This window comes from Cervus elaphus, chromosome 20 (genome assembly GCF_910594005.1).
Source record: "Cervus elaphus chromosome 20, mCerEla1.1, whole genome shotgun sequence".
NCBI classification, from domain to species: Eukaryota; Metazoa; Chordata; class Mammalia; order Artiodactyla; family Cervidae; genus Cervus; species Cervus elaphus.
In genome coordinates, this window is record NC_057834.1 from 26,704,338 (window position 1) to 26,807,988 (window position 103,651).

General features: G+C 42.3%; 2 protein-coding genes across 3 annotated transcripts; one reads left to right on the forward strand and one right to left on the reverse strand.

Moving 5' to 3' along the window:
• The first annotated feature begins 4,778 nt into the window (after positions 1–4,778).
• ALDH9A1 (aldehyde dehydrogenase 9 family member A1) lies at positions 4,779–34,256 on the forward strand. Its single transcript, XM_043876966.1, has 11 exons — positions 4,779–5,013; positions 7,003–7,148; positions 16,506–16,635; positions 17,456–17,590; positions 19,055–19,251; positions 19,894–20,034; positions 23,193–23,381; positions 23,613–23,700; positions 28,051–28,192; positions 31,715–31,827; positions 33,518–34,256. The coding sequence occupies exons 1-11, from the start codon at positions 4,827–4,829 to the stop codon at positions 33,610–33,612; spliced, it is 1,563 nt and encodes a 520-aa protein (XP_043732901.1). The 5' UTR covers positions 4,779–4,826; the 3' UTR covers positions 33,613–34,256.
• Positions 34,257–47,295: 13,039 nt separating this feature from the next.
• MGST3 (microsomal glutathione S-transferase 3) lies at positions 47,296–68,639 on the reverse strand. Of its 2 annotated transcripts, none has more exons than XM_043877268.1 (6): positions 68,372–68,639; positions 53,012–53,135; positions 51,815–51,888; positions 50,946–51,003; positions 48,293–48,365; positions 47,296–47,539 (listed from the first exon to the last, which is right to left on the reverse strand). In XM_043877268.1, the coding sequence occupies exons 2-6, from the start codon at positions 53,126–53,128 to the stop codon at positions 47,403–47,405; spliced, it is 459 nt and encodes a 152-aa protein (XP_043733203.1). In that variant the 5' UTR covers positions 53,129–53,135; positions 68,372–68,639; the 3' UTR covers positions 47,296–47,402. The 2 variants fall into 2 exon arrangements, with proteins under 2 accessions (XP_043733203.1, XP_043733204.1); XM_043877269.1 differs by lacking the exon at positions 68,372–68,639 and adding an exon at positions 59,526–59,626.
• Positions 68,640–103,651: the final 35,012 nt, after the last annotated feature.

Sequence of the window (103,651 nt, forward strand, 5' to 3'; positions counted from 1 at the left end):
CTCTATGTGTAAGTTAAATAAGCAGGTGACAATATACAGCCTTGATGTACTCCTTTTCCTATTTGGAACCAGTCTGTTGTTTCATGTCCAGTTCTAACTGTTGCTTCCTGACCTGCATACAGGTTTCTCAAGAGGCAGGTCAGGTGGTCTGGTATTCCCATCTCTTTCAGAGTTTTCCACAGTTTATTGTGATCCACACAGTCAAAGGCTTTGGCATAGTCAATAAAGCAGAAATAGATGTTTTTCTGGAACTTTCTTGCTTTTTTGATGATCCAGCGAATGCTGGCAATTTGACCTCTGGTTCCTCTGCCTTTTCTAAAACCAGCTTGAAATAAATAAATAAATAAATAAATAAAACCAGCTTGAACATCTGGAAGTTCACGGTTCACGTACTGCTGAAGCCTGGCTTGGAGAATTTTGAGCATTACTTTACTAGCGTTTGAGATGAGTGCAACTGTGCGGTAGTTTGAGCATTCTTTGGCATTGCCTTTCTTTGGGATTAGAATGAAAACTGCCCTTTTCCAGTCCTGTGGTCACTGCTGAGTTTTCCAAATTTGCTGACATATTGAGTGCAGCACTTTCATTGCATCATCTTTCAGGATTTAAAATAGCTCAAGAATATTCAATGTTCAGACTACCACACAATTGCACTCATCTCACACGCTAGTAAAGTAATGCTGAAAATCCTCCAAGGTAGGCTTCAACAATACATGAACCGTGAACTTCCAGATGTTCAAGCTGGGTTTAGAAAAGGGAGAGGAACCAGAGATCAAATTGTCAACATCCACTGGATCATAGAAAAAGTAAGAGAGTTCCAGAAAAACATCTACTTCTGCTTCATTGACTATGCTAAAGCCTTTGATTGTGTGGATCACAATAAACTGTGGAAAATTCTTCAAGAGATGAGAATACCAGACTACCTTACCTGCCTACTGAGAAATCTGTATGCAGGTCAAGAAACAATAGTTAGAACTGGACATGGAACAATGGACTGGTTCCTATTGGGAAAGGAGTACGTCAAGGCTGTATATTGTCACCCTGCTTATTTAACTTATATACAGAGTACATCTTGTGAAATGCTGGGCTGGATAAAGCACAAGCTGGAATCAAGATTGCTGGGAGAAATATCAATAACCTCAGATATGCAGATGACTCCACTCTTAACGGCACAAAGTGAAGAGGAACTAAAGAGCCTCTTGATGAAAGTGAAAGAGCTGGGTTAAGACTCAACATTCCAAAAGCTAAGATCATGGCATCCAGTCCCATCACTTCATGGCAAATAGATGGGCAACAATGGAAACAGTGAGAGACTTTATAGTTTTTGGGGTTCCAAAATCACTGCAGATGGTGACTGCAGCCATGAAATTAAAAAATGTTTGCTCATTGGAAGAAAAGCTGTCACCAACCTAGACAGCATATTAAAAAGCAAAGACATTATTTTGCTGACAAAGATCTGTCTAGTCAAAGCTATGGTTTTTCCAGTAGTCAAGTATGGATGTGAGAGTTGGACTGTAAAGAAAGCTGAGCGCCAAAGAATTAATGCTTTTGGACTGTGGTGCTGGAGAAGACTCTTGAGAGTCCCTAGGACTGCAAGGAGATCGAACCAGTCAATCCTAAAGGAAATCAGTCCTGAATATTCTTTGGAAGGACTGATGGTGAAGTGAAGCTCCAATACTTTGTCCACCTGATGCAAAAAACTGACTCATTGGAAAAGACCCTGATGCTGGGCAAGACTGAAGGCAGGAGGAGAAGGGGACGACAGAGGGTGAGATGGCTGGATGGCATCTCTGACTTGATACACGTGATTTTGAGCAAGCTCTGGGAATTGGTGATGATGGACAGGGAAGCTTGGCGTGCTATAGTCCATGGGATTGCAAAGTGTCACACATGATTGAGTGACTGAACTGAAAATTGTGAAGTGAGAGAATCCTGAAGAAGCTGTAGAAAGCCTGGCCTAAAAAATTTTGTTAAAATAAAACAAACCCAGGGCTCCCTGATTGTGAAATAAGGCTGCAAAAGCTGAATAATCCTCAAAGAAGGACTCCATAACACCTATTTTAGAACTTGTACTTATCACAGTTTCCTAGAATTTTGGTTAGTACGTGTGTTGATGTACTTTTGTTAGTATTTCTTCTGTTTGAGCTTGATTGGACTTCTTGGATTGGAAAATTTATAATTTTCATGAAATTTAGAAAAGGGTGGGGCTTCTCACAAGTAAATAGTCTGCCTACAATGCAGGAGCCACAAGGGACGTGGGTTTGATCCCTGAGTAGGGAAGATCCCCTGGAAGAAGGAATGGCAACCCACTCTAGTATTCTTGCCTGGAGAGTGGCTAACAGAGGAGCCTGTTGCGCTGTAGAGTGTGGGATTGCAAAGAATCGGACATAACAGAAGCAACTTAGCACACACTGCACTTGAAGACTCCTTACTCGCTAAACTTTAAGTCTCATCTCCCAACTTGACTTCAAAGCATTTTCCAAAGTGTTTATCAGTTGTCACTTGAAAAAACAGTGCTACATTCAAATAAGATTGGGAAATCATAGGTTATAACATTGAACAAATTTCTTTCTTCTATTATTTTTTATTGAAGTATAATCAACTTAAAATATAACATTAGCTTCAGGTGTACAACAGAGTGACTTGATATTTCTATACATTATAAAATGATCACCACTTTAAGACTGGTTACCATATGTTACCATACAAAGTTATTGCAATGTTATTGATTCTATCACCTATGCTGTACATCATACTCCTGTGACTCTTTTATTTTGTAACTGGAAGTTTGTACTTCTAATCTCCCTCACTTGTTTTGAACAGATTTCTTTACTTCAGCACTTACTTGAGCTCTAAATGTGGTAATAATTATTGTTAATTTCCAGGAGAAGGATATATTAAGTAGAATCTTTTTTTTTTTTTAATAAGGAACATCTTCCAAAATCAGTGTTCCAAGAGTCATAATTTGGAAACAAAGCTTAGTTGTTTTGAGTGTGGTTCAAGGACTACATGAGTCACCTGCATCAGAACTGTCTGGATGCTTTTTATGGCATACAAGATGGTAGCTACGTCTCCATATGTCTGAAGCTGCTCTATGAGAAGATAAAGGAGAGCAGTCTTTGAAAGAACACGGAGAAATTAACCTGTGAGAGTGTCAGAGCAGAAGCACCGGGGGGGCCTCTTTCTAACGCTATAGGGCCACTGTATTATTGCTGCACGCTTTAGCATGTTCTACAATAGAGAAATCAATGTCTTTCTTCCATAAGCATCTGCTAGCTTTGCCTTTGATAATCCAACCAAGCTTGCTGCTGCTGCTGTGTAGTTGCTCAGTCGTGTCTGACTCTGCGACCCCGTGGACTGCAGCCCGCCAGGCTCCTCTGTCCATGGGACTCTCCAGGCAAGAACACTGGAGTGGGTTGCCATGCCCTCCTCCAGGGCATCTTCCTGATCCAGGGAACGATCCCTGGTCTCCTGCATTGCAGGCAGATTCTTTACCAGTGCCACCAGGGAAGCCCAACCAAACATAACACCTAATTAATTCAGAGGTAAAGAAAATTAATTCAGAAGTAAAATTAATTTACCAAGTCACTTTGTTACTAATTATGGTGTGATTAATTTAACTCTTCTCTGTTGTCATATGGAATAGATTTCTCTGTTGTGCTTTCCTGCTAAAGTAAAAAAAAAGAAAAAGAAAAAGAACTCTCTTTTCAAAGTCTGTGTTACCTATTCGAACTTAAAACTCTTTGTTTTAAACACTGATCTGGAAGAACAAAGAAGTGTAAACCTCATTATCTGTATGAAGATTGAGATTTGGAAGATGTGTACCAGATAATCTAAGAGAGTTATAACATGCTCAGCTAGGAGATATTGATAAACAGATAAATAAATATATACTTCCCTGGTTGCTCGACGGCAAACAATCTGCCTGCAATTTAGGAGAGCTGGGTCCCATGCCTGGGTTGGGAAGGTCCCTTGGAGGAGGGAATGGGTACCCACTCCGGTATTCTTGCCTGGAAAATCCCATGGACAGAGGAGCCTGGCGGACTACAGTTCTTGGGGTCGCAAAGAGCCAGACAGGACTGAGCAACTAACACTTTCACTTTCTTTCATCTCACACACACACACACACACACACACACACACACACGCCCTGGCGTGGCAAGTGTGGTCTTTTGATCTCAGTTCGTCCATCAGGGGTTCAACGGTGCCTAGTGCAGTGGAAACGGGGAGTCCCAACCCCTGATCTCTCTTTTCCTTAGACGGAACGATCAGAAGATCCTAGGCTGATTACATATTGTGATGTATCTGAAAACTCTTGTTTTAAATACTGATCCGGAAGAAGAAACAGAAAAATGAGACAGTGAGGGGAAGAGAGCGCGTGTGTGTGCGTGCGCGTGTGTGTGCGTGCGTCTGTGTGAAAGCCTCTGGTGTGCCACCCAGCCTCTAGGCTAAGCGAGGGGCGGACCTGGACCTGGATTAGCCTACTGACCGTCCGGAAAAGTCTCGCAAACTCCGACCCGGGAGGCCGGCCCTTGTCTGGAGGCCCCTCAGCTCCAGTCCGGGCGCGCCACGCCCCTCAGGCCGCATCTTGCCCCGCCTCCCGGTGCCCCTTCCCTCCCGTGACCCCGCCCCTCCCGTGACCCCGCCTCCCCGCTGCCCCACCTCCAGGCCTCATATTGCCCCGCCTCCCGCTGCCCCGCCCCCCGCGACCCCGCCCCTCCCCGCTGCCCCACCCCCGCCCCAGGCCTCATATTGCCCCGCCCCCGCCATCCCCGCGCCTCCCTGGCCCCGCCCCTCAGGCTTGGCCCTCTCCGCCGCTCCTGCCCCCCATGTTTGTCCGAGCTGGCCTGGCTGCACTGTCTACACTTTCTCGCACCCTCAGACCTGCTTCTGCTCCGATCGCCACCATGAGCACTGGCACCTTCCTCGTGTCGCAGCCGCTCAATTACCGCGGCGGGGCCCGCGTGGAGCCAGTGGACGCCTCCGGCACCGAGAAGGCTTTCGAGCCAGCAACCGGTAACGGGTCGGAGACCAGGCGCTAGGGACGGGTCGAGGGACGCGGCGGGAGCCAGGGTAGGGGCGAGGCTGTGGCGCGGATCGACGCCCCCCCCCCCCCCCCCCAGGGGTGAAACCTATTCTAACTTCTGAACCTTCGTGTAGTGCATTGAGCAGACGCTTATTGAGCACGGGTATTCATGGGGTCGCAAAGAGTCGGACACGACTGAGCGACTGAACTGAACTGAACCGAAGTGATGGTGTAGAGTATAAAGTTATCTGTGTAGGCAGCTGAGGATGCTGCGCAAACTCGAGAGCGTCTGGACCGCGGCAGGAAGGAGTCGTAGAAAAGGGGAGCAGCTCGTGAGTTGCGCGGTGGGGTCAGGGTTAATTTCACAGTCGCCTGTACAGAGTCCACAGAGCCCCGGTGTGTAAGGTAGTGTCTTCGTGTTAATTATTAAATTTTAAAGGTAGGGCCTCAGTAATGTCTCCAACGGTGCACTTAGAAGAGTTCTAGAAGGACAGGGTGAAAAGAAATACTTGTGCCAAAATGGAGGAGCATGCACAGATGGTTGTAATGAGCGTGCATGATTACTTTGTTGCCGTCCCCTAGTGTTAAAGTATTCCCGGACACGAACCAAAGCTGAGAAAGGGAAATAAAAAATTCTGCTTTCATCCAGTGCTTGATGTGTGCCGAGCACTGTGCCAGGCCCTGGAAATTCCAAAGATCAGAAAGCAAATGAGGAAGAGGTTTTTTTGTTTTTGTTTTGCTTGTTTTGCTAGGTTTAATGTATATGAGGAGAGAAATATAAATGTTTGTGCAAATCAAATAGTATATCCCCAGAGGGATAAAACTGAATTTCCAGAGACTGGAGAATTTAGGTGTGATCAATTACAGTAAACCATAGAGCAGGGACTAATCAGAGCAGGAAGGGGCCACAGCCACCATCAGGCTCTAATCCTTTAGGCCTCTTGATTTCCCACTCCCATATTGACAACAAAAGAAAGAAAAATTGCTCTTTATTTTAACTGCCTACAGTATGTGATGTGTAACTCTTAGCCACGGCCTCTATCAATTTGCTACTCAAATTTATAATAAAAATTACAGGTTTGTGAAATCTCTGGAAAAAGCAGAGTCCCAAATGTTCTTGTGGGAGGGGAAACCCTTAACTGACGTCCTAGAGATTTCTTTTTAGTAGTGTCAGTCACAACCCTTAGGATTTGGGTCTAGAAAAACTGATCATTTCATATTTTGCCCAGTGTAGGGAATAGGATTGAAGTAAGAAAATGAAATGGGCTTCTGACGTGGGTTCCATCCCTGGTTCTGGAAGATCCCCTGGACTTGGAAATGGCAACCCACTCCAGTATTCTTGCCTGGAAAATCCCATGGGCAGAGGAGCCTGGCAGGCTACAGTCCATGAGGTCGTAAAGAGTTGGACATGACTTAGCGACTAAACAACAAAAACAAGAAAATTTGAGATTGGGATTTTTTTCCCTCATATTTGAGAAAAAAATTTTCTTGCTTTTAGGAATATCTTTTCTTGATACTCTGTTTATTAACCATGTTCATCAAGTATCAGTAGTATTATATGACTTACATAGAACACAGACTAGTGATTTAAAATCAGAGTTCATAGCCCAGGAGACTGAATACTTTGATTTTGCGAGACCTCTGAGATTATGAAACATTGTTAAGGAGCACTGTGAAATAATTGATAGGAAGTTAACGTTAGTAAACCCAAGTGTAAAATCGAGGCGGGCAGGAGTTCTTACCCCAAAGTTCAAGGTGTGCTAGGCAAGAGACACAGTCAGTACATTTTTCTGAAGACAAGTCTTCAACTTTTATTAGATTCTTTAAAAGATAAGCTGTTGGTTTAGGGGTAGTCACTAAATCAGACTATACTGAAAAACAGGAAGAGGATCACTAAAAGGAAAACGGATACACAATACTTTATTTAAAATATGTGGCAAACACTTGAAATTTAACACTGACTTTCCCTGTATTTATAGGTAGAGTGATAGCTACTTTCACATGTTCAGGAGAAAAGGAAGTAAACTTGGCTGTTCAAGATGCAAAGGCTGCCTTTAAAATATGGAGTAAAAAATCTGGCATGGAGCGTTGCCGAATCCTTTTGGAGGCTGCCAGGATAATAAGGGTATGTTTTAATTTAATCTCTTCCAGAAAAGTCCTCTTGCATTGCTCTGTGACTTTTTGTGTGTGTGATGATTTACAATTAAACTGATGCATTATTAAGTGATACCTTTTAAGGATGAGATCCAAAAACATTTCTATACGCTCACCTTGGTATGTACAACAAGCTTTCCTTCAGTGATTTCTTTCTGGCTCTTGGCTCCTTGTGACATCTCCCTGGGCAGGCTTTCTTTTCCTTCTTTGTTGTAATGATAATGTATCCTTTGTAGCTTGTCTCCTTTTCTTTTTAACTGTGTGTACTTGTTCCCTTTTTACTGTTTCCTCTGATGACTCTTCAGGTTCACTTTCTTTTTCAGGTTAATTTTCTGCCTTAGTTGCCTGGAATATTCCATAAATTCATTCCTGTTCCCCTCTTATGAAATAAAGTTTAGCTTTTTACAGTCTTAAAAGGCAAAAGTACTAGATTGTCTTTACAGAAAATTAGAAAATTCAGAGGATATACACCAAAATGTAAATCAGGGATATCTCTCAGTGTAGGACTGTGGTGATTTTTTTCCTTATCAGTGTGTTATGTCAGAAACTGGGGGACTGAGAGTTACCCTGTTTGCAAGGTTATATTGCAAGGGTATTCTGACAAGAAACATAAAGTTTTCTGGATTAGAGAGAGAGAGTTTATTACTCACAGTAAAATACTTTAGCACTAGTTTCCTGAGCCCCAGTCCTCATGCAGTGATGCAATAAAAGTCAGATGTTATCCTGTTGCATACAATGGGTTGCATTGTAGGAGAGGAACCCTAAAATTATGAGACTCAACTCATAAGGGGCACATCTGCCCATTCTCTCCTTTGGAGAAAGGTTACTTGTTAAGGTTAATGAGATGTTACTCACTGAGCAGATCTCCAAGGTTAAGGGGAAAGGTATCACTAGATTTATTACCCTGGAATGTAAAGCAGATGTCTCCAAGAACAGGAAGTAGAGAGCTTTATATCTCCACATCTTTTCAGAGACCTCCATCTTTAGGGAGATGCTGTCTCTGCCTTCCAAGGCCTTTACTTTTCAGTCAGCTTGCTTGCCAGTGGCCTTTGCAGAAAGCCTGCACCATGCACTAATGTCAAAATATTCCTGGAGAATTTTCTCCCAACAAGGTATTTTCTTTTATCAAAATTTATTTTTAATTTGGTAGATTAAAAGTAGCAACTCAAAGCTGATAATTTATTATTCTAATTTGCCTCTCACTTTTGCTTGTGCATAAGCATTTGGGTTCTTTTACCTTCTTAAGAACTGGCTCTTTTATTATTATAAAATTATTTTAAAAATCCTGAGTAGTACCTATTTTTTTTTGCTCTGAAATCGACTATCTAATGTTAATTTTCTTTTCCTTTAAACTCTTCATTCCATTTTCTTTAATATTTCATATTATATTTTTACAGTCAAAAATATATTACTGTCTTTCTCGAAAGCTCTTGTCTGATGATCATGCCCTGAATCTATCTTTGCTGTTGTTTTTGTTCAGTCACTAAGTCCTGTCTGACTTTTTGCAATCCCATGGACTTTAGCTCTAAAGTCCATGGGATTTCCCAGGCAAGAATTCTAGAGTGGGTTGCCATTTCCTTCTCAAGGGGATCTTCCTGGACTGATGATCAAACCTGCATCTCCTGCATTGGCAGGCAGATTCTTTAGCCCTGAGCCACCAGGGAAGCCCTGGATTTGCCTTTACCTGAAATTATTCTATAACTGAACAGATCCCACCCTCTGACCACAACCTACAATTTAGCCCTTGGTTGTTTTCTTTCAGTGATTTTTCTAGTTAATCGTGATCTATAGTTCCTTGCCTGTTCCATTCTTAAACTATGCACAATTTTCTTCTATGAGATAAAAACATTTACATTTACTCACATTTTAGCATATCTCGTGTTCTCCATTCCTTTGGGAAGGCCCAGATGTCTATGTTACCATTGTTATTTCTGCTTGGAGAGATTTCTTTAGCATGTTTTGTAGTGCGGATTTGCTAGGGATGTTCTTTTAGCTTTTGTATGTCTGAAAGTCTTTACTTCACTTTCATTATTCGTGTATTTACATTAGTTTTAAAATTCGTGTGTATTTTTGGCTGTGCTGTCTTCACTGCTATGTGTGGGCTTTCTCTAGTCGCTGCAGGCAGGGACTGCCCTGTATTTGCAGCATGCAGGCTTCTCACTGCGGTGGTTTCTTGTGTTACAAATCATGGGCCCTAGGGCTTGCAGGCTTTAGTCGTTGCTATTGTTAGGGCTCAGTACGCGAAGCCTGTGGGCTCTGGAGTGGCGCATGGGCTTAGTTGCCCCGAGGCATGTGAAATCTTCCTGGACCAGGGATCAAAGCCATATCCCCTGAATTGCAGGCGGATTCTTTACCACTGGACCACCTGGGATGTCCTTGCCTTCATTTTGAAAAAGAGTTCTAGATAAAATAATTCTAGATTGACAGTTTTTTCTTTCAGTACTTGAAAGATGTTGCATTGCTGTCTTCTGACTTGTTTCAGAAGAGAAGTGTGCTGTCCTTATTTTTGTTCCCCTCTATTAAGTATTTTTTACCTCTCTGGCTGCTTTTAAGATTTTCTTCTTATTACCAGTTTTAAAAAAGTTCATTGTCTTTTGATGCAATTTTCTTTATATTTCTTTTGTTTGGAGTTTCTCTTGAATTTGTACATATATAGTTAAATTTGGAAAAATTTTGGCTATTATTTCTTTAGATATTTCTTCTGCCCCCACTCTTCTATTTCCTCTTCTTCAGAGCCTCCAGTTACATATACCTTGGGCTACTTGAAACTATTCTACAGCTCACTAATGATCTGTTCATTTTTCCCCCAGTTTTTATCTCTGTGTTTCATTTTGGGTAATTTCCATTGTTATGCATAAAGTTCATCTACCTTTTCTTCCATAGTGTCTAATCTGCTGTTAATCCCATCTGGTGTATTTTTCATCTCTAGAAGTTCAATTTGAGTCTTTTTGTTGTTGTTCCATGTTGCTCCTTAACATGTTCGTGTTTTCCTCTACTTTCTTGAAAACATGGATTATAGTAATAATAACTTTTAATATCCCCATCTGCTAATTGAGACATCTGCCAGTTATGGATCTGTTTCTATTGATTGACTTTTTCCTCCTGGTTAGATGTTATATAACTTTCCTTTTTTGCATGACTGTTTTTTTTTTTCCTCCTGGTTAAATGTTATATAACTTTCCTATCTTTTGCATGTCTAGTAATTTGTGATCACTAGACATTGTGAATTTTATATGTTGGATGCTGAATATTCTTGTACTTGAAAACATATTAATGAGCTTTGCTCTGGGACACAGTGAAGTTAACTTGGAATTAGTTTGATCCTTGCAAGACTTGTTTCTGTGCTTTGTTAGGTGTGATCAGAACAGCTAATTTCCCCCACTATTGAATACCCTTCTGAATACCTAGCTTGATGCTCTGTGTACTAGTGAGGTTTTTCTTAACGTGGCTGGTGGGCACATGAACTATTCATGCCCCTGTGTGAGCTCTGGGGATTTTTTTTTTTTTCACCTTCTTGGTTAGTTTTTTCCTAGCCTTGGGTAGTGTCCTCACACTGACCAGTTCTCAGATGAAGGCTTAAGGGGGATCTCTGGGATTCTTCTGTGTAGCTGTCTTCTCTCTCGTACCTAGAGTAAATACTGTAGGCATCACATAGTCCTTGAACTCCCAACCTGTTTCCTCAACTCCGAGTGTCTGTTGGGCCCCACGTAAGGCCCTCTTACTGGCTCTCTGATAGAGACTCTTTCCAGGCAGCAGGCAAGAACACATGTAGGGCTCACCTCATTTGTTTCCTTCTCCCAGGATCACTGTCCTGAGCTGTCCAATGTTCAGTGTCTGAAAATTGTTGTTTTGTGTATTTTATCTGGTATTTTTAGTTGCTCAAGGATGGAGCCTAAATCTGATCCCTATTACTCTACCTTAGCCGGAAGCCCATTGACTCCTAGTGAAATGAACAGTTTTCTGTATGTGTATTAGTCTTACGTTTCCCTTTTCACTTTGAATCTTTTGATGCTTTTTATCAAATTGTAAAGATCTTAATGGTAGGTGCCAATCATTTCTAAGTTGGAGCCTCCTTAGGAAAGTAACTGTCATGTAGCTTTAAAAGGAGAGAGAAATGTATTTTAAAACTGTAATGTATTTTAACACTATTTACATATGGAAAAGATTGCATGTGTAGATTATGCACTTGCCTTCAGGCACTCTTTTGCTCAGCTCTGCCTCTTGAAGCAAGCAGGGGCTCAGGCTTATTAAGGTTTAATGGGCACGTCTTTGCTCATGCGGTTCTTTTATAAAAGCTAGACACTTAAGCTTGCTTGGCAGTTTGAAATGAAGGAGGGGGATGGGGCTTTTCTTCTTCCCTTTCATCCAGTGGACCCGTGGTCAGGTCACATGAGAAGCGGGGTGGCCGAGAGAAGGATGGGGTAGATATGAAGCACGTGTTTCCCCAGAGATGCTTGTAGCAGTGCATTGTCATGGTGGACAGTTTTGTTTTACGGTGGCTCTGGCACCTAGAAGGGGCAGGGAACTTGCATTGTTTCCCCTTCCCCGTCTGCCCTCCTTACCCCACGAGGGTGAAGGACCCCCATCTCCCAGAACGCAGTGTTACATGTTAGAGACTCACTGGGACTGCTTGGTGGTCTCATCAGGGTCTTTTTTATGGTCCTTGTAAGGTCCGTCAGAAGGCCCCATAGTGGCTTTTTAGAAATAATCTTTTGCATGAGGATAGAGGATGCTGGAATAAGACAGGAAAAATTTCAAAAGGCCAGCCAATAGATTGAATTTTCCCTTTGAGTTGAAACCTTGCAACAGTCCTCAAAACTAATTGCCTGTCCATTCTTTACCAAAGGGAAAAAAAAAATCTTAATGAAACTTCCTTTCTTAGTAAATATTCCAAGGCTTTTCAGCAATAGTCACAGATTACTTTCTGTCTGTTCACACTTGTATTAATGTGGAAGACAACAGCATTTCACTTTTGCCAATTTAATATTTCTTCATGTGTTTGAGGTGTAACATACTGATTTCATCAGTGTGTTTATGCTGGTTAGTGAACTGGGACCTACTTCCTTTTTAGGGACTAGTTCCCCTCTTGCATTATAGAGATGAAAGTCACTTGTGGTTGATCATGCCTTTTGAAAATGTGTTTTACATTGATCATACTCAACACATCCGAGAAGTGGGATGATTCACACCTGGTTAAAGAACTGTTACATCAGAACTGATGGCTTCTTGTCTTCCTAGGTACCCTCTTTCCAGTATCAGTAACTGGGAAACAAATTAATTGTTAAAAAGCTGTTTTGGTGGGTATAGAATCAGGAAAGAGAAGGTAAATTGTTGGTTTGAAAGGCAATTTAATTTAGACTATGTTTGGATGTAAAAAAGTCATCCTTTCTGAAGAAACATGTCTATTCAGTAATTGCAGAATTTGTTTAGAACTTACTAACTTCCTTTTTAAGAAGTGAGCTCCTTGAAGGAAGAAACTGGATCTGTCCTTCTTTTTCTTAGTAAAAGTGTGAAATGATTGTCCAGCTGCACTTCACTTCATTGTTGTTCTGGGGTTTTATGCTGTTACTTCATCTGGAACATATTTCTCTGCTGTCTCCTGTGTCTAAGTCTCTGTGTTTGTGGCCTCCATTCTGCAGGCTGCAGGGGAGTTGTTCCTCTTGTTCCTGGCATCTGCGCCTCATGGATGAGGCTGGTTTAGAGGCTTGTGCGGGCTTCCTGCGGGGAGGGACTGGTTCCTGCCTACTGGTCGGTCTTATCCCTCTGGTGGGCAGGGCCGTGTCAGGGAATGTGTCTAGAGGTGGTGTTAGGCTCAGGTAGCCTTCAGGCAGCCTCTCTGCTGATGGATGGGGCTGTGTTTCCGCCCTGTTGGTTGTTTGGCCCAAGGCATCCCAGCACTGGGCCCTGTAGGCTGTTGGGGGACCAGGTCTTGGTGCCAAAATATCAGCCTTCAGGAGAGCTCATGCCAGTGAGTATTCTGTGGTACCTCTGCCACTGATGTCCTCGTCCCCACTGTAAACTAAAGCCAGCCACCCTCCGCCTTCTCAGGAGACACTCAGAGACCAGCAGGTAGGTCTGACCCAGGTTCCTGTGGAGTCACTTGCTGCTTTTTCCTTGGGTTCTGGTATGCATGAGATCGTCTGTGCGTCCTCGAAGAGTGGAGTTTTTTATCTATTCCACTCCTGTGGAGTCCCTATAGTTAAGACCTGCTGGTCTTCAAAGCCAAACGCTCTAGAGGCTCCTCCGCCTCCTCATGCCAGCCTTCCAGCCTGGGGTGCCTGACGTGGGGCTCAGAACTCTCACTCCTGTGGGAGAACCTCTGCAAAATAATTATTTTCCAATTTGTTGGTCACCTACCTGGGGAGTATGGGGTTTGACTAGATTACCAGTGTACTGCCCCCCATCATCTTGTTGTGACTTCTTTGTCTTTGGATGCAGAATAGCTTTTTAGGTAGATTCTGATCTTTCTTGTTGATGGCTGTTTAGCAGTTAGTTGTGATTTTGGTGTTTTCCTGGAAGGAGTTGAGCTCAAGTCCTACTCTATCATCTTTTCTGGAATCCAACAAATGTGGAATGAATGAATCAAAGCACTTCATACCTCCGGTCTTTGTAGAAATAGACCATGTCCGATTATCATTATCAAAGCGCCCTTTCCCGTATTTCATCTGTCCATGCTTTCTGAGATCTGCACCTGTTAGACACTTGTGTTAGATAGTTGTGCTAATTTCTGTTGCCATTTCATTTTGCTTCTGCTCAGCCATACTGATTGTCACTCTTAGTAAGAGATGCATCTTTTCCTTGTCAGTTGTTCAATTCATGTTTTATGTACAGATTTTGACCACGTTTTTTTTAATTAAAATCGGATCTGTAATAGCAAATACCTATTTCTTACATATTCAGATTTTCTCAATAAGTTCATTTACTCTTGGCTGTTCTCCGTCTTTGTTGCCGTGAGGACTCTTCTCCAGCTGCGCTGAGCTAGGGTTGCTTCACTGCAGCATGCCATCTTCTCATTCCAGTGGCTTCTCGTTGCAGAGCATGGGCTCCAGAGCGCATGGGCTTCAGTAGTTGTGGCACGTGGACGCAGTAGTTCCCGCTCCCCAGCTCTAGACCATAGGTCAGTGGTTGTGGCGCATAGGCCTAGGTGCTTCATGGCATGTGGCATCTTCCCAGATCAGGGATTGAACCTGTGTCTAGGAGACACAGGTTGGTGCAAAAGTAATTGCAGTTTTGCATTGTTGAACTTTGCCATTTGATCCTGGATTACATTCTTAAATGTGATTATGTTATATATCATTTCAATGTGCATTTCTCTCTTTGTGTTTTTTTTTTTGCTAATGACTTATTGCTTGCTGTTTATTTTATATTTATTTTAGACTATAGAAATGATGTTAGACAGAAAGCAAATTCGAGTGACTTTTTTTATTAGAGTTCAAAATGGGTCATAAAGGAGTGGAGACAACTTGCAACAACCTGTTTGGCCTAGGAACTGCTAATGAATATACAGTGCAGTGGTGGTTCAAGAGGTTTTGCAGAGGAGATGAGAGTCTTGAGGATGAGGAGCATAGTGGCTGGCCATCGGAAGATGACAATGACCAATTAAGAGCCATTATCGAAACTGATCCTCTTACAGCTACACGAGAAATTGTGCAAGAACTCAAAGTTGATCATTCTATGTTCATTTGGCGTTTGAAGCAAATTGGAAAGGTGAAAACACTTGATGAGTGGGGGCCTCATGAGCTGACCAAAAATTTAAAAAATCGTCGTTTTGAAGTGTTGTCCTCCCATAGTCTGTGCAACAACAAACCATTTCTTGGTCAGAATGTGATGTGTGATGAAAAGTGGATTTTATATGACAACCAGCAACAACCAGCTCAGTGGCTGGACCAAGAAGAAGCACCAGAGCGCGTCCCAAAGCCAAATTTGCACCCAGAAAAGGTCATGGTCATTGTTAGGTGGTCTGCTGCCGGTCTGATCCACTATAGCTTTCTAAGTCCTGGCAAAACCACTACATCTGAGAAGTATGCCCAACAAATTGATGTGATACACTGAAAACTGCAATGCCTGCAGCTGGTATTGGTCAATAGAAAGGGCCCAGTTCTTCTCCATGACAATGCCCGACTGCATATTGTACAACTAAAAGTTGTACAGACTTCAAAAGTTGAGAGAATTGGGCTTCATTTGCCATCGTCACCTGACCTCTTGCCAACAGATGACTACTTCTTCAAGCATCTTGACAACTTTTTGCAGGGAAAATGCTTTCACAACCAGCAAGAAGCAGAAAATGCTTTCCAGGAGTTTGTTGAATCCTGAAGTATGGATTTTTATGCTACAAGAATAAACAAGCTTATTTCTTGTTGGCAAAAATGTGTTGATTGTCATGGTTCCTATTTTGATTAGTAAAGATGTATGTGAGCCTAGTTATAGTGATTTAAAATGCATGGTCCAAAATTGCAGTTACTTTTGTAGCAACCTAATATTTTGGCTGGTGGATTCTTTACCACTGAGCCACCAGGGAAACCCCCATATTCAAGTTTTTCATCTCCTTTGGGCACATTATTTAATTTTTCAGGTCTAATTTACAAAATCTTTTTGTTCATTTTTGGGCCATTTGTAGTACCTCTAAGCTGTGTGACCTACATCTGGAAACAGAATTTGAAATGACAGTTGATGAGTAATGAGCATCAGAAAATAATTATCTTGTGATTTTGGCATGCTGCATTTCTTTGGGTGAATTAAACCCGTTTGTGGTGATGTGTATTTGGCTGTTTTGTACAGTTTTCCTAAGGATTCTTTGTTCTTACTGTATACTTGCAGTGTGTTAGTTGCTCAGTCTTGTCCGACTCTTTGCGACCCCATGGACTGCATTCCTCCAGGTTCCTCTGTCCATGGAATTCTCCAGGCAAGAATATTGGAGTGGGTTTCCATTCCCTTCTCCAGGGGATCTTCCTGACCCAGGGATCAAACTCAGGTGTCCTGTATTGCAGGCAGATTCTTTACTGTCTGAGCCACCAGGAAAATCTCATGCACAAATATCTGTACATATTTGTGCAAGAGTACGTATACAATATTTCTCAAAACAGTCCTTTTCTAATTAATCTTGGGATGAGGTGTTGGTCCTGTATCTGTGACACTTACTTGATGGGGAGAACAGGGTGCTGTTTAGCAATAACTTTCATCTCTTCCAGATGTCACAGCCATTCCTTTTTGTTGGGAGTTCAAGCTGTTACTGTTTTTAAAAATTAGGCAATGTGTTCTGTTTTGATTGTTGAATATGTTGAGGTGTATGGTAATTTGTCTTCAGTCTGGTCCTCTGTTTTGCCCAAAGGAACGGAGGGATGACATTGCCACTGTGGAGACGATCAACAATGGCAAGTCCATCTTTGAGGCCCGCTGGGACATTGACACTTCCTGGCAGTGTCTGGAATACTATGCAGGCTTGGCGGGGTCCATGGCCGGTAAGCCCAGCTTAAAGGAAGTGGGGAGCGGAGCCTGGAGGAGTAGGGGACAGATTTTGGAATTAAGACAGACCTGACTTAGAATCTTGGACTTAACACTCTCTACCTGGGTGTCACTGAGAATTACTGTATCTTTATTTAAACGGAAGGTCATCCCTATCTTCTTGGTTATTAGAAGGACTAGATGAGATGATGTATTCGGTTGTAGTTTTTCCATACAGTGTTATGGAAAACAGTCCATAACACTGTATGGAAAAACCTGAACAAACTTTTTGCCCAACCCAATATATAAAGCACCTAACCTTTTAGCTGAGGTGTAGACAAGGTTGTGGAAAAACCAATTCTTGCAAGACTCAGTGAGTACATTATATATATTAGTTTTACTTACTCAGCAAAAAATTTTCTTTTACTGTCTAGGAAGTGTCCATCAGTTCACATGTTGGCTGGGTTAGCCAGGCTCAGGAGGTCAGTGGGGAGTGAGAAGGCTGAGGTTCAGGGTCCTTGGACTGTTTAGCTGCCAAGTCTTTCCCCATTTCTGTTCCATTTCATCTGAGTTATGTAGTGGATGCTTGGTAAGCTTTTAGAGGATTATATTGAGTTGAAAGAACGTTAGCTTGAAGGATAATAAGGATTCGTTATGTGGAGAGAACATGCAGAAGCAGTGTAAGCATAACTATAATGAACTAAAGACCAGAGGCACGGTGAGCCCAGGGGCTGGGGGATGGAGGTGGTTGTCTGACGAGGCCAGGGTGAGTCCAGGTACTGGGGAGCTCTTGGACAGGCGGCCCCACACTGTTCTCTGTCCTCTTTGTCCCCTCAGGCGAGCACATCCAGCTCCCCGGTGGGTCCTTTGGCTACACCAGAAGGGAACCACTAGGGGTGTGTGTTGGAATAGGAGCGTGGAACTACCCCTTTCAGATCGCCTGCTGGAAGTCGGCTCCAGCTCTGGCTTGTGGTAAGAATGGATTACTCTTCCGCCTGTGAGCTACCCTTTCTCCCTGGCATGATTTCACCCCTGCCCTGCCCCCTGGGGAGCTTTGAGCTTATACATTATTCCCATTTTTATTTATTTTTGTTTATGGGAAGGAAGGAAGTTAATTTTTGTCTTGGAGATTTTATTATTATTATTTTTTTACCATCAAATGAATTAGATTTGTGCTACTTGTAAGTTCTCTTCCTTTATGGACTAGAATTCTGAGCATCATTTTCTGTGTAGCAGGTAGCACTTGGGAGTTTGACTTCATTTAGGAAGCAGAAGGTCAACTTCTTCATTTGTGTCTTAAGAGAGAAAGACAAGGTTTCCATTAGAGAAGCTTTGGTTGATTAACAAAAAGATTTCTTACACTATTTAAAGAGAAGAATCTGTGGGAAAAGAAGACATTATGTCTTAGAAAAAGCTCTCAGGTTAAAAGAGCTCTAGTATTAAGACACTGTATTGAAATGCAGCTTTTTTCTTGATGTTGCTTCATGTTCATTTTGCACATTTCTCTGTGATAGAGGAGAAATAGGATTAAATTACTAGCCTTGCAGACTCTCATCAAATTACTTAACCTTTCTATCTTCAGTTTCAGCTTTTATAAAATGGGTCTAATCATGCCTACTTCATACTGCTGTTGCAAATGTTAAATGAGGTTAATATATGTGAAAAGCTGTAGGTATATAAGGTATTAGTAGTTGAGACATTGCAAGTGTGTGGCTTGGTCTGTTTCATGAGAGAAACTAAGAAGGGAAGAACAAGATAGGTTTACTTATTAATAGGAGAAGGAAATGGCAACCCACTCCAGTACTCTTGCCTGGAAAATCCCATGGACGGAGGAGCCTGGTAGGTCATGGTGCATGGGGTCGCAAAGAGTCGGACACGACTGAATGACTTCACTTTCACTTATTAATAATATTTTTTGGCCTAGCATTTGATGGGAAACAGGAAACAATTAGAGTTGTTTTTTTTTAATTTTTAATTTTATATTGCGTACAGCTGATTAACAGTGTTGTGATAGTTTGAGGTGGACAGTGAAGGGACTCAGCCAATCACATATACATGTATCCATTCTACCCCAAACTCCCTCCCATCCAGGCTGCCATATAACAGTGAGTAGAGTTCCGTGTGCTCTGCGGTAGGTCCTTGCTGGTTATCAGTTTGAAATATAGCAGTGTGTACATGTTGATCCCAAACTTCCTAACTACCCCTTCCCTCCATTCTTCCCCACTGGCAGCCATAAGTTAGTTTTCCAAGTCTGTGAGTCTGTTTCTGTTATTTTATAAATAAGTTCATTTGTACCATTTCTTTTTAGCTTCCGCGTATAAGGGTTATCACACAGTATTTCTCAGTTGGAGCTGTCCTTGATGTGTCCTCCTTGTCCTGTCTTCAGAGGATCTTCAGTCTTAAAAATCTTTCTGTATTTTTGTCTCGGTGATGCAGGTAACGCCATGGTCTTTAAACCTTCTCCCTTCACGCCCGTGTCGGTGTTGCTGCTGGCTGAAATCTATACCGAGGCTGGAGTCCCTCCTGGGCTCTTCAACGTGGTGCAAGGAGGGGCTGCTACAGGCCAGCTTCTGTGTCAGCATCGTGATGTGGCCAAAGTCTCCTTCACTGGAAGTGTGCCCACCGGCTCAAAGGTGAAAACGAAACCAGTAGGGCCGTCTGGCTATGGCATCTAGATGTGGCCATGTCAGGCCTCCCCAGACTGTGTGTTGGAGGCTTATCCTGATTTCACCTGGCTTGCATTGGCAGGGAGCCTGTACGTGTTATTGGGCCAAGGTCTGAAGTGGACTTGAGAAGTGGGAAGGAGTAGTTAGAGCAGCCAGCTGGGGATGGGAGTCATCTTCTGCCTGTGTCTGAGAGGTCAGACTCCGGGCTGCCACTTGGATTCTTTGGTGACTTAGCCTCATCTGTAGCTGCTGCCTCTGAATAAAGGGTGTTTTCCCAGTGTGTTCAGATTCATCGTTTTGACCTTAATTTGTGCTCTGAGTTCTGTCAGCCTGGAACACAGTTACAGCAATACAAAAGAACTTCTGCCCATGACAGATGAGTTGACAGGTTGTCTTAAATGAACTCCCTCTTAAGAATATGCAATTCTGTAGATTCTTTCAGTGTTCTGGAAAAGAACACTTCAAGTAGACTAAGGACAGAGTATACTGGGAACAAGACGGCAGGTCACAGGTAGTTCAACACGACTTTTCAGGGTCACGGTCTGGTTAACCTAGCATGTAATCTCATGGGTGTTAAACTTCTCGCTGCTTTTGTTCTTGTTCTGTAAGATCATGGAGATGTCTGCTAAAGGAATCAAACCGGTTACCCTGGAGCTTGGAGGCAAGTCTCCGCTCATCATCTTCTCGGATTGCGACATGAAGAACGCTGTAAAGGGGGCGCTGATGGCCAACTTCCTCACTCAAGGCGAGGTGTGTGCCCGGCCCTGAAGCGGGTGTGAGGGTGTCTGCGCCTTTCACGTCACAGCCTGTGTTTGGTTTTTTGTTAATTTATTTTTCACTTTGGAGGATAATTGCTTTACAGAATTTTGTTGTTTTCTGTCAAACCTCAACGTGAATCAGCCATAGGTATACATATATCCCCTCCCTTTTGAACCTCCCACAGCGTGTTTTAAAGCTTCTTATTTTGAAATAATTTCAGACTTAACAGAAACGTTGTACAGATCATACAAAGAATTCTCATATACCTTTGAACCAGGTTCTTCAGTGTTCACGTTTTTATCACATTTACCATTCTGTCTGTCTTTGCATGGGTTTCCCTGATGGCTCAGACAGTAAAGAATCTGCCTGCAATACAGGAGACCTGGGTTCAATCAACTCAGGAGACCTGAGTTGGACACGACTGAGCAGCTAACACTTTCACTTTTCACTTACTGTCTGTGCATGCCTATGCATGTTACTATATTTTTCTGAACTGTTTGAAAGTTGCAAACGAAAGATCCCTAACCTCTCCATTCATACGTGTATTTCTCAAAAAAAGTGAAAGTGAAGTCGCTCAGTCATGTCCGACTCTTTGCAATCCCATGGACTGTAGCCTACCAGGCTCGTCCGTCCATGGGATTTTCCAGGCAGGAGTACTGGAGTGGGCGGAAAGTTGCCTTCAGGGGATCTTCCCAACCCAGGGATGGAACCTGGGTCTCCCGCATTGCAAACAGATGCTTTACCCTCTGAGCCACCAGGGAAGCCTATTGCCTTCTCTTAAATAAGCACAATACAGTTAGTAGAATCTGTAACTTGGTGTTAATGCAGTACTGTTATTCAATCATAGCCCTTATTCAGATTTCTGCATTTGTTTGACTAACGTCCTTTTAGAAACAGCTGCTTTTTTGCTGGTTCAAGATCTAATCCAGGACGATGTGTTGCATTTACTTGTGGTGTCTCTTTAATCTCATTTAATCTGGAATAGTTCTAAAGTCATTCTGATTTTTCAATACCTTGACATTTTAGAAGAATCAACCCATTTATTTTGTAAAATGTTCCTCATTTTGGGTCTGTTTAGTTTTGTTTTGTTTTTTTAATTGGATTTAGTTTATGGATTTTTGTCAAAACGCCACAAAAAATGGTATTTTACAGTGGTGTCGTTGACTTTGATCACCCACTTAAGGTGGGTCTTTACAGTGAAGTTGCTGTTTTTTCCTTTGAGGTTGATAAGTGTCTTGTAGTAGATCAAGTGAGACTGCCTTGTTCCTTATCAAACTAGTTTTAGCACCCTTTGATGTTCCCTAGAACCTTTTTTTCTGGTGGTCACCAAGTGGTGATTTTCCAATTCTGTTATTCTTTCGACATTTATTTAGTTTACTGCCTACTGCAAGAAAGAACTTTTTCCCCCGTCTCCCTAGTTTGTTTTTTTCATTTATTTACTTTTATCAGCATGAACCTATGGATTCTTACCTCAGTCTGTGAGTTACTATTATTATTTATTTTGATGCTCAAATAATTGAAGATTCTGCTGGCGGGAGCCTCTTTCTGTGACTTTTTGATATGTCCCCATTATTTGAGCACTGTTTTACTTCCTGGCATAGCAAGGTGTTCTAAACACATCTTGTGCCTTCTGTGGTGGAACTCTGGAATAAGCTATTTCTCTAAGAAGACTTGATTCCATTTAATGGTAAATGGTTTTTAGAAACGAAGATCTGGGTGCCAGATGTACTTGTTTCTGCTGGAGTATTGTTGCTTCTGTGTCTTCTCAGAGTCCAGAGCCAGGAAATACATATTGATATTTGGCATATGTGTATGTATGCACACACATATCTATTTATATCTGTCTGATTAATAACTATACATTTATACAGATATTTCCAATCATTTCAATGTTGCAAGGTTTATTTTAGCCTCCTCCCTTCCATGTTCATAATTTCCTTCTCTGATAGTGAAACATTTAGCATCAGCTACTGACAATACATGTAATTGCTCAGTCCTAGAATATGTTTATAATAGTTTCAGATTTGTACTTGCATTACTGTGAAAAATAAACCTTCCTAACTAGCTTGCAACCTTCTTTCTATAGTTCTTTCTGGTTTTAGCCTAAGGGTATATAGTTAAAATCTGTGTTCAGAAATTAATGGGTCAGTTCTTCCTTCACCACCCCCTTCAATATGGTTATGATATTCACTTTATTTTAAATTGAGATCTTATTTTTTTAATTTATTATTTTATTTTTTTGGCTGCACCACACAGGATGTAGGATCTTACTTAGTTCCCTGACCAAAGACTGAACCTGGAACCCAGCAGTGAAAGCATGGGGTCCTAACCAGTGGACCACCAGGGAATTCCTCATTATTTGTGATTTTAGAGACAAACATTGACTATGAAATGCTCTAGATTTTTATTAGACTCTAAATAATAGAGATATGGGATCTCAGTTCTTAGTTCTTCTACTCTTAACCTCCTGTTCTCAAAATATACAACCAAATTGAGCACCTGAGATGAGGAAATAGAAGTCTTAAGAATCATGTAGATCTCTTAATTGTCTTAAGGAAATTTAAACAGAAACAAAGGCTTAACTTTTATTTCAAGGGGCAGAGAGTCTGTGTGCAGGGTGGTCTCCCTTCAATTACATGTGTGATCCTGTTCAGTATGGTGATAATTTTTTAGAAATGGAACTAACTTTTAAAGACAGTATACTGTTTCTTTTATTTTAATTTCTTTTGTTTTTGGCTGCACAGCATCTTAGCTGCAGCATGTGGGATCTAGTTCCCCGATCAGGGATTGAACCTATGCCCCCTGAATTGGGATCACAGAGTCTTAACCACTAGACCACCAGGAAGTCCCCTGTTTCTTTTAAATTTAAAGCTGCTGGATCTTTTTCCCTTTTCCTTTTTTCCCCCTTTGTGCTGCGCTCAATCATGTCTGACTCTTTGTGACCCCGTGGACTGTAGCCCTCCAGGCTCCTTTGCCCAAGGCAAGAATACTGGAGTGAGTTGCCATTTCCTTCTCCAGGGGATCTTCCTGACCCAGGGATTGAATCCATGTCCCCTGTGTCTCCTGCATTGCATACAGATTCTTTATTGCTGAGCCATTGGGGAAGCTTTTTACCCCTTACTTACATATAATTTGTGTCTGTTTTTTAGGTTTGTTGTAATGGTACAAGGGTATTTGTGCAAAAGGACATTCTTGATCAATTTACAGAGGAAGTGGTGAAACAGACCCAAAGGATAAAAATTGGAGATCCACTTCTGGAAGATACAAGGATGGGTCCCCTCATCAACCGGCCACACCTGGAGCGAGTCCTCGGGTTTGTGAAAGCGGCGAAGGAACAGGTAAGAAACAAGTAGAGACACGATGAGATGAGGGGAAGGGCAGGTACTCCTGGGTTACTTGCTCTGTGCCCTCTCCTGTGGTCATGTCCATTTGGGAGCCGTATCCTGCCCCGTACTTGCAGTAGAGTGACTAAGTGGGCATTTGTTCAGGACACAGGTAGCATTTCCAGAATGCCTATTGAGGCTGTATGTTTAACATAAAGTATGCATTCTTCTTTTCTTTTTTGGCAGGGTGCTAAAGTGTTATGTGGTGGAGACGTCTTTGTACCTGAAGATCCCAAATTAAAGGATGGATATTACATGAGACCTTGTGTGTTAAGTATGTCCTTTTCTTGTTTGCTTTTAAACAGTTTGAATTAAATGTTAGATAGAAAAAAAAATATTTATAAACTGTATATATGGTGTAAGGCAAGGGTTGGGAAACTGTGTCTCCCCACTACTCAGATGTAAGAAGTAGAAGTTCTCTGTTACCTTGGAAGCCTCCTGTTTGCCCCTCCTCTTCTTGGATGATGTTATTAGTTACCAAGGACTTAACTAGGTACACACCTGTTGTTCTAGAAGCAAGGTGCTGCAAAAAATGAAAATTCACGTTTGATTAAAACTTAAGTAATGAGTTTCTTTTCTCAGGGAACTTGGTAAAGAGTGTGTTTTACTTTGAACTTTTAGATCATCAATATAATAAAACCAACTTGTCAGACAGTATACTAATATTAAAACTTAAATGGTATAATAATTTTTAGCATTTCCTTTTAGTCTGAACAATTTCCTGGTTTGGACAATCAACTGTATGGTCATCCTACTGTCCTCATCCATCTCCTTCCCTCCTGCTTACTGTTTTAGACATTGCTGTTGTTAGTATCTACTATAAAAATATGGCCAGTTTTCTTGGCTTTAAAAAACTATATACAGATGGAATAATGCTGTATAATTCCTTACACCTTATCTTGAAGATAAATTCAGCTGATTTTTGTCCCTGAGGTTGATAGTGGTGCCATTTTCAACACTTGGTATTTGATTTGATGCAGTTTAATCGTTAGCCCTTGCTAGAAAAACAACTTCTGAGGTTTAAAGGCTGTGAATTCAGCATCCATACCATGAATTAGCTTGTAGCTGTTAAAGAAGAGGGAAAACTTACAGTATGTTTTTATTTTATTTTATTTTTTTTCCATTTATTTTTATTCGTTGGAGGCTAATTACTTTACAATATTGTAGTGGTTTTTGCCATACATTGACATGAATCAGCCATGGATTTACATGTGTTCCCCATCCCGATACCCCCTCCCGCCTTCCTCTCCATCCCATCCCTCTGGGTCATCCCAGTGTACCAGCCCTGAGCACCCGTCTCATGCATCCAACCTGGGCTGATGGTCTGTTTCACCCTTGATAGTATACTTGTTTCAATGCTGTTCTCTCTGAACATCCCACCCTCGCCTTCTCCCACAGAGTCCAAAAGTCTGTTCTGTACATCTGTGTCTCTTTTTCTGTTTTGCATATAGGGTTATCATTACCATCTTTTTAAATTCCATATGTATGCGTTAGTATACTGTATTGGTCTTTATCTTTCTGGCTTACTTCACTCTGTATAATGGGCTCCAGTTTCATCCATCTCATTAGAACTGATTCAAATGAATTCTTTTTAATGGCTGAGTAATATTCCATAGTGTATATGTACCACAGCTTTCTTATCCATTCGTCTGCTGATGGGCATCTAGGTTGCTTCCACGTCCTGGCTATTATAAACAGTGCTGCAATGAACATTGGGGTGCATGTGTCTCTTTCAGATCTGGTTTCCTTGGTGTGTATGCCCAGGAGTGGGATTGCTGGGTCATATGGCAGTTTTGTTTACAGTTTTTTAAGAAATCTCCACACTGTTCTCCATAGTGGCTGTACTAGTTTGCATTCCCACCAACAGTGTAAGAGGGTTCCCTTTTCTCCACACCCTCTCCAGCATTTATTGCTTGTTGACTTTTGGATAGCAGCCATCCTGACTGGCGGGTAATGGTACCTCATTGAGGTTTTGATTTGCGTTTCTCTGACAATATGTTTTAAACAATGGTGTAGATGGTATTATCCCAAATCTGAAAAACCAAATATGTGCATGGGACAGAGAAGGGACAGAAAATGTGCATCATAATGTTGATAATGGATTTATTTCTCTAAATGACTGGATTAAAGGTGATTTTCGTTAAACTTGATGTGTTGCTGAATATTACAGATTTTCTATAGATTATGTTTATTTATTTATTTTTAGTTGGAGGATAATTGTTTTATAATGTTGTGTTGATTTCTGCTACACAGTGTGAATCAGCTATAAGTATACATATATCTGCTCCCTCTTGAGCTTCCTTCCCACATGCCCCCCCTCCCACCCATCTTGGTCATCATGGAGCATCGAGCTCCACCCCCCGGGTTATATAGCAGCTTCCCTCTCGCTGTCTGTTTTACACGTGGCGTGTCAACGCTAGTCTCTCAATTCGTCCCACCCTCTCCTTCCTCCCGACCCTCGCACTATGTCCGCAAGTCTGCATCGTGGAGGTGACTGCCTCTGTTCCTGCCCTGCAGATAGGTTCCTCAGTACCTTTTCTAGATTCCAGAAATATGCATTAATATATGATATTTGTTTTTCTCTTTCTGACTTCACTCTGTGTAACAAGTTCGAGGTTGATCCATCTCACTACAACAGACTGAAATTGAGAATGTGTATTTTGCAATTAGGAAAACAATTTTTTTTTAAAGCTGGAAACCTATGCAAAGAACAGGGAGCTAACTACCTTCACTTCACCCTAGTGATTGTGAAAGCCTGATTTGTCGTCCACAGTATCAGTGTCGCTTGGAAAACTGGTAAAGAGGCAGATTTCTGGCCTCTGCCCTAGGCCCCCAGATGTGACTCTGAGGGGCTGGGACCCCAAGGCCTGCGTCTTGGGAGAATGGATACATGTACATGCCTGGCTGAGTCCTTTGACTCTCCACCTGGAACTGCACTGCATGGTTAATGGGCTGTGCTCCATACAAAATAAAAAGTCAGTTCTTTTTTATGCACATTAAAGTTTGAGACTGACTGCAGAGGCTCGATCTTTAGCTTCATTTACTAGATTTGGGGCTGAAGTGTGGTGCAGGAACCGCTCCTTTTCTCGTTTTTGAGCTGCGGCTTTACCCTTCATTCCTTTTGACTCTCGTACCAAACATCCTGCCCACAGCACCATGCTCTGTTATCACCTGCATAAGGCAAACTGTATTCTGGGACAGTTGGGTGATGAACTGTCTTGAATCATTTCATATTCTGACTAACAGTTTCCCTAAAAATGATACATGGATTAGCAGTTTTCAGAGATTTAGATCATAATAAACTATCCTTAATCACCACCTAACATTTAATATACCTTTGTAGGTAGTTTAGGTGTCCCCAGAGTACACTGTAACATACAGAGGGACAAAGAGCTGTTTTTACTTTGTGTATACAAGCTCTGATCTATCTCTTAGGAGATTTTAGAGTCCTCATCTTTGTAGATACGTGAGTAGTTGGGTTTTAGCTTTGGCTGGTGTGAAGCTGGTATTTATAATAGGGCTCTAAGGCTGTTTCTCTGCCTCAGCATTTACATATATCACAGCCTTACGGACGCATATCTCACTCCTTGCAGTGGTTGCCAGCCACAGTGAGATAAAAACACCATTCTCTTGAAGTTCACTGGGGTTCAGTATTGCACATCTAAATAAATGAGCTTTTTCAGGTGTACATATATATTTTAGAAAGTCAAGTGTGAATTTAATCATTTTAGGGAATTAACCACCTAAGTACATTTTCATATTAACTGAACACCCATTCAGTTATTTCTGTTTATGTTTTTACGTTGTATTTTCTTTTTAAAAATACTGTTTCTCCTTCTACTATCACAGTTATTAAGAAAATGTGAAAAAGTGTAAAAAATGTTAATCTTGTATGACATTTTAACAGAAATTGGGATGATATGTACAGTTTGTATTTTTTTCAGTGACTATTCATCATTAAGCATTTGCTTATTAAATTTTCTTCAAAAACATTACTTTTTGAGGCTTCACAGAAGTTCATCACTGGGGTGTGTTTTATTCACATGACCATCCCATCTATTTTGGATACCTTGTTTGTTGCTTCTAGTTTTTATTGTCACAGGAGTATTGTGATGGAAGTCCTTGTACATATATCCTTTCCACCTTATTACCTATGTCCTTGAAAAGTGAAAGTGTTAGTTGCTAAGCTGTGTCCGACTCTTTGAGACACCGTGAACTGTAGCCTGCCAGGCTCCTCTGTCCGTGGAATTTTCCAGGCAAGAATACTGGAGTGGGGAGCCATTCCCTTCTCCAGGGGACCATCCCGACCCAGGGATTTAACTCGGGTCTCTTGTATTGGAGGCAGATTCTTTACCATCTGAGCCACCAGGGAAGCCCTAACTATGTCCTTATGATGAATATTAAAAAAAAGTAGATTTAGGATGAACACAAAGGCCATGACTCCTTAATATGTAGTGTTCTTCATCATGCAGGAAGGATGCTCTGATTTATAATTACATGGGAAATGTTGCATTGAAATTTCTCTAAAGCTCTGTATTTCACTGTTTACTATGAACAAGGAATTTTAACATGCCAGAATGATAATTCCTTCACTGATGTTTGGTTTTTAAAATAATGTTTGCAGCTAATTGCCGAGATGACATGACTTGTGTGAAGGAAGAAATCTTTGGACCAGTTATGTCCATTTTATCATTTGACACTGAAGCTGAGGTTCTGGAAAGAGCCAATGACACCACTTTTGGACTCGCTGCTGGTGTCTTCACCAGGTAGGTGGGAAGGACACTCCAAGTAGCTTTGAGGAAATGGGGCTGCTGTATCTTCTTAGATTTAATTTATCTTATTCCTTCACTGGAGTTTGCCCTCATTGCATTCTCATCAGCGTTTTCTGTTTGCTTCAGGTGAAGTCAGAAAATGCCAAAGTAGCATCACAGCCAGAACCCTACTGTTGAGTTTAAATTAAGCTATTAGCTTTATTGATAAAAATCCTGTTCTTTTTTTCATTCATTCATTGAATAAATATTTAAGTTTCTGATCTATGTAAAGCATCATGTTAGGTCCCTATTAAAAAATACATGTCAAGGAATTTAGAAACCTGTAAGCATATAAATATTGGCAGTAGTTTTCAAAGACATGATTTTTAATAGCTTTATAGTAGTCCCTAAATTGGGGTGCATTGTAACACATGTGGGCCTTCTATTGTGTGTTTAGGGTGCTGTTTCCAATTTTGACTATTTTAAGTAATGTGATTACTATCTTAGTACATAAACTTAAACCTGAAAAGCAAAAAGTGATCTGGGACTAAAATTTCTTTGAAAATGATTGCAGGTTGTTTGATTATATACAAACTCTGATTTGTCTTTGGCAATAGTAGGCAGTTTTCTAAGATTGCTCTACAATTGGGAATATGCTGTTTCTTTAGTGATATACAAGTTTGGTTTTTTGGTTTTTTTTTATAGTTTTGTGGTGAGGAACTTGGGGAGGACGACCCAAGTCTCCCTTGAGGACCTGACGTAATAGCTTCTTTTTGAGTTGTGAAGGAAAGAAAGAGGAGCTCCTTTGTTGTTGTTTCTGATAGACTTAATTTTTTTAGAGCAGTTTTAGGGTCAATGCAAAATTGAGTAGAAAGTGCAGAGATTTCCCAGTGTTTCCGCCCCAACATGTGCATAGCCTCCCCTTGATCAACATCGCCCACCAGAGTGGCACAGTTGCTAGAACTGGTGAGCCTCCATGAACGTGTCATTATCGCCCGAAGGCCGGGGTTCACGTGAGGGTTCACTCCCGGTGTGCGGTCTGTGCATTTGCACACATGAGTGACACAGGCCCAGTGCTGTCGTTTCAGACGAAGTCGTCTCACTGTCCTAAAAGCCCTCTCTGAGGAGCGGCTGTTGTTGATGTGAGGAGACGGCGGATTGCGTCTCTCCTGCTACTTTGCTTCACCACCAAAATACAAAGGCCGGTTACAGAGGACGGTAACTCCTTTTTTTAAAAAAAAACACCTTTCTTAGGATAATTCACCTACCAGATAATTTACTCATCTAAAGTGTACAATTCAGTAGTTTTTAGTATATTTATAGATTGTAGAACCGTCATTATAATCTAATTTTAGAACATTTTTGTCATCCCAAGAACATTAACAGCTACTCTGCATTCTCCCCTCCCCCGACCCCTGGCAACCGCTAATCTACTTTCTGTCTTTATAGATTTGCATATTTTGAAAATTCTACATAAATGAAATCATACAGTATGTGACCTTTCATAACTAGCTTCTTTCACTTAGTCCTTTTACTAGCTTCTTTTCAAAGTTCATTTATGTTGTAGTCTGTATCACTACTTTATTCCTTTCTGCTACTGTGTCTGTGTGTGTGTGAAAGTCAGTCAGTTATGTGACTCTTTGCAACCCGAAGGACTGGAGCTGCCAGGCTTCTCTCTCCATGGGACCCTCCAGGCAGAAATACTGGCGTGGGCTGCCATGCCCTTCTCCAAGGGATCTTCCCAACCCAGGGGTCAAACCCAGGTCTCCCACATTGCAGGCGGATTCTTTACCATCTGAGCCACCAGGGAAGCCCTTTTCTATACTGAGTAATATTCTGTTGTATGAATATATCACATTTTGTTTATTCATTCACATTTTGATAGACATTGGGCTATTTCTACTTTTTGGTTATTATGAATAATGCTCCAATGAGCACTTATATATGAGTCTTTGTGTGAAAATTTCTTTGTGTGTATGTTTCATTTCTGCTTGGTATAAACCCAGGAGCAGAATTGCTGGATCATATGGAAAAGTGAAGAGGAACTAAAAAGCCTCTTGATGAAAGTGAAAGAGGAGAGTGAAAAAGTTGGCTTAAAGCTCAACATTCAGAAAACTAAGATTATGGCATCTGGTCCCATCACTTCATGGCAAATAGATGGGGAAACAGTGGAAACAGTGACAGACTTCATTTTTTCGGGCTCCAAAATCACTGCAGATGGTGATTGTAGCCATGAAATTAAAAGACGCTTATTCCTTGGAAGGAAAATTATGACCAACCTAGATAGCATATTAAAAAGCAGAGACATTACTTTGCCAACAAAGGTCCATCTGGTCAAGGCTATGGTTTTTCCAGTGGTCATGTATGGATGTGAGAGTTGGATGGTGAAGAAAGCTGAGCATGAAGAATTGATGCTTTTGAACTGTGGTGTTGGAGAAGACTCTTGAGAGTCCTTTGGACTGCAAGGAGATCCAACCAGTCCATCCTGAAGGAGATCAGTCCTGGGTGTTCATTGGAAGGACTGATGCTGAAGCTGAAACTCCAATACTTTGGCCACCTCATGCGAAGAGTTGACTCATTGGAGAAGACCCTGATGCTGGGAGGGACTGGGGGCAGGGGGAGAAGGGGATGATAGAGGATGAGATGGCTGGATGGCATCACCGATGTGATGGACATGGGTTTGGGTGGACTCCGGGAGTTGGTGATGGACAGGGAGGCCTGGCGTGCTGTGATTCATGGGGTCGCAAAGAGTTGGACATGACTGAGACTGAACTGAAGTGATGGAAACTCTCTGTTTAACTTTTTGAGGAAATGCCAAACTGTTTTCCAAAGTGGCAGCAGTACTTTACATTCCCATCAGCAATGTTTAAGGATTCTAGTTTCTCCACATCCTCACTAGCAACTGTTATTATCTGTTCTTTTGGTTTTAGCCATCCAAGTGGATATGCAGCAGTCTTGTAGTTTTGATTTGTATTTCTGTGAGTTGTCTTTTTCCTTTTCTGATAATCTCACTTGTGGCACAAAATTTAAAAATTTTTATAGATAAAAATTATTCTATTTTTTTTAATCTGTTACTTTTGGTGTCATGTCTAAGAAGGTTGTGTCTAATGGAAGGTCATGGAGATTTATTCCTGTTTTCTTTGAAGAGTTTTATGGTTTTCAGTCTGATATTTTAGTCAAGTGATCCATTTGAGTTAATTTTTGTGCATTGTGTGAGAAAGGGCTGGCTCTTCCTTCATTCCTTTGCCCGTGGACATCTGGTTGTTCCAGCACTGTTTGCTGAAAAGACTATTTTCCCCCATTGAATTGTTTTAGCACCCTTGTTGCTGCTACATATTTTATAGATGCTTCTGGGTGAGACTACAAAATTCAAATTCTTACCTATTTTGCCTGGATGGTATAAGATTTTAAAACACATTGTGAAGAAACAAGAATTTGGCAATGTTTTGAAACTCTTAGAAGTGACCACCTCACTTTTCCTGTTAAAGTCGTAGCAAAAGAAACCATGACTCACCAGCGCCATTTCTCTCTCCACAGGGACATCCAGCGCGCCCACAGGGTGGTGGCTGAGCTTCAGGCTGGAATGTGCTTCATTAACAACTATAACGTCAGTCCAGTGGAGTTGCCCTTTGGTGGATATAAGAAGTCAGGTGAGGAGCTGGGGATTGTGAGAAATTCATGTCTCTGGAGACACTGATCATAATAGATCAGGCTCCTAAACTTGTATCTGTGTCAGCATTACCAGAATGTATATGAAGTCCTCGTCCTCCCCAGGCCCACTGTATCCATGAGAGAGGGAGCCGAGCATCTGTATGTTTTCCAGAAGTCCTCCAGAAGGTTCTGATTTATAGGTTGGCTTGTGAACAGTGGGATTACTTTTTCCTCACAGTCTATAATTGCTGTGAGCATAAAACCACTCCGAGATGTCCTAACCATAGCAAGTTTATAATGGTCTGTTAGGAGATTTGAGGCATCAGGAGCATAGCCATTACTTTGAGGTTCTTTCTTTGGCATTCGTTGCTAATTTCACCAGTTTTGTGAATTGGGCTTCCCTGGTGGCTCAAATGGTAAAGAATCTGCCTGCAATGCAGGAGATCCGGGTTTAATCGCTAGGTCAGGAGGATCCCCTGGAGAAGGGAATGGCTACCACTCCAGCATTCTTGCCTGGAGAATTCCACGGACAGAGGAGCTTGGTGGGCTACAGTCCATGGGAAGCTAAGAGTTGGACATGACTGAGCGACTAACACCTTTGACTATGAAAATCAGTTTAGACTTTGTAGACGTACCTTCCTAAGAGTCTGACCCCTCGTCTCGTGGCAGGTACTTATAGCCGTCCCAGTGTTGACAAACACATAAACACCAACGAATAATGGTGAGATGGTGGGTGTTAGTCTGACAGTTTTATTTGGTCTTGTGTTTGGTATTGCCCTGGCCTTCTCTAGTCGTACATCTCTAGATTCTTGTCCCTGTGGGGTTACCCAGAGAAGCTGTCACACAGACTCAAACGCAGGGTAGGAATCAGGACTCTCTTCTGTTCATTCCTAATCCCCAGTGTGTTTGGAATCTGCAGCTTTGGCCTCAGTGCCCATGGGTAGTTCTACATGAGATGAGAGGACAGAAAGCTGGCCTGACGCTCCCAGTGACCTCCATGCTGAGAGGAGTTGAAAAGGAACAAAAGCCAGAGAAGGCCCTAGCAGGCCTTTGAGTATGTCACCTTTGGAATGGTGCCCTGGAGATATGCAGTGTTGGAGACTGGTCCTAGGCCTTAGGATGCAGAGCCTGCCTCAGCCTGGGGCAGGAGCACAAGGAAGGCTGTCCTTCTATCACATAACCTCATCCACTAGTGATTGGGTGGCGTCTTGGCCTTGAGTAACCTGAGGGCCTACAGGGTCCACTCCCCACCTGAGTGGGCAGAGTGTAAACAGTTGTTGCTCCTAAAGATTCAATGTAAGAGGTTACTAAGCGTATTATGCAGAGTTAGGTTTTAAGTTAGCACTGACTTTTAAAGGCCTCAGGTTGATAATTGTAGAGAATGCTCTAATGTTTGATGAGGAAGCCTGAACATTTTAGACCTTAGCCCAGAAGAGTAAATACTGGAAGTTAAGGTTCACACTGGTAAGAAATGAAACCTGAGGTTCCCCATCCCTGTCCTTGAAGGCCAGGGGGTCACTTGCCCCCACATCTGGCTCCACAGTCACAGCATGCAGGGGAGGCCTGGATCCCAGGACTTGTTGACGCTGCGCTCTTCCCCAGCCCGGGGAGCAGACCCTGCCTGTCTCTGCAGGCCACTGAGGCTGGATCCCAGCAATGGCACACCCTCAACCTGTCTCTTTCTTTCAGGATTTGGCAGAGAGAATGGCCGGGTGACAATTGAATACTATTCACAGCTGAAGACTGTGTGTGTGGAGATGGGTGACGTGGAGTCTGCTTTTTGAACACATGCAGGGACACCAGTGAATAAGGAGAGCCAGCGGTCATGACTTGGGCGGTGCAGCCGCCTGCTGGTTCAGATCCAGAATATTGGTCATTCCGGATAAGAAAATGGTTCAGTGATGCTCTTCATGGCTCAGTCAGTTTCCTAAGTGAAAATGTACTTAGGTGTCTTTTATATACTAATCGAGAAAGCTTGATTTTCCTCAAAGCAAATTTCTCTAAATAATCTTTGAGAGTCACTGACAGCTTTCCCGAGAACAGGGGGAGGGCCAGGATTGTTCATCTTCCATGGCGCCCACCCACTCATGGGTTCATTTTAGCATGCTTTGAAGAATACTTGCCTTTAGAGGCTCCTGGGCATTTCAGAAGAGATTCCTGCTCCTTTGCATTTTAAGTCCATGGTCCTGTGGCATTCCGCTGAGAAGGCCGATAGCTGGGAGAGCGGGCTTGGCTAACAGGCGGGTCAGTTGGGCGTGGACGCTGATTGGCCAGAGCCAGCGCTGTGGTGGGGGTGGTTGGGGGGGAATCAGCTCCAATCCTTGACTTACAGCTTGCTCTCTCATGATAGAAGGGTTTCCTTTTAAATGTACAGATTCTTTGCATGCCACTGCAGTATACTGAAACTAAATAAACCACACCGACAGTCCTTTCAGTGTCATGTTTTGAAGCCAAACACATCTTAGAGTTATAGGGGGACACAGGATAGGCTCAAGTTAAATGTTTAAGACAGAGGATGTGACATTCGTTGCAGTGAGTACACACAGGCAGGCTTCTGTTGCTGTAATGAGCTGTCAATGGCCCACGCAGACTTCTGGGCTCCGTGTTCTTCCCAGCCCCAAAGAACAGGGCCTGTCTTTGAAGGGCTGTCAATTCAGTGACTTCTCAGACTGTTGCAGCAGTCCTTATCTGGCTGCCTTACCGTCCTTTCAGGGGAGTAATTTAGGCTTAATAGTATTAGGGTTCTCCAGAGAAACAGAACCAATAGAGTAGAACAGGTAAGTGTAAGCAAAGATTTCTTATAGGAGTTGGCTCATGTGATTATTACGGCAGCTGAGAGAGGAGGCCCATAGTCTTCTGGCTGCAAGCTCGAACCCAGGAAAGATAGTGGTGTAATTCAATCCATGTCCTGAGGCCTGAGAACCAGTAGTGCCGCTGTGTTTTAAGGGCAGAGGATGGATAGTCAGCTCAAGCAGAGAGTGAATTTGCCATTCTTCTGCCTTTTTGTCCTGGTTGGGGGTTTTGAATGGATTGGATGAGGCCCACCCACAGTGGGGAAGGCCACCTGCTTTGCTTATTAGTTCACCAGTCCAAACACTGGTCTCTTCTGGAAACACACTCACAGACACATTGGGGCATCCTATAGCCCAGTCTGATCGACACATAAAATTAATCATCATAGTAGCTAAGAGGTAAGAGATGATTCTTGTTACTCGGCCTGCATCTGTTTATTTACTGTGATGGGCAAATACTGTAATTAGAAGATGAGAACAGTTGAATCAACCTCTCTTGATGGATACTTGCACAGAGGGTCCTCTCGCAGCGGATACTTGTGCACAGGGGCCTCTCTCGGCGGATACCTGCGCACAGGGGCCTCTCTTGGTGGATACTTGTGCAGAGGGTCCTCTCTTGGTGGATACTTGCGCAGAGGGGCCTCTCGGCGGATACTTGCACACAGGGTCCTCTCTTGGTGGACACTTGCGCACAGGAGCCTCTCGGCGGATACTTGCGCAGAGGGTCCTCTCTTGGTGGATACTTGCACAGAGGGGCCTCTCTCGGCGGACACTTGCGCACAGGGTCCTCTCTCGGTGGACACTTGCGCACAGGAGCCTCTCTTGGCGGATACTTGCACACAGGGTCCTCTCTCGGTGGATACTTGCATAGAGGGTAATGGATACTGAGCAAGGCCAACAGGGATCTCACTCCATGTCTCAGGGGATCCTGGTGTGACTTCAGCAGTAGGAGCCGCCTGGATAAGACAAGTTTCTAGCAATCCCTCTGAAGAGAAAGCAGCTAGGGTGTTCTGTCTGCTACTTCCCTTCTCATCAAATACTCACACTAAACATGAGGACGTTCTTAGCCCTAAGTTTTAGATGAAGAAACTCAGAATTGGAGAAGTCTTGACCATAGGCGAGTCAGTAGGTTGAGTAGCGGGTTCCAACCCAGGAATGTGGGGTTGTCATTCTTGTGCTTTCTGCTCCTTCCACGAGTCCTAGCCCTTAGTTCTGTGTATTCATTTCCTATGACGGCTTACTGCAGACGTGGGGACTTTAAAACAACACCTTTATTATTTCGTGTTTCTGGAAGTCACTGGGCAGATCAGGGTGTTGGCAGGGCCAAGCTCCCTCTGTAGGCTCTAGGAGAGAATCCTCCTGCCTTTTCCAGTCTCTAGAGTTGCATTCTGTGGCTCATGGCCCCTCCTCTGTCTTTAGCACCAACAGCTTAGCATCTTCAAGCCTCTCCCTGCTTCCCTTGCCCTCTTCTCTGGGTAGTCAGATCTCCCTGTTTCTGGACAATTGTGACAGTATTGGGGACCAACCAGATGGGCCATAATTATCTCTCCTCTCAAGATCCTTAACTTAGTCATACCTGTAAAGACTCCTTTTGCCATATAAAGTATATTCAAAGTTCCCCAAAATGAGGACGTGGGCATACCTGATGGGGAGCATTATTCCAGCTGCCACACCCAGCCTTGCCCAGTGTGTTCCAGACATTAACAGCTATTGTATTTCACAAATTGACCTGAACAGATTCTTAGCTGTTAATGAAGCATTTTAGGACAATAATATATATATATATTATATATATAATATATATATATATATAATGCATTTAAGGAAACATGATTTAACCTTCCTTTGGTTTAGAAGAAGTTGTGTCATCTAGTTAAATTCTCCTGGAATCTTTTTTTCTTTTTTTCTCCACTAGTATTTTGATTCACTTTTGAAAAGTAAGCAGAATGTGCCCTTCTTTCTCCCTCCTCCCATCTAATCTGATCTTCCAGAGGTAACTACTGTTAATATTTGGGTGCATACCTCTCCCAAGATTTTCTTAGAAGTAATAACTATTAACTAACCCTGTATCTGGATGAAGCCACATGTAAATGTATTCAGCTCATGTTCCTTCATATGCATTTTAGGATTTCTTTGGTTGACAAATTCCTATGGGAAAGCATCATTTAACTGCTATTGATAGAAACTGTCCTGGAGTTGTATTAATGAGAAAGAGGAAAACCAAGACTCATGTTGGTCACTCCTTTGCAATAGTTCAGAGTGCGGATCTCTGGTCTGGCTTTTCAGTGATTCCGTATAGAGGCAGTCTCTCACTTGGGCAGGTCTTTTTCAGATTAAAGGTAGACATTGGGTCCCTTTCCACCTGCTTCTCTATTTCTTACCTTAGAGCCTCTTGCTGCCTAAGGCAAGAATCTGGCAGAATGAAAGTTGGTTACAGTTTCCTGACACCAGCGTGGAAGCCATCCTGCCAGGAGCTTCCAGAGATGGGGGTTTGGACAGCCTCGAGCCCTTGCCTGCTTCTTACAGTGGCGATTTCCGCCCTGGCTTCTCTATAAAGTGCCTGGTTCTGAATTTGGCTTTCATTTGAAGGAAAAATAATTCCTTGGTTTTTTAATACCTAAAGACCTATGTTTTTCATTCTGGGGTATTGAGGGGGAAAAATCAGCAAAGGGGGAAAAAGGAGACGAAGCCTTATCAGTTAAGAGATACTGTGAAAACTATCAAGTCAGATCAGCAGTGAGCAGTCTCTTCACTGTCAACTAGAATTCCTCATGCTTTGCTTAAGACCCGACTGTGGCTTTTCATTCAGTTAGAGCACAATCCAGATTCCTTACTGTGACCACCCGTGTCCTGTGATTTCACTCCTGTCACTCTCTCTGTTCACCTGTGCGTTACTCTGCCAGACTTGTTCTTGCCTCAGGAACCTCACATTCACTGTCCCTCTTGCCCAGAGAGCATGTTTCCCCAGATTCCCCGTGGTTTCCCTGTAAGCTCCTGAAAGCCAAAAATGAAACGTTAACCTTCTTAAATCCACAGGAGCTGCACACACCCTCAGCCCTCTGTGCTATTTTATTACTTCAAAGCAGTCATCACTATTTGAGATTGCATGCTTGTTACATCTTCTCTGGCTAGAATGGAAACGCTAAGGGCTCACAGGAAGTACTGTGTTTGTGTAGGTGAATGGATTAGAAGGGCTGGGGTAGAGCCCTGGGACACAGTATGGTCCCAGGGCAGCAGGCCTATGAATCAGAGTCGGTATTTTCACAAGATCCCCAGGAGATTCTTAAGCACGATAGTTTGCCAAACACTGCCTTTAGAACAGTGGTTCTGAACTTTGGCCACATGTCTGAAATACCCAGAGAAAGCTTTGAAAGTAGATTCTAATTTAATTGATTTGGGATATGGCCTGTATTCTTAAAAGGTTCCTGCCAGGGTAAATTTAGGGGACAGTCAAGGTTGAGATCCACTGCTCTATTGCTGCGCTATCACTAGCCACATGCAGCTATGTAAACACAAAACTAAATGCAAACTCAGCCTTTTAGTTGCTCTCACCACATTTCAAGTATTCCACGGCACACGGTCGTGGTTCCCGTAGTGGACAGTGGAGATGAAGAATATTTCCATCATATCAGAAAGTTCTATTGGACAGCGCGGCTTAAGACAGGGAGCTGAGAGAGCTGTTTTCGATTGAGTTAGGAGAGCATCTTTGGAAGCAAATGCTGAAGGGGAGAAAGGGAAATGGGGCCAGCTCTGGGTGGGTGGGGTCCTTGGAACAGGAGCAGAGGCTGGTTGCTGAGGCTTGATGGGGTTTCACCAGCAGGTGGCTCTCATGCCTCTCCCGCACCTCGTTCCGGAGCCCGAGCTGGCCCTTAGCCGTGGAGGGCAGAGCCGGGCACTGGGCACGCACCATCGTCTGATTCTTCAGAACCTCATACAGTAAGGGTGGGCAGAGGTCCAGATGGTGCAGGAGAAGGACGGGGCAGTCACCTCCTCCCACAGATACATCTAGAATACATCAGCATGGGACAGTCCTCACAGAACACCTGCTGAACGCTGGCAGACCTCATCCACCCAGAGCTGCAGCAAGATCGCTGAGTAGGACGAGAGGAAAACGTGATTCGGACGGGACATGTGGCCCTGGGGGAGCTGTGAGACAGGAAGCGTTCCCTCGTTCTGGGAAGCCTCTTCAGTGGCCGGGGGATCCGCCGGGACACAAGGGGAGCTTCAGTGGATTGGAGGAGAGTACGGCGGCCGCACCGCGGCAGGCGGAACAGAGCCCTGCACAGACAGGCCTGGCCACGGGCAAACAGTGATGCAGAAGGATGAATAAGTGATCTGGAAGATAAAGCAATGGGACTCGCCCTATCAGAACATCAGACACATTAAAAAAATGAAACCAATATTTGAGACCTATGGGAGAACATAAAGTGAGCCAATCTGCACTTAATAGGGATCCCAGGAGGAGAAGAGAAAAGGGCATCAAACATGTATTTGAAAGAAATTAGGCTGAAAACTTCCCAAACCTAAAGAAGGAAACAGATATCCAAGTACAGGAAGCTGAGAGAGTCCCAAACAAGAAGAACCCAAACAGACCTCCCCCAAGACATAACTGAAATGACAAAAGTTAAAGTGAGGATCCTAGAGGCAGCAAAAGAAAAGCAGTTACAAGGGAACCTCCATAAGATGATCAGCCAGAAGGGAGCGGGGAGATATACTCAAGGTCCTGAAAGAGAAAAATCTACAACCTAGGATACTCTACCCAGTTAAAGAATCATTTAGAAGTGTTGGGCTGCACCCCACGGGCCCACAAGCCCTGTGCTTGCCCATCCCTGAGACCACATATGAGCCTGGAGTCAGTGACAGGCACCAGTGGTTTAATGGATGGGGGCTCTCACATATCTAAAGCAAGCTCCTGTAGCAACACCCCACTGTGTGCAGGGGGAAGGGGGAGGACTTGGTGGCAGTCCTTGCTCCTGAGGGGAGGTTACCAGTTACGGGGGGATTGAGGTGAGGTTAGGTTGTCTTACCTATTTCCAGGGAAACTGGCAGAGGGTCATGCTCCTCACCGCTGCTTTGGTAAGTGATCACAGAGGAGACACTCTGATCTAAAGGTTAGAACCGTCACTAGCTGATGGGGCACGCGCACACGGCGGTCAGGCCCTTGTCGAGCAGGGGATGTACTTGAAGCAGGACAGCCATCCTGGGGACCTGATCATACACCCCACCCCTACAGCCCCCGCGTGACCCTCACAGTCCTTGTCCACCTCTTCCGTGATCCGGGGACAGGTATGTCGGGGGCTCTGCAACCGAATACCACAAATACCCTGGCAGCAGCCAGAGTACCAGCAGTAAGATTCCTGGTGTGCCGAGACAATCATTTGCCAGAATGGGGACAGATTTTGGAGCCAAGCCCTCACTGGGTTAGTAGAGAGGAAGCCAATAGGAGCAGCAGGGCCCTGTCTGCTTACAAGGAAGGTGAGGCCACCCCTGGTTTTCACAAACCCAGAGCCACCTGCATGGGGCAGGGAAGACCCTAACTCTGAAGGAGACACCCTAGTGCTCTAGCCAGAAGTGTTTTGTTAGCAGTGCACACATTAGGTCTTCCCAAGTGAAAAACAGTTAATTCTCCTAGTTGGACTTGTGTGTCCAGCCCTATTCCAGTCCACACAGCGTAGCCTGGGATAAGGGGCTCGTGGGCAGTCACCCTGGCAAAGTGTGAGCGGTACTGTGTGGTAACTTTTGCTGACGGTCATTCTGGCATGTTGGCGTGTGGAGCAGAAGCTGGTAAGAGTATTACCCCTCCCCGCATGGTCAGCCCTCCCCCATGCGGTCTCAGGAGCCAGGTCAAGTTTTCACAGAAGTCCCGAGGGAGACAACAGTGGCCTCTTGCAATACCCCTAGCAATCTGAGTCATTTCTCAGTGAGGGCATTTTTGCTGCTCAGTCCTCAGATGGACTTCCTCTGCGCAGGCTAGGAACGAAATGTAAGGCGTCTGACAGGCGCAGCATGGGGAAGATAGGACTGTAAGCAAAACACAAGCAATGTCCACATTCTGAGATGATACCACAGCTGTCCTGGTCTGTGGTGCCGTTCAGAAAACTCAGGGTTTCAGTCGTATGCAGGAACATGTCCAAAATCACATCTACAGTGGCCACCTAGCTTTCCCTTGGGTGTCTGAACCACAGCCACTCCATCCCGAGTTTCAAAGGTATTCCCCTCCACAATGGCCAAAGCAGCTGTGCAATGCAGGCTCCTCCAGTCAGTGAAGTTTAAGTTAAGCCATATATAAGTCAGAATGACTTCTCCGTATATCTGTACGTGAAGATTTTCCCATCATTTCCCTTTTTGATTGCAGTTTTTTGATAGATCAAAGTTTATGTCCTTCAAAGCAAGGGCAAATGCTGCCTGCACTGTGTCCAGACCATGTTCCTCCAGGCTAGGCCTCCTTTATATTTGCCTAGTTTGCTGCAGTGTAGGAAAAGTGATCAGATACTGTTGATAAGCTCTGAGGTATGTTAATGGGGAAACATTTTAGAGGCTACATATTTTGTCGATTATACCAAATTGTTACACAAACATGGTACATGTGCTTTTAGCAATAGACATAAAGCAAGCAGTGTTACATATCATGAGTAGTTATACTCTGTGACAGCTTCACTAGAGAATTTTCTCCTCCTGAACATCAGGGCAAAGGTGTGGCTAACAGAGTAAGTTTCATAAATCTAGACTTCAGTTAACAGTACTAGAATTTAATATCCACTGAAACATAGTATTTTTCTCTCCAAAATTACCCTCATTTCTACTAAACACAGCCAAATCAAGACTGATTTATTTGCAAAATGAGTCTGGTCAATTGACTGCATAGGCTCCTTGAAACTTGCTGTGCTGGAACTCCTCAGGCATCTCAGATTAAATTCCCAAAAGGCCTTTCGAGGCCAGGAAAGTCAAGCCAGGGTCTGCCATCAGACTCTGCCTCAGTGGAAATCCCCTCTTACAGAGGGCCCCCAAATACTGAGATTCCTGAACATGCCAAGAGAGAGTCTTTCCCATTTACCTGATAGGGTTGCTTGGAACCCAAGAATCTCCACAATTTCTAAAGGGACCAGGCAGAAAAGAAGAATGTTTCAGTTCTACCCATAGGTATAGTTTACCAAATTGCTGTAAGTCATAATTAACTTCAAGTAAGGGCTTCTCTATATCTGGAAAACACAGATGATACTCCAGACCAAAAAAAAAAAAAAAAAAAAACAACCAAAAAACAAAACAAAACAAAAAACCCAGAAAAATTATAACCATATTCACCACTTAACTCAGCTACCAATCCTTTCAACTTTTTATGAAGTCATCAAGTTTTCCCCTAGGATTCTCTGGTTATTTAGCCAGTTCAGCAATATGATCTGAGATTTAACAGAGACCTGTACTTGTCTAAAAGTCCTTCCTCTGAATCTTTTGAAGTACTTTTTGTAAAAGCATCAGAGTACAACAATAACTGCTTGTAAATGACAGAAGACTTTAAAAGGCCCAGTTAAACTTGATTACAATGTAATCAATACAGAAACTCGGTTACAATAACTAGAATTATGACTGATGATAATCTTGTGCCTTAAAAACCTTAGTCTCTGGCAAAAACCAAGGAGCAAGTAATTGTGAACTGTTTTTCATTCCAGCATTTCCTGATTGGAAAACTTAAGCTTTAGTCTTTCTCTCCTAAGAAGGCCAAGGTAGGTAAACTTAGACCCAGCTAGCAATTAATGTTGCAATATTTTATCCTGTTTGAAATGACCCAAATACTCAGTGAATTCTCTTCATTTAACTTAAATTGTCAAAACCTGGAGAGACTGTTCTAGATAGGCATTCACAAAACATAATTATCCCTAGGGAGTTCACCCAAAAGCTCTTATCTCATGTACATTTCCTTAAAGTTTCATCATATTAAGTTGTTTTCCTTGCAGACAGATTTGCAACAGACATAATAAGGTCTTATTTGATCTCTAGTAAATCTAGGTATACAACAGAAGTCGAAGTATCACACTTACCATTGATGACTCGAAAGATATATCTGTACTAATCAAACCAACAAGCCTAAGTAGTTTCAATACCTGATATTGATTTAGTACTGAACATTTCCTAGGTCATGTGAACCTGAAATTGAAATTCATTCTAGCCAGTTTCTTTTATACTTCTGAAAATTTATTTAAGTGCTTTAATTTCTTTTAAGCCATTTAAACAGAGCTCATCCAGAAACCAATCTTGGCCATGCCATTTGGAGACACAGACATGCCAAAACCAGTTTTAGAATGTCAAGAGTCCCATCTTGGGCATCTTCAGGGTTGTTTTTTTTCCCCCCAGTTTCTAAACAGCCAATTCAGTTAAAACAAATAACAGTAATAGTAATACATATCACTCACATTCATATGCATCAGTTTCAGAGGAACATGAATCATCATTCAAGTTACTAGGACCTCTAACAAGGGTCAAAACCAGGGAGAGACAACAGGACTCAGACTCAGGTACTGGGGACTCGTGCGCACACCCAAGGTAAAAGCCAAACCAAATACAAAGGTTCAGTTTGATACAATAGCCGAGCCATTAGGGGCCATTACTCCCCACACGTTCTTGGTGGCTCTCATTCATCAAAGACAGCCACTCCCAGGATTGCCCCACAACTTTCAGGATTGCCCCCTGCAACTTTTGGGCCCCACACGCTAGTGGACAGTCCCCCCAGCTTTCCATTGCCCATCCTCATTTCCCAGTGTCTGTGCTCACGGGAGTTTCCTTCGTCTCCTTGCTGGCTCTGACAATTGTTGGGCTGTATGTTGCAGGCCTGCAAGCCCTATACCTATCCATCCTTGAGGCTGAAGAAAGAGCCGAGAGTCAGCAACAGAGACCTCAGTGTCTTAATGGGTTTGGGGATCTTACACGTTTGAAGCAAGGTCCTGGAGTGATACCCCACTGTCTGTGGCAGATGGCGGGGAGGACATGGTGGCATGGGAAAGTCTACCAGGCAAAAAAGAACTTATACCAATCCTTCTTCAACTCTTCCAAAAGACTGGAAAACTCCCATAGTCATTCTGTGAAGCCATCATCACCCTAATACCAAAACCAGACAAAGACACTACCAAAAAAGAAAATTAGAGGCCAATATCTTTGATGAATATAGATGCACAAAGTTCTCAACAAAATTTTAGCAAACCATATCCAATAGTACATAAAAAGGACCACACACCGTGATCTAGCTGTATTAGTCCCACGGTCCCAAGGATGGCTCAGCATGTGCAAGTCAGTCCATGTTTGATACACCACACCAACAAGACAAAAACTACATCCATTTCAATAGATGCAAAAAAAGCATTTGATAAAATTCAGCGTACATTTATGATAAAAATTCTTACCAAAGTGGGTATAGAGGGAATATATCTCAACATAATAAAAGCCATTTATGACAAACAGCTAACATGATACTCTGATGAAAAGCTGAAAGCCTTCCTGCTAAAATCTGGAACAAGGGAAGGATGCCTATTCTCACCACTTCTATTCACAACAGTACTGGAAATCCTAGCCACAGCCATCAGAAAACAAAAGGTATCCAAATTGGAAGGGAAGAGGTAAATTTGTCATTATTTGCAAATGGTATGATAATATATGTAGCAAATCCTAAAGACTCCACATGAAAAGTACTAGAACTGATAGATGAATTCAGCAATGTAGCAGGACAGAAGATTAACATACAGAAATGAGTTGCATTTCTTTACACCAACAGTGAAATAACAGAAAGGGAAAGTTTTTGTTTGTTTTTTAAAACATCCCTCTTAAAATCACATTAAAAAAATAGTTGGAAATACACCTGACCAAGGAGGTGAAAGATTTATATTCTGAGAACTATAAAACATTGATAAACTGAAAGATGATAAAACTGAAGATGATTAAAAGAAATAGATACCCCATGCTCTTGGATTGGAAGAATTAATATTGCTACAACTTTAGGACATTGTACCCAAAGCAATCTACAGATTTAATGTGATCCGTATCAAATTACCCATGATATTTTTCACAGAAATAGAACAAATAATCCTAAAATTTATATGGAACCACAAAAGATCCTGAATTGCTGAAGCAATCCTGAGGAAAAAAGAACAAAGCTGGAGGCATAACACTTTCAGCCTTCAGACAATACTATAAAGCTACAACAATCAAGACAGCCAGACATCCTTGAGTGTGAAGTCAAGTGGGCCTTAGGAAGCCCACTTGTGGCCGCTGCTGAGTATTCCAAATTTGCTGGCAGCAATGCAGCACTTTCACAGCATCATCTCTCAGGATTTGAAATAGCTCAACTGGAATTCCATCACCTCCACTAGCTCTGTTCGTAGAGATGCTTTCTAAGGCCCACCTGACTTCACATTCCAGGATGTCTGGCTCTAGGTGAGTGTGAGTGATCACACCATCATGATTATCTGGGTCGTGAAGATATTTTTTGTACAGTTCTTTTGTGTATTCTTGCCACGTCTTCTTAATATCTTCTGCTTCTGTTAGGTACATACCATTTCTGTCCTTTATTGAGCCCATCTTTGCATGAAATATTCCCTTGGTATTTCTAATTTTCTTGAAGAGATCTCTAGTCTTTTCCATTCTATTGTTTTCCTCTATTTCTTTGCATTGATTGCTGAAGAAGGCTTTCTTATCTCTCCTTGCTATTCTTTGGAACTGTGCATTCAAATGGGTATATCCTTTCTTTTCTCCTTTGCTTTTTGCTTCTCTTCTTTTCACAGCTATTTGTAAGGCCTCCTCAAACAGTCATTTTGCTTTTTTTACATTTCTTTTTCTTGGGGATGGTCTTGATCCCTGTACAATGTCACGGACCTCCGACCATAGTTCATCAGGCACTCAGTCTATAAGATCTAGACCCTTAAATCTATTTCTCACTTCCACTGTATAATCGTAAGAGATTTGATTTAGGTCATACCTCAATGATCTAGTGGTTTTCCCTACCTTTTTGTTTAAGTCTGAATTTGGCAATAAGGAGTTCATGATCTGAGCCACAGTGAGCTCCCAGTCTTGCTTTTGCTGACTGTATAGAGCTTCTCCAACTTCGACTGCAAAGAATATAAACAATCTGATTTCGGTGTTGACCATCTGGTGATGTCCATGTGTAGAGTCTTCTCTTGTGCTGTTGGAAGAGGGTGTTTGCTATGACCAGTGTGTTTTCTTGGCAAAACTCTATTAGCCTTTGCCCTGCTTCATTCTGTACTCCAAGGCCAAATTTGCCTGTTACTCCAGGTGTTTCTTGACTTCCTACTTTTGCATTCCAGTCCCCTGTAATGAAAAGGACATCTTTTGGGGGTGTTAGTTCTAAAAGGTCTTGTAGGTCTTCACAGAACCATTCAACTTTAGCTTCTTCAGTGTTACTGCTCGGGGCAAAGACTTGGATTACACTGATACTGAATGGTTTGCCTTGGAAACTAACAGAGATCATTCTGTCATTTTTAAGATTGCATCCAAGTACTGCATTTTGGAGTCTTTTGTTGACTATGATGGCTACTCCATTTCTTCTAAGGGATTCCTGCCCACAGTAGTAGATATAATGGTCATCTGAGTTAAATTCACCCATTCCAGTCCACGTTAGTTCGCTGATTCCTAGAATGTCGACGTTCACTCTTGCCATCTCCTGTTTGACCACTTCCAATTTGCCTTGATTCATGGACCTAACATTCCAGGTTCCTATGCAATATTGCTCTTTACAGCATCGGACCTTGCTTCTATCACCAGTTTCATCCACAACTGGGTGTTGTCTTTGCTTTGGTTCTATCCCTTCATTCTTTTTGGAGCTATTTCTCCACTGATCTCCAGTAGCATTTTGGGCATGTCCAAGGCCAGAGGTGGCGGCCGAGAGGAGCTACCCCACGTCCAACGTAAGGAGGAGCAGCTGTGCTTTGCTGGAGCAGCCGTGAAGAGATACCCCGCGTCCAAGGTAAGAGAAAGCCAAGCCAGCTAAAACTGCTTAAGTCTCCTGTGTTTTGTTGCTAAGGGTGTCCTCTGTTTGTACCTATGCAATCAGATCTTAGCATACAAATGCAGAAAATTAGATTCACCTTTATTAATTTTCATAATCTTAAGTCTGTCTCTCAGTGTTCCAACTGTAAAGTGTCTGCCTACAACGTGGGAGACCTGGGTTCAATCCCCGGGTCGGGAAGATCTCCTGGAAAAGGAAACGGCAACCCACTCCAGTATTCTTGCCTGAAAAATCTCATGGACAGAGGAACCTGGTAGGCTACAGTCCATGGGATTGCAAAGAATAAGACATGACTGAGCAACTTCACTTTCAGTTTTTAACTATTAGAAGCAATCTTCAGTAGAGATTTTTTAAAATTCTATTGTCATTCTATATATTAGCAAGTGATAAGAGAATCTTATATCCCAACTAGCACAAAGAGACTTTCCTTCAAGCCTCAGGTTTTCACTGCCATGGCATGATTGTGGGGGACCTTCTCCGGTGGCTCAGTGGGCATGATCACGAATATTTTCACAATTAGACATTTTCTCAGCTCACACCTTAAGTAAAGATCCTCTGGCAGGGTAGAAGGGGTGCTTAATACCTGTGGCCCCTCACTCATTTAGTAGGAACAGGATACTTATATTTTAGATCAAAGACTCTAAAAGAATTAAATGATAGAGTCAGGGTTAGGTACGAGGCTCACGCCAGCTAAGATTTTATTTAAGAAAAAAAATGTAACTGAAAATAAAAGTCACTCAAGATGAATGAGAGTTTCAAAAAAGCCTATAATTCTTCAATGGCAGCTCTTGCACCCGCCGCTCAAGCCGGTTCTAACCCAACCAAGATGCTGGAAGGCCGAGCACACAGTGGTGCCCATCAGGCCAATGAGGGCGACGAAGCTCAGGGCTCCCCGCTGCCGCTTTCTGGGTTCTAAAAAAAGAGGAAAGAACAGCAGTTACTGGGGACGCACGGCAATCACAATGCTGACCGCATTCATGAGCCATTCCATCAAGGCACCTGGGGCTGCACGTTAGACCATCTGGTCTCCAGAGGTCAGCCAGCTCTTTAGCCTAAGCTGTCCCTTGTCAGATACTGCATGTAAAGTTGTGTGGACTTTAAATCAAATTATAGGATAATAAGTAGAGCTTTGCTTCAGCATCTTTGGGAACTTTCTTCCTCTTCCAGAAGGTAAGCACAGCGAGAAAAGTCTCTTCCCCACTTCTCTCTCAGAAACACCATTTACAGTCCTGATGAGGAGCAGGAGATCTGGAGTCTGACTGCCTGGGTTTGAAATCTACACTTAGTAGCTCTGTGACCTGGAGTCTTAATCTTTCTAAGCCTCAGTTTCCTCATCCATATATTAATACTATCTATGTCATGGAATTGTTATAGGGCTAAATGACATATGCTGAGGTCTTAGAACAGCAATAGACACATTGAAAATGTTCAATAAAAATGACTTTGTTATTAAATACTATTCAAAGATTAACAAAAGGAAAGAAGATCACCAGTCTTTCACCTTGGTTATCAAGTTACTTTGATAGTTACAACTTGGTTATCAAGTTACAGAAGAGATAGGGAAAATTAAGTTACTTTGCTTTTTGAAAAGCCTGGCTGAACAGGAAAGTACAGTAGCACAAGATTTTAAATCTGTTTCCTTGGCAGACAGCAGTGTGTCCTTACCTCCCGTGTAATAGCCGTAAGCATAAAGGACTCGTCCAACAATCCAGGCCAAGCCCAAGCCAGAAACTACACGCTAAAATAAAAGGGCTCTGTTAGTATTTGCATTAAAGAAACAGGCAGATTTTTATTAACATCTAGGATTGATTACACTTTTCAATAAAAAGTCAGCAATTTCACAGATATGGTAAAATACTCCCTACCAAAGTTAGGGTAGAATGAAATTGTTTTCGGTCGGGAAAACCAAAGCACTGTGATCCTTCTCTGAACTGCCCACAGACCTGAGCGGTGATTGCTGGCCTTCTCCTAGGCAGGTGGGATGGCAGGAACCGCCTGGCTTGCCTTGGAGGAGTCAGTGTGCTGGAGCACAGAGCCACTCTGCTCTGGGAGAGGCAGGCCTCGGGGATGCAGGGTAACCCGGAGAGGAAGCCAGCGGAGAGGCAGGACCAGGGGAGGAGTGCCGTGAGGGGTGGCCTGGGCATTCCGCTGCTGTGTGCCGCTTCATCTCAGCGAGGGCCCCCGGGGGGCTCGGAGGGGCTATGCTGCGACCTACGCATAAGTGTGGGGCTCCACCAGAAAAAGCCAGAGAGGGTGCTATGTTGTGAACCCCAGAATATGCAGTCTTGGGAGAGGACAGTCTCCCCATTTCCAACACTCTTCAGAAGACAGAGGAAAAACTCATGTGAGATGGAAAATGCTTCCATTTGGCCACCCTCCTGGGGGGACAACCCACCTAGTCCAAAGGAGGCCAGGGAGGAGACAGGAGAGGTGTGAGGACGTGAGTCACCGTATGCCCCTGTCCTCAAGCATCTTTCCATTCAGCACTGCCATCAGTGGGGTGAGGTGCCTACTTTAGGGTTTGTATTTGTTTCCATGATTTTAGGGAATGTTAAATATCGGTGGGAGTATGCAACAACTATAAACAAACGCCCAGGCACACACGTCACTATCTAGCAGGCCTGTGTTCTCTGCCAGGTTACTCTGTAAACCCAGGAACTGCATTAGGTGCTTGTCCTCAGAGTGGTCTTAAAGTGTTTTTAGAGAACGAAGCACAAGGAACGGGATCCCGGGGTGCGGGACAGGAGCAGGGTTGGGGTGGACATCAGGTAACGCCACAGCCCAGCTAATCTGTTTGGACCAGCGAGTCCAGTCACTTGCTAGGGTTGGGGCTCTTTAGAGGCACAAGAGAGAAATATCTTCTCTAAGAGAGCAGTAGATACTTCTTTGAAAAAAATATAAGACCTCGAGGTTATAAACTATAGATGCGCCATTCTAGCAACTGACAAGAAAAGTGCAAGGCCATTCGGGTGCAGAGCAGAGGCTTACGGAAGTCTCAGAGCCCGGAATGTGAGGTACCAGTCCTCTGGTCACAGCCCAATGGAGGGGAAATCTGGCCCCTCAAAAAGAAAGTTTCTGTCCAAATCAAGACTCAAAGGGCAACCAGAGAACCTTGCTTTGTTTAGATAAGTGCAGTGCAGACCGAATCTAGGGCCCACAGGGCCACAACAGCCTACAAGGTCCCGAGGTCCACCCTCGCCCCGGCCCTCACCCCTGCTCACCACCAAAGCTGGCTGCTCACTGTGCCCCAAGTGGACCAGAGAGGCTCCTGCTCCAGGGCCTCCCCTGCTCATCTCCTGCCTGGGGGTGTCTGGAGACACGGAGGTATGTGCTCCCTACCAGCTGCCTAAGCATCACCTTCGCAGCAAGGGACCCCTCCAGGCTGCCCCCTCAGCACTGGTCCCCCAGCATTCCCTTCCCACCATGCCCACTTGTGTTTCCTCTATGGGGTGCACCACTTTCTAACAAACTACACATTGCATGAAGCTGAAACTCCAATACTTTGGCCACCTGATGTGAAGAGCTGACTCACTGGAAAAGACCCTGATGCAGGGAGGGATTGGGGGCAGGAGGAGAAGGGGACAACAGAGGATGAGATGGTTGGATGGCATCACCGACTCAATGGACATGAGTTTGAGTAAACTCCAGGAGTTGGTGATGGACAGGGAGGCCTAGTGTGCTGCAGTCCATGGGGTCACAAAGAGTCAGACACGACTGAGCGACTGAACTGAACTGACGTGACATATTGGGTTGGCCAAAAAGTCTGTTTGGGATTTTCTATAAGACGTGGGAAAACACAAATGAACTCTTTGGCCAACCCAATACTTGCATTACTTTTTCGTCTGTAACCCCAACTAAGAGTCAGTGCATGAGACCAGGAGTCTGCCTGTTTTGGTCACTGCAGTAACCTCAGGTGTCCAGGAAATTTCTGTTGCTTGAATAAATACAGCAAAGGAAAACTCGATAAACATGAACCTCCTAGGAGCAGACAGTCCTGGGTTCAAATTGACTTTTTTACTCCAGTTATTTGATCTTGAGAAAGTTATACAGTATTCAAGAGGTTTCTCATCTGTTTTAAAAAAAAAAACAAAAAAAATGGGAAAAATTCTACCTGCCTTAAGAAACTTCATAAGAAGTAACAGAATTTAATTCTTTAAAATATATGGTGCCTAGACATCAAAGATGTTCATTAAATGTTCATTTCCTCTTCCCTCCCCAAAGGCTCAGTGAATTAAATCTATTAAATCTAATTAGATGCCTCCCTCCTCCACCCCACCCCCCAACAAAAAAACTTGTGCTGTGCGTGCTCAGTACTTACTGGGTGGTAAACACCTCCGACAGCTAGAAAAAACAGGAAGGGAGGGTACACTTCCAACCTGGAATAGATAGAAAAAACTTTTTTTAAAGAAAAGCACCCTACTTAAGTGTGTCCATGTAAAACTAAAAACTTTTTACATTCTTACTTGCCAAGTTAGAAATTTGAGAGTAAAAATAATCATTGACTAGAGGTGGAAGGCCAGACCACTAAGATCATCCACCTTCTTTTGCTTTGCTTGGGATTAGAGGTAACTCAGAAGACAGTGAGTCCAAGACCTCAAAGCTAACAAAGTGATGAGGTGAATTAGAGTCAGTTGATTACAGAGCTCAAAGCCTCTCAGCCCCTAGGCTGGGACATTCAGCATCAGTTTAGAGTGGGCTTGTTGCAAATAAATACTGCAGAAGAGTACCGTAGCATTAAAGACATGTTGGGGGAGGGATGGAGTGGGAGGTTAGGGTTAGCAGATGTCAGCTATTATATGCAGAGTGGATAAACAACGAGGCCCTATTGTATAGCACAGGCAACTGTATTCAATAGCCTGTAGAAAACCATCATGGAAAAGAAAGTAAAAAAAGAATGTAGGTATAACTGAATCACTTTGCTGTCAGTAAACAGCAGAAATTAACACAGCAAGGTAAATCAACTTCAATTTAAAAAAAGAAATGGAAAGGAAAGGTTATCCAGTCTCTCGCCATCCTGACAACTCTTAATTTTGCTTAATATTTAACCTGTTCATAAACACATTTTATGATACTTTTAATGAGTATCCATGATCATCATCCCAATTGCTCAGCAAACCAAGGGTTGAGGTGTAGGGCAGAAAGCTCCCACTGTGAAGACGTCTCGGGCCCAGCAGGGCCAGCACTCACGTGTTCTGGTGAGCTCGCTGAATGCAGTTGAAGATGTGCCCGTTTTCAGGGTCGGTGCTGTACATGGTAGGATACTGTTAAAACAAAGTGTGTGTGATCATACGGCCAAGTGTAGCATTCAGTGACGAGAGTTAAAGTCAGCCTTAAATGTAATGTATCCCAAAGCATCTTCTGTCATAACTTTGGTAGATGATCATTCATTTTCTGCTTAAACACATGCAGTGAGAGAGGTCTCATTCTCAGAGGCAGATTCAATCTGGGTCTATTAACATCCAGAACAAGGATGTAGGTCTGTGCCATTCAAGGGATGGAGACAGCCCGTGCCAAAGTCAGTGCTCTTGCTGACATTATGCCGTCACTAGTGGCTTTGAGATGCACTGTGATTAGCAACTGGGAAACAACTCCCTCCCAAGAGTCAACCAGATACCACATCCTTTAAGGTTCCCTTAGTAGGGGAACAGAAACAGAGTGTGTGAGAATGTTAATGGATGTGCGCATTAAAAAAAGAAACTAGACGAGAACTTTAAAAGGAGTTCTACTGAGGGAGCCTAATTATAATTATTCAGCAGAGTAGACATTTGAAACTGCTCGCCAGGGACAGCTTCAGTAATTATCCCTTCTAGATTAGCTGGAGCTAAAGGAAGCATTCAGCAGACCTTCCCCCTACATCTAATGTCCAAGCACGGGATAACCGCAGCGCCACATGCTTCTTTTCTACTTGGGTGACAGGAAAATCACCAGAAGACATCATTTTAAAGTGGCACACCAGAAAACAACTGCAATTTAACCCCCGCTTTTAAAAATTTATTTATCTTTGGCCACACCTCAGGGGCTGTGGGATCTTAGTTACCTAACCAGGGATTGAACCCAGGCCCTCAGCAGTGAAAGCACGGAGTCCTAACCACTACACCACCAGGGAGTTCCCTGTTTAACCTCCTTTAGAAAATAACTCTCTTCCCAGCAAAGAGCTCCAGACAAATGCACACCTGGTTTTTCTACAGAAGAGACAAAAGTGAAACAAGGTCGAAGTGACTCTCCAGCAGGGGCCTGTATTTCTTTCTTTGCTCCTGCCAGCCAGGGGCAGAGTTTCTAATAAGAACAGACTAGCGCCACTAGCCCCTGACCTCTTCCTCCGTGGCTGAAAATGGGTGCTTGCCCCCGACAGGCCTGTAAGGCCACCACTGTGTTCCCACTCACCTCCACTTTGTACTTCTTGCGGGCCTTGGAAACATTGATGGCTAGATGAGTTACCATCAAGAAGCTGGCAGCACCAGTTAGAATCACGAAACCGTATTCCTTAGAGAGGACGGCCATCCTGACTCTGTGGGAGAAAGGACACATTAGGGGGCTGCCTGGCACCGTGGGCTCTGTCCCGCAGGAGGTCTCAGGAGTGCGACACTCTGTTACCAGCAAGAGTATCCCTACAGATCGAAAAGAGGTGTGAGTGATCTGATGGCTCTAAGAGGTAGTCAGAGACATTAACTACCTAACAGAATCTTTAAAAAAAGGACTGAAGTCTGCAATATGTGCACAGAAATGTTCACGATCACATTCTCTTCTGTGCTGGAATTCCTTCGATCAACACTGCATTTATGAGATTTATCTAAACTACTGAAGTAGTCATTGCCACAGGATGGTCTGGACACTAAAAACCCCAATTAAAAAAAATATTTCATAAGCAAAATGCTCAAAGATTACCAGAAGGAGACGAACAGACAAACAGGGAAAAACAGAGAGAGAGAGAGAGAGAGACAGGGTATAAACCAGTAAGGACACAATGACTCCAGGCTTTTGTCTGTCTGCTAGCATGGGAGACACTCTGAGGGCAGGAACCTCTAGGCCTCCCTTGGGTCCTGAGGCATGTGCTAATATAGAACAGGAACATCACACTGGAAGGGAAGGGATTATTTTTAGTGCTTCAAAAGCAGAATGGGGCTCTGAGCAGCTCTTGGAGAACTCAAGGTGTTCATCAAACCAATACTTCAAAACTAACCCCATGACGTGTCCTGGTGTCTGCAATGCCACTTACTTTGAAATGCATCAAAAATGATGATATAAGCTAATATAGCAAAATATTAATTCTAGAACCTGTGTTAGATATATGTATGATAAATGTACAATTCTTTCAACTTTTCTGCATGTTTGAAAAATTTCTTAATGAAATGTTTGGAGGAAAAAAAAGCTCATCTCAGCATTTTTCAGTGTTCGGCAATTTCAGCTCCTTGAGTTCCTGTCCTGCCCCAGTAGGAAAGAAGGAAGGCCAAGGAGAAGAAAACTTGGTGGTTAGGAAGAAGCCCTAATAATTTCAAAGTAGTGAGTGCTACCTCCAACCTCTCTGAGCTTTTATCTCCAGATGTCCAAAGAGCACGGCAGCACGCAGAGAAAGAGCTGCAGCGCTTCCCTAGATCTCAGCTGCTGGCCCACCACGTGCATGGCCGACAGCTCCAGTGTGTGTTCTGCCCTCAGTTTAGAGCTTCCATCCCTGCTAACTGTCTGGCTACCATCTCTCCCGTAAGCCTGGGAGGGTTACCCTGCTCCAAAATGTTTCTAGTCATCCTCACTAACAACCCTACAAGATAGTATTCTCCCTATCTTCCAAAGAATGCCCAGAGGTTAAGTAATGTTCCAAAGGTCTAAAAGAGAAAGTAGCAGAGTTGGGATTCAAACTTAGATTCCGATTAGGTTCCCATGTCCCCTTTCAATTCCACTTGGTGACTCAGAGTTGAGTAGACACTGGAGTCACAGCATCTTTCTCAGTGTGGAATCTGGGGCCTGGAAACAGCTCAGCTCTTTAAAAGTTTAAGTTTCCCTTACGTCTGCAAAATAACATTTGAAAACAAAATCCTAAAATCTACGCACCCCTCACCATGTTCCACAGTAATTCCCATCAGTTTCCCTTGCTATATTCTTTCTTCACCTGGAGCTGCTTGCTGAGGGGTACCCACCACCCTCTTCTTCGGGCCCGGGGACACATTCTGGAAAGGTCCATTCCCATGACTCAGCACCGAAGTCACCACCAGGTCAGCCTCTCCTGGGCTATCACGTGTGCCTGCAGAGAGCAAGGAGTCTCTGGCTGCCCTCCAAGCTCCCCCGCCCTCATTCTCTTCTAGAGTTAGTCATTTTCAGAGTTTAGAAAATCAGCTTGGGGAGAAAGCTTTAGTAGTAGATAGTAAAACAAAAATACGGAGTGAATACCAAACACCTCTTTGAAAATTAAAATAAACACAACTATCTGATTGCCCTGGAGTTCAACACATCTAGGCCAAACAGGCTATTGAAAATGAAGCTGTTTCTGACTTTGCCAAAAGCTGACTGTCTAAGAATTACACGGTCAGGCTCAGCTGGTAAAGAATCTGCCTGCAATGAGGGAGACCTGGGTTGGACCCCTGGGTTGGGAAGATCCCCTGGAGAAGGGAAAGGCTACCCACTCCAGTATTCTGGTCTAGAGAATTGCATGGACTGTATAGTCCATGGGGTCGCAAAGAGCGACTCAACGACTTTTACTTTACTATCTGGTTTAGATCAAAGTTTCCAAGCTGAAAGTCCATTCAGACCTCAGCTTTGGATGGTGGGTTCGGCTCCCTCACAGCCTGGGGTCACCTTGCGACTTTTCAGCTTCCCCCAAATCCCAAAAGTTCCATTTTACAGAAAAGGAAATAGAGGCAAGCGAGGTGAAGGCAGAGCTAAGACCAGAACAGGCTGTAGAATTTCCCCCCAAATACTCCAGCTAGCCCTGGCAAAACATTAGAACTCATGGCCAAGTCACTGGCCTGTTTTTCTGGCCTGTAAGGGTTTGGGTAGAAGAAGGTAAATGGCAGGACAGAGAAGTGCCTTTTGAGCAGATGTTTCTACTGTAGGCAATGAACTTGGAAAGGCAACTGCTCAAAAATCTGCAATTTGGGGCTTCCCTAGTGGTCCACTGGCTAAGACTCCATGCTTCCAGTGCAAGGGACCCGGGTTCGATCCCTGGTCACGGAACTAGATCTCACATACTGCAACTACGAGTTCTAATGCTGCAACTAAAGATCCTGTATGTTGCAACTAAGACTCAGTGCAGTCAAATAAATAACTAATACATAAATATTTAAGAGAATCTGCAATTGGAAATTAATGTCTACTAGCGTGCTCCTCTTCCAAAATATAAATGCAGTTTCGGAGGACATGCTGAGGCAGTCACACCCTAATGAACATGCTCACATGTCTCCTCACATGCTGCTGTGGTGATAGGTACTCGGGGAAAAGGAATCTGGGTGGGGGCAAGCAGAAGCAGGAGCAAGACCTTTGAAGGACAGAGAATTTACATTAAGGGGGACCTAGAGTCTGATTAAAGTAGGTGCTCTGCAAAAGATGGTGTCAATGGGTCAGGAAGCTAAATGTGCCGGGGGCAGGAAGAGAGGGGAGGCCCTCCCCAAGGCTCTCCCTGCAGGACCCATGGACACGCCTGCGCAAATGCAGAAGCCAAGCCTTCTCAGCCCGCCCAGACACCGCCTCGCACTTTCACCCAGTGAAGAGCCCTGCTTCACAGGCGCTGCAGCCGGCTGGTGTGATCAGGGCTAGGACAGAGAGAGCAGCCAACTGCACCAGCTACTTAGCTCCCACGAGGGAGAGACCATGTTTGTCTGGCATCCTACGTGCCAAGCTCAGAGTGTGTGCTCACAGAAAGCTGTAGAAGAAATGAAGCAAGCTCCAGGTGGCTTTCAAAATGATCCCTCCACTCCGCACAGTGCCTGGCATAAAGTATGTGCCTAACCCAGGTCAGTTTCCTTTTGATCCCCCTTAAGGTATCTACTGAAACAATGGAAGCAATTGGATGTATGAATTCCTGGAGAAAGAGATCAGAGCACAGAGAAGCTCTGTCAGTGTAGCTGATGAAGACACAGATCCCATGGGGATCGAAAGTGCTTAGGCTTGTCCTTTAAGAAAAGAATCTGTTTAATTCACTTAGGGGTCAAAAAACAAAAAAAATCTTCATTTGCCGAATCCCTATTTTCTGAGAAATCCAGGGCAGGGAGTTGGACACTCCCAACCTGTGGTGGGTTCGGGTGTGTACACTGGGAAAGGGGAGGCACTTCAGCTCACAGGAGCCTTATCCCAGGCATCCCCAGCCACACCCAAGGCTGGGCCAGCCGCGGCTAGTAGATAGCTCCCAGGGCACAGGCTTGAGAAGCTGATATGCGGAACATAAACCTCTCTTTGACAGAAGCACTCATTCGGGCTGCACACCACAGTTTGTTGATTACATACCTGCTCTGTGTCACCAGCAACCCATATATCCACCCAGCAAGATAAGGTTCTTGGGGTGGGAACTCTGCCCTAGACTTTGCCTTCTACATGGTGACACCCATTGGTCCTTTTGGAACTGAACTTTCATGACCAGTATAGATTACTCTGTAACTGTCTTGGTTGTATAATAGCACTTGTGAATTTTCATGCAGTGTTCAGGGTTAGTCACACACCAGCTGTAAAGATTAAAATTTATGATCCATACAAATAAAAATTTATTTAGTTACTTTGCAGTATTACATGCTTCTGGGGGACATGTAAAACAGAACCATCTGGAGAACAGCCTGAAAGCAGGTAGTATGCTTTATACTGTTCATATTTTTAAAATGCTCAATAATTCTACTGGTAATCCATCCCAGGGTGGTAATCAGGAAGGCAAACAGATACGGTTCAAACACATTCACTTCAGCACTGTGTATAACAGCAAAAACAGAAATGGTACAGATGTCCAAACAAAGAGGACTAACTAAATAAATAACATAGCCATAAGATAGAATAGAATATAATCATCAAAAATAGTGAAATATTTCAGATGGTGAAACAGATTTAAAATATAGAGTGTTAGGTCAAAAAAAAAGACAACAAAGTGTATATCTTAGTTTTCTCAATAATAGAAAAAATTAAAGAAGAAAATATCAAAATCATAAGCATAGTTATTTTTAAATGGCTGAATTAGATTTTCCTTTGTACCTTTCTAGAATGTCTAAAATGAGCAAATATATGCCAAAAAGTTATATAAAAAATGGCCTAACGGAAGTCCTAAACAGACATTTCTCCAAAAAAGACATACAGATGGCTAAGAAACACATGGAAAAATGCTCAACATCACTTATTAGAGAAATGCAAATCAAAACTACAATGAGGTTTCACCTCATACTGATCAGAATGGCCATGATCAAAAAATCTATAAACAATAAATGTGAGACAGGATGAGGATAAAAAAGGGAACCCTCCTGTACTATTCATGGTAATGTAAATTGATAAAGTCACTCACTATGGAGAACAGTATGGAGATTTCTTTAAAAACTAGGAATAAAACTACCATATGACCCAGCAATCCCATTATTGGGCACACACCCTGAGAAGCCACAATTCTAAAAGACACAAGTGCCCCAGTGTTCACTGCAGCACTATTTACAACAGCCAAGACATGGAGGCAACCTAGACGTCCATCAGCAGATGAATGGATAAAGAAGTTGTGGTACACAGACACAATGGAATATTACTCAGCCATAAGAATGAACAAATCTGAGTCACTTCTAGAGAGGTAGATGAACCTAGAGCCTGTTATACAGAGTGGAGTAAGTCAGAAAGAGAAAAATATCATATATTAATGAATATATATGGAATCTAGAAAAATGGTACTGATGAATCTATATGTAGGGCAGCAACAGGGATGCAGACATAGAGAATAGACTGTGGGCCCAGTGGGGGAAGGAGAGGGTGGGATGAATTGAGAAAGTAGCACTAAAACTTATACATTACCATATGCAAAAGGGGTAGCCAGTGGGACTGCTGGATGACGCAGGGAGCTCAACCTGGTGATCTGTGACAACCTAGAGGAGTGGGGTGGGGAGGTGGGGAGGTTCAAGGTGGAGGGGACATATGTGTACCTACAGCTGATTCATGCTGGTGTAGAGCAGGAACCAACACGTTGTAAAGCAATTATCTTCCAATTAAAAGTAAGCAAATTAAAAAAGAAACAAGCAAAAAAAAATGGCCTGACAATAATTAGTAATTGAGGAGACAGAGGAACAGGCAGTATGTTTAATGGAGCCGAAGAATCAGACCTGATTTTTAGCTTGAACTTACCCACTAAGTGTAGTACACAGCCTTGCAGGTAAGGGTGCAGCTCTGAAATCAAATTGTCTGGGTTTAGAACCTGGATCTCATACTCCTAGCTGTGTGTCCTCAAGAAAATTACTGTGTCTTTCAGCAGCCGCGACTTCCTCGCCTCTTAACTGGAGATGATCATGGTACCCACCCCACAGCATGGAGTAGCGGTAAAGCTAAATAGGGACACTGTCTCTAAACATCCATCAAGCTACCTGCCATATAGTAAGTACTCAATAAATGTTACATATTAGGTTACACTGTGTGCTAATGTTCCATTAACTGTCTTTGCTCTGATTCAGTGATAAAAGGTGGTTTGAATATATGATGATATTTATGATATCAATTTAAGAATTTATAATTTTGAATTACTATTTTAAGAGAGCACACATAGCTTATAACTACACACATTCCCCTCTTTTTCCAAACTCTTAACAGCGAGCCATGTTACAACAGATTATCTGACAAGCAGGCGTATTCAGAAGGAAGCAGGCTTCTAGTACAAACCATGGAGATCAGCAAACTCTAGTCATGCAAGCCCTCCCTGTAGTCAGACACGCTCACATTGCATGGGGCTGAGTGCATGTTCATTTACTTGTCAGGCTTATTGAGTGCCTCCTACGGCTGCTCCGTGGGCCGGTGTAAGAGAGAAGATGACAAGCTGGATTTGGCCCCTGCCCTCAGGAAGCTCATGTTCTGTTGGAGGAAGTAGGCAAATAAGAAAACAAATACTCGATTCCAGATTTTTCCTTCATAGCAATGATCCGAAACCAAGTACAAACACTCCCCACCAGGGACTTCCCTGCTGGTCCACTGGTTAAGAATCCAGCTCCCAGTCAATGGGATGTGGGCTTGAACCCTGGTTGGGGAACGAAGATCCCACATGCCGAGGGGCAACTAAGCCCACACTGCAACAAAAGATGCTACAACTAGGACCTGATGCAGTCCAAACAAATATTTTTAAAAACTCCTCTCAAAAGTGAAACTAAATGGGTTGGGGAAAGGCAGAAATAGGACAGAAGTGTTTCTGTTCCCTCCTCACTTAGTAATTATAGAGGTATTTGCTTCCAGTTAACTACTTCCTGGCACACTTAAGTCAAAACAGTTGAGAGAACATTAAACTGAAGGTTTAAAAAGAATTAGTTTTTCTTTTTATTTAGAAAATTCTTGTCTCTTATTTAATAGCAGAAATCCTTTTGGGAATGTTTTTATTCCTAGCAGACTTGAATGCTGTTTATGATTTATCTTCTGCCATGGGAAAATCCAAGGAAGCACAGACAGTGAGAATTCTGGAGTAAGACTCATGTTCAGACCTCACCTCTGGGAGCTTGTAAATGTTATTTAATTTCTCTGCCAAATTGGAGAATACTATTTACTTCAGAGGATGGTTTGAGGAGTTAAATGAGATAAGCTAGACTAAGCATCTCATATGAACACTTATTAAATGCTGATCCAAACACAAAGACATATTATACATCCTGGCAAGTATACTATCTGTCCATCTATGTGAATACCTCCTAAATAAGGAGGATATTGACTTTTCTACAAATCAGTAATATGCTCTGACTTAGGAATTAATTCTGATAGTCTGGAATAGACTCAAATTAGGCAAAAGGCTAGTCTATTAGATTCCTGACGTGGACAGCATAATGACAGAAGAAGTTAATCTCCTAGTGTGGACAGCATGAGTCCAAGAAACATTTAATTCATTTATTCAACCACAATATACAAAGTGTCTATTCTATGCCAGGCACTGTTTAGGTGTGGGAATATACCAGTGAACAAGATGCAGTCCCTGATCTCAACGCACTGACATTCTAATGACAGAAGACTGACAAGAAATATGCAAAGTCATTCTGAGAGAGCAATGACTTTTTGTGTGTGTGTGGCTGCATCGGGTCTTGGTTGCATCATGCAGGATCCTTCATTGCGGGGCACAGATTCTCTAGTTATGGCATGCAGGCTTAGTTGCTCCATAGCATGTGGGATCTTAGTTCTCCAACCAGGAATTGAACCCGCATCACCTGCATTGTAAAGCAGAATCTTAACCACTGGACCGCCAGGGAAGTCCTCAGCAATGACTATTATGGAGAACATATAAGGCAGTGGTGGAAAGGGGATGGGTGGGGGAGGGGGTACAACAGCAGGATTGTCTGGGAAAGATCGCTTTTCTGCAGCCAACATCTGCAGTGACCCATGAATGCAGAAGAAACAGCCACGCAACACTGAGGGAAAGAACCTTCCAATCAGAGGGAAGAGCAGGTGCAGAGGAAGGCTCTGGGCAAGAGAAGGCCTGGACCCCAGTGACTGGCGAGGACAGCTGGGGATAAGGTTAGAGAGTCAGGGCCAGACTAGGGTCTTTACACGTCATGTAACAGTTAATACTTCCTGCTTCTCCCTCAAGGGACTAAGATGACATGAGTAGAAGAAGAAAGGGTATGCAATTGTTAAGTGTTAGCAGAGGAAGCATCACCCTCCAAAGGGAAAGCTGTTTGATTAAGCAAACATGACCATCATTATGGTGAGCCTTGGGGTGGATTCAACTCCAACACACGGAAAGAGCTTTCCAGGTATGAAAACTGACCAGGAGTAAGTAGTACAGACCCTAAATGTAAGGAAGAAAGAATTCTGAAAAGAAGTGGACACCTCTGTGAAGAATCACAAACAGAATATGCTCTTGGCTTGGGTGAGGGGGACCCTGTGATGGCCAGGTTTTAGGGGAATAGTAGAAAGTGGAGCCCGTGTGTCGAAGGTCAAAAGTGGGCTGTAAGGGAATACACTCGGACAGCCCTCCCTCCTAAATCACTCCTGCTGTCCAATCCCACCAATACGGCCTGTGAGAGTCCTACCCCTTCCCGGGCAGCCTTTCTTCCCGACGGACCCTCACCAGCCTCAGGCTCTACCTTGGGATGCTTGCATATCCTGAGAATACCTTAGAAACCAAATTACTCCTATAATATATATATTTAAACATATATATATACATATATATACACACACTCATACATATATATATATACACACATACATATATATGTATGTATATATACATACATAAGATATATATACATTTAAATATATATATTAAAATGTTTGTAACTTTTTTATTTGTCAAAACGTTTATTACTGGCCAAATGTAACTTTCTGAGCATGTATCAGGTTGGAGGAAAAAAAAACTAGGGAGAGCAGTTAAGCAGGTGGGGCACGGGACCAGACCACAGTGGGCTTCCAGGGGGAGATCAGAAAACGCTGGTGCCCTGGTGACTGGTGGGGCCTTGAAGTCTGTGGTGGAAGGAGCAGGACGTAGAGCAACAAGTCTTTGGTACAGCCAGTGAGTAGACAGTGGATTTTTAAAAAGCCACAAGGCACCACTGTAAAGTCTCACTTTAGGAGTGAGCAAGCTTGGACTTAAAATGAGGCTGTGTTGTCTCAGCCCTAGAAGCTACGCTCTTCTCCAGTGCCTGAGTTCATGGGGCTCGTTATGCTATCTGGCTAAGGTACTCTCCTCCAGGAATGACTGATTCTCCTAGAAACACCAGCATGCCAGGGCTATCCTTCACGAGCTGTTTCCTCCGAGTCCCGCTTCTCCCACCAGTCCGCTTATCACACTGGGGCAGGGGTTCCTTCAGTTACAAAAGGATTAATCAGAGAACTTCCTGAACTGCGCTCAGCAGAATACTCCTGGGGAAAAGCTCTCCTTCACTATTTATTCCACTCCCTCTGAGCTGCCGACAGAAATTCCCCAGATACAAGCAGCACTGCACAAAGGGGGCGAAAGGCCAGCTGGAGCACTGGGCAACGGTCTCAAATAATTTATGACTTTTGAGCCATGCAGTTAAAACAACTTATCTTTTACTAAATGAAAATCAATAAAATATTTCAAGGGAGAGAGGATTTCAACGTTCAACTCTCTCTCTGCCCTCAAACAAATAAATTAAAGCCAGAGTGGATAACGGTAACCCCTACTTCCATTTGTAAGATTGCTCTTCTCCATCGGTACAGCAATTTCTCAACAGTTTTTATTATTATTATTATTATTGTTAATGCATCAGGAGTGGGACAATGCTAGAGCACTGACAGACTGACTTGGCGCCCTTCCCCAGTATTTCATTAAAATCCTTATTTGGCTGCCTGTGCTACTAATCCAATCTTCCTTATATACGGTCCTTTATTTTACATGGTATTTTTTCATGTGAATAATACAAGGATGGTAACTTAAAGGGCTTCATGTGACCATATCAAATGGAGAAAGTTAAGAGCCTGGAAAGAAGTAACGCAAAAGTAATTCCCTATTTCCATGATGGGAGAGGAAAAAAAGAGTTTCTTTGGGCTCATCCTACATTTTCAAAATGCCAGTCTGGTAACTTCTATGCTAAACAGATGGTAAAACCTGTTTGAGAGTCAAAGTTTCAAATGGCAGCTAAAGGAAGACATGGACAGTTAAGAGAAGGAAAGAAAAACTATTCTCCACAATTGCTTTGCATATTCAGTAGACATTTCTCCAAGGGCTAAAAATGAAAAGTCAGTTAAATAGGCAGGCCAACACTTCTCCAGCCTCAATTATTAACGCAAGTGAGGCAAACAGCAGAGGCAGATCATAAAGTGGGTCTCTCCCAGTTCCTCACATTCTTTAATTCCTCATCAATACTGCTAGCAGAACACGCGGAAGGTGGAAGTCAGCTATAAGTTAGGGGAATGGAAGAGCTGTCTTTTTAAGAGATAAATGTCCTACAATCCAAACCTATTCAATTGAAGATTAAGTAGTCACAGCTTGGAATATAAAATATTCAAGTTCCACATGTCATTTAAAAAGCATTTATTTATCTTTTTTAGCTGTGCTGGGTCTCTGTTGCCGGGCAGGCTTTCTCTAGCTGTGGCAAGCAGGGGGCTACGCTATAGTCGCAGTTACTCCTGTTGTGGATCATCAGTAGTTACAACACGTGGGCTCAGTAGCTGCAGTTCCTGAGCTCTAGAGCTCAGGCTCAGTACTTGTGGGGCAGTGGGTTTAGTTGCTCTGCAGTCCTGTGGGATCCTCCTGGATCAGGGATTGAACCCATGTCTTCTGCGTTGGCAGGCGGATTCTCTACCACTGGGCCATCAAGGAAGCCTCACATATGTCATTTTAATTCCAATGTTTTGGTGAACTGTCAGTGCTGAGGACAAATGGCTATATCACTATCCTTGCTGCGAGCAGGGGAGGGGCTGGTGAAGGAGCATTTGATGCTCAAGTCTGAGTGAATGTTTCCTGGTTATGTTGGATGAGCCTGCACTGACAGTTACACTCTGTTACGGTCAAAGCAGATTACTTGCTCCCTTCTTCTCTGGAGTCTGACTGCAGCGTGAAAAACACTAAACATGCCTAATGGAATCCCCCTTGGGAAGAACTGGTAAGTCAGCTCTTCAGGAATCGAAGAATACTAGACTATAAGACTGCACAAACCCTGGGTTCCCTTGTTTGTGCAAAGATGAATTCTCCCAAACAGATTCTTCACCCAAGAATTCTTGACCCTATGGGCGAGAGTTCCTTGATGCACTGACCTAGAAGCCTTGAGCCATCATGGACCATCTGGAGCCCAGCCTCCAGGGAGGCGTGATCCCAGGGACAGGCTGCAGAACATGTCCCATGGTCTAAGGGCACCAATCTCAGAGGACAGGGGAGAGAACAGGGAGCAGTCATGGGACGCAGAAGAAAATAAAACTCTTGTAACAATGCATTCCCCTGATGCTGGGAAAGGCAAACAGAGAAGAGGGCGGCAGAGGGTGAGATGGTTAGACAGGATCACTGACTCGATGGGCATGAACTTGAGAAAACTTCAGGACACAGTGGAGGACAGGGAAACCTGGTGTGCTGCAGTCCTATGGCGTTACAGAGTGGAACGCGACTTAGTGACTGAACAACAACAATTCATTCAAGGGAGCTGATTTGATACAATCAATCCAGAACAAACCATTTCATCTAATGGAATGCTCACTTTAACTAAGCCCACACCTACCACCTTCCTCAGTGTTGCCTCAAGATGACTCCTTCCCCATGTTATCCCCTACTGAATGCTGGGTACCACACACAGTGCAGGATTACACTGGTCATCAAGACAGAGAAAGGAGGTCCTGGCATTCCAGAAAATGGAGTCAGAAGGAGGAAGACAACTTGGGAGGATCATGAAACAGGAGGGGAAGAGTATGAACTAAGGTCTCTGAAGGACGTCATGTGAGATATGAGAATATAGTAGAGAAAACAGCAAGGACACGGGCACAGAGAAAGGGGAGGGTTTATTTGTATAAGGAAGAAAAAGGAGACCAGTGCTGGCTGGAGGGTAGTGATAGAGGCTAGACGAAGAGTGGTAGGGAAAATCAACGATTATTAATAAATTATTATTAGTACATATTTACTATGTGTCAAACACGGTTCTAAATAGTTCATCAATATTAACTCATTTAAACCCCCACAGCATCCCTATGATATATTATTACTCCATTTTGCAGATGAGGAAACTGAATATGAGAAGGTTAAGTCACTTGCCCAGGACACGCAGCTATCACAGAGAAAGCCTGGATTCACACATAGCCAGGCAGTCTGGCTCAAGAGTCATGCTCTAAACTCTTGGCTATATATCCTCTCTCAACAAAGTTGAGGAGCAAGTTCGACCACACCTAACCTCTTCAGAGACTTTTCTACTTCCCCAGACCCTCTCCTGACGATAAGATATATTAACGAGAATAGAAAGCTAATAATTAACTCCAAGTCTATGACTGATTAAAGCCTGAGAGCTTTCTAATTGGAAGAAGAAAAAAACTTGGAAAAGGTCCAAGTTTTTTTTTCCCCTTTCTTTTTAATGAGTGTCAGCAATGCAGTATGAAAAGAGGAGAGATATTAGAAAATAAAAAAAAAAACAAACCTCTGATCTTTCAGGTGAACAGGTCTGTAAGAAGCAAAGCAGCACAGAAATTGGCACTTCCTTTTTATATCATGATTCCCACACAACCTGTCCCTTAATTAGTATTATACAGGAACGGAAGGGCAGAGTGAAACTAAGCTCTGACTTCCTGGATAGGAACAAAAAAACCTCTACTGAGTCACACTGACACCACTTGGATTTTCCATCACAAGAAATGTGGGTGGACTGTAGTTAACTCTTAGCAGCTGCTGAGTTCCCAAGTGTCTCCATTCAGAGTCCCTCTGAATGAAGGAATTACATAGGCGGCAGGTCTTGTCTGAAACGAGAGTCTAACTCTTCAGGCCTGTCTGTACTTAGAATGAAGTTGTGTCATAATCATTCACATTTCTTAGGCTGGAGAAGTTTTTTAAAAAGCATATAGATAAAAATAAATTTCTTAGGCTCTTAAATAAAAAAGTGAATTAAGACACCAAAATATTAGAATATAAGTTCCAGTTAATGAGTAGGTGGACTCAAGAAAGAACTCAGAGGGTAACAGAGGATTGATGATTCTAAATGCTGAAATCCTTAAAGGTGTTTGCAAATGTATTTGGAAGGTCGTATAACTGCCCCATAGGAAAATAGGTAGACAACATAAGAGACAGGGCAATACAAAAATTCTATTCTACATAGCAGTAACCTACCTGGTAACTTCTGAATTCTTCTTTTTCAAAAGGATGGTATACTCATAAGTAGTATTAATGAAACCAGTTGCAAAAAACCATAGCAGTATATTCTTTTAAACAAATATTGCTTTAAAAAAAGGTAAATGGTTCATGATCAATTGTGGTTGGCAAGGCTGTTCTGAATACAGATTCAGAATATTTAAATAAAAATATAGGGAATATATTTGGATATTGCTATCTGTGCAGCTGGCACTAAATTACTTTTTGACAGATTGATTTGTCATTCACTTCATTCCAGATTTCTCCATGTAGGTTCAGCTCCTTTACTATCCTCCAGCTTAAGAGGTTCCCCTTCACGGACTGCATCTCTGCAGAACCCTGAACTGGCAGGATTAAGTCGAAATAAGGGGTAAGACTGTCCTTCTCCAGTTTTGTTCCTTATGTCTGGAATAAGCCCTGGAAGTGCGCTTTCTATGATTGGACACAGTACCTCTACCAGTATCTCTGTTTTATATATAGTAACATCATTTGGGAGTGGGGTGGGGAATGGCTTGACGAAGTTTTCTATTTCTGTAACACTGTGTCAGGAGGGAAGCTTCACAGAATGTCTTCCCCCGCAGAAAGTATTTGTTTGGATTTTAGATATAAACGTATTAAACTCAGTTAACTTTAACTCCTGTGAGAATGAACAATTCCCTGACTCACGTACTATATGCTCATTACTGAACTGGTTGGCCTAAATTAAGCACAGACTGTAATTTTGACCAGTAACCTTGGATGCTTCCCAGAAACTGCAGGCTCCCGATGATCTACAGATTTCCCAAGGGGTGCCCTTGCTTCAGCTCCCACGGACAGAGAAATCTAACATCTGCGGCAATTCCACACGACCACGCCCAGGTCTACAGCACCTGCAGAGTCACACGTCTGCAGAGCAATTGGGAGTCCTTCCCTCCAGGACCCCCTTTCTCTGTTCGGGGATTAAAGCCACAAGCCCAAGGCTCTTTTCCTACCCGCCCTCTTTTGTCTCTGCTTTTCTTTCACCTCCTTTCCCATACTCTGGTCCCCGAAGCTACAATGTAGCGGTAAGCTTCGTGACACTCAAGGAAAGTGTTAGCAGAAGCCGGAACATCGGGGAATAAGCTACCAATCAGCCCCCAGCCCCTTCCACCGCCCTGCAGCTGCTCCACCGCTGGGGCCCTAGGGCTCCCTGCAGCCACATCAGATGAAGGACTCCTCTGAAATCCAAGACAGAATCTAAACGAAGGTTCCGCCTCTTCTCTTGCTTTAAGGCGGCGGTAGGAAATGACCCACTCGTAGGTTCCAATACAAACATACGGAAAAACGTTTCTACAAGGCCGGAGGAAAATAAACACAATTCCCTGGGAGGCCCTCCCGGAAACTTCCTAGCAACACATGCACACCCGCAGCTGGCGCAGCGCTCGCAGGCCACTTTAAAAACCTGTGTCACCCACCAGGCCTGCACCGCCCGCTGCCCCTGCCGTGCCCTGCGCGCCCATCCTGTGCACCAGAGATGCAGCTGGCAGGGTCGGGTGGGGTCCGGGAGGCAGAAAGAGCGAGCCCGGGGTCCACACAGCCCAGGGAACGGGGGAGAGGAAGGGACGTAACTGAGGAAGCGTTGACCTTGAGAATCTCCCTGAGTTTTAGATAGCGAGGCTAGCCTGACTTAAACGCTCCAAATTCACTACATCATGGGGAGGATGGAGGGCAAAGGGGATGGGAAGGTAGAAACTACAATCAAGAAGCGAGCGAGCGAGCCCCTATTCAGCTAGGGATGGCAGAGATATGGGCAGTGCCCAGCGCAGAAGCTGAAGTGCCCCCGAGGCCCACCCTCTTCGCTGCCCACAGGTCCCGGGACTCACCTGGATCACCTTCGCTCGCCTGGTGCGGAACGCTGTGCGCAGCGGAAGTGTAGGTGCGGCGTCCTTGGCCTCTAGCAGAGTGGGGCGTGGCCCGGAGCAGTCCCCGCCCCAACCCCGGGCAGCACGAGGCCACGCCCCCAAGGCAGGGCTCCGGGTGCCCGACAGGGACTTCAGCGTACCACCCCCGGGCCCCTGGTTTTGAGGCATAGTCTAAATTTTCTTCCTCCTTATGGTTGTCCTCCTCTGTCCATGGATTTTTCCAGGCAAGAATACGGGAATGGATTGCCATTTCATTCTCCAGGGAGATTTAACCCTCCCACCCCCAAATACATTTATCTGTTCCTTTTTGCAAATGTCTTCGTAGCCGCCTTCCTAAACTCTCCCGGCCAGTTCTTATTTCTCGGGTTGCATTTGCTGCATGGTAGGACCTTAATAAGTTATCCCTAGCAGAGCCACCGTAGTTCGCTTCTAGGCGCTCTGCGGCGAGGGCGGAAGCACAGGTTTGCACGGCGCGTGCGCGAAGTGGGAGGGCGCCCGAGCCGAGGGATGGGTATGTTCTGGCTGAGTTTAGTTTGGGGTAGGCGCTCACGGTCCCAGATTGCTGCATTCACCAGAAGAAAGGGTTTAGGGATGTTAGAGCCTGTGTGTTTCCCTAATATTTTTAGTTTTTCCAAAATCCGGCACCTAGCACTTCTAGCGTGATGGCCGCACCCATTCGCCCCCATCTTCAAACACGCTGCCCGCTCGCCCGCTCCAGCTCTCCGGAAACGAGACCGCACTGCCTCAGGGACCCATAGATCCTTGATCGCGAATTTCTGCCCCAGTTAGGCCCTCTAGTCTGGGCATGGTGCGGTGAGCTTTTAAGTGAGGTCTGCAAGCTGGGTCAAGCTGGAAAGAGTGGAGCTTACTTACAAAGCGCTGTAAGCTCAGTCCCGAAACAGTCGACTGCAAAAAGCACCAAAGTTTCCAGTTTTCAAGTGTCTTAAGTGGGCCCGTCACCCCTTTACTCTGGACACTCCACATCCACACGCCGCATCTGGGCCAACCCTAGTGTCTCTTACATAGGGGTACTACCTCTCTCTATGAGAGCCTGTGCTTCCGTGTCGAGGTGTGGAAAGGTTGGAATCTTGATTTTGAAAGGCTCTAGGGTGGGTGTCTTTTTCCTTTTTAGTGATTTGTCATATTCACATTCCTGGAAGTATTTTGAGGGCTATTGTTTCAACAACTTCCAACCATTCTCAAGCTTTCAACTTCTTCAGTAAAGTGAAAGTGAAGGTGTTATTCGCTCAGTCCTGCCCAGAGTGTCTGTGACCCCATGGACTGTAGCCTGCCAGGCTTCTGTGTTCATGGAATTACCCAGGCAAGAATATTGGAGTGGGTAGCCATTCCGTTATCCAGGGGATGTTTCCAACCTGGGAAACAGATCTCTTCCACTGCAGGCAGATTCTTTATGTTTGAACCACCAGGGAAGCCCTTGTATTTTAGGGTTTCTGGCAAAGCATGGTTTTCATTGAACACTGCAAGTAAAAAGGTAGGAAAGCATTTGTACATTATTGAGGGGCATTTCCCCACTCCTTTGCTTCCAGAGATTGAGGGTGTTTTTTGTTGTGGTCTTCTTGTCTACCTCCTGCCGCCCGGCCCCACTCCAACCTCATTTCATATGTTGAAACCTAATCCCCCCTCTGAGGGTATTCATGGGTTGGGCCTTTGGGAGCTATTAGTTCATGAGGGTTCAGCTCAGTTCAGTCGCTCAGTCTTGTCGGACTCCTTGTGACCCCATGAACCGCAGCTCGCCAGGCCTCCCTGTCCATCACCAACTCACGGAGTTTACCTAGACTCATGTCCATTGAGTCAGTGATGCCATCCAACCATTCATGAGGGTGGTGCCCTCACAGATGGGATAAGTGTCCTTATAAAAGAGACCCCAGAGTGCTCCCTTGGCCCTTCTATTGTGTGAGGACACAGCCAAGACAGCCATCTATGAACCAGGAAGTAGGTTCTCATCAGACACTAAATCTTCTGGCACCTTGATCTTCACCTTCCCAGGCTCCAGAATTTAGAGAAATAAATGTTCACTGTTTAAGTCACCCATACTCTGGTATTTTTGTTATAGCAGCAGGCCAGCAGTAAGACACTCAGTGACTGTTCTATGTAAGAAAAGGCAGCCTGAGGTGGTAGAAGGAATGACTGAAGAGTCAAGAGTAATTCTGGCCAGTCCTTTCCCGGTTATCCCTGTTTGACACAAATAAGTACTTAATCACACAGGTTGTTGTTGTTCAACTGCTAAGTTGTGTCTGACTCTTAGAGACCCTAGGGACTGCAGGACTCCCAGAATCCTTTGTCCTCCAGTATCTCCCAGAGTTTGCTCAAGTTTATGTCCATTGAATCAGTGATGGTATCTACCTAACTATCTGATCCTCTGTTGCCCTCTTCTCCTTTTGCCTTCAATCTTTCCCATCATTGGGGTCTTTTATCCAATGAATTGCTCTTTGTGTCAGGTAGCCAAAGTGTTGGAAGTTTAGCAGCAGTCCTTCCAATGAATATTCAGGGTCAATTTCCTTTAGGATTAACTGGTTTGATCTTGCAGTCCAAGGGACTCTCGGTAATCTCTCCAGCGCCACAGTTCAAAGGCATCAATTCTTCCATCCTCAACCTTCTTTATGGTCCAAATCTCACATTTATACATGACTACTGGAAAAACCATAGCTTTGACTAGATAGACGTTTGTCAGCAAAATTATATCTCTGCTTTTTAATATACTGTCTAGGTTTGTCATAGCTTTCCTTCCACGAGTAAGCATCTTTTAATTTCATGGCTACAGTCACCATCTGCAGTGATTTTGGAGCCCAAGAAAATAAAGTCTGTCACTGCTTCCACTTTTCCCCTTCCATTTGTCATGAAGTGATGTGACCAGATGCCCTGATCTTAGTTTTTTGAATGTTGAGTTATATTGAGTTATAAGCCAGCTTTTTCACTCTTCTCTTGATAAGGCTGCCATTAGAGTGGTATCATTGGCATATCTAAGGTTGTTGATATTTCTCCCAGCAGCCTTGGTTCCAGCTTGTGATTCTTCCAGCCTGGCCTTTTGCATGGGTAAAATGGTAGTACTCTGCATAATAGTTAAATAAGCAGGGTGACAATATACAGTGTTATAGTACTCCTTTCCCCATTTTGAACCAGTCAGTTATTCCAAGTATGGTTCTAACTGTTGCTTCTTGACCTGCATACAGGTTTCTCAGGAGACGGGTAAAGTGATCTGGTATTCCCATCTCTTTAAGAATTTTCCAGTTTGTTGTGATCCACACAGTCAAAAGCTCTAATTTGGTCAGTGATGCAGAAGTAGATGTTTTTCTGGAATTCTCTTGCTTTTTCTGTGATCCAGCAGATGTTGGGTATTTGATCTCTGGTTCCTCTGCCTCTTCAAAACCCAGCTTGTACATCTGGAAGTTCTTCATTCAAGTACTGCTGAAGCCTGGCTTGAAGGATTTTGAGCATAACCTTGCTAGCATGTGACATGAGTGCAGTTGTATGGTAATTCAAACATTCTTTGGCATTGCCTTTCTTTGAGATTGGCATGAAAACTGACCTTTTGCACACAGGACCTTAACCACACGGGATTTTACTTTAAAAAATATCATTATAAAAGTCATTTTAGTTCAGTTCAGTAGCTCAGTTGCGTCCAACTCTTTGTGACCCATGGACTGAGACACACCAGTCTTCCTTGTCCATCACCAGCTCCCAAAGCTTGCTCAAATTCATGTCCATTGAATCTGTGATGCCATCCAACTATCTCATCCTCTGTCCCCTTCTCCTTCCACCTTCAATCTTTCCCAGCATCAGGGTCTTTTCCAGTGAGTTGGCTCTTCATGTCAGGTGGCCAAAGTATTGGAGCTTCAGTTCAGCATCAGTCCTTCCAATGAATATTCAGGACTGATCTCCTTTAGGATTGACTGGTTTGATCTCCTTGGACTCTCAAGAGTCTTCTCCAACACCACAGTTCAAAAGCATCAATTCTCTGTGCTCAGCTTTCTTTATAGTCAAACTCTCACATCCATACATGACTACTGGAAAAACCATAGCTTTGACTAGATGGACATTTGTTGGCAAAGTAATGTCTCTGCATTTTAATATGCTGTCTTGGTTTGTCATAGCTTTTTTCCCCCCAAGGAGCAAGTATGTTTTAATTTCATGGCTGCAGTCACCATCTTCAGTGATTTTAGAGCCCCCCAAAATAAAGTCTGTCACTGTTTCCATTGTTTCTCCATGTATTTGCCATGAAGTGATGGGACTGGATGCCATGATTTTGGTTTTTTTGAATGTTGGGTTTTAAGCCAGCTTTTTCACTCTCCTCTTTCACTTTCAACAAGAGGCTCTTTAGTTCCTCTTTGCTTTCTGTCATAAGGGTGGTGTCATCTGCACATCTGAGGTTATTGATATTTCTCCCTGCAATCTTGATTCCAGCTTGTGCTTCATCCAGTCTGGCATTTTGCATGATGTATTCTGCACATAAGTTAAATAAGCAAGATGACAATATACAGCCTTGAAATACTCCTTTCCCAATTTGGAACCAGTCCGTTGTTTCATGTCCAGTTGAAAATGACTGAAAACAGTTCTAACTGTTGCTTCTTGACCTACATACAGATTTCTCAGGAGGCAGGTAAGGTGGTCTGCTATTCCTATATCTTTAAGAATTTCCCACAATTTGTTGTGATTCACACAAAGGCTTTAGCATAGTCAGTGAAGCAGAAGTGGATGTTTTTCTGGAACTCTCTTGATTTTTTATATGATCCAGCAGATGTTGGCAATTGATCTCTGGTTCCTCTGCCTTTTCTAAATCCAGTTTGAACATCTGGAAGTTCTCAGTTCATGTACAGTTGAAGCCTGGCTTGGAGAATTTTGAGCATTACTTTGCTAGTAATGAGATGAGTGTGAGATGAGTGCAATCATATGGTAGTTTGAGCATTCTTTGGCATTGCCTTCCTTTGGGATTGGAATGAAAATTGACCTTTTCCATTCCTGTGGTCACTGCTGAGTGTTCCCAATTTGCTGGCATATTGCGTGCAGCACTTTATTTTTTTTTTCTTTTTTTCCCATTTATTTTTATTAGTTGGAGGCCAAATACTTTACAATATTGTAGTGGTTTTTGCCATACATTGACATGAATCAGCCATGGATTTACATGTATTCCCCATCCCAATCCCCCCTCCCACCTCCCTCTCCATCTGATCCCTCTGGGTCTTCCCATTGCACCAGCCCCGAGCACTTGTCTCATGCATCCAACCTGGGCTGGTGATCTGTTTCACCCTTGACAATATACATGTTTCGATGCTGTTCTCTCAAAACATCCCACCCTCGCCTTCTCCCACAGAGTCCAAAATTCTGTTCTGTACATCTGTGTCTCTTTTTCTGTTTTGCATATAGAGTTATCATTACCATCTTTCTAAATTCCATATATATGTGTTAGTACACTGTATTGGTCTTTATCTTTCTGAATTACTTCACTGTGTGTAATGGGCTCCAGTTTCATCCATCTCATTAGAAGTGATTCAAATGAATTCTTTTTAATGGCTGAGTAATATTCCATGGTGTATATGTACCACAGCTTCCTTATCCATTCGTCTGCTGATGGGCATCTAGGTTGCTTCCATGTCCTGGCTATTATAAACAGTGCTGAGTGCAGCACTTTAACAGCATCATCTTTGAGGATTTGAAATAGCTCAGCTGGAACTGCATCACCTCCACTAGCTTTGTTCATAGTGATGCTTCCTAAGGCCCACTTGACTTTGCATTCCAGGATGTCTGGCTCTAGGTGAGTGATCACACCATCATGGTTATCTGGGTCATTAAGATCTTTGTTGTATAGTTCTTCTGTGTATTCTTGCCACTGCTTCTTAATATCTCCTGCTTCTGTTAGGTTCATAGTGTTTCTGTCCTTTATTTTGCCCATTTTTGCATGAAATATTCTCTTGGAATCTCTAATTTTCTTGAAGAGATCTGTAGTCTTATATAAGTAGTATTTGTTTTATAAAAGTAGTATTTGTTTATTGCAGACATTTTGGAAAATGCAGCAGGAAACCATAAGAAGCAAAAATGGAATCATATTCTATATACTTTTTGTTGTCTCTGCTGTTTCTGCTTCATAAATTATAAACCATTTCCTTTTTTTTTTTTTCTTGAATAGTTCATTCTTCAACATTTATTTGGTACTGATTGCACATCATTTCACAGCATGGACATACCACTTCCCTCTTGTTGGAACTAGCTTGTGTTCAATTCTTTACAATTACAGCCAGTGTACAACCCTGTAGATAAATCTGTGTGCATGCTCTTGATTATTCTTTTTGGCTAAATTCCTTTAAAGAGGAAGGGTCAGAGAATACATACATTTAAGGTCTTTTGCTATCTATTGACAAGATGTACTCCAGGAAAAGGTTTATAGTCTCCAGCACTGGTTATTAGATATTATTTTCCTCCATCTCCAAGTGAGGATAAACTCTTTCTCACAAAGTTATTGTGAAGTTCAGTGAAGTGAGGGCAGAAGTCCTACACTCCTTTTGACACAGGATAATGTAATTTTCAAGTTCCTTTACAGTAGCATGAATTATGGAACACTTTGGTTCAGAGGTTACTTTATCCCTATTGCATTCACTATTGGTTCTTTTCTCCATTTACAGTGTCTTCTTCCAAACTTCTCCATAAGGTTGCCTTTGACCTCTTAAGCTCTTTATCCTTGGATTCTCAAACACTGCTCTCTCCAGATGCTTTTTTTCTGCTTTCCTGTACTGGTTCCTCTTCGTCAACTGCTATCTTAAAACTTATTCAAGATTCTCTAAAGCACTGTCCTTTATTTTATTCTCATTCTTCTCTTTGATGAGTCTCGTCTTTGACTCTGCCTTATTGATTACATCCACTCCTGTGGTTATTTGGGTTGTCTAGAGTCCCCTCTTCTCTTTGGGGAAAATCTCTCATTTTCTGTATGTTCTTTGGAGGTAGTGCTTATCAAAATATCGGATTTGAAGGGCAATTCTTCCCCTGCCTCATTTCAGAGGAGCTAAGGGTTTGGGCACATGTCTTCATCTCTGACAGTCGGATATTACTTCTAAGACTCCAACACTCAAGAGAATGAGCAGCAACAAGGGGACACTTGGAATTCTCATTCATTCATATGTCTGCAGCAGTGGATGGACCAGAACTCTTGGAGAGGTTTTTCTGACCACTCCATTGAAAACAGCAACTTCTCTCTCCTCAAGGCACTCTTTATCCCCCCTTCCTTGTTTTATTTTCTACCGTCTGACATATTTTTGGATTTAATCAATTGATTTACTTATGACCCAAGTCCCTCATTTGAGATTCCCTGGTGGCTCAGATGGTAAAGTGTCTGCCCGCAATGTGGGAGACCTGGGTTTGATCCCCAGGTCAGAAAGATCCCCTGGAGAAGGAAATGGCAACCCACTCCAGTACTCTTGCCTAAAAAATTCCATGGATGGAGGAGCCTGGTGGGCTACAGTCCATGGGGTCGCAAAGAGTCGGACACGACTGAGCGACTTTTCACTCACTCACTCCCTCATTTGAATGAAAATTGCATGAAGGTGAGGATACTTCTGGAATCTTCACAGCTGTGTCCCCAGGGCTCTGAGGTGCCTGATATGGGGTACACACTCAATAACCATCAGTTTCATGAATACATAGATGGCTAGTTTTTGTTGCCTCATTGTCTGGAACTCCCTGGGTTCGTGACCTTTTCATGAAGCCTGTCCCTCCAGCCTACCACTGATTCTGTGAGTCCCCATAGCCTTTCAGGAAATATCCTGTTCAGTGAGTTAACAAGAGTCAGTTTCTGTTTCAGGCAGAACAGTTTACTGTATCACAGGCTTCTTAACCTACAGGGTAACCAAAACCACACTCATTACCTTCCCAGTGAACTTGAATGTATACTAGCAAAGGACATCGTCTAAACAATTATCTTGGCTGGATAATTGTCTTCTACTACTTGTCCTTGGAAATCAGATACTCCTGCAATGGAATTCCAGAATAGTGTTTTATTTAGCAGTGTGATTCTGGGTGGGGTGCGGGGGGAATCGTATAAGTTCTCTGAAGCTTTTTTTTTTTTTAATGTAAAGTTAGTATACTAATACCTATTTTGCTTGGCTCCTGTGAAGATAGCATGAAGCCTGAGCCTACTAAGGGCACTTAATTAATGCTGTTACTAACTGATTTTGTTGATGACACCTCAAAGCAGTCACCTTTCTAGTCCCTCTGCCCTAGTTTAGGCTTCAAGTCTCCTCTAACCTGGACAATGACTGTAACCTTTTAACTGGCTTCTCTTTAAACATTCATCACGCAGAAACAGTCATAGCTACCTTTTCAAAGCAGACCTCTCCTTTGGTGACTGATGTATAGCTTTAGAATGAAGTCTAGACTCTCCTACACAATATTCCAAGATTCTTTAACAGTCTAGCCTTAAACTGCTTTTCCAGAATTTTCTTATTTAGCATTAGTTTCGTAAGCATTCGTTGAGTGTTTACTAGATGCCAGGAAGTAATAGAACTCTAGTTTAATAGACAGTAAAAACAAGGTAAGTCACAGATTGTGACTGAGAGTTCAACCTGAAGCTTTAGGAGGCAGGAATGACTCCTGTTGTCTCTTTCATGCTTCTGTCATCCACCATGAAAAGAACATTTTTCAGGAAGCCATTGTTTCTTCACTCAGAGTCCCAGAATGGGATACATGGCTTGCAGACCCAAACCTGATTTGCAATATGGAGCCAAACTTGGCTGAAAACAAACAAGGTCAGCCAGGCGTAGCACAAGCACAACACAGCTTGCCAACTTCTGCAGGAGACATAAATATTTACTATAATTCGCTGCAAGTCTGAGTTTGTAAGTTACTTTAGCAAAACTGGAATAATACAGAGACAGAACCAAGAGAGCTTGCTTGTAGGCTGGATGCGTGGATAAGGAAAAGGAAGAAATCAAGGCTTCTGTCTTGCAGCAGAATGGAGAAAGAAATCAATCACCGAGGAATTATCAAGTTGGTGGGGGAAAGAATTTGAGTAAGGGAGTCAAGCTCAGCTTTTGACATCTATAATAGTCTGAGTAAGCTAATTGCTGTTGAACAAGTAACCTCAAAATAGCAATGGCAGAACACAATAGATTTTTCTTTTCTTGTTGATAAAACAGTTCAATGTGGGTATTCAGTGGGTGAGGTTTTGTGTACTGACTCATGAATCCATGCTCTGTCTTGTGACTCTGTCCTGCTCTAGAGCTACATCTGGCTGCATGGGAAGCTAGGAAATGCTTGGCTGGGAGCTCAAGGGGATGTCCCTGGTGGTCCAGTGGCTAAGATGCCATGCTCCCAATGCAGGAGGCCCAGGTTTGAGTCCTCATCAGGGAAGTAGATCCACATGCCACAACTAAAAATCCCACATGCCACAATGAAGATGGAAGGTCCTACATGCTGCAACTAAGACCTGATGCAGCCAAATAAATAAATACATATTAAGAAAGGCTTTGGTGAGCAACTGGCTAATCTCTTCCACTGCATCTTATTTTGAGATACCTCTTAGATACCCAGGAGAAGAGAGTTACCATAGAGTCTGGCTCCCAGTCTGAGCTTGAGGCACACTTTTAGAAATGAAAGACACGTGGATGGTATTTAAAATCACACACAGATGGAACAGAATGGGGTCAGGATAGAGATCCCTACTGTTGGGCTCCTCAACATTTGGAGGTTGGTCAAGGAGGAAGAACTGGCATAGGAAAACAGGAAGGTAGGAATTCATTACCAATGAGACAGGAGGGAAACCAGGAGAGAGTGGTGTTACCCAAACGAGAGAGGAGGAGGGAGTGGTCAGCTGGCACATATTGCTGAAAGGTCAGGTAAGGTTGGGAAAGAGACGTGACATGAATAAGAGGAGAGATGGGGAAGGAAGGAAGTTTGATTGAAAAAAGAATTTCAGATGAGGAAATAGTGATAATAGTGTATAGACAACTCTTTGATAATGTTTGGCTGTGAGGGGAAGTAGAAAAATAAAGGGTCAACAGGCTGTTTGTTATAAAAATATATATATGTAAATGTTATAATTTATTATAAAAACGAGAAAATCTGATGCTGTAAGAAATGGTATGACTAAAGAAGGCAATCTTTGGCCAGCCAGGAGTAGATGGAAGAAGTGGAGAGACTGTTTAATATACATATATATAAACAGGAAGGGAGATAAAAAATAAAAATGATACCTTTTACTAGGGAAGCAGTACTAGGAAATCACACTTATCTGCATGCTCCTTTCCTTCCAGGCGGGGAGAGCGCGACTGCTGTGGCTGACGGCTCCCCTCTGCCCCTGCCCGCGCTGTCCCCGGGGAGGGAGGATGACTGAACCTGACTGGCGACTCTGGGAAGAATAAACTGAACACAGTTGGCTCAACTGCTCTCTTCTTTCTCTTGGGAAAGAGGAAAAATACGCATTTATCAGTCAGGCAAATAAACGTGAGTGACCTCCCGTATTTTTATGTGTTTATATATATACACATATATTTATATGATCTGTTTGGACTGCTGCAACAAAATACCTTACATAAACAACAGAAATTCAGTTCTCACAGTTCTGGAGGCCGGATGTCCGAGATCAGGGTTCCAGCATGGTCGGGGAGAGCCCTCTTCTGGGTCTCAGATTTCTCTATTCTTTCTGCCCTCATGACCTAATCACTTCCCAAAGGCCCATCACCTAATACCATCAACCTGTAGTTAGAATTTCAACCTGTGAATTGGAGGAGGGGACCCAAATATTCAGATCATAGTATATGTGTGTATGTATATATATATATACATATATATGTGTGTGTGTATATATATATATATATATATATATATACACAAATATTTATAACTTTGTCTGCTGAAAGGGTAATGACATCCAAGTAGCAAGGAACACACCTAGGACCCAGATCTTGATTATTTTGATTTCTAAATACCATTCCTGGGCTTTTCTGGTGGTACAGTGGGTAAGAATCCACTTGCTAATGCAGGGGACACGGGTTCCATCCATGATACAGGAAGATTCTGTGTGCCATGGAGCAACTAAGCCCACGCGCCACAGCTGCTGAGCCCCTGCTCTAGAGCTGGAGAGCCAGACCTCCTGAGCCCACTCGCGGCGTTTCATGAAGCCCCCAAGCCCTAGCGCCTGCGTCCCACAGCTGCTGAGCCCCTGCGCCTAGAGTCTGTGCTCTGCAACAAGAGAAGCCACTGCACCACAATAAAGAGTAGCCTTGACCCGCCGCAGCTAGAGAAAGCCTCTGCACAGCAACCAAGACCTAGTGCAGCCAGAAAGCAATGAAATACATAAATGCCAGGATTCTTGGGGAAATGGCTGAAAACCAGGGTAGCTTAGGAAATTTTTGTTGTGCTAAAAAGTAAAGATGTGGTAAGAAATTTTGATGTTTAATATAAATAAGGACAGTAATAAGTTACAGTTCATTAAATAAGACTGTGAGCCATACTGACAATATATAGATAATATGTAATATATACTTACATATGTACCTAGGAGGCATATGGGAGTTCTCTGTAATATTCTTAAAACTTCTCTATAAGTTTGGAATTGTTATAAAGTTGAAAAAATACAACTACCATTATCCTTACCCTGTTAAAAATATTTTTTAAATATAAAATTTATATATGTACATTTAAATAAGTATAACTCCCATCTTATCCCCTCTAACACTTTTCAATATCTATCACACTCTATAATTTCTATATTCATTATGTCATTTATTGTTGTTTGTCTCCCCTCCCCTACTGTTTCTTTAAAGCATGCAGGCTCCACTGTTCGCTGACATAGGCTGGAGGGCCTGGAACTTGTCTGGCATGGAGTAGGTGCTCAATGCATATTGGCTGAGTGAATGAACAGGTGAGAACGTTCTGGGTTTGCTAGGTCATCATGGCTGACGCTCTGCGGGCCTTTCTCCTGGCTTCTCCCGCAGCATCTCTGCTGGCTCTTCTCACGATGCAGGTTACGTGTATCATTTTCTCAGCCTCTGGTCTTCCTGTGGCGTCTTGGTCAGACTTTCAGTAGGCTTCCCGTCATCCTTCAAGGAGACCCTTGGTCAGAATTTAGATGGGCTCCAGCCCGCTCCCTCTCCCTGTGGTGGCCTATGTGTGGTCCTGGCAGCACTCTTCACCATTTACCTTCATTAGGGAGGCAAGCTGGCTTCCAGTACAGTCTGCTCTTTCATCTGTTCAACTTATCGTTCTCCACCCCAATAAACACATAGCCCTCCCTCCAGGGAACATCTAATAAGCTCTTAAAGCTGTGTCCTTAAAGGTTCTCCCACCATGCTTGAGGTACACGGGAAGCACCACTCGCTTATACATGCCCCTTGGGGCAGGCTGCAACTTCAGTACAGAAGCCTTTTCCTAAGTCCTTTCTGATGTTCAACCCGTCAAACCCTTTTGTACCTTTGAGAGGCGTTACTCATTTAATCGGGTTTTGGAAGCCTGCTCACGTCTTTCTGTGTGATATTCTGTCTCTCCTTTTACTTTGATATCTCATACATGGTGTGTCAATCAAAACTTCCAGTTTAGCATCTTATTGCACATGTAAATCTATGACCCATCATGGCTTAAAGTCGTGTTGCTACCAAATAAATAACTCATTAGTCAAAAAGCAATTTCAAAATTATTTAGGTTCCTTTTTGCATTTCTCCTGAACACCACAAAGTGGACTTAAGTTTACAGTGTTACTCTGAAAAGCTTCATTTCCAACTTGTGTTTGTATTCCTCATACATCACAGATGTTCTCATTCATTCTTCTTTTCCAGCTTTCCACCAACTTCTTCCCCTGGCCTTCACAGGGATCACTAACCCCTCCTTTTCCATTTCTGCCATATTTTGTATCCCTAAAAATCCCAAAGACTAATCTAGCCGCGCTCATCCTTGGCTAGAACAGGTGTGATCAGGAATGTTTGGTTGCACATAAATGGTAGCTGGCAAAGATTGTCCAGCTCCATCTCATTTATTCTTATTTATTTTTTGGCCGTGCCATGCGTTCTGTGGGATCTTAGTCCCCTGACTGTGGATTAGACTCCTGCCCTTGACAGTGAAAGTACGGAGCCCTGACTACCGGGCACCAGGGACTTCCCTATACTTCATTTCTCAGTCTCTCTTGTAGTCAGGTGTGGCTGTATGAGTGATGCAGTGTAGACAAAAGCTGAGGTCTGCTGTTCCCAGACCTGACCCATAAGACTACCTGCACTTCCCTTTCTCGCTTCTCCTGAGCTAGACTGGCAATGACCAGAGTGGCCTTGGATGGTAGAGCTGCTATCAGCCTCAGGCCCTGCATGATTCTGTGAGGAGAGCTGCTTGCCAACCCGGAATAGCCTTCCCGGGATGTCACATGAATGAGAAATAACGGTTTACTTCAATTAAGCCATTTCACTTTGGCATTCTATTTTATTGCAGCAGTTCAGACTACTCTAAAAATATAGAAATTGGAATGAGGAGGAGATGCTGCTGTAATAACCGTCAAAAATATGTAGCACTGACTTAGCAGTTTGGCAGCATGCAGTGAGGGAATGGAGAGCTTTAGATCCTTGTTATCTGGGGGAAATGCGGTTGGTACAACACTTTCTGATATGACCAGGAAGGCAGTTGCAAGTTTCTCCTGAGCCTGTAGTTATGGAAGAAGCAGTTGGAAAGAGCCAGAATTTTAGGGTGAGTTGGCTGCTGCTTGCTCTTTTTAGCAAGGTATAGATCTAAAAACTTTGGAGCCAGATGTGTTTGCGAATTCAGAAATTTTTGGAAGTTTACAAAGTTAGTAGTACATATATTGTGTAGTATAAAACACCCTAGCAGAGTTGGGGGCAGCACCCAATAATCAAATACATTTCTATTTCTGCAGTTAGATGTATGATCATTCACGTTAAGCAGAATAAATAAAAACTGTATATAATCTGTATCAATTTAGGTCAAGTGCCACCATTATAAAGCTATAGAAATGAGCCATAGAAAAACTTGGTTTTCAGAGTTTTTTGGGTTTCAGAATTGTTTATGAGGCATTGTGGACTAAATGATAAAAAAGATGGGACTTTGGGATAAGATGGCAGAGCAGGACTTGAGCTCACCTCTGCTCATAAGCTCGTCAAAATTACAACTAACTGCTGAATAACCATCAATAAAAAACTGGAACTTACCAAAAAAGGTATTTTACCCCCAAAGACAGATAATAGAAACCACACGAGATGGTAAATAGGGGTGTGCTTGTGACAAACTGGAGAATAGTTAAATTACAGAAGTTCTCCATGGGGTGAGAGTTTTAGGGACCATGTCAGGCTCTGCAGCCTGCAGGCCCAGCATCAGAAGGAGCCACCAGAACATTTGGTTTTGAAGGTCATGGGGCTTGAGCACAGGCGCTCCATGGGACTGGGGTGATAGAGATTCCCCTCCTGGAGGGTGGTCTTGTGTGCATTAGGACCTAAGACAGAAGCATGACTTCATAGGAACCTGGGTCAGACCTTCTTCTGGTCTTGGAGGGTCTCCTGAGGAGGCAGAAGGTGGCTGTCATGTACCCTTGGGACATGGGTACTGATGGTGGAGATGTTAGGAAGTGTTCATCTGCCTACGCTCTCATGGAAGCAGACATCTTGCTTGGGACATTAGCACCAAGACCTGGCCCCAGCCATCAGCAGACAGGCTACCTAAAGAATTCCAGAGCCCACAGCCACCTATAGACTTGCTCCTTGACACAGCCCTGCCCACCAGAGGGCCAAGACCCAGCTTCACCCATCAGTGGGCAGGCACCGACCTCTCACACCAGAAAGCCTGCACAAGCCTCTGTACCAGGGGCAGACACCAGAAGCAAGAGAACTAGGATCTTACAGCCTGAGGAATGAGCCCACAAACACAGGTCAGAACTTACCCTGGCATCAGCTGGTCCCTGGCCCTTGGTGATGAGAGGGGAGTGTATTGCTGAGATAGATAGAACATCCCCATACAGAAGGCCACTTCTTCAAGGTTGGGTAATGTAACTAACCTACCACATACATGAAAATATAACAAGAAATTTAAAGAAAATGAGATGGCAAAAGAATATGTTCCAAATGAAGGAACAAGATAAAAGCCGAGAACAACAAGAAATCTACCTAAGAAAAATGTTCAGAGTAACGATCATAAAGATAAGCCAAAATTTTAGAAGAATAGATGCACAGAGCAAAAAGTTACAAGAAGTTTTTAGCAAAGAATTAGAAAATGTAAAGAACAATCAAATAGAGTTGAACAATATAACTGAAATGAAAAGCACACTAGAAGGACACAATAGCAGAATAAATGAGGCAGCAGAATGGATCAGTGAGCTGGAAGAGTGGTGGAAATCATTGCCATGGAATAGAATAAAGAAAAAAGAAAAAATAGATATAAAAGCAGTTTAAGAGACCTCTGGAACACCATCAAATTCCCCCAAATTCACATTATACACATCTCAGAAGGAGAAGAGAGAAGGGGCCTGGGAAAGTATTTGATGAGATAATAGCTGAAAACTTCCCCAACATGGGAAAGGAAACAGTCACTCAAGTCTCATACAGAATTAACACAGTGTCCCATACAGAATTAACCCAAAGAGAAACATGTCAAGACACATAGTAATCAAGTTTATAAAAATTAAAGATAGAGAAAACATTAAAAATAACAAGAGAAATGCAGCAAATAACATACAAGAAAATCCCTATAAAGCTATCAGCTGAGTTTTTCAGTAGAAATTCTGCAGATCAGAAGGCACTGGCATGATATATTTAAAGTGGTTAAAGGGGGGAGGAGCCAAGATGGCAGAGGAATAGGACGGGGAGACCACTTTCTCTCCTACAAATTCATCAAAAGAATAATTGAACGCAGAGCAAACTTCACAAGACAACTTCTGATCGCTAGCTGAGGTCATCAGGCACCCAGAAAAGCAACCCATTGTCTTCAAAAGGAGGTAAGACAAAATATAAAAGATAAAAAGAGAGACAAAAGAGCTAAGGACAGAGATCCATCCCGGGAAGGGAGTCTTAATAGAGGAAGTTTCCAAACACCAGGAAACCCTCGCACTGGCGGGTCTGGGGGAAGTTTTTGAATCTCGGAGGGCAACCTGACTGGGAGGGGAACAATAAATAAAACCCACAGATTACGAGCCTAAAAGCAACTCCCAGCAGAAAAGTACCCCAGATGCCCGCATCCACCACCAGCAAGTGGGGGCGGAACAGAGAGGAGCGGGCGGCATTGCTTAGGGTAAGGACCGGGCCTGAGTGCCCTGAGGACAATAGGAGGGAGCTTTTGTGAGTTATCAACTTAAACTGTGGGATAACAAGAGAGAGAGAGACAATTAAGCGGCCTGAACACACTGCCGGCCGTTCGCAGAACAAAGGGACCGAACAAGTCCAGAGAAGAGCTCACAGGCTGCGGGAGGCAGGAGGCAGGGGGCAGGGGAGAGGGGAAAGGGGCAGGCTCGGCCCCAAGGACCGCATCCCCTACTGCACTGCAAACAGGCCTCCAGTTTCTAATCAGAGACCTCCTGAGATTCTGGATGATCGACATCTGCCGGGAGGGTCGCGGCGAGACACAGGGCGCAGGCACCGACCGGCGCGGGTGGGGACTGGGGCTGGGGACGCGGAGGGCAGAAGGCGCGCTGCACCCGACTGGTGCGGGCGGAAACTGAGGCTGGGACCGCGGAGGGGAGAAGGCGTGCCGCACCAGGGGAGAGTGCGCCCGTCAAGCCCCTGGCTGCCTGAGCCGCTCTGACGGGGAAGGCACAAAGAGCAGGCGCAGCCGACTCTGCACTTTTGTGGAACACCCGAGGGCTGGAACCGCGCAGCGCAGGGCACGCTCCATATAGACCAGCCGGGAGCCTGAGCAGCGTAGACAGAGAAAGCAGCACCAGCCCCTCCCCGCAGCGTGACGGAACTAGCCACCTGAATAAGAGTCCACCTCCACCCGCCTGTGTCAGGGCGAAAATGAGGCACTAAAGAGACCGGCAAACAGAAGCCAAATAAACAAAGGGAACCGCTTCAGAAGGGACTGGTGCAACAGATTAAAATCCCTGTAGGTAACACCGACTACATCGGAAGGGGCCTATAGATATCCAGAAGTGTAAGCTGGAACGAGGAGCTATCTGAAACTGAACCGAACCCACACTGACCGCAACATCTCCAGAGAAATTCCTAGATATATTTTTACTTTTTTTTTTTTAAGTTAAAAAAATTTTTTTTCTTTTCTCTTTTTTCTCTTTTATTTTCCTTTAAAATTCCCTATTACTCCCCCATTACTCCTTAACTTTCATTTTCATAGATTTTTATGATTTTTTTAATTAGGAAACAAATTTTTTTTCTTGTTTTTTTTTTCTTTTTCTCTTCTATTCTCTATTTCTCTTTTTCTCTTATTTCCTATTAAAGTCCTCTATTACTCCTCTACTACTCCTTAATTTTCATTTTCATTACACTATAACCTTGCAAAAAAAAAAAAAAAGAGAAGCCCTATTTTTAAACCAAACTTCATATATATTTCTAAAATTTGTGTGTGTGTGTGTTTTTGTTTTTAATATTGTATTTTTAAGAGGCTAACCTCTACTTTAGATCTTTAATCTTTGTTTTTCAGTATATGATATAAATTGTGGACATTTAAGAATCCAATATTCAGTTCCCATTTTTATTCAGGAGTGTGTTGATTACTCTCTCCCAATCTTGACTCTCCGTTTTCTACCTAAGAACACCTCTATTTCCTCCTTTCCCCTTCTCTTCCCAATCCAATTCTGTGAATCTTTGTGGGTGTCTGGGCTATGGAGAACACTCTGGGAACAGACAACTGTGTAGATCTGTCTCTCACCTCTTGAGTCCCCCCTTTTCTCCTCCTGCTCATCTCTATCTCCCTCCTCCCTCTTCTCTTCTTCATGTAACTCTGTTAACCTCTCTGGGTGTCCCTCTAATGGGAGAATCTTTTCACCATTAACCTAGAAGTTTTATTATCAGTGCTGTATAGTTGGAGAAGTCTTGAGACTACTGGATGAATAAAACTGAAATCCAGAGGCAGGAGACTTAAGCCCAAAACCTGAGAACACCAGAAAACTCCTGACTACATGGAACATTAAGTAATAAGAGACCATCCAAAAGCCTCCATACCTACACTGAAACCAACCACCACCCAAGAGCCAATAAGTTTTAGAGCAAGACATACCACACAAATTCTCCAGCAACGCAGGAACATAGCCCTGAATGTTAACATACAGGCTGCCCAAGGTCACACCTAACACATAGACCCATCTCAAAACTCATTACTGGGCACTCCATTGCACTCCAGAGAGAAGAAATCTAGTTCCACGCACCAGAACACCGATGCAAGCTTCCCTAACCAGGAAACCTTGACAAGCCAATCGTCCAACCCCACCCACTGGGTAAAACCTCCACAATAAAAAGGAACCACAGACCTCCAGAATACAGAAAGCCCACTCCAGACACAGCAATCTAAACAAGATGAAAAGGCAGAGAAATACCCAACAGGTAAAGGAACATGAAAAATGCCCAACAAGTCAAACAAAAGCGGACGAGATAGGGAATCTACCTGAAAAAGAATATAGAATAATGATAATAAAAATGATCCAAAATCTTGAAAACAAAATGGAGTTACAGATAAATAGCCTGGAGACAAAGATTGAGAAGATGCAAGAAATGTTTAATAAAGACCTAGAAGAAATAAAAAAGAGTCAAATAAAAATGAATTATGCAATAAATAAGATCAAAAACACTCTGGAGGGAACCAAGAGTAGAATAATGGAGACAGAAGATAGGATAAGTGAGGTAGAAGATAAAATGGTGGAAATAAATGAAGCAGAGAGGAAAAAAGAAAAAAGAATCAAAAGAAATGAGGACAACCTCAGGGACCTCTGGGACAATGTGAAACACCCCAACATTCGAATCATAGGAGTCCCAGAAGAAGAAGACAAAAAGAAAGGCCATGAGAAAATACTCGAGGAGATAATAGCTGAAAACTTCCCTAAAATGGGGAAGGAAATAGCCACCCAAGTCCAAGAAACCCAGAGAGCCCCAAACAGGATGAACTCAAGGCGAAACACCCCAAGACACATATTAATCAAATTAACAAAGATCAAACACAAAGAACAAATATTAAAAGCAGCAAGGGAGAAACAACAAATAACACACAAAGGGATTCCCATAAGGAAAACAGCTGATCTATCAATAGAAAGCCTCCAGGCCAGAAGGGAGTGGCAGGACATACTTAAAGTAATGAAAGAGAATAACCTACAACCTAGATTACTGTATCCAGCAAGGATCTCATTCATATATGAAGGAGAATTCAAAAGCTTTACAGACAAGCAAAAGCTGAGAGAATTCAGCACCACCAAACCAGCTCTTCAACAAATGCTAAAGGATCTTCTCTAGACAGGAAAGGCAGAAAGGTTGTATAAACGTGAACCCAAAACAACAAAGTAAATGGCAACGGGACCACACCTATCAATAATTACCTTAAATGTAAATGGGTTGAATGCCCCAACCAAAAGACAAAGATTGGCTGAATGGATACAAAAACAAGACCCCTATTTATGCTGTCTACAAGAGACTCACCTCAAAACAAGAGACACATACAGACTAAAAGTGAAGGGCTGGAAAAAAATATTTCATGCAAACGGAGACCAAAAGAAAGCAGGAGTCGCAATACTCATATCAGATAAAATAGACTTTCAAATAAAGGATGTGAAAAGAGACAAAGAAGGACACTACATAATGATCAAAGGATCAATCCAAGAAGAAGATATAACAAGTATAAATATATATGCACCCAACATAAGAGCACCGCAATATGTACGGCAAATGCTAACGAGTATGAAAGAGGAAATTAATAGTAACACAATAATAGTGGGAGACTTTAATACCCCACTCACAACTATGGATGGATCAACTAAATAGAAAATTAACAAGGAAACACAAACCTTAAATGACACAATGGACCAGCTAGACCTAATTGATATCTATAGGACATTTCACCCCAAAACAATCAACTTCACCTTTTTCTCAAGTGCACACGGAACCTTCTCCAGAATAGATCACATCCTGGGCCATAAATCTGGTCTTGGAAAATTCAAAAAAATTGAAATCATTCCAGTCATCTTTTCTGACCACAGTGCAGTAAGATTAGATCTCAATTACAGGAAAAAAATTGTTAAAAATTCAAACATATGGAGGCTAAATAACACGCTTCTGAATAACCAACAAATCATAGAAGAAATCAAAAAAGAAATCAAAATATGCATAGAAATGAATGAAAATGACAACACAACAACCCAAAACCTATGGGACACTGTAAAAGCAGTGCTAAGGGGAAGGTTCATAGCATTACAGGCTTACACCAAGAAACAAGAAAAAAGCCAAATAAATAACCTAACTCTACACATAAAACAATTAGAGAAGGAAGAAATGAAGAACACCAGGGTTAGTAGAAGGAAAGAAATCTTTAAAATTAGGGCAGGAATAAATGCAAAAGAAACTAAAGAGACCATAGCAAAAATCAACAAAGCTAAAAGCTGGTTTTTTGAAAAAATAAACAAAACTGACAAACCATTAGCAAGACTCACTAAGAAACAAAGAGAGAAGAACCAAATTAACAAAATTAGAAATGAAAATGGAGAGATCACAACAGACAACACTGAAATACAAAGGATCATAAGAGACTACTACCAGCAGCTCTATGCCAATAAAATGGACAACTTGGAAGAAATGGACAAATTCTTAGAAAAGTATAACTTTCCAAACCTGAACCAGGAAGAAATAGAAGATCTTAACAGAGCCATCACAAGCAAGGATATCAAAACTGTAATCAGAAATCTTCCAGCAAACAAAAGCCCAGGACCAGATGGCTTCACAGCTGAATTCTACCAAAAATTTAGAGAAGAGCTAACACATATCTTACTCAAACTCTTCCAGAAAATTGCAGAAGAAGGTAAACTTCCAAACTCATTCTATGAAGCCACCATCACCCTAATTCCAAAACCAGACAAAGATTCCACAAAAAAGGAAAACTACAGGCCAATATCACTGATGAACATGGATGCAAAAATCCTTAACAAAATTCTAGCAAACAGAATCCAACAGCATATTAAAAAAATGATACACCATGACCAAGTGGGCTTTATCCCAGGAATGCAAGGATTCTTTAATATCCACAAATCAATCAATGTAGTACACCACATTAACAAATTGAAAGATAAAAACCATATGATTATCTCAATAAATGCAGAGAAAGCCTTTGACAAAATTCAACACTCATTTATCATTAAAACTCTCCAGAAAGCAGGAATAGAAGGAACATACCTCAACATAATAAAAAGCTATATATGACAAACCCACAGCAAGTATCACCCTCAATGGTGAAAAATTGAAAGCATTTCCCGTGAAATCAGGAACAAGACAAGGGTGCCCACTCTCACCACTACTATTCGACATAGTGTTGGAAGTTTTGGCCACAGCAATCAGAGCAGAAAAAGAAGTAAAAGGAATCCAGATAGGAAAAGAAGAAGTGAAACTCTCGCTGTTTGCAGATGACATGATCCTCTACATAGAAAACCCTAAAGACTCTACCAGAAAATTACTAGAGCTAATCAATGAATATAGTAAAGTTGCAGGATATAAAATTAACACACAGAAATCCCTTGCATTCCTATACACTAACAATGAGAAAACAGAAAGAGAAATTAAGGAAACAATACCATTCACCATTGCAACAAAAAGAATAAAATACTTAGGAGTATATCTATCTAAAGAAACAAAAGACCTATACATCGAAAACTATAAAACACTGATGAAAGAAATCAAAGAGGACACAAACAGATGGAGAAACATACCGTGTTCATGGATTGGAAGAATCAATATTGTCAAAATGGCTATTCTACCCAAAGCAATCTATAGATTCAATGCAATCCCTATCAAGCTACCAACAGTATTTTTCACAGAACTAGAACAAATAATTTCACAATTTGTATGGAAATACAAAAAACCTTGAATAGCCAAAGTAATCTTGAGAAAGAAGAATGGAACTGGAGGAATCAACCTGCCTGACTTCAGACTCTACTACAAAGCCATAGTCATCAAGACAGTATGGTACTGGCACAAAGACAGAAATATAGATCAATGGAACAGAATAGAAAGCCCAGAGATAAATCCACGAACCTATGGACACCTTATCTTTGACAAAGGATATACAATGGAAAAAAGACAACCTCTTCAACAAGTGGTGCTGGGAAAACTGGTCAACCACTTGTAAAAGAATGAAACTAGAACACTTTCTAACACCATACACAAAAATAAACTCAAAATGGATTAAAGATCTAAATGTGAAACCAGAAACTATAAAACTCCTAGAGGAGAACATAGGCAAAACCCTCTCCGACATAAATCACAGCAGGATCCTCTATGACCCACCTCCCAGAGTATTGGAAATAAAAGCAAAAATAAACAAATGGGACCTAATGAAACTTAAAAGCTTTTGCACAACAAAGGAAACTATAAGTAAGGTGAAAAGACAGCCCTCAGATTGGGAGAAAATAATAGCAAATGAAGCAACAGACAAAGGATTAATCTCAAAAATATACGAGCAACTCCTGAAGCTCAATTCCAGAAAAATAAATGACCCAATCAAAAAATGGGCCAAAGAACTAAACAGACATTTCTCCAAAGAAGACATACAGATGGCTAACAAACACATGAAAAGATGCTCCACATCACTCATTATCAGAGAAATGCAAATCAAAACCACAATGAGGTACCATTACATGCCAGTCAGGATGGCTGCTATCCAAAAGTCTCCAAGCAATAAATGCTGGAGAGGGTGTGGAGAAAAGGGAACCCTCTTACACTGTTGGTGGGAATGCAAACTAGTACAGCCGCTATGGAGAACAGTGTGGAGATTTCTTGAAAAACTGGAAATAGAACTGCCATATGACCCAGCAATCCCACTTCTGGGCATACACACCGAGGAAACCAGATCTGAAAGAGACACGTGCACCCCAATGTTCATCGCAGCACTGTTTATAATAGCCAGGGCATGGAAGCAACCTAGATGCCCATCAGCAGACGAATGGATAAAGAAGCTGTGGTACATATACACCATGGAATATTACTCAGCCGTTAAAAAGAATTCATTTGAATCAGTTCTAATGAGATGGATGAAACTGGAGCCCATTTTACAGAGTGAAGTAAGCCAGAAAGATAAAGAACATTACAGCATACTAACACATATATATGGAATTTAGAAAGATGGTAATGATAACCCTATATGCAAAACAGAAAAAGAGACACAGATGTACAGAACAGACTTTTGGACTCTGTGGGAGAAGGCGAGGGTGGGATGTTTCGAGAGAACAGCATGTATATTATCTATAGTGAAACAGATCACCAGCCCACGTGGGATGCATGAGAGAAGTGCTCGGGCCTGGTGCACTGGGAAGACCCAGAGGAATCGGGTGGAGACGGAGGTGGGAGGGCAGATCAGGATGGGGAATACGTGTAAATCTATGGCTGATTCATGTCAATGTATGACAAAACCCACTGCAATGTTGTGAAGTAATTAGCCTCCAACTAATAAAAATAAATGAAAAAATAATAAAGTGATTAAAGGGAAAAACCTACAATGAAGAAAACTCTAAGAGTAAGGCCTTTCAGATTTAATGGGGAAATAGAAAGCTTTACAGACAAGCAAAAGCAAAAGAATTCAGCATCATCAAATTAACTTTATGACAAATGCTAATGGAAATTTCTAAGCAGACAAAAGGCCACAGCTGGAAACAGGAAAATTACAAAATGGAAAAGCTCAGCAGTAAAGGCAAACCTACAGTAAATGTAGGAAATCAACACACAATCTAGTAGCGAGGTTCAACAGCAAAAGTAGTAAAAACCACAATAAGCAGTAAAGGGACACACAAAACAATTAGATGTGAAATATGTTATCAGAACCAGTAACTGTGTGGGGTTGTTGTTTAGTCACTAAGTCATATCTAACTCTGTGAACTCATGGACTGCAGCACACCAGGCTTTCCTGTCCTTCACTGTCTCCCAGAGTTTGCTCAAACTCAAGTCGATTGAGTTGGTGATGCCATCCAAACAACTCATCCTTTGTGGCCCCCTTCTCCTCCTGCCCTCAATCTTTCCCAGCATCAGGGTTTTTTCCAATGAATTGGTTCTTTGCATCAGGTAGGAGAGTACAAATGCAGGATATTTAAAATGCATTTGAAATTTGAAGATCAGCAACTTAAAACAATCATGCATGTGTGTTTGTACATATAGATTGCTATAACCAAACTTCATGGTCTTGCAAACCAAAAATTGAAGTAGATACACATATATTCTCTCTCGAGAGTCTCTTGGACAGTAAAAAGATCAAGTCAGTCAATCCTAAAGGAAATCAGCCCTGAATATTCGTTGGAAGGACTGATACTGAAGGTGAAGCTCCAGTACATTGCCCACCTGATGTGAACATCTGACTCACTGGAAAAGATCCTGATGCTGGGGAACATCGAAGGCGGGAGAAGAGGATGACAGAGGATGAGATGGTTGGATGACATCACTGACTCAATGGACATGAATTTGAGCAAACTCTGGGAGACAGATAAGGACAGGGAAGCCTGGCATGCTGCAGTCCATGGGGTCGCAAAGAGTCGGACATGACTGAGTGACTAAACAACAACAACAATAACAACAACACACACCAAAGGATTTCAAACACAACACTAAAAATTATCATCAAATCAGAAGAGAAGAGAGCAAAAGAGGAAAGGGGGGGAAAGACCTAAAAAATCCTAAGCAATTAACAAAATGATAATAGAAACATACATATCAGTGATTACCTCAAATGTAAATGGATTCAATGCTCCAGTGAAAATACACAGACAGGATGAATGAATACAAAAGCAAGACCTGTATATTTGCTGTCTATGAGACCTGTTTAGATCTAGAGACACACACACAGACGGAAAGTAAGGGGATAGAAAAGGTACTCCACGTAAACGGAAAGCAAAAGAAAGCAGGAGTAGCAATACTCACACCAGAAAACACAGACTTTAGGACAAAGACTGCTGAAAGAGATAAGAAAGACACTACATAATGATCAAGGGATTAATCCAAGAAGATGCAACATTGGAACACTGTAACTCATTCACTGAGGCCACCATCACTCTGATACCAAACCAGCCAAGGATATCACAAAAAAGAAAGTTACAGGCCAATGTCATCGATGAACATAGATACAAAAATCCTCAACAAAATACTAGGAAACTGAATCCAAAATACATTAAAAGAATCATATACCATGATCAATGGTGATGTATCCCAGGGATCCAAGGATTTTTCAATATCCACAAATCAATCAGTGTGATACACTACATTAACAAATTAAAGAATAAAAACCATATGATCATCTCAATTGATGCAGAAAAAGCTTTAGATAAAATTTCACATCCATTTATGATAAAAACTCTACAGAAAGTAGGCACAGAGGGAACATACCTCAACATAATAAAGGCCATATAAACCAAACCCAAACCTAACATCATACTCAACAATGAAAAGTTTGAAGCATTTTCTCTGAGATCAGGAACAAGACAAGGGTACTCACTCTCACCACTATTATTCAACATAGTTTTGGAAGTCCTAGCCACAGCAATCAGAGAAGAAAAAGAGATAAGAGGAATTCAAATCGGAAAAGAATAAGTAGACCTCTCGCCATTTGCAGACATGATACTGTACCTATAAAATCCTAAAGATGCTATGAGATAACTGCTAGAGCTCACCAATAAAATCGGCCAAGTTTCAGGATACAAAATTAATGCACAGAAATTAGCTACATTTCTATACACTAACAATGAAAGATGAGAAAGAGAAATTAAAGAAACAATCCCATTCACCACCACATCAGCAAGAATAAAATACCTAGGACCAAAACTACCTAAGGAGGCAAGAGACCTACCTTTACTCTGAAAACTATAAGAAACTGATGAAAGAAACTGAAGATGACACAAACAGATGGAAAGATATAACATGTTCTTGGATGAGAAGAATCAATATCTTAAAAATGGTTATATATCCCAAGGTTATGTATTGTTGTTCAGTCGCTCAGCCATGTCTGGCTCTTTGTGATTCCATGGACAGCAGCATGCCAGGCTTCCCTGTCCTTCACTATCTCCCAGAGATCACTCAAACTCATGTCCGTTGAGTTGATGATGCCATCCAACTATCTCATCCTCTGTCATTCCCTTCTCCTGCCTTCAGTCTTTCCCAGCTTCAGGGTTTTGTCCAATGAGTTGGCTCTTCGCACCAGGTGGCCAAAGTATTAGAGCTTCAGCATCAGTCCTTCCAATGAATATTCAGGGTTTATTTTCTTTAGGATTGATTGGTTTGATCTCTTTGCATACTGAGGGACTCTCAAGAGTCTTCTTCAGCACCACAATTTGAAAGCATCAATTCCTCAGTGCTCAGCTTTCTTTATGGTCCAACTCTCACATTCATACATGACTACTGGAAAAACCATAGCTTTGACTAGATAGACCTTTGTCAGCAAAATGATGTCTCTGATTTTCAATATGCTGTCTAGGTTTGTCATAGCTTTTCTTCCAAGAAGCAGTCATGTTTTAATTTCATGTCTGCAGTCACCATCCACAGTAATTTTGGAGCCCAAGAAAATAAAGTCACTCACTGTTTCCATTGTTTCCCCATCTATTTGCCATGAAGTGATGGGACCAGATGTTGCTGTGAAAGTGCTGCACTCAATATGCCAGCAAATTGGGGAAACTCAGCAGTGGCCACAGGACTGGAAAAGGTCAGTTTTAATTCCAATCCCTAAGAAAGGCAATCCCAAAGAATGCTCAAACTACTGCACAATTGCACTCATCTCACACACTAGTAAAGTAATGCTCAAAATTCTCCAAGCCAGGCTTCAGCAATACATGAACCAAGAACTTCCAGATGTTCAAGCTGGTTTTAGAAAACACAGAGGAACCAGAAATCAAATTGCCAATATCCGCTGGATCATCGAAAAAGCAACAGAGTTCCAGAAAAACATATATTTCTGCTTTATTGACTGTGCCAAAGCCTTTGACTGTGTGGATCACAATAAACTGTGGAAAATTCTTCAAGGGATGGGAATACCAGACCACCTGACCTGCCTCTTGAGAAACCTGTATTCAGGTCAGGAAGCAACAGTTAGACCTGGACATGGAACCACAGATTGGTTCCAAATAGGAAAAGGTGTACATCAAGGCTGTATATTGTCACCCTGCTTATTTAACTTATATGCAGAGTACATCATGAGAAACGCTGGGCTGGAGGAAGCACAAGCTGGAATCAAGATTGCCGAGAGAAATATCAATAACCTCAGATATGCAGATGACACTACCCTTATGGCAGAGAGTGAAGAGGAGCTAAAAATCCTCTTGATGAAAGTGAAAGAGGAGAGTGAAAAAGTTGGCTTAAAGCTTAACATTCAGAAAACTAAGATCATGGCATCTGGTCCCATCACCTCATGGGAAATAGATGGGGAAACAGTGGAAACAGTATCAGACTTTATTGTTTTTCCGGGGCTCCAAAAATCACTGCAGATGGTGATTGCAGCCATGAAATTAAAAGACGCTTACTCCTTGGAAGGAAAGTTATGACCAATCTAGATAGCATATTAAAAGGCAGAGACATTACTTTGCCAACAAAGGTCTGTCTGGTCAAGGCCGTGGTTTTTCCAGTGGTCATGTATGGATGTGAGAGTTGGACTGTGAAGAAAGCTGAGCGCCGAAAAATTGATGCTTTTGAACTATGGTGTTGGAGAAGACTCTTGAGAGTCCCTTGGACTGCAAGGAGATCCAACCAGTCCATCCTAAAGGAGATCAGTCCTGGGTTTTCATTAGAAGGACCAATGCTGAAGCTGAAACTCCAATAGTTTGGCCACCTCATGTGAAGAGTTGACTCATTGGAAAAGACCCTGATGCTGGGAGGGATTGTGGGCAGGAGGAGAAGAGGACGACAGAGGATGAGATGGCTGAATGGCATCACCGATTCGATGGGCATGAGTTTGAGTAAACTCCGGGAGTTTGTGATTGATGGGGAGGCCTGGCTTGCTGTGATTCATGGGGTTGCAAAGAGTCGGACAGGATTGAGCGACTGAACTGAACTGAACTGAACTAATGGGACCAGATGCCATGATCTTTGTTTTTTGGTTGCTGAATTTTAAGCCAGCTTTTTCACTCTCCTCTTTCACCTTCATCAAGAGGTTCTTTAGTACCTCTTCACTTTCTGCCGTTAGAGTGATATCATCTGCATATCTGAAGTTATGGTTATTTCTCCCAGCAATCATGATTCAAACTTGTGATTCATCCAACCTAGCATTTTGCATATGTACTCTGCATATAAGTTAAATAAGCAAGGTGACAATATACAGCCTTGATATACTTCTTTCCTTATTTTGAACCAGTCTGTTGTTCCATATGCTTGGTTATATATGGATTCAATATAATTCCTATCAAATTACCAATGGCATTTTTTTGTATAAAGGGAACAAAACATTTTTGTTGAAATGTGTGAAAACACAAAAGGCCTTGATTAGCCAAAGTCATCTTGAAAAGGAACAGAGAACAGAGCTGGAAGAATCAGGTTCCCTGGCTTGAGAATATACTACAAAGCTACAGTCGTCAAAACAGTATGATACTAATATCAAAACAGTTATATAGATCAATGGAACAGGACAAGAAGCCCAGCAATAAACCCATGCACTGTGGTCAATTAATCTATCACAAAGGAGGCAAAAATATAAATGGAGCAAAGAAAATCTCTTCAGTAACTGCTGGGAAAACTGAACAGCTACATATAAAAGAATAAAATTAGAACATTCTCTTACACCATATACAAAAGTGAACACAAAATGAATTACAGACCTAAACATAAGACTGGATACTATAAAACTTTTAGAAAAAAACATAGGCAGAATGCTCTGACATAAATTGCATTAATACATCTTTGAACTTATCTCCTAGAGTAATGGGAATAAAAGCAAAAATAAACAAATGAAATATAAACAAAATCTATTGCATAGCAAAGGGAACCATAAATAAAATAAAAAGTCAACCTAGAGAATGAAAGGAAATATTTTCAAATGATGTGACTGACAAGGAATTGATTTCCAAAATATATAAACAACTCTACAGCTCAATATCAGAGCAATAAACAATTCAAGAAATTGCTGAAGATCTCAAGTAATGGGCAGAAGATCTAAATAGACATTTCTCTAAAGAATACATATAGATGGCCAAGAGATACAAGAAAAAAATGCTCAATATCACTAATTATTAGAGAAATGCAAATCAGCACCACAATTAATTATCAATTCACACCAGTCATAATGGCCATTATCAAAATGTCTACAAATAATAAATGCTGGAGAGGGTACAGAGAAAAGAGAACCTCCTATGCCGTTGATAGGAATGTGAATTCGTGCAGCCACTACAGAGAACAGTTTCTTAAAAGACTAAAAATATTACCAAACAATCTAACAATATCACTTTTTGGCATACCTCCAGAGAAAAATCTATTTAGAAAAGATTATGCACCCTAGTGTTCATAGCAGTACTATTTACAATAGCCAAGACATGGAAGCAACCTGAATGTCCATCAGTAGATGAATGGGTAAAGTAGATATGGTACATACACACATACACACATATATATATATACATACATATGTGTACATATATATAATAGGTTATTGCTCAGTCATCAAAAAGAATGAAATAATGGCATTTGTAGCAATATGGATGGACCTAGAGATTATCATTTTAAGTGATGTAAGTCATACAAAGGCAAATATATGATATTGCTTATTGGTGGAATCTAAAAAAAGACACAAATGAACTTATTTACAATACATAAATAGATCCATAGATACAGAAAACAAACTTATGGTTACAGAAAGTGGGGCAGGGAGAAATTAGGATTTTGGGGTTAACAGATATATACTACTGCATATAGATAACCAACAAAGACCTACTATATAGCACAGGAAATTTTACTCGATATTTTGTAATAGCTGATAGGGGAAAAGAATCTGAAAATAAAACACATGTCTATCTGAATCACTGTACCACACACCTGAAAGTAACATGACATTGTAAATCAAGTATACTCAAAGCAAAAAATAAAGCTGTTTGTTTATATATATATATATATATATTTTTTTTTTTTACTGCACTACGTGGCATGCAGAATCTTAGTTCCCTGACAAGGGATTGAACTTGCACCTCCTGCAGTGGAAGTGCAGAGTCTTAATCACTGGGTCACCAGGGAAGTCCTATATTTTTTAAACTGAAATTATAAGAGAGAGATGAGTCCAAGCAAGAACTGACCTGTTTTCAAGTAGAAAATGACTAAGTAGAGTAAATAGAGCCCAGAATTGGGGGCATTTCTTAAATGTATCTCAGACTGCAAGAGATCAAACTGTCCTTGCTCAGAGACTCCTTGTTGGGCCTTCTCTGTCAAAAAGAAGCTAGCTCTAAGGTCATTATCAGAATAAGGCTATTGCTTTCCTGCTATGCCTTTGTTTCAGAGGGCCTTGAAAAAAATCTTTTCATAGCTGCATGTCTATATTCATCTCTCTATGTAAAGTTTTTTGTTTGTACAAGAAGTTTTCTACTAAATTTATGTTATTTGTTTTGCTTTTTTTAACACAATACAAAAATGTCAGAAATCTTTTCATATCAGTACTTAGAACATATTTTCTTTAAATTGTGGCATTTTTAATGAAGCGGTTGAATGCACCTATACTTTGTTTAATCAGCCCATTATGGTAGACAATTTAGTTGGTTCCAATTTTTTCCTCTATTTTGTGAAAAAGACTGTAGTGAATATCTTTGAAAAGTTGAAAAGACACTTTGGCATATTTTGCCAGTATATCCTTAGGGTAAATACCTAGCAGTGGGATTGTAGCGTTAATGAGTCTGTACATTTTAAATATTGAAACCAACTGTCAAAAGTTTTCTTCAGGAGGAGTTGATAAATTTACCCTTCAACAACATTTCAGGACAATGTGTAAGAATGACTGACTGTATTTCATGTTCAGCAGCTCCAGAGGGAGTCATGGGTGTTCACAGCCTCTATGGATCCATGAAGCCACCCTACCTTCCTGCCAGTCTCATGGGAGAAATACTGTGTTCCATCATCTTGGTTCTCATTTCTTTACCTTTGTGTAAGGTGGAAGATCCCTGTCCATCTATACTTTTATTTATTTTTTAACTGCTTGTATAATCCTTTGTTTATTTATCTGTTTAGCTTTGTTATTGGAATTTATTTTCTCTACTTGTATAACTTTCTACACAAATTAAGATATCTGTTATTGATTTTCCTGTACTTCAAATATCTTTCCCCAGTTTGTTAATGAGTTTTAGGATTTATTTATTAATGTATTTATTTATCAAGGAGAAATTTATAAATTTGGTGTGGTTAAATTTATCAAACTTTTGCCATATGTCTCAATGCCGTGATATCTTTCCTGGAAAGGTCTTTTTCCACTCCAGAACCTATTGTAAATTCATTCATGCTTTATGTAGGAATTGTACAGATTTATTTTATGTAAATCTTTGATGCATCTGTAATCAATTATGTTATAAACAGTGACATATGAATCTGCCTTATTTTTCCAAATATTCTTCAATTCCCCCAATACCATTTTATTTACCCCACTGACTAGATTGCATATAAATTCACTTATCAGAAATGACATCTTTATTATGAACAAAAACATATGCATATTAGGTCTCTTTCTGGATTCTCTCTTCCATTCCGCTGATATCTTTTAAACAATTTTAGAAATGGGATCACTACTTAGACTTAAAAAAAATTATCTTTTTGATTGGTGCAATTAATATGATTAGTAGAGTTGGGGATGAAGAATTGGCTGCTGATTGGTTGTGGCAATCCTAAAGAACTAACCAGAGTGGCCAGGATGGCTAGGACTGAGGATTTTACCTTTGTGGTTGCTGTGTTTGGAGGGACTGGGGCCAAAGGCTCAGCCAGCGTGGTTGGGGCTGCCAAGGCCAGGGCCAAGAAGACAGCCTGAATGGTTAGAAAATTGCTTACACACTTGGGAGCTGACTGAAGTGCAAATGTGTTGGGTATAATGGAATCCAAGTTTCTCATAATCTGAGAAAGACATTACAATTATGGAAAAGCAGAGGTTGGAAAAACTCTGTGGTGTTAGTTTGGAATTGGAAATATTGGTGAGAACTCATTGTTTTGAATGATATAAAGTAGAATGATATAAAAATAGATTTATATGTTATATATGTGTATGCATATATTTCTGGCTCTATTTCCCACAAGGAACTAAAAGCAATAATATTCCAGTAACAATGACTATAACAGTGCCCAAATCTTGGTTTCTAAACACTTTTTTTTTTCCACTAAAAGCAATGATCCTTGGATAAATGGTTGATTCTGGATGTAGGGGGAAAAGTACAAGATGAACCTTGAAGATCCTTTTTGTGCAAGACAGTTAAAGTTGCTCAAAGAATAATAAGTGAAATGCAGTAGAGACACAAAAATCAGCTTAAAACAGGTTCCTCTGGTTAAATCTGGGACATATCAAGCACCAAAACATAATAATAGTAACAAATGCAGTCCTCCCAATAAAATAGAAATCCATGAGTCCTTACTGTTATAAATAAATGCATAAATAAAGAAAAATAATTGGGTGAGAAAAGAAAACTCTGCTTTAGAGTAAGATGCCAACTAATAAATGTAGAGGGAATGATGAATTATTAGTAGAAGCATTTTGCAATCACTGTAGTAATATTTAACTCCTGCTTATTTAACTTCTATGCAGAGTATATTATGCGAAAGGCTGAGTGCTAGAGAATTGATGCTTTTGAATTATGGTGCTGGAGGAAACTCTTGAGAGTCCCTTGGACAGCAAGGAGATCAAACCAATCAGTTGTAAAGGAAATTTACCCTGATATTCATTGAAAGGACTGTTGCTAAAGCTGAAGCTCTAATACTATGGTCACCTGATGTGAAGAGTCAACTCACTGGAAAAGACCCTTATGCTGGGAAAGATTGGAGGCAAAAGAAGAAGAGTGTGGTAGAGGATAAGATGGTTAGATTCACAATTTTGAGTAAACTCTGGGAGATAGTGAAGGATAGGGAAGCCTGGTGTGCTGTAGTTCGTGGGATCTCAAAGAGCAGATAGGACTTAGCGACTGAACAATAACAACAAGAAAGTAACTGGCTTGCTCTCTTTAAAAATGTCAAGGTCATGAAAGTTGGGAAAGTTTGAAGAACTTGAGATCAAAGAGACAGGACAATTAAATATTATATATGATCTTGGATGAGATCCTGAACCTATAATAGGTATTATTGGGATAATTGACAAAATTTGAATGTGATCTGTGGATTAGACTAGAATGAGCCCTTTAAAAGGTGAAACACCATAGAGACATTTTCCTATTAGCCTGGAGGAAGATAAACAGCCATGTGGTGAACTGTTAATGGAGGGGCCTGATGGCTAAAACCCAAGGAAGACTTGGAGTTGAGGGTGACCCCCAGCTGACAGTCAACAGCAACCTCAGTCTTCTGAGAGAAAGGAACTGAATTCTGCCAAAACCGAGACAAACTTGGAAGAGTATCCAAAGCTCCAGATGGGACCACAACTGGTGGACACCTTGGTCAGCCTCATGAGACCCAGAGCAGAGAACCAAGCTACGTTGTGCCAGACTTGTAACCTACAGGAACTATGAGACTGTAAATGCAAGTTGTTTTAAGCTGCTGAGTTTGCAGTAATTTGTTATACAGCAATGGAAAACAAATGCAGACACTCAGGATGCAATTGAACTGCTGGGAAAGTATCTTGATGAATGGGAGAACTGTCAACCCTCTGAAACATGGTAAAAATGCTACTAGATTACTTGTGTGTTTTGAAGTTTCTGCTGAAGCCAAATTGGAAAGGAACACTTTGCCTACAGGTAATGTACAACATAGAAAGTTAGCAACTAGTATGTTAGAGCTGTTATCCTGGGGAGGAGGTTTGATTTTTATTAAAAAAAAAAAATAGTAGTTGCCATATAAAATGCCTAGAAGAGAACATAGGCAAAACATTCTTGACATAAATTGTACCAATGGTTCAGGTCAGTCTCTAAAGGCAACTGAAATAAAAGCAAATAATTTAAATGGGATATAATCAAACTTACAAGCTTTTGTACAACAAGGGAAAGCATAAACAAAATGAAAAGACAACCCACAGATTGGGAGAAAATTTTTGCAAATGATGTGACTGACAAGTGCTTACTTTCCAAAATATGGTAACAGCTCATAGAACTGAAAAACAACAACAACAAAAAACCCAGTTGAAAAAATCAACAGACCTAAATAGACATTTCTCCAAAGAAAACATACAGATGACCAACAGGCACATGAAAAGATGCTCAGCATTGCTAATTAGGAGAGAAAAAGAAATCAAACTGCAGTGAGGTACCACCTCACACACACCAGTCAGAATGGCCATCATAAAAAAAGTCTACAAATAAAAATGGTCAGTATTATGAGTTGAACTGTGTGCCCACCCCACGCCACCCTCATCTCTATGCTGAAGTTCTAATCTGTGATGTGACTATATTTGGAGATAAGGTATTAAGAGCAATAACTAAGGTTCAAGGAAGTGCTGAGGGTGGAGGTGTGATCCTTAGAAAAAGAGGAAGAGACACCAAAGATCTCCCTTTCCCCATGCACTTGTGGCGAAGAGGCCGTATGGAAGCCTGGTGAGAAGGAGACCATCTGCAGAACCAGGAAGAGAACCCCCACCAGAAACTAACCCTGACAGCACCTTGGCCTCAGACTTCTCGCCTCCAGTGTTGTGAGAAGATAGATTGCTGTTCTTGAAGTCACTCAGTCTGTGATGTTTTCTTAAAAGCAGCCCTCGCCAACTAATACAGTAGTTGGCTCATTAGTCAGTCTTATCTAAATAAAGTGGAATCAAGGTATGAGAATCCAGTTTTCAGCAGCTATATTGATAGTGGCCCAGGTTCTGAATGAACTGGTTTGGTTTTATTACTCACTCAAAAATGAGTCACCACCAATAGTTCAGTTTTCTGAAAAGCTGAATGCCTTTAAGTACTGAAATTTTAATCATTTCTCTTTTATCCTGTGATGGTGATTGCCACATTTCTCAACAATAACCTTATACCATTTAAAAAACTGATCATCTTTACACCTTGCCATTCTATGATGAGCAAAGATT

Coding starts and splice junctions, on each gene's coding strand:
- ALDH9A1 (XM_043876966.1), top strand. CDS start 4,827: ATGTTTGTCCGAGCTGGCCTGGCTGCACTGTCTACACTTTCTCGCACC. Junction 23,701..28,050: donor CATGAGACCTTGTGTGTTAA/GTATGTCCTTTT, acceptor TAATGTTTGCAG/CTAATTGCCGAGATGACATG. Junction 31,828..33,517: donor TGGTGGATATAAGAAGTCAG/GTGAGGAGCTGG, acceptor TCTTTCTTTCAG/GATTTGGCAGAGAGAATGGC.
- MGST3 (XM_043877268.1), bottom strand. CDS start 53,128: ATGGCCGTCCTCTCTAAGGAATACGGTTTCGTGATTCTAACTGGTGCT. Junction 51,889..53,011: donor GCAAGAAGTACAAAGTGGAG/GTGAGTGGGAAC, acceptor TTGTTTTAACAG/TATCCTACCATGTACAGCAC. Junction 47,540..48,292: donor TTACGGCTATTACACGGGAG/GTAAGGACACAC, acceptor CTCTTTTTTTAG/AACCCAGAAAGCGGCAGCGG.